Source organism: Spea bombifrons, chromosome 4 (genome assembly GCF_027358695.1).
Source record: "Spea bombifrons isolate aSpeBom1 chromosome 4, aSpeBom1.2.pri, whole genome shotgun sequence".
Classification (NCBI taxonomy): domain Eukaryota; kingdom Metazoa; phylum Chordata; class Amphibia; order Anura; family Pelobatidae; genus Spea; species Spea bombifrons.
Genome location: NC_071090.1, coordinates 17797533 through 17941711, shown reverse-complemented (window position 1 = coordinate 17941711; position 144179 = coordinate 17797533). Strand labels below are relative to the sequence as shown.

General features: G+C 38.8%; 3 protein-coding genes across 3 annotated transcripts; 2 read left to right on the top strand and 1 right to left on the bottom strand.

Annotated features, from left to right (window-relative positions):
* The first annotated feature begins 36687 nt into the window (after positions 1-36687).
* On the top strand, positions 36688-56664 carry LOC128491103 (START domain-containing protein 10-like). Its single transcript, XM_053463292.1, has 6 exons — positions 36688-37276; positions 47966-48113; positions 50052-50155; positions 51007-51124; positions 53142-53194; positions 56043-56664. Exons 1-6 carry the CDS (start codon positions 37130-37132, stop codon positions 56271-56273), a joined length of 801 nt encoding a protein of 266 aa, XP_053319267.1. The 5' UTR covers positions 36688-37129; the 3' UTR covers positions 56274-56664.
* A 10322-nt stretch (positions 56665-66986) lies between these two features.
* ARAP3 (ArfGAP with RhoGAP domain, ankyrin repeat and PH domain 3) lies at positions 66987-129921 on the top strand. Its single transcript, XM_053462554.1, has 34 exons — positions 66987-67246; positions 83296-84352; positions 92640-92701; positions 93652-93722; positions 94980-95059; positions 95331-95597; positions 96352-96421; positions 97176-97296; positions 97814-98001; positions 98484-98590; positions 99420-99619; positions 100691-100776; positions 101288-101470; positions 103046-103196; positions 104258-104392; positions 105355-105508; positions 105610-105712; positions 106996-107194; positions 109482-109545; positions 110465-110628; positions 111272-111484; positions 115361-115466; positions 115698-115845; positions 117204-117272; positions 117803-117877; positions 118271-118385; positions 119503-119631; positions 119725-119858; positions 120985-121067; positions 122278-122313; positions 125405-125468; positions 125944-126081; positions 128352-128390; positions 128873-129921. Exons 2-34 carry the CDS (start codon positions 83370-83372, stop codon positions 129515-129517), a joined length of 5382 nt encoding a protein of 1793 aa, XP_053318529.1. The 5' UTR covers positions 66987-67246; positions 83296-83369; the 3' UTR covers positions 129518-129921.
* A 10946-nt stretch (positions 129922-140867) lies between these two features.
* Positions 140868-142939, bottom strand: LOC128492375 (proteinase-activated receptor 4-like). Its single transcript, XM_053464904.1, has 2 exons — positions 142858-142939; positions 140868-142172 (listed from the first exon to the last, which is right to left on the bottom strand). The coding sequence occupies exons 1-2, from the start codon at positions 142931-142933 to the stop codon at positions 141160-141162; spliced, it is 1089 nt and encodes a 362-aa protein (XP_053320879.1). The 5' UTR covers positions 142934-142939; the 3' UTR covers positions 140868-141159.
* Positions 142940-144179: the final 1240 nt, after the last annotated feature.

The window sequence follows — 144179 nt, the reverse complement described above, 5'->3', positions numbered from 1 at the left end:
CTTTGTACACCGCTTCGGAATCTAGTGATGCTTTATAAAACAATAAAATAATAACAGTATATTGCCTTAGACTTGGGCGCTGGCGAAGTCTTCATGTTCGTCTTTGTGTTCGTTTTCAGGAAAAATAATCTTCGTATTCTACGAATATTCACCTGTTCCCATGTTTGTTTAAGGGTGAATATTTGTATACGTTCTTCGTATTTGTTTTTCTCTTCCTAAGTCTTCCATAGTATAGCAGGGGTTAACGGGAATCCGTAGGATCACGCCAGGATTTAAAGGTCCATAAGAGCGACTCTATTGGTTGGTGGTAGAGGGCTTATCTGGCATCAACCAATGAAGAGCATCTGCCATTCATTGGTTGATGCTAGAGAAGCCCCCTGCTGGTGACCAATAGAGTCGCTCTTATGGACCTTTTAAATCCTGGTGCCAAGGCTATTAATCTCCCCAGGCCATGTTGCTGCGAGGTGTACCTTGCCCTGCCCTGTGCCAGGGGGACTAAAATCGATGTTCCTCCCAGGCCAAGTTGCTCAGAGTGATTGTCTGAGTCTGAGCCAATGAAGGGCAGCTGTCCTTCTGTCAGGATAGTTACTGGTGAGGAGTCTGGGATGCAGGATAGAGAGTGGTCAGAATGGAGGCCGAGGTCAGGGTTACGAAAGTCGAGTCAGCGAGAAGAGGAACCAACATGCAGGATGCCAGCAAACGGCAAGGTCAAAGTCCAAAGCCAAGGTCAGGATACCAGAGAAGCAGCAGGAAGGTCAGACAATCTGGAGTCAGCAACAGAAGGGACAACAGCAGGGAACACTAGGTAGGACAGCACAGCAGCTCTAAAGGAATCAGAACAACTGAGCAATGAGCAAAGGCTCAAAGCTGGCTTTTAAATCCGCCGCCCATTAACCCATGCCCCCTTTTAAGCCAAGCCCCCTTTCATGGCGTCATACTGAGGCGCGCGCCGTCGCATCCACTGGGGATGCAATAAAGGTGCGTGTATAGATTTGGGCAGAGTGGTGATACAGCAGAGGTGGTTTGAGCAGCTGGCAGTGAACATGGCCAGGTAGCTGCTAGAAATGGGTACTCCAGTGAAGAGGAGCATTGAGGTTTGTGACACCTTCATTGGTTGACGCCAGAGGAGCCCCCGGCCAGGGACCAACAGAGTTGCTCTTGTGGACCTTTAAATCCTCGAGCGATACTACGGATTCCTGTTAACACCTGCTATCCTGCAGAAGGGACCAGGGAGATTAGCTAGGAGATATTTAGGATTTTTTTCTTAAATAATAGGCTAGCATAGTGTGTATATATATATAAGACGACGAACATGAAGAAATGAGGATTCTTCATTTTTTCATCTTCGTGTACGTTTATTTACGTTCAGGTTCTCTTAAATACAAATGCAAAAGTCTACTAAAAATGTTTTTTAGATCACGGTACATGTAAAAGATGTCATTAACAAACCTTCCAAGCTGGTTACGTGAACCTCGCCTCTTCTCTTAGCGATTGTTTCTTGACCCCTTCTGTTGGCCATGTGCCCTAAAGCCTAAATAAGGAGGATAGGAAACAAATTGTTGAAACCAATTAAGGTTTTGCCATTACTAAAACTGAATAGCATGCATTAGTTGTTCCTAATGACTTCTGGAGAGATGCAAAGCTCTAGCAATCCAGTCCTGGCTGAATTCATTGGCATAAGCAGAACTTTTTTTTTTTGCGCAGTAAACCTGGTACACCAAATTGCAGAAGAGAAGATACAATGACGTTAAAAAACAAACATTAAAAAACATTATACATAGTGCATCCAGCTAATTAAACTAACATAGTCGAAAATTTACAATATTTTTTCTTTCCTATGCACCACACACAAAATAAGAGGCAGTTGCGTGGGATGAATTGACTCAGGTAATTTGTTAAATAAAGGTACCTTTGTCAAAGACAGTATTTGTGGGTACATATACAAACCTATAAAAGTACCTGATATAGTAGCTGTACAATACAAGCTCAGCTCAACTATTAGTGACTCATTGACAGCGTCATGTCAAGATTGCATCTCGAGATATATCAGTGTCCCTTGTCTAGTTACTAGGGGACACTTGAAAGTAAACATCCATAAATCTCAACCTTTATACAGACTTTTGTGTATCATAAGTAATCCCCAGCAAACTAATCATCAAATATAGATTATAACCTCATAAATAAAGCATGCTGTACATACTAGTATAGAATAACCAACACAGTGCATAACAAAATATAGAAATTTCTTCTGTCAGCCATAGTCTCTAAATGTAAACAACACATTGTTCTAAGGCCCTTAGTTGTTTGATCCAGTGTCCAAAATGTGGTTTATGAGCTACTGGTTTCACTCTGGCCCTCAAGCAACCTCCATAATCCATGTCTGAAGAAGGGAGGTGATATATTTATTCCAGCACAACTAACTCTTAGAACAAAAAATTACATATCAAGATATTTATAAATATTATAAAACAATACAAACAATAGTTCAAATGGGTGATCCTCAACATAAGACAAAACCCAAGTGAAGTTTCAGGTTTTCAAGCAGATGCAGACTAAATGGCTCTTATGTGCTATCAAGAGTTATGCTTCTGACAAGATCTGATTTCTCCCCAGTTAAGTTTATACTAAACTGTAAAATAATTGCAGCATTTCAACTGTACAAGGCTGCCTGACCTATGCAAATTCTGAGATGTCAACGCTAAATAAAAGATATTAAAACTATAGACCGCTTTTTGCCACTTGACACACGATGATAAGCTGGCCTACCCAATGTGTCTTGGGGCAGCAGTAAAAAATAATATATTTATCAAATTCATATATTTTTCTTTTTTATTCTAGGCAGTTAATTAGCCCAATCATTACAGCAACAATCTCTGAATTATAAATCATTATATTAAGTATTTTACCTAATAGTTGTAGGATATATAAGATAATCAGTCCATGTCTGCATGTCCTTTGCACAACACTTGCACAGCCTTTGGTTACATTGTATTTAAAATCTGTAAGACATGCACATATTAACTATGCTTTGTTGTGCAAATATGCCTACCTTATCACATGTACTTATAATACACACATTCTTAAAAGGAAACATTATTATGTCTAATAAGTTAATTTTCATCTATCCTCTGAACCTGGAAAACTACCGTTGTGCAAAATGGATTGTTGATTGATCGCTTTGTTTCCGCTTGGTCATCAGTGGTCTGGTGTAGAAACGACAAACAAAATCTTACGAAGACCAAAAGAATTAGCAGACCATATCTCTTTTTAAGAGAGAAACTGGTTCATTCAAGAACTTGATCAGGCTTGTTGAAATAAACCATTGAGCAAACAGAACATTTGGGATGCATTCTCTTATCCAACAGTGCCATCTGCTGACAGCTACAATAAAATGTACACTATAAATCACAGGCTCAGATCTCATCCATTTTACCCGATAGTAGATCTGCCAGTTTCCCAAATCCTACGTTTTATGATTTGTATACTAAATAATCCCATGTAGAGATGTTTACAGATTAAAATAAGCAATATATGTATTACAAACTAATCTTATGTGTATGCAATACCCACAGCCATCATAAGAAATAAATAGTTATATAGCTTTACAGCTGTATATTAGGCTTTAGGACTCTAACGAATTGCAAACTTACGAAAACGAGCCCAGACCCTGGATGAATCGGGGGGAAAACTATGTGGGCCGTTTCACTCGCAATCTCTCGTTCACTCTATCACGCTCTCTAAATGTTGTGGTACCTTCTCTGCTGACCACTTCTACTTTTGCTTCTGCATCTTATTGTTCTTCATCTCTCTTTTATCATCTATTTTCATCCGCATCCATAATCTCACACAAATTTCCCGCAAAAAGGTGGTGCTTCCAATCGGGTGAGAGGATGTCACCAAAAGTACTGTGATTTTGGCCTAGGGGCCCTGCATTTTGGCTGAAGTTTGGGCCACAAACTTTATATTGCATGATCCAGCAAAAAACCGTGAATGGTTTGGGCATTTGCCTGTACCAGGAATTAAGTTTGTAACATACTGTTTACATCAAATGAACTTAGTGGCTGGAAAAACACTTTTAAAACTGCCACAGCAGAATACAAAGTCTATTCAACCAAACATTTATTCTCAGGTTGCTTATTGATAACATCCAAATTCAATTTTCCCTTTCAGTTCCATTAGGACATACCAGTACATCCTTAAAACCTGTGGCAAGAAGCCCGTAGGACGTGGTCGTATATGTCGGCTTTGTTGCAGCAATAGGGACATCTCCCTGTCGCTACAAAGGAGATCAGGGTATCTATCAACACTACCATCACTGGCTTCCTGACGACTAATCTTGTATAATGAAGCTTGCGGGGAACGCTGGTACACCGTTATTCAGTGATGTCTGATCACGCAATTGGGCATTCTCTTCTGCGGACACCGACTGGAAATTCACTCAGAACAATCTGATTTGCTAGTTTCTTTGTTTTTTTTCTCTGGTGCACCCCTCCCCAAAATTTCAGGTATCCAAATCATAACAAGGGGTGGGGAGGTCCAAGTGTGCTGTTTTTGAGGACACTTGTGGACACTATCCTGCTGCCCCCTGCTTTTGCAGGCAGTCATGGGCCGGTTGGCGAGGATCCTTAGATCTTTACTGACCATCCCAGGGAGCTGTAAAATGGCTTTTCCACCCTAACACCTACTGTCCCTGCCTCTAGCCACATCCCCTGATACAGGTGCACACTTACAGTTACATTATGTTACATTATGTTAAGTCAAGTCAGGGCTGCTTGGTCTTGGAAGATAGTTGCCAGTGCTAGTGCTAGTGCCAGTGTTCTCCTTGCAAAGCGTAGGAGCTGTTCAAAGTATGTCAGGTTTGTAGATGAGATTAAAGTGAAGGTCGATATAACTAAAATCCACCCACACACAATGAAAAGATTACCGTATATACTTGTATGAAGTAAAATTACACTTTCTGTTGTATGGTATCATATCTTAACCACACTATTGTTTTTATTATTGAAATCATCATCACCCATTAATATTTAGCATTACTTCTCTGGTTTGCACTGAGGGTATTTATGCTAATTCACTTTTAATAAAATGGCAATAATCATGTCTTCCACTTTATATATTATTTTGTTATATTCCCCAAAGGGACTAGTCACTTTGATATCTTGAGAGGAAAAAATAAGGCTCATCGTAGAGAGACTCTAACAGAGAAATGTTTAAGGGCTTTTGAAACTGCTAAAATATTAACATATGTTTATTTTTGTGCAAAGTAACCAATTTGCCTTCTACATAATATTCTATATTATCCCCACTTCTAAATCTCTTACCTATTTAGTATATATTGTTTTTTTTTTCTTCTTAATACATTTATTTGAATTGAAATTTATATGAAAAAATTATTTATTATTATTAGAATTGAATGACTGTAACTTCCCAGGATGACTAATCCAGGGCTCCTTTGGTTGTCAGGAGAAGCATATCCAAGTTAAGGAGTGGGCTAAATGCAAACCAGATGGTGTAAGCCTACAGTACATCAAAAAACAGGACAAAAAGAGCGGTAGGAGGAGGTGAAAGACACCATTTTTCTCCTATATGAAAAATAAATTCCCCGGTACCACTAGTAGCGGCATTGTCCATAAAGAAACCCAGAGAGATCTCAATGCCATTTATAGCTAGAGGTCTCAATGTCACATAAAGTCTCAATCACAGTCTCCCTCACCACAACTACAACCACACGCCCTTAAAACAAAACCATCCCTATGGTCATTTCAGAAGATGGAAAGTATACATCTAACTCATTTGTCAAAACTTGCATGACAGGCATCATAATGATTCATATACATCTAGTTAGAGCGCATTCTGATCTTTGAATTTTGCCTTTAGAAAGTATTTAATATGCACGTGATAAATTTTTACATTTATCGCCCATAGGAGGTGTAAAGCACACACTTGTTTTATGTATGCACATATTTATCAATAACTGATCACACAATATGCTAGACTATATGCATTAAATCTGAAGTATATGAAGAAAAAGCTTTGATTATTGTTAAAATTCGTTTATAGTACATTCCATTATTTCAGTGCTAAAAAAAAAATCACATACAGAAATTAAATATATTCTAAAGTTTTCACAAAGAAATTTGAAATAAATTAATATTACAATTGATCATTAACATTTTGGTCAGGCTGTGTTGTACTAAATGAAGTTTGTTTCATCAAGCATCATGTGGGAAAATGTGCCATTTGCCACATACTGCATTTGTTGTTAATGGAGAAGTTGTTTCATTATTTCTAATAACAAAGAATTTATGTATTTTTCATTACGGTAAGAATATGGTACCTCATTATTTAAAACGGCATGGAAAAAACTTTAAAATGAAAACATTACCTGATTACGAATGTTGTAACAATAAATAGATGACATTAAAACTTACCATTGAATGTGTTGTGGATTTAACTGAAAGACAGTTAATACCAGATATTAAGGTACTGAGCATAAGAAAACTGCCAATGTGTTGAGGTTAAACTTGTGACAATTCTGATGCAAAGTTTTAACCCCTTAGGCTAGGTTTCCACTTGGTTTTTTTTTTGCTAAAAACGCCCATAAAAACGCCAATTCAGCCACATGGCGTTTTTTTAGTGAAAAAACGCTGCAGCCAGATGTTAGCTGTTCTTCAATAGGAAATCGCACAATGCCATGTCCACTTGGTGTTTTTTTGTTTGGCGTTTTTTCAGTCCTCTTTGGCGTTTTTTTGCTTTTTTGGGCTCTGTGGCAGTTTTTCAAAATCGCAGCATGTTGACACTCTGGCGTTTTTTGCAAGGAAATCTTGGCGTTTTTCGCCAATAGAAGTCAATGGGAGAGAAAAAACGCCATGAAAAAGCCATGTGGGTTTTTTGCCTTGGCGTTTTTTATGGCGTTTTTTTCCACAGTTACAATGCAGAGGATGGACCCAGTATCTGTGTGTCTTACAAGAAATAGGCTGGAAACAAACAGTTTCACACAAAACAAAGTTCATATTGAATTTTACACCATTGGGACCAAACATGCCATTACAAACAAACATACCCGACGCATTAACTGGATCCTGCGTGCCAAAAGCAACAGCAAACAATTTGCACCATCATTTGGGGCCAATCTTCCTAGGGGAGCAGACATTCGGAATAAAGCATGCCTTACAAACCACAGAAAAGAGACAAAAGGGTCCGCCGGGGCGTTTAAGTAGAACTCTACCAAGAAAATTACATCAGGAGGGGGCAGATACTTGCCATTTATCCTAATCCCTTTTAGCTGGGTGACAATACTAACTTGTAAAGGCTGGAAAAACTGCCTAAGGCCAAAAAAAGCAATTTCCACAGAAAGGCTAAAACGCCAGAAAAAACTCCAGAAAAAACGCCAAAACGCAGGTAAATGCAGTGGCAGTTTTCTTGGCGTTTTTCCTGGCGTTTTTCATCAAGAAAAAAACGCAGGACAAAAACCCAAGTGAAAACCTAGCCTTAAGGACAATGGGCGGCCCCTAAACCCATTGAAAACAATGCATTTTGAGCCTGTACATGTACGGGCTTTGTCATTAAGGGGTTAAAAGTGGTCTTATCACCATGAGATGGAATGGAATCTCATGAAATGCTTCAGTAAGCAATATGTAATTGTTTGCAAAGTTGATGTCTATCTTTAAAACTTTGTAATAGAACTTTGCACACAAAATAAGAGCTTGTGTTCCCTAATGTATACACTAAGCTTTAGTTAACAGTTAAAAGAGCAGCCATTCTGGAAGCGGGGTCTTTAATGTCTCCTGCATAGAGGTAGAAAAGTCCATTGAATGGAGTCTAGATGTGCAGTGGGGAACATGGAACGTTTAAAAGTTTCCCCTGCACACTTCCAATTAAATTCCATCATTTTTTGGCAATTTTCATTATTTTTGCTCATGCTTCTCCCATTGTATGGCTATATCCTACTTACGACACAATGCATTTATTTGTTAGGGCTTGGAGGAAAATTAGACCGGACTAGAACGTACAGTAAATCCAGGTTTGCATTAATATTGTCCCTTTCCATAGAATTCTGAAGGCTACTACGCTACTAGAGCATCACGAGTTCCAAAACTTGGTACTTTGCCATCTGTATATTTTCTCTGCTAATCAGCAAATAAATGTATCAAATTAAATTAAAACACGATATGATATGTTTTCAGTTTTTATTAGTTTTTTCAACATCATTTTCTCCCCAGTTACAATATTTTTATACTTTTTTTTGTGTCCCTCGCCACATTTAATTAATTGTATCACTGCATATACTTTGTAATGCATAAACGTCAGTGTTTGTAGAATTTTCATTAATTACTCAATTGTTACTTTATGAAACCCGTGTTTGCTTGATTGCCTTCGTTCATGGCAGATTCAGAAATGTACAACATATTTTAAAAAAAAGCCAAGATGTTTCAGTAAATTACCCGAGGTAAACAATCGCCTCCAACATTTTAAATAATCAAACCCAATGTTTTATCTCAAAAGAGAGCCAAAAAAGCAGAGGCTTTATTCAATAATAATGGAATGACCTCTATTTCACTGCTTTATATGCGTTAAATTTTAGTTGATTGAATTCTGTAACTCAGTGTATATCAACAAACACACTTAACGGTAACCTAAAGGCTTCAAAATGGGAAAGCAAATTATTGTGTGATTTCAGCACATTGTTGAAAAACAGTTTCTGTATTATATTAAAAATGGGAGAAAACATATGGTTTGCAATTGTGCTTCTAAACGGTCATTGTCATTATGATAACAATGTCATTGTAAAATGGAACATGTATTTATAATCAGGAATTTCATTCCAGCTTCGGAATAGATTGTCAGGAAGGTGTCTTTAAATTTAAATGAGTATAACATGTGGGCTGACTTCTAAAACTTTGAGTACATTGTGAATATATGTTTTTAGATAACCAAAAAATAGTGCTTGTACAAAATGATACATGCATTTATTAACTTTGGGAGCGCATCCTTTTACTACAGGATTTGCTCATACTAGTTTAAGTTGAATTGTCGGTTGAGTGGCATTACTAAGTAAACTTTACTGTTTCAGTTAGACATAGAAACATAGAATTTGATGGCAGATAAGAACCACTCTGCGCATCTAGTCTGCCCATTTTCCCTCAGACTCAATCTTAATCAGTCGTTGATCTTGCCTTAGAGTCAGAATAGCTTTGTGCTATTCATGTTTAAACTTCCTAAAAAGTAGATTTGACCATCAACATGACAGCAATTCAAGTCCACCAAAGTCAGGAAGAAATAGTGCCAAACTTATCGATCACATTGAACCTCCAACTTAGTTCTATGACAAACTTTCTTGACAATTCTCACAAGTCTAAATCAGTCACCAACTCATTTAACAAACTCACAACCATCTTTACAGAAACTATCTGGAAGTCACCATGTTGGATTTCACTGAATTAAACAATAAATATTTTATGGACAGATAAGTTACTTCTCTATCTAGGTTAGTTGAGTTCTTCTTTTTTTAGTTTTGAATGAAGTCTGTTACCACTGTAATTTACTGTACTTCCACCGAACCTTCAGCATTCACCTTCCCTCCCAACATTCATGAAACATCTCAAAACCCACTTCTTCAGAGAAGCTGCACCATCTTAGCTGCTAGAACTTCCTTGCCTTACCACCACACTACCTGTCACCCTTTCTCTGTGCCTTATGTTTGTCACCCTATTCCCTCAAGATTGCGAGCAGGGCTCTCTCCACCTACTGTATCTTGTCTTGTCATACCCCTTTAATTTATGTATTGTATTAAGCGCTGCATAAATTGTTGCCGCTATATAAATAAAAGATAATAATAATAATAAATATGAACTCCAACCTAAATTGTACTCTAAAGGATGTTCTCTAGATGTTGTCAGGGGTATCATTTTTGTCATCTATTTTACTTATCAGCTGAAGTGTTGTTTTTTATCTTACTGCAAAAGTTTGTCTGCACAAATAAATTGTTAATTTTTCATCAACTGAATATCACTCTTTTTTTGTATTTCCTACATATTTCCTGTGCTTTATACCTAGTTTAATCAGATTACATTTATATATGCAACAGATCTTTTCAATACCATTTTCTTAGAAAAATAGTTTCTCATTTCTCGACGGTATTTCTGATTCTCTGAATCTGATAGTAGCCGATTATTATCTAGCCCCCAGTCTATACCACTGGAATTGTTTGAGGGGTCTATAATTGCATCATGATCTGTCCAAGTCAGATATGTTGGTGGAGCCCAGTTCGAGCACCAGAAATATTGGAGTGCTGTTCTACTATTTCTACATTGGTAGATATGTCATAAGGACTTTTCCTGTTTGTCTAGTAAAAGCCATATTACCCAAAAAAGTCTATTCTGAAGTAGGAGAGTTGAACTCGAGAAAAATGTGTAAAATATGTAAATATATAATCATCCCAAAGAATCATATAGACTATGTTCTATTAAAAGGTTTTGGGGTTCATTGGTTTACTTAACTACGTCCCTAGAGTATCTTTCTCTGTTAATTAACATTTTATCCATTTCCACATTTAGTGCCATATTGAAGTCTCTAGAAATCATTATCACTCTTTGCTTTAAATCTCCTATTTTATTTGTAATGTTCTCCAGAAACTTCAACAGATTCTTATTTGGTGCATAGAAATTAACACGAGTAAATCATTTCTCCATTAATCTACATATTAGTATGATGTATCTTGCTTCTGGGTCTTTTTCTTGGTGTATAAATTCATAAGTCAGTTTATCAGAAATAAAAATGACTACCTCTCTATACTTATGTTTTTGTAATGAGGAATTAATCATAGTTTAGTAGCCTCTGATATGTATCTTGCCAATATTTTTTTAACCAAATAAGTTTCCTTGAAATAAGTTTCCTTTTTGTTTTTTATACTTTTCCAAGAAGAAATGTATCGAAGTAAGTCCCTGAACATTAAGGGTTATTTTTTTACCATGTTTGATGTGGACTGGCAACACATGTATAAACACAGAATAAAAAACAAACATATGTCTAATGCATAAAGGCTTGTAAACCCTTTCCCAGCTCTGATGATCATGCCCTTCCACAAAACATCTAAAACACAAGTGTATGAATCATTTTACAAGAAACCACAGTAGGGAGGAAAACTTCTCATTTTATATAATTTATATAATACAGAGAAAAGATGAATTTCTTGAAAATATTACCTATGGAATAAATTTGTTGAGTGCACTATATTAAAAGGATTTTCTTAACAAAATTAAAACGTCTTATAAATTCTTAAACTAAGCATCAAATGGACAACAAGAATTGAAGATAGGGTCGATCAATCGACCTGTAGGGTTCAGGTGTATGTATTATAAGATTGCAAAAATTGTTATAATGTTATATTTCCTCAAAGGAACGCTCAAATATCCCCCATACATAGTCAACTACTTATACTATCTGCTTGAATAATTAACCAATAAATATTTTCATTAAAAAATAATAATTTAGTCTTTAGCCATACTTTAGCAGTCTCTGGATATTTAAAAATTAATCTTGAGCCCTCATCTTCTATAATCAGACTGACTGGAAACACCCATTTCTCTCTCATTTCTGTGTTCTCCTGATTTGTCTGGTCTAGAAAAGTAATTATATTAGCACATTTTTTTGTTCTAAAAACATTTTATTAGTTCTTTACTTTTAGTACGATTTTTCTTCCAACTGTTTTTCTCTCTACTTCCCAGTAAAATAATATCTTATTTCTTTTATTTTATTGGTGTAACCTACCTGGATCGCCCCCAGGCTTGCCACTGTGCCCCATGATTTGCCTTTTAACCCTCTATATGCCACTGTGCCCCATGATATGCCTTTTGACCCCCTATGTGCCACTCTGCTTCCAGAAATGTCTTATACACCTATATGCCACTCTGGCATTTAGGGGGGTTAAAATGCATATTATGGGGCAGAGTGGCATATAGGGAGGTATAGGGCATTTCAGGAGGCAGAATGGCGTATAGAGCGTTAAAAAGGCATTTCTGGAGGCAGAGTGGCATTAAGGGGGTTAAAGGCATTCCATAGAGCACTCTGCCTACAGAAATGCCTTATGCCCCCCAAACTTACGAGTGCTTCTGACTCCCTGGTGTGTACCCTGGGCAGTGGGTAGACACGTCTACGCGATTCGCATAGAGAACTTCTGCTGCAGCCGGAAGGAGGTGCGGTTAGCAGCGGGGGTTGTCTGCATCCATCGCACAGACCTTTCCAAGTTGTCAGTGAGAAGAGTTCCCCGCACCGGTAAATTAACACCTAACATACAATTTGTGTGAAAAAAAAGTTACTGCCACAAATTTTGGCAAAAGGCTGTGGTAGAATTCATGTATGGAAAGGGTTAAAATACCGGCATTTGAAATACCGTGGAGTGTCTAGTTTTCACAAATACATGGTTTGATGGGGTAAATTGCATAGGCCGGCTTCAAAGAGCAAATAGGGCAGAATGACTAGATTTGGAACAAATGGTTTTGAAACAGCAAAATGCTACTTGTACTTATTGCCCTATAACTTGCAAAAAAAACTAGAACTAAACTCAGGACAAATAGTAGAATCTACTTAGCAGTTTTGTTCACTAGCTTTTGTAGTTAAGTAAAAGATTTTTCAAATAAAAGTGAGAAAAAGGGGGGGTCCAATTTTTTTACCAGATTTTATTTTTTCTTTATAGGAAATTAGATGATATGATAAAAATGGCATCTAAAGAAAGACCTTCTTATGCTAAAAAAAAAAACAATAGATAACTTGTGGGGGTACACTAAATGGGAGAGACACTGAACACGAGCACCGTAAAAGTGTTAAAACAGCCTTGGTCACGAAGGGTACAAAAAGAAAAAAGGAGCCCAGTCTTTAAGGGGTTAAAGCAAACTTGATCAAGCCAATAGGTGTTTAGTTCTTCGTTTTGATTGAATAAATGTTCAGTGGTGGTATGATATCATATTCCACACCTTATATTTCTGAGGATTCCCTCTTCCTCAGTTGCACTCTTAGTTATACAGCTACACCACATGACGCAGCCTGTTTGATTTAGATCCCGTAGATTCATTTACATAGTTACTGCTACCAAGATACAGCTTCTCTGTAGTATCCTTATTCCAACTGTTTCACTTTTTCCCCTACAGAGTAAACACCCGCAAAGATGTAATCTCCCCGTCAGTCTCCACTGACAGCTTGGTTGGCCCACTCTGCACAGACCCTCCCACAGGGACAGGTAAAATGAGATGGTATAAAGCAGTAGGTTCTTTAATTCAGCGGTTCCGGTAGGTGGTCTCTTGGTTTTACGGCGTATGCAAGATTTGCAGCCCGCTATGAGGAATTCAATAGCGTTGCAACGGCAGCCACTTAAGCACTGCTTATGGTCCCCACAACTCTTAACCATTCATTTCAATCTCTGTGGACGGCTTCAGTCAGTAATATTCAGGCAGAACCTAAGGGCATGTTTCTGATGTCATGTCATCAATCCATCCCATCAACCCCCCCCCTTTGAGCTTTTCCAATATTTCAAGCTATCATGTTTTTAAAGTGCAAATGATGGCTTTATGCAATAATAAACATTAGCTCGGTTTAGTTTTTAAATGTAACTATATGATAGGTCATGATCAAAAATATAGCACTAGGCGGCCATTTCATGCATAACAATGAGTTATCATCGGCATGATAAAATGAAAGTCAGACTGTGGGTATTCATTATATGTGGTACAAGGGCAAATATGTACTCATGCAATGTGCATTTTTATTAGAACAATGCACTCTTGTGAAATACATTTTAAATAGTATTCTAGTTTAGACAATTTATAGTATATCTGCAATGTAATAGCTTTGCTTCCAAAAATCCTCTAATCTCAACAGTAAATGTCAATCTTTTTTATATTAGTGAATGAAATGTTATAGGGAAAGTAGGGATTATGTTTAAAACATTGTGACATTGTTGAAATGCATTAGGGACTATTTTAAAACTTCTATGTTAGTGAAAAAGCCCACCATACGCTCCAATTGGAGCACAGACAGTTTGATTTACTTAGATTTCTCTATCTTAACAATTCCCAATGTACATACTTTGCGAGAGCGGTATGGGATATACCATCTCCTTTCGAATATACGAAGGGAAGGGCAGTCACCTTGATCCCCCTGGCTGCTCAGAATCTGTGTGCACTAGTGGTCAAATGGTGTGTGATCTTCTTCAGCTCTACTTGAACAAGGGCTACCACCCCAGGGTGGATAATTTTTATAGAAGCCCAGATTTATTTCATACCCTAGCATGTGGCACTGTGAGGAAAAAACCCAAGTTTCCCCAAGCAGCTGGCTCCTCCTAAGCAGAATTGAGGCACTACTAGTGCTCTGCACAATAATGAAATCTTGGCCCTCAGGTATACTGACACAAATGACGACTACATTATCTCTGCCATTCATAACGAATGAATGGTACCTGTCAGTGTGAGGGAAGAAGGTGATGCACTGGTTCTAAAACCTCAGTGCATCATAAAACACAATAGGAATATGGGGCGTGTAGATCTTATCGCCCAGTGTCTACAGCCAAACTTAGTGTTGAGGAAGACATGGTACAAAAAAGTGGCCATCTACTTTACCCAGGTTGACATGTACAATACGCACATGCTATACAAAAAATGTTGGACTGGGGAGATCTAAACCTTTCTAGACTTCCGAATGAAAACCCTGAGGCATATCCTCTTTGAGGATGCCACCCCAAATGTAGTGTGGTAAAAAGAGAAAAATATCCTTACCGGCAGGTATCTTCCTTGAACAACAACAACCCCCCCACACACACACACACACTGTTGCCAAACAGAAGCCTCAAAGAAGATGCAGAGTCTGCTACAAACAGGGTATTAGGAAGGACTCAAGGCACCACTGCCCTTGTCGTATTTCTCTGCCAGGACGGCATCAATGATTACTTTATGGTCTACCATACCAACGTAGATTAGATTTTATATATCGCCATCAAACCATATATTTTCCTTTCCATGCACTAATTCTACTAACACTGTGTCAAACTGTGGTAGTAATTTACACATCAGGGCCCGGTGGCTTCTAGTTACATCCCTGGTTGGTGGCATCAATACACAGGGGGGGAGCTGGGACATTACATAAATCAATACTAAAGGGAGGGATAGGCTGGGGGCAAAAATCCACATTAGTACACATATGGTCAACGACAAAGCAGTGTGAAAAATATTTTGTTTTGTAGCTTAGCCCGTCCAGTGTGGTAGAGCCTGTCCTGGTGTGTGTGTTTGGGTGTCGGTGTGGCAGAGCCTGTCCTGGTGTGTGTGTGTTTGGGTGTTGGTGTGGCACAGCCTGTCCTGGTGTGTGTGTGTCAGAACTAGAGGCAGAGCGCAGGATTGTGATCAAGGCTTTAATAAGCAAAAAACACAAACCACAAAATCAAGAGACTGGCCAGGTGAATGTGTGTCGCTTACCTGAAAAACACATGGCACCAGGATGCATCCATGAAGGCCCCACCTCACAACTTACAGAACGTAAAGGATCTGCTGCTAACGCCTTGGTGCCAGATACCAAAGCACACCTTCAGAAAAGGGGGACCTACACGATATTATGCAGGTGGTCTGATCAGTATATAGTTTACATGGGTACACTTTTCACAGGAAAGAGGAATAATGGCTGAACTAACATATGGCAAAAATATCAAAATTGTGCTGAGACTTAAGGTACCAAATACCCCTGAGACTGAAGAGTTTAAGTATAAAATTGAGCACCTAAAATCATATCATGAAACAACTATCTACCTTCTTAATTTTCTTTTTTTTTTTTTTTTTTTTCTTTTTTATTAAACTTTTTTTATTGTTACAAAATGCACATACAAAACAATTAAAACGACATCGGAAAAAAGATTTAGAAACAATTCGAACCATAAAGCGTTATTTGGTACAAATGTTACAAAAAAAAAATAAAAAGACTTACAAATACAAGACAAAACATAATATGGATCCTATATTTTCATATCGGACTATTTGGAGTATAGTGCTAGATTAATAAAGTACTTGTAATTACAGCTGTTAATATAGTACATATAGTCATTAAGGTGTTATCATAAAAAGTCTAAATATACACTCTAATGTCGAAGTTTATTATTAATCTAATTTGCCCTCTTTGAGTAATTTAATCCATTTATCCCAATATTTTTGGTATAAATAAGTTCTTCTTTCTTGAGCTGTAATCAATTTCTCCATGTGGCATTGATATATAAGCTGGGTTTTAATTTTTAACCAAAAAATTGGTTCCGAAGTTCTCCAATTTCTGGCTATTGTTATTTTAATTGCTGTCAACAGATGTAATAAAAATTTCCTTTCATGAGTAGGTATTATTGGCAGATTTAAGTGCAGCAGCGCTCTATCTGGAGTTAGCTTCCAGTGAGGACCAAAAAGCTCTACAAGTTTTGAGGAGACTTTCATCCATACTCTCCTTATTATATAGCAATTCCACCAAATATGGAGAAAATTTCCTTCAGTACAACCACATCTCCAGCAATTCGGTATGTTATTAGGGGCAATTTTTACTAATATTGTTGGGACGAGATACCAACGGTTCATAAGTTTGTATTGCATCTCGTTCAAATTTAAACAATGGATATCTTTGTACGTTAAGTTCAGCGCTTTATTCCATTCCTCAATAGTAATTTTGCTTCCCATGTCCTTCTCCCATTTTTTTAGTGCTGGAGGACTATAATCTTTTTTTAGTAGGGTGATCAAATTTAATGCTTTTGCAAGTAGTTTGTTCTGAGCTTTCCCTATAATTAAATAAAATAAAAGATCTTGTATCTTGGAGGAGTGTTTCCAACTCACTGAGTCTAATAGAAAACTTTTAACTCTTAAATAATTAAAAGATTCAGTAATTGGTAGATTAAACTCAGATTGAAGTTGTAAGAAAGATTTAATAGAGGCTCCCTCCAACAAATTTTTTATCATAAGTATGCCTTTGTGTCTCCAAGAATTTAGGTTTATATTTCCTATAATGTTTTCTATAAGACAGAGTGGAAGAGTGTTTATAATTTTGTCCTTTAGCCCTATTCGCTTTTTGACTTGGTTCCAAAAGATAAGGAGATGTCTTAATATTGTGCTATTAGACTTTTCCATTATTCTAAGAACTTTTTTAGTCGGTGACCAAAAGAAGGTAAGTAGGTCTTTATGTGGATACCTCCCCCCCTATACCAAGATTCCAAGGGTGCTTCCTGTCTCTGTGTTAAGCAGGCGTGGACTAGTAGAGCTGCATGTGCATAATCTTGAATAAGCGCTAAGACCACCTTGCGATTTATTTTTAGAGATTAAATGGAGGCTCAATCTTGGTTTTTTAGGACCCCATATAAATCTGTTAAAGGAGCGTTGAATTAGCTCCAGCCAGCTAGGGGGAATCCTCAATGGGATCATCCTAAACAAATATAGAAACTTGGGTAAAATATAGGCTTTGATAACATTTATCCTCCCCCACCATGATAAAAATAAACCCCGCCATTTTTTAAGTAGGAGGTTTATTTCTTTTATCAAGGGCAAAAAGTTAATTTCCATCCAATTACTTAGGGTGTTTGATATTTTAACTCCTAGAAAACAGAGAGATTCATTTGTCCAACTCAAGCCCATTTTCTCTATTTCATGCTTTTGTTCTACTTCTAGAAACATTGGGAGTATGGTAGATTTATTTATGTTTAGTTTATAGTTGGAGACAAAACTATATTTATATATTAAATCCAAGACATGGTTCAGTGAATTTAAAGGATCTTTAATTGTAATTAACACGTCGTCCGCGTATAATTTTATTTTCTGAAGGTCACCCTCTCCACAACCGACTATATCCGGGCAGGCTCTACCTTCTTAATTTTCATTTATCTACAAACACCATATTGAATATGAAAAAGCCAGTTCTTGTTTCCTCTCAAATACATTAAAACAATGTTCACTAAGAGCATATAACATCTTTGCATTTGATGTTTGCTAATTAAACATTATTTGTATACACTCAGCAGCAACCCGGGAAAAACACCCATGCTAAACACAGCAAAGACCCATTTTTAAATTAAATCCTTGGATTTTAATACTTTGTGTACAGAATGAAGAATCCAATAATGTAATATGCATACATCTACCAATCTCAACTCATAATAAAAAATATATTTGTCACTTAAATAACTGCAGCCCATGGGAGAATACATTACATTTTTACCTTTTTTTCTGAATCTAAGCAATCTGAAATAGAGGAATGAGAAATTACAACACAGTGCCAATCGCAAACGTTTTTACAATTTCTAGTTTTTACGGAGTTCACTCTGCAGAGCCGTCTTGCGTTAAAATAAATGAATATTGTTCCATACTAATCTTTCTCTGTGTGTTCCACTCTTCGGAGCTCGTGCATTTAAGCACTGCAGTTGAATGATATATAACATTTACCAAAGACAGATGTCGGCTAGATTTGAAGCTGCCCACTTTGAATTTGAAAGGTAGTATTGATGGCTCACTTCAGATTGTAAGGAACAATATGAACACAAATTAGATCTTAGATTTGTGCTGGTGCCGGCTACAAAAAAAGACATTAGTGATACTGGTCTTTATACCATTCATCAAAGAGCCAATTTCCAATCTAAACTGTCACCTTACCTAGCTCACTGTGCATTTAGAAGGGCCAACTTTGGTGAGCTGCCTGCAAGATTTTCTGGGTTAACCCTCTACATTTCTTTTTTTTTTTTTTTAAATCATATTTATTATTTTTTTCACAGTCCATACATACAAATAATCATAAAAAAGGAAAAAGGCAAAAAACAACATAGATATGCATAGAAATTCATACCAGCATAGCCAGAGATTAGTTATTCATCTTCACGTATCATTAGGCCTCTATATGGTCATCTCATAATAAGCATCAGACAACATAAACATAAAAAAAAGCAAAAAGAAAGAAGAGAAAAAAAAAAAAAAAAAAAAGTGGAGTCAGGAGTAGGATTATTTACTAGATTACGAATTCATATCATACATTTCATTAATTTTTTTAATCCAGCCTTCACAAATTTCTGATTTTCTTTTATACGATAAACTGATCCAACAAAGACCTCTTTCCATTTGTAGTTGGAACAATATTTGTTTTATTAGTGATATCTTAGATATTGGTTTAGATTCTTTCCAGGCTCTAGCAATTAATATCTTAGTTGCCGCTAATACATGTATTATTATTATTTTTCTTTCCTTAGGTATATTCTTTGGGAGAATATGGAGAAGAGCTATCTTCATATTTTTCTCAATAAGGATATTATCCAGCTTTCTTAATAACTCATATGCATATTCCCATAACAATCTAATTTCTTTGCATCCCCACCAGATATGCTTGTAATCTCCTTTATCTGCATAACATCTCCAACACACGTCCGGTGTGTTAACATACATATATTTCAGCTTCGTTGGAGTCAAATACCAACGATGTATTACTTTAAAGTAGTTTTCTCTAATTGTTATAGAATGTAGGGTATTATATGTCATGTTAATTGCTGTATACCAATCCTCTTCTGTGATCTGTAACCTTATATCTTTAGTCCATTTCACTAAAAATTTTTCTGGTGTAATCTCGTCTAATTCTTTAATTAGTGCAAATAAATTAGTCATAACATTCTTTATACCTTTCTTATTAAATATTCTTTCAAGTTTTCCGTAAATCCCTTTATCTGTCTTGTATCGTGCATATGTTAGATAAGATTGAATTCTTAAATATGTGAAAAATTCCGAATTAGGCAATTTGTATTCTAGGACTAACTGGTTAAATGTTTTTATTTTATCGTCGTTTATAATATCTTTGATCTCTAATATCCCAAAGTTTTTCCAATTCTTTAAATTTATATCTGGAACATTCATTTCTATTAAATAAAGATCTGCATTATCTAAGATCTTGTTATGTAAATTAATTTTTTTTTTAAACTTTCTCCATTCACCTGTATTGTCTTTAATTATGAAGCTTTTGATCTCACTGACTTTACGGTTTACATTAAGATCAGATTGCCACATGTATGCAGATAGATATTCAATATCTGACAAATATTTCTCTAATTTATACCAAGGTTGACTTAAATTTGAATGAAGTTGCAAATTGTACATATGTAGTAAAAGGCTGGCTTCGTATACAGTCTCTACCCTAGGGTAGTTTAGGCCACCCTTGTCCATTTTTTTTGTCAAATATTTAATTCCCAGCCTCATCCGTTTCCCTTTGTTAATGAATTTATTTATACTAAATTGTAGCATATTCAACCAAGGTTTCGGTATTTTCAAAGGCATGTGACGAAACAAATATGTCCATTTAGGAAGTATATATGCATTGACAACATTTATTCTGCCTAACCATGATAATTGTATATTCTTCCATTTATTCAATATATAATTAGATGTAGATAAGAGAGTTATAAAATTTCTTTCTACCATATCTTCTAATTTTGAAGTAATTTTTATTCCTAAGTAACTAAGCTCTGATTTCCATCTGAAGTTATATTCCTGCTGCATTATTTTTTTAGTTTGAGTTGGGATATTTAATGGTATAATTTCAGATTTTCCTATATTCAATTTATAGTTCGAAACATTTGAATATTGTTTTATTATTGACATAAGAGTCTCTATTGATTTTTCAGGGTTCTCTACAGTTATAAGAACATCGTCGGCATACATGCTCACTTTTAGTTCTTCATCCAAAAATCGGAGACCTTTAATATTCTCATTATTTCTTATATCAATAGCTAGAACCTCCATAGATATTATATATAGTAAAGGGGATAGAGGACATCCTTGCCGCGTACCATTTTTCAATTTAAACCAATTGGCCTTAATATTTTGCCCGATTGTTCTTGCTGACGGGTTAGAATATAGTGCCTGAATTGCTAACAAAAATTGGCCATTGATCCCAAAAGCCTTAATTGATTGGAACATAAATTCCCAACTTACTCGATCAAAGGCTTTTTCTGCATCGAGTGTCATTAGGCATAATGATTTTTTTTCTAGCTGTGCACAATCCAGAACATCAATAGCTCGTCTAATATTATCGTATGTATATCTTTGAGGGACAAATCCAATTTGATCGGGATGTATTATGGTTGTTATTACTAATTTCAATCTTTCGGCTAAAATCATTGCATAAATCTTCATGTCTACGTTAATAAGCGAAATAGGTCTATAGTTTCTAACATCCTCTGCATTTTTATTGGCTTTAAGTATTGGGAGAATGTTTGCTCTCAGTAATTCTTCCGGGACTTCCCCTAGCTTACTAATTTCGTTAAACAAAGCTGTTAATATTTTATATATGTTCTCATTTAAACATTTATAAAACTCCCCACTAAAGCCATCTGGGCCTGGGCTTTTATGATTTTTAAGATTTTTTATAGCTGTCTTCACTTCTATTTCCTCAATAGGACTATTTAATGTAATTAATTGATTTTTACTGATTTTTGGGATAGGTAATCCAGCTAAATATTTTTTTACTTCTTCTGTATTTATACTAGGGTTTAAATTATATAACGCTTTATAATATTGATTAAATATTTTGCCAATACCTTCTGGTGACATATAACACTTATTATCTTCAATTATCTTATAAATACGGTCTTTTGCTTGTTTATTTTTTAATCTATTTGTTAAAATCTTATCAACTCTATTATTTTTATAATACCAACCCTGCTTTAGTCTCTCTAAATTTTTGTTAGTTTTCTCTATTTCTAGTTCATTTATTTTTTTCTTTATTTGTAATATTCTGCTTGATCTAAATTTGGTTGGCGATCTTTTATTTAACATATCCAATTCATATAAATTTAAATATAAAGTAGGTAAGTCTTTGCCCCTCAATTTATTTTCTGTACTTCCAATCTTAATCAGATGTCCCCGAATTACGCACTTATATGCGCACCATAGCATTGTTCGTGATATTTGTTCATCATCATTCTCTTGAAAATAGAGATTAGTAATATTTTTTATTTGTTCTGCGTATTTCTGCGATTTCAGAAGGTTTGAATTTAATCTCCATTCTCTAGCTATGGAATATGTTTTATTTGAATATATTTCCCAGATAATAGCATTGTGGTCTGACCACACTATGTCTTTAATTAACACTTTCTTAGTCTTATCCACCAAAATTTTATTTCCCAGAATGAGATCTATCCGCGCATATGACGCATGTGGGGCAGAGAAATGTGTAAATTCCTTATTCGGGGGGTTAAAGATTCTCCATATATCAAATAATTTATTTTTTTTGACAAAATTTGTTAATAATTTAGCGGTTTTAACCACTTTTGTATCAACTGCTTTTCCTCTAGGTAACTTCTTATCCAACATTACATCTAAAATACAGTTAAAGTCTCCTGCCATTATGATTGTCCCTTTAGCAAAGTTTTCTATTTTAGCAAATACATTTTCCACAAATTTCACAGGATTGATGTTTGGAGCATATAAATTAACTAGGGTGAAAAATTCATTTTGTATTCTACAAATAATAATTACATATCTAGCCTCTGAATCACTTTCTTGTATTATGATTTCTACCGCTATATTCGAATTAATTAGTACAGCAACTCCCCTTTTTTTTCTATTTGTTAAGGAGGCAGTTATAACTTTCTCTATGTGTCTTCCTTTTATATGATTATCGTCATTATTAAGCCAATGAGTTTCTTGAAGGAAACAAATATCGATTTTCTCCTTTTTTATAAGCCGGATTATACTGGATTTCTTATATGGGCTGTTTGCCCCTTGTACATTTAAAGATAAGAATCGTACCATTCTATTTTAAACCTTATTGACTCAAATTCCTGACTCCACAGGACCAAGCAACACATGTAATACAAGTACATTTCTTATGACATTACTTACTATGCTATGCACTGAGCAGAGCCAGTGTAAGCTTGGATGAGACATTTACCAGTAGTGATCCTTCATGATATATAATAAAGATGCTTGGTTGGAAAAGCAGACTCCCACTTAGTGAAGAAACGCGTATGCATAATAAGCCCCATACAAAGTGTATCTGGGACCCACAAAGTACCCTTTACTGTGCATAATACCGTATTTGCTCGATTATAAGAAATGCTCTGAAAAATACCCCTCGTCTTATAATCGAGGTCGTCTTCTAATCAGACCTCATTCTGCTTCGGCCGTGCTGCTTACCGGGCTTTGATCGCGAGCAGCGTCTCTTCTATTAGCAGCAGGAAACAGGAAGCTAGCACAGTCCTCACATAACTCTACCTCCCCCCTCCTTCCTCTGGGGGCGGGGCCAGAGAAGTTGCTCGCACAGCCGGGCCCCTGCAGAAGTCTGCGAGTGGGAGATCTGCAGTTCAGGTAAGGGGGTGGGGGGTTTGAGCGTGTGTGTGTGTATGTGTGATTAATGGAATGAATGAGTATTTAAATGTTTGTGAATGAGTGTGTGTGTGTGTGATAGCATGGATGTGTAAGGGGGGTGGGGGTGGTAGCATGGCATAGGGAGGGTGTAATCACACTTCTAACATCCCCAGGTTCCAGCATGTACTGGCTGCCTTGGCTTGATAGGAGTGTGATTGCTGTTAGCAGTATATATATATATATCTCCAGAAATGCATTTTAACCCCCTATATGCCACTCAGCCCCATGATATGCCTTTTAACCCCCTATATGCCAGAGTGGCATATAGGGGTATAAGGCATATCATGGGGCAGAGGGGCATATAGGGGGTTAAAAGGCATTTCATGGGGCACAGTGGCATATAGTAGGGTAAGTATTTTGATTTTGGGGGGTCGTCTTATAATCAGGGTCGTCTTATAATCGAGCAAATACGGTACGTCTAATTATCTTATTTTATGTAGTCTGAATTATGTAAGAGACGTCTCTGATCACATAATTATTGTTTGTGTGATAGTGTAGAGTAATAAGATAATTTGCTTTAGTGTAATTATGGGGGGGCACAAGTTGCTTATAATACATTAAGTCATTAACAGGTGTGAAATATTTTATATGTATAATACAACTATTCAGTGCAAAAAAGTACCATAGATTCAACATATTCAACATCATAACTTTACTATTTTCTGTTTACTAACTTATGTGGGGAAGAAATATTACAAAGATATTTTAGCAATATGATTAACCCTACTCTGCATGAGACACAAGGCAATTACAATCTCTTGGTATGTGAAAACTAATATTGTGCTTATTTCCAAATAAATTATATTTACAAAGCTCAATATGTCTAAAGATTTATTTTTAAAAAAATGAAACGAGAACCATCTATGTTTTAATATTATGACTTACAAGCCATTTTCTCTATTTTTAAACATACCCTATTATTTAAATGAGACCATCGAAACCTTTATTACTAGTATTGTTTTAAAACATTCCTTTTTAAAATATTGTGTCATTTTCTGTTTCAAAACAATTATAATTATAATACATATATGTGAGTTGAGCTAATATGTGCTATTTTGCATGTGCATGCATCATTCATAAGTATGCTGTTTCTATAGAAGAAGGCACGGGGCAAGTACATAATACAGAGGTCTTATTTTCAAACTTTAAGTTACTGCGCATATAAGGCTTTTTAGCAAATGTAAGTTCTTAGGAGTTATTAGGGGCCACTGACATAATACTTCTCACCTGTCAAGTGTAGATTTAGACATTTTACCATTTGCCTGAAAAATGTACTAACCTAAATTTGTCTTATGACTAAGTACCCAGATTTGGTACCAGTCATTAATTCGCGTAGACAACTTACGCTGCAGCCGGAAGGAGGTGTGGCTAGCAGCGGGGGTTGTCTGCGTCCATCGCGCAGACATCTACACGCTGCCCCGGCTGCATGACAGGGGAGTCAGAAGCACTGGTAAGTGGGAGGCGGGGGAGTGTTAAATTGGGGGCATAAGGCATTTCTGGAGTGTTCTATGAAACCCCTTAATGCCACTCTGCCTCCAGAAATGCCTTTTTAACTCTCTATACGCCACTCTGCCTCCTGAAATGCCTTAAACCTCCCTATATGCCACTCTGCCCCATAATATGCCTTTTAACCCCCTTAATGCCAGAGTGACATATAGGGGTATAAGGCATTTCTGGAGGCAGAGTGGCACATAGGGGGTCAAAAGGCATATCATGGGGCACAGTGGCAAATAGGGTTAAAAGGCATATCATGGGGCACAGTGGCATTTAGAGGGTTAAAAGGCATATCATGGGGCACAGTGGCATTTAGGGGGTATAAGGCATTTCTGGGGCAGATGTGCATAACTGGGGGGGGGGCAGGTTGGAAAATAGAATGAAATAAAACCAAAATATTTTTCTCAATCATAGCTTTTATTAAAAAAATAGTTTACATGAATAAACATTTACTGGTAAAACTTTTTTCCTATAGAGTCATCTTATATTCAGGCTTTTTCTTTTTTTTCCTAAATAAATATTCAGATTTGGGGGGTCGTCTTATAATCAGGGCCATCTTATAATCGAGCAAATACGGTAATATTCAAATATTCAATAACTTTGTGAAAATCAAAAATTCTTCATTATAGGTGTTCTGAGTTTTCTTTTTTGTTAAGCATGGTTCACATCAACCTTTAGCACAAGGCAAAAGGGGCAGCTGCCCCGGGCCCTGTCATTCCTGGGGGGCCCATAGCAGATACCCACAGCAACTGTGGTCACAGGACAGGGCCCGCCACTCTAGGAGCCTGGACAACCCTTGAGATCTCTTCCACACAGGCCTGCTGCTTACCTCTGCGTTGCTCACAGTGTGGGAGGGGGTCACAGAGGATGCAGGACCTCACTCAAATCAGTGTTATTCACTTCACCTGTCAGTTGTCATAATGTTATGGCTGATGTGTGTGTGTGTGTATATATATATATATATATATATATATATATACTGTATAAACATAATATATTTAGTCTTATTTATGTTCTCTCAAGCTCTCATTCACCTTCTCTCCCTCAAACTCTCACTCATATCAAGCTCCCTTACACACTCTCTCACATGCTCTCACTGTATCTCAATGTATCATTTTCTGCAGATACCTTCCATGTCCCTGTCTCCTTTCCTGCAGCTCCACATTTTCTCATGCCTCTTATACTTTCATCTTCTTTCTTTTATTCTCCTCTCAACAGTATCAGGTCTGCTGACCAAGGACTCACAGCGCATTTCCTCAAAAGGGCAGATGAGGATGTGCATAGAGGCCTTGCTCCATTGAGGAAACACTATGGAAGGCCTGTTCTGCAGAAAGAAGAAACAAAATTCATGTGCATTTCAGCTACAGTTTCACTGAGCCACAGAGGCTCATTAAAGCTTGTTGGAGGGCCATCACCACTGAAGAGATCAGGTAGTGGAGGCAAGAAATGAGTAATCCATTACACATGCTAGGCCAGTGCTTAATATAGGGACAATGGTATACAATGTACTTGTAGACAATACAAGACATCATGGCAGTTCAACTGCTCTACCTTAAATCAATGTAAATACTCTACCTAATTACTATATTTCCAGAACAGCCTTACTAAAATAACTAGGTATTTGTCCCCTAATGTTAAAAACAGAATGTTGCAGAATCTTGTAATACCTTTTTTATTGGACTAACAGTATTTAAAATAATAGACGAGCTTTCGGGAGTCCTCCCTTTATCAAGTCAAAAGCATTTCTGACCAAGCAAGTGAGAAACACAGTTTAAAACTGACCAGTACATGTTCTGATACAGGGTTAAAACAGGGGTTAAAACAACAAGGTAGAGAATTTGCAGACAAAAAACTAAGAGGGTCGTAAATAGTAAATAGTGGCATATACTGCACAGATAAGGCAAGGGGGGAGCAGGGGTAAGCATGTAGGAGAGAGAGAAGAAAAAAAAGGCACAGGTTATAGGAAGTTTTGATAATGTGCTAAGAAGCTCAAATCCACATTAAGTCCTCTGTTTTTGCAATCATAAAAATGTATCATTTTGGCTTCAAATGTCTTTCTTTCTTGGGTGTTTTTGAAATGACCTCTCAGTGTTTTGATTTTAAGGTCATATATGGAGTGACCTGTTTGGGTGAAGTGGTGCCCAACTGGGGTGCAAAAGTTTTCTTCATCATGATGGTTGATGGAGTATCTGTGCAGATTCATCCTTTTATTAAGTTGCTGGCAGGTTTCACCGATGTAGCACCCTATTGTACATTTGGTGCATTGAATCATGTATACAACATTCTGTGAAGTGCATGAGTATGATCCTTTAATATTGTATGTCTTGTTGTTGTGGGTGGCTGTGTTGCTGGTACAGATGTGTTGGCAAAGTTTGCATCTAGCTTTGTTGCATGGTTTGCTTCCATTATCTGTGTGTGTTGTTACAGTATGTAGTTTGCTACTCACCAGCTTTTGTTTGAGATTAGCTGGTTGTCTAAAGGCCAAGATGGGGGGTTCAGGGAAAATTTCTTTTAACACCTCACTCTCTCTAGCATTGGCTGCAGATCCTTGATGATTTTTCGGATTTCTTCTAGGGCAGGATTGTATGTGGCTACTAGAGGTATGCGTGAGGATGTTTGTTTGTCTCTGTATTGCAACAGGTGTTGGCGTGGTGTTTGTAGCGCAGAGTTAATTTTCTTATTGATGATCCTGGGTTTGTATCCCTTTTGTTTGAATGTCTCAGACAGTGTTTTTAGATGCATGTCTCTGTCATCAGTGTTGGAGCAGATGCGGTGGTACCTGGTGGCTTGGCTATGAATGATGCCTTGCTTTGTGTGGGATGGATGGAAGCTGGATTTGTGCAGGTAGTTGGATCGGTCTGTGGGTTTTCTGTGTGGGATGTATGTAGTGTGTCCTTGTTTATTGTGACAGTTGTATCCAAGAAGTTTACACTTTCTGTGGAGAAGTCCATTTTGAGTTTGATGGATGGGTGAAATGTATTGAATGCTTTATGGAACTTTCTGAGGTTTTCTTTTCCGTCCGTCCAGACAATGAAAATATCATCAATGTAGCGATAATATTTGTAGGGTTTGTGAAGTTGTTTCCAAGAATCGTTGTTCCAGGTCAGCCATGAATAGAGGCATATTGTGGTGCCATTCTCGTCCCCATGGCAGTGCCCATGGTTTGCAGATATATATTGTTGTTAAAACTGAAGTAGTTGTGTGTGAGGATGAATTCTATGAGTTTGGTAATGGTTTGAGGACTGTATTTCTGGTTATGAGTATGTTCTGAGAGGAACAGAGAGCAGGCTTCAATTCCATTTTCGTGTGGGATGTTGGTATATAGAGATTCCACATCCATGGTTACAAGTATGGAATTGGCAGGCAAGTTTGTAATTTGACTGAGTATGTTCAGGAAGTCCGTGGTGTCTTGTATGAAGCTCTTAGTGTTTTTAACAAAGGGTTTTAAAATATTTTCCACTAAGCCTGAAATTGGTTCGGTTAGTGTGTCCATACCTATAATGTCTGTAAAGAATATATTTGCTGAACCAGCAGATGGCGCTCATTTCCCAAATACTATGGATTAAGAATGAATCCATAAACTGCATTTTTTTTACATGACTGACATAGTCCCAGGTGCTGAAAAAAACAAGTCAGAGTAAAGAGTGTGATACTGTCCTAACCTCAACTTGTGAGGAAAGGGATATAAGAGTGATTCAGAGGATTTAAAGGTAGGTAGACAATGCAATTGAGCAGCAGAAAAAGCTAGCAGAATGTATGGTTTTATAGGAAGAAGTGTTAGCAGTAGACTTGGGCACCAGGGGGCTCTTCGTGTTCGTCTTCGTGCTCGTCTTCGGGGGAAAAAAATCTTCGTATTCCGCGAATATTCGCCCGTTCCTGTCTTCTCTTCGGGCGAATATTCGTTTTTTCTTCGTTTTTTCCGGTTAAGGGGTTAATACGGGGTTAACGCAGCTCTGGCGCCAGTACTTTAAATGTGTGTATCAGCAACTCCATTGGTCGCCAGCAGGGGGCCTCCTGCTGTCGACCAATGATCACAGTACCATATATAGCTAATATATTCTCGGGCAGAATATTCTGCTACTCAATGTAAAACCAACAGAGGGCAGCATTCTGTCCGATGATATATTAGCCATATGTGGCAGTGTGTTAATTTTCATTTATTAATTATTTAAATAAAATATATTTCCATGATCCGCTGGTCTCCCCACTGCAACAGTTAAATGTCCGCACTCGCGGACATTAATTTTGTCGAACTTACAAACTCTTTTTTTCTATTTATTTTGGTTTTTTTTGTATTAAACTGTTAGACGAAAGGATCATGGGAATAAATGCAAATGAGCACACGGCCCCATATGGCTTATATATCTTTGGACAGAATGCTGCCCTCTGTTGGTTTTACATTAAGTAGCATATGTTTGAAATCCAAAGTTATTCTGCTACTCGACGTAAAACCAACAGAGGGCAGCATTCTGTCCAAAGATATATTAGCCATAGTCTAACAGTTTAATACAAAAAAACCCCAAATAAATAGAAAAAAAGAGTTTGGAAGTTCGACAAAATTAATGTCCGCGAGTGCGGTCATTTAACTGTTGCAGCGGGGAGACCAGCGGATCATGGAAATATATTTTATTTAAATAATTAATAAATGAAAATGAACACATTGCCACATATGGCTAATATATCTTCGGACAGAATGCTGCCCTCTGTTGGTTTTACGTTGAGTAGCAGAATAACTTTGGATTTCAAACATATGCTACTTAATGTAAAACCAACAGAGGGCAGCATTCTGTCCGAAGTTATAGTAAGCTATTTATACTAAGTTAAATGTCCGTACCGGCGACTTTGTTGGTCGCTGGCACTGACATTTAACTGACACAGTGGGGAGACCACTGGTGTCCCTGCTGTGTCAGTTAAATGTCCGTACCAGTGACTTTGTTGGTCACTGGCACGGACTTTTAAGTTAACTGGTGCAGCAGGGTCCCAGGTTGCTTTTTTTTTTCTGCCTAGCAACTAGTGGTAAGGGGCCGTGCGAGTGAGCCTATTGGTCGCTTGCACAGCCCTTTACCCTACAGATTTCTGCTCCCGTTATCCAACGCAGCATTGCAGGGGTTAACGGGAGCGGAAATCAGGAATTAAAAAGGCTGTGCAAGTGAGCCTATTGGTCACCTGCAGGGTCTTCCTCTGGCATCAACCAATTGTTTGATGCCAGAGGAAGACCCGGCAGGTGACCAATAGGCTCACTCACACTGCCCTGTAACCCCTGACGACGAACCTTCTGATTTCCACTTCAGTCAACTCCCGCGATGCTGTGAAGATAAGGTAAGTTAGATGGGGGAGGGACCGGGTAGATTAGTAGACGAAGGCGAAGATTCTTCGTGTGTGAGTCTTCGTCTTCGCCTACGTTTTACCTGCACTGTCTTCTCTTCTTCATGTCTTCGGAACGAACACGAAAACGCACTCTTCGTGTTCGTTTTCATGTTCGCCCGAAGACGAATGCACAAGTCTAGTTAGCAGCAGGAAGAAGGAAGTGCTCATACCGTTGTACAGTTCACTTGTGAGAACTCAATTGGAGCATTGCGTATTGCTAGAAATCTTATCTCCAGAAGGCTATAGATACTTTGGAGAAAATCCAGAGAATGAACTAAATGGTTCATGGATTACAGAATAATACTTACCTGGAAGAAAGACATGACAGGGGGGATATGATAGAAACATTTAAATACTTATTGGTACTAGACATGATAAAGGAAGATAGTATTTCTTCTTTAAATAAACTATCACAACAAGAGGACATAGTTTTAGGCTAAAGAGGCACAGGTTTAGAAATATTACTTTACTGAAGTAGTAAATGTTAATAAAGTAAAGGCATTTAAGCAAGCGTGGGATAGGCATAAAGTTAAGCTAGATATAAGATAAGGACAGAGACCAAGGAAAGTTTTCAGAGTTGGGCAGACTAGATGGGCAAAATGGTTCTTATCTGCCGTCACTTTCTATGTTTCAATATTACCAAGTCGTCCCATCCTCCATGGGTTCAGGGATCGAATGAGTCCCTTCAACAAATTTTAGACTCCTCTAGTCTAGACGGGAGCCGAGGTTCCGCCTGTACGGCCTTTCCTCAGCCTGCCCAGGCCCCACACTGGAACAGCCACACTGCCTGAAATTATTTTTTTTTTTTTAAAAGGTGAAGTCTAGGACTTACACTGTTGCAACTCATATCTGCCTATTGGCTTAATTCTCACCTTCAATAGTTCTAAGGCTGCCACCAGCACTAGCAGACACTAGAAAACCCTGACAACTAATTGGTATGGGGAACCTGTGCTCTTGCCTTATCCTGATCCGATCCACTCTTCTAATGGGCTTGTCAATTAAATCTTTGGTGACACTGACACAAATTCATTCCTAGAAATCCTATCTTTTACCTCAACTGACACGCCTGCTCCCAAACCAACCCCACCCATAAGCAAAGAGTCAACCGGGGTATTAACAACGTATGCTACTGAAGGCACTGCAGCAGGAGCTGCAGTAACGACACCATGGGGTGTGCTGATGCTACTGATAATCCCTGGCATGGCTTCTTCATTTTAGCTTTATTTTTGTTGAATAACTCATGATACAATGTAATGTGTTGTTGTTCATCTGAGGTTGTATTTATCCAGTTTTTAGACCTGCTAAGGAACAAATGATTGTTGTTATGCCCTGATATGTAAAACCATAGAAGTCAAAGAGGGTGTTCTTTCTTTTTCACACAACTCTATATATCTTAGATGGCTAATGAAAAAATAAGGAATTCAAGGTAAAAATTATTATTATTCCATTTAATTTATGGAGCACCAGGGGATTGTATAGTGATAGTAAGATGAGGAACATCAAAATTAACAATATACACATTAACAAAATCCTGAACACAAATAATTATAAAATTAATTATATACTCACTACTTCATAAACAACAAAGGTACTTCAAATTAGTATGTGGTAGATGTTAATGAAAAAGAGATGGATTCAAAACACCAGGTCCTGATACTAATATACCGATGTAATTATACATGATCAAAATGCAGTAAAGGAAAACCACAAGAAGCAAAGTGAGAGCAAAATGGCCTGTTTCGTATGAATCACTGATAACAAGGAGGGACACTAACGATATAAGCAAAAACGAATAGCAAAACGGCTGAAATTTCATTCATTCGTTTGCCTGACAGTTGTCAGTAATCACAAGATGTTACTTTTCTGGAGTGGGGGGGGCAGAAACAAGGCACAGGGAGAGTGCAGGGGTACAGACAGGGCTGGGGGACAGAGAGAGAGACACTTTTTTGTTAACAAATGAAAAACAAATCGTTTGAATTTATTCTGAACCAAAAGGGCAGGAAACCTAATTCATTCTCTGAAAATGAATGAGACAAAAATGAAATGAAAAAATAGTCTGAAATTAATTTGGGCCTCATGCACAAACATAGTCTACTGTACTTTTAGCAGATTAATTTAATACATATAATGTTAGTAGCTAAATTATTTAAGATATTCAGTGTCACCAGAGAACAGAATACTAATTAAGCTAATAGATAGTAAAAATAGCTTAATAATAAAGCCTTCTCCTCGTAATTAGAGATAATTGAATAACAGGCTTGAGATTAAGTAAAGAACATTCCTCAAACGATATTTTGCCTTTAAGTAGCAGAAGCAAACATTTGTGCTTAAGGTCTGATAGCTAAGCAACTTCAATGGGAAATTCAGTTTCAGTATTTTATTTAGGGTTGGTTATTACTCCAAGAAAAAAGGACTGTGTGTACTGCACATCTAAAACTAAACAGGGTTGGGGAACTTTCCATACTCAGACTGTGGAAGCCATTGGCGCCTAAAGCTAGGCAAGTTTGGCCCAGCTCGTGATGAATTGACCAATCCCTCTGTCTGGCTCTATCCTGTATTGGTTCCTATAGAGTATTTATTGCCAAAAGCCTGTTGAAGTTTACCCCTTATGGAGAACTTAACGGTGGCCACAGAAGATTGTAAAAGAAAAAGGATCACACATCACACAAAAAACAAGATAAGGACTTCCTGGAGGTGGGCCCTTGAGATGGCTGCTTTTTAGACACGCTTCTCAACCTCAAACCTAATCCATCTACATCCACATATTTGGAAGCGAACTTGCCGGCAATAACACCACTTGTTAAAAGCTTGCTGCTATGTATCTGGCTCGGCTGGTATTTGAAGTTAAAACAACACAACATAGAATGACACACGCTGGAGCGCTCCATATTTTCAGGAACTGACTTCCTAGGTGTGCTTTCAGTCCGGCCATATCAAGTGTTTGTGTCTCTAAGATCATCATTTAGTTAGCAGGGGACGGGGCTCCAGTCAGGTGGGGTGGGGTGCAGGTGAGGTTTTACATTTTCTTTTTGTTCACTGCATATTTTCCTTGTATGCCATACCGTATTTTTATCGTTTACCTTATATTTCCTGTTAAGTTTTGTATGTATTGATACTTGCTGCTGCGTGCTCCGCCGTTCAAGTGGTGTGTGTGTGGTGACCTGCTGTGTGGAGTCCTATTAGACAGTGTGGGGTCCTGGTGCATATTCTCTGCATTTTATTTCCTCTCATCTTTTCTTCTTCCACTGTTTACCTTTTTTAAGATGTCTTTTTCTTCATACTTGGTGGGGGGTTCCCGCTGATACCCATCTATGCATTGAAAAGTATATGGATCCCACAGTCAAAGCTTCCACCAGGCAGGGCAAGGCCAGGGACAAATCTATGGCGGCTCTCAAGTCTTCAAGTTCTGTAGCAGACATAATTCCTGCCCAAGGGACTGATTGACAGCTGAAGATCTGATCAATATCATCTCCCCTCTGTTAAATTCTAAATTGGAAAAGCTGTCTGCGTCTATTGATACTGTCTTACCGCGTTGGAATCGAGAGCATCTAATATTGAGGACGGTAATGCATTTGCAGTATCGTCAATTGGTTCTCATGACGCATTAATCACGGTCCTGCAGGACTGCATAGGGGATCTAGAAAACCGAAGCATGCGTAATAATCTGCGTTTGGTCGGCTTAGCTGAGGAGGTTATAGCTTCAGTGTTGAACAACCTGGTCACCGACTGGCTTCCTAAGTCCTTGCGTGGCTTGCGTATCCCCCGGGGAGAACTGGTGGTTGAAAGGGTCCACTGGGTAGGGCAAGAACCGGTTACTGCCTCTTCCCATCCGCGGTCATTTTTCAAATTCTAAACTACAATGATAATACAAAAGAAAATAATGTGCTTGATTCTCGTGTTTGTAAATATTTATAAAATAACTGAAAGTGGTAAAGTGATACAATACTTCCCTACTGACCGCAGCAACCCAAAAGACACTCTTCCTCAGGGTGTAAATGTACAGATGAACAGATAATTGGGGTGCAGGTACATGTAGTGTAAAGTGTATAAATGCTAATTTAGATAGGTGATGTTTGCAGTTGCACTCACAAACAAATGTGATGTTTCCAGCCCATCAAAAGTATGTTGAAAAGAATATCTTTAATAAATCTTCATGTTGAATCTATAAAAACAAAACTGAAAATAGTGCAGTATCTTCAATACAGGTTTGGAGTTGATAAGAATGCACTCACAGTTTATCCATGCACCAAGTGCATATAAAAACATAAGAAAAGATGAAGTCCACCAAAACTCTATCAGAGAAAAGTCCTGTGTATCCCTTCTGACGCGTTTCGCCCGGTAGGCTTCCTCAAGAGAAGTAGGTTTAATCAATGTATGCTCACATCCCGTATCGCAACCCTTTTATAGTCCTCGTGTGCTGGTGTCATCAAGTTTTTCGGCGCTTCTGATGTCATCAGATTTCGGATATTCTCGGATATTTTCAGCTTTCTTTGTTCTTTTATTCCGTGTTAATAAAGTTGCGGTTGTGAGCTCTACAACAAGCAAACAAAATTTGCTCGGCTAAAATAGTTAATTATAACGCAATGTAACCAAATAATACAAATGATTCTCTGTCCTCCATTTGTTTCTTGTCGTGGAATGTGGAGGGATTAAATATGCCAGTTAAATGAAAAAAAGTCCTAATTTACCTTAAACGTTTGCACTCAGAGGTTATACATTGGTGTGATCCTGATAAAAACATGCTGAAGGCTCTGTGGCTTAGTGAATTACCCTAGTTTTACTAGTAAATATGAATTCACATATAAACTATTTTATATATTTAATAGTTAATTGGGAAAAATGCATTTCTTGTTTTTATTTCCTTTTATTTGCCAACCTCCGTTGTAGAAGCCCTAGCGGAAGTAACGGGGTACAGTTAAGGTTGTCTGCGCGCATCGCACAGATGTTCATAGGCTGCCAGACAGAAGGATCCAGCTCCTTTGCAGCGCAGCTATCTGGAACTTCGTTGAAGCCCCAGCAGAAGTGCCGGGCAGCAGCGGAGGATGTCTACACGCCGTGCAGACATTCACTGGCTGCCAGACAGCAGGATCCAGGTCCCCTGTAGTCAGACCTCTATTTAACCCCTTCAGGACCGACGTTTGTGTACTGCGTCTTCAGTTGAACACCGCAATTTTTTAAAAATATTTTAATTCCGTGCTCATAATTCGCTTCAAAGCGATCAGGTGCACAGAATTAAGAGGGAGTGGCTGCTACGGATCGCTGGGGACATCACTGATGACGTACCTGGTACGTCCCGGTCTGGTGGTGACCTTTGACCAGGAAGTACCAGGTACGTCCCGGTCTTGAAGGGGTTAAGGTCTGATAATAAGACGACCTTGAATATAAGATGAGAGGTATTTTTCAGAGCATTTGCTCTGAAAAAACTCATCTTATATTCGAATAAATATGGGGTAAATTGCATTGGTCGGCTTTAAAGATGTCCCAAATAGCACATGGGGGCTACTTGTAATTATTGCCCTATAGTGCGCACAAAAAACATTGAATATTTCTAAACTCAGGACAAATAGTACAATCTTTTTAGGTTTTTTTTTTCATTAGCTTTTATAGATGAGTAAAAGTCAGAAAAAGTCCTTCAATTAAATTTTTCACCATATTTCATGCTTTATGAATTATATAATACAATCAAAATAATGACATCTAGAGACAGGTCTTCTTGTGTGGGTTCAGTAAACGAGAAAGAAGAAAATTACAGCTAAACACGAGCACCGCAGAAATGTTAAAGCCGTCGTCGCAAAGGGTACAAAAAATAAGATCAGCCATCCTCACGAAGGGGTTAAAAACTGACTTCTAGAAACCAAAAACAAATATCGTGAGGATTGCATAGTAGATTAAGTGCTCAGCGTGAACAGCAAAGTATATTTTAGGTTAAATAGTCTATTAACTGTTTCAATGCTGGAAAGATTACTTATTATGGAGCACTGTTCTGCAGCAAGGCGATACTGCAATGTATGAAGCGATGTCAGCTATATGGATGTACGCGTTACCAAGGCAACGTAAATGCTTTTTTTCAGTACAGCTGGCACATGCCTTTAAAGCAGTGGGTATAAACTGTGCTGTTTGCGTAAATGTGTATGTGTTTAAATCATAATCTGCCTTCTGCAGTGTTATTGCGGTATCCAGGCTAGCTCTAGAATACACTGCAGTACACACTGTAATAAGCCATGATGTCCATGCGTATCTGTAACATGCATAGTTACATGCCTGTTTAATGGACTTGCTGATGAGCTTGGCCAGCAATCAGCTATATCCGTGACTGCTGCAAAGTCAGACCAATGCAGATCATGAGACAGAGGGAGCAATGGAAAGAGGAGTGTGCTGGGAGAAGAAAGAGGAGGGAGTGGAAGAAATGGGCAGGGTGAGATATCTAAGACACCTGTGTGATGTTACCTACTGAATAATATAGGGTTAGGGAGCTTAGGTAGTGGAAACCTGAGCCAAGCCAACAGTGTTTATTGGAAAATTCCAGTACTAGCTTTCTGTGCAGTTCTTAGAGCATAGATCCAGAGTAAAGCCGACAGAGAAAGATCTTGGCATACCTTCAGGAGCACCACTCAAGGTGAAGAGCAGAGAAGTAGAACCAGGTGTGTTCTAAAAAAATAAAAATTAAGCCCTGAATATGGACAATCAGAAATGGAAATAGAAGAATATAAGATCTTTATGTGCTAAGCCTAAAGTGAGCCAAGTTCTTTTATCTTACTGCAGTCATTTCTTAGGTACAGCTGAATAAAGAAGAAGCAAGAGACATAGAGGTGGAAGAGGTGACCTGCCTGTTCCTGCTGGACTACAAGGTGCTCAGTCTTGTGTTGTAGAAGATGGTGCATATACCAGACGATGCAGATTTTAACTCTTTTCGGGAGCAGTGTGAGCATTTGGAGGGCTGGCAATGCCAGTATAGCAAGGGGGGAGTGACTGTATGGAGTCAGGAGCAGGACAGCAGCAAGGCTGTGAAGAAACTCAAGGTAAGAACCCAGAGCTATTCATCAGAAAGCCTGTAGCTGTGTTGTAACCTCACCAGGGCAGTGCAGGATGCAGTAACTTCCCTGTACTCGCTATGGTAATAAATACGGCATTACATCTGCAGTGATAACTCTGGCTTTGCTGTCAAATGCACTAAAATGGGGTCAAGAAGGATTCCCCTCCCCCCATAGTTTCAGAATGCTATCATTGATGTCCTAAAATATATCCATAAACTGGAAGCTCTCATAATATATATAGGGTGTTATATAGATGTATGAAATCCAAAAGACAATGGACTTCATTGTAAAAATGTCAGAAAAACTTGGTGCACTATAGAAAAAAAAAATTTTTAGTGCAAAACTGTAAGGCTAGGTTTCCACTTGGGTTTTTGTCCTGCGTTTTTTTCTTGATGAAAAACGCCAGGAAAAACGCCAAGAAAACTGCCACTGCATTTACCTGCGTTTTGGCGTTTTTTCTGGAGTTTTTTCTGGCGTTTTAGCCTTTCTGTGGAAATTGCTTTTTTTGACCTTAGGCAGTTTTTCCAGCCTTTACAAGTTAGAAGTTTCACCCAGCTAAAAGGGATTAGGATAAATGGCAAGTATCTGCCCTCTCCTGATGTCATTTACTTGGTAGACCCTTTTGTCTCTTTTCTGTGGTTTGTAAGGCATGCTTTATTTCGAATGTCTGCTCCTCTGGGAAGATTGGCCCCAAATGATGGTGCAAATTGTTTGCTGTTGCTTTTGGCACACAGGATCCGGTCGCGTATGTTTGTTTGTAATGGCATGTTTGTTCCAAATGGTGTAAAATTCAATATGAACCAGTCCAGGACTTTGTTTTGTGTGAAACTGTTTGTTTTCAGCCTATTTCTCGTAGGACACACAGATACTGGGTCCATCCTCTGCATTGTAACTGTGGAAAAAACGCCATAAAAAACGCCAAGGCAATAAACCCACATGGCTTTTTCATGGCGTTTTTTCTCTCCCATAGACTTCTATTGGAGAAAAAAAGACAAGATTTCTTGCAAAAAACGCCAGAGTGTCAACATGCTGCAGTTTTGAAAAACTGCCACAGAGCCCAAAAAAGCAGAAAAACGCCAAAGAGGACTGAAAAAACGCCAGACAGAAAAACGCCAAGTGGAAATGGCATTTTGCGATTTCCTATTGAATTACAGCTAACATCTGGCTGCAGCCGTTTTTCACAAAAAAAACGCCAGGTGGCGCTATTGGCGTTTTTATAGGCGTTTTTAGCATAAAAAAACCAAATGGAAACCTAGCTTTAATGTAGTATAATCACTGCAGCAACCAGAGTAATGCGTGCTCCACCTTTAACACTGCATCAAAATTGCTCTTCATACATTATTTTCTTAGAGCTCAATATGTATTGATGCACTGGAGGAAGGTGTATAAGTGTTACTTACAAGCATTACTTTAAGCTATTAAGCTTGGTGTAAGCTAATGTTCTGATGTGATTTGTTCTAGAAAAAAAAAGCAGCTTAGTCTAATGAACCATTCCATGAATGTACAACAAGGCTCCCAACTGTCCCGCTTTGCTTGGGACAGTCCCAATTTTGCCACTCTGCTCTGCTGATGAGCCTAAATTTCTACCTCTTAGGTTCCAACCCTGGTGCTCCGATTCGCCAGGGGTAGAAGTTGAGAGATATAGTACTAGGTCAATCAAGTTTGTGAGAGTGACAGTTGTCTGGGCTGACTTCTTAAGCTACTTCAGTAGGATCATTATTTAAAGATGAACTGATCCATTGTAACTTCCATTATTTTTCCATACAAAAACTTTTATTATTATTTTAACTGAAATGAATTTAGGATGCAAATGACTCCATCTTTTAATACAAAAAGCATATTAGCAGACTTGAGGATACTTTCATTTTTTCCCACATATTTAACATTTCTGTTCTCCATAACCTCCATCATAAAACATATTTCAATATTTAGCAAAATTGAAAATATATATAAATTGTTTTAAGAGGGGATTTGGTGCATTATTTAAAAATAACTCTAGTCCATGTAGTGTATATGTATTGCGCTGAAACTATTTCAAGAAAAATACATGGGCACTTTATAATTTTGTTTTTAGAGGAAATTTCCAGGAACCACCCAACACTTGAGGTATCCAAATCAGGACACATGTGTTGGGGAGGGATGGGGCCAGTCCCAGAAATGTTCGGGAGGCATGGCCACCCATGTGCCTTACCCAAATAGCCATGTTTGCAATGCCTGTGTCAAAAGGAGGCAAAGTTGGAGCTGCAATGGATCTTCCCAACTGATCCATGCTCCTCATTGCCAGGAAAACTGTGACAATGGAGTGTGGACACTGAAGTGTTTTGGATCTGGTCTGGGGTGTGTTGGATTGGGGGCCTCTTCTTTTTTACCTTCAACATTGAGTATAGTAGCCAGAGCCTGAATGTACCCAGGTATGTACATCATGTTTCCGCAGTGGAGCCGGTATAATCACTATGTACCTCACCAAATTACTGCTAGTAATTTATTTTTTAAAATGGCAATACTACTTTATTGCTTCTTTTTCTGAAAGTTCATATTAAACCTACGAGTCCAAAATGTTTCTTGGTAATTGCAAATACTCTTCTGAATCATAAAAATATAAATATATTTTTTGGAAGAATTCAAACAAACTCTAATCACTAAACTTTTTTAAATTTTTGTTTTTGTGTTTTTTTATCACTTTTTTTATCTGCCAAAACTATACTTGACGCATGTTAATGTTTTTTAAAAAAAAAAAAAAAAAAAACATTTTGCGTTCACTACAATTTATAGACTATTTGTAACATTTGACTCTACTTTCACAGATGATTGATCAATGCTCCTTTGCAGTCCTCCTTTTGAGTCTTCTTCTTTAATACAATGGGTTTGGAGCCTCTTTAGAAGGACTCTGGCTTCGGAGGTCTTCTGAGGACCGCTTGAGCTCTAGCATGGGTTAGGCCAATGGCAGCACCCATGGCGAATACAACACCACATCAGCTGCTGCATCAGTGAGTTAAATTGGGGTGCTACTGCAAAGAAAATCTGTAGATATAAATGATTCCTAGTTTCAGTACAGGCAGCTGGGGAAGATTTAAATTAGACGTAAGTCCAATCTTTTTTTACTCCAATAATTACACAGTATATGGCTCAATTTGAATGTACTAAATGCATTGGAGTCCATGTAAAATAGATTCTAATATTAAAAAATATTTTGGAGACTTGACTGTTGTGTGGTAAGAAGGGTTCTGGTCACTGATTAGTCTACCAAACTGATTAACTTGGAACATGTGTAGAAAATTCCGTGCTACATCATTTCTTAAATAGCTTTTAGAAGCTTGTACATAAAACAGCTGGATTAAGGGAAATACCATCGTTCCAGTTAGACAATTCTTACTTTGCAGGATAAATAATTAATTACGTGCCCCTATGGACTGCTGCCATTCATCTTGCTTAATAATGCCTCCTATCCTGATAACACATATCAGAAAACCTCGGGAAGGAAAAGAGGATTAACATTCTCTAACAGCTGTCTTCGTAACCCAAGGCATTTTTTTTGTTGTGTAATACATTGTATGCAAAATACACAACAAATAGGACATTTGATTATAAAAAATTAAATAATGTTTTGATGGGGGTTTTTTTGTAACACGTAATTTTGTTTTCATCCGGAATATGAAGGATTATTTAAAGACATATATTAAAAGCTATTCTGGTGAAAAGTGGTCTTTATACCTTTGACAACAAATGAGCTGTTTCTGCTGTCTGGAATAGTTGAGATGTTGCTATGACTTTACGACCGTTTTGCAAACTGTGCAATCTGGTTGATTTGGGGATTTGTCAATCAGCTTTAATTGCATACCATGCAAAACAGTGTAACTGTTGTTACAGATGCCACCATAGAAGAAAGTATCTTAACAAAGGGGGGGAAACTAGGCCCGGATGGTATTAAATGTGCCATTTTTTGCATACATTGGGTTCTGGTCCCAAAAATTTTTCTTTCAAATAGAGACAAATCATGGCAGTGGGAGTAATTATGCATGTGGCAGCGGGGACCAATGCATGGGCAGCCATGGCCACGGCCACACGTATAAAATTGCAGGCCTCAAAGAGCAGCCCCAGTGAAGGTCGCCTACCAGGAAATCCAGTCTGACCCTGGACTTGAAACTCACATTCTTTTAATTTTGCAAATACTTTTACATGGGTTTACTTGGTGTACTGAATCAGCCACAAACTTAAGAAGAGTGACAGATCCACGTTAATGCTTTATCCATTCTTTCCTGCAACCCTGGACCACCTGCCAAAGATCTAGAATGTCCTGCCATACAGCATTAGAAGCTAATAAACCAGTCAGCTTGACAATGTATGTATTGCAGTAGCAATGTCTTTTAAATAAACACAATTTTAATAAATAACAAATATAGCTGTCCACTTCTCCCTGCTCAAAAGACTAGACTTATAATAGCTTTTTATTTTGCAGCACATCTTTAAAAAAAGGGCACTTTTTCTATGAAATATAACTAAATATAATGAGCTGTTTTGTAACATCATCTTTAAAGTGTTTTCTTATCCGGTTTTAGAAGACATACTTCATGTCTTAATAATGAATAGAGCAAGCACAACAGTCATTCATTCTTAGATCTCACTATCCCCTAATACTCTACAACAGTGATGAATTAACCCCTTCAGGACAACGGACGGTCCCTAAACCCATTAAAAACAATGCGTTTTGAGCCCGTACATGTACGGGCTTTGTCATTAAGGGGTTAAAGTGGCATAATGCACTTTTACTCTTAGTTCAAAAAACTAGCCCATTTATAAACACGGTCACCAAAGAATATATTTTATCTACTTTAATCTGGAATGTCCTGGATTCTGTAGAAAGAAAGAGATGGATATTTTAATACATAAGAGCCATGATTATAGCAAATTGGAAAAAGAACATAAGCATACATCAAAATATTTGACCTACAAGAAATCCATTATTTGCTTTCATGTTGCTTTATAGAACTTCACTCTAAACAGAGTTAATTTTTTTTTTTGTAGGGAGATCCATTTTTTTGTTTTGTCCAGTAATAGTAAATATAGAAATGAGCATCTCATAGACATGGTGCTTGTACTCTTTGTATTGGGTCAGTAGTATGACACATTACAGGTAACGTTTTTTTGTTTTTTCTTTATAGGAGCTCAAAATAGCATCCTCTGAAGGTTTCAGTCTGCACAGGACAGGCCCTTAGGCAATTATTCACATTTGTGCTATGCGAATATGGAAGAATTTGAAAGTTTAGGAGTCACATACACCCTACATACACTTCATTTTTCACATAACAGGATTTAACCCGATTTCACAATGTCTGCCTATGCTGGTCCCTTGGACCATTGCAAAAACCAGAAGAATCATGCTTTGGGCCACTGGGAAAATTATGCAAGAATAAAAGTCAACATTTATTTATTTATTTGTTACCCAAGACTATATTGCTGAGTCTAATTTCGCAAGCCAATGAAATGCATGCTATGCAGAATTCACTCTCTTTCAATTAATCACAGGTTTAGTCATATTTTTATATGAGCAGAAATTCACCCTGTCAGCAAAAATAAAGAACTATTCGTGTATGAAATGAAAATTGGGTATATATAGGTTAACCAAAGTAGACCATCTGGTGGCAGAAGAAACAGAAAAAAATATGAAGGTTTTGGAAAGAAGACCATTGTAATATTTGCTAATGTAGGGTAGTGTGATTATTTTAAACATCCATCCCAAAAACAAAAATGTAATGGAAAAACTAATTGTGGTCTCCTTCACCAGCATGATAAAAAGAAGGCACTCTGTCATTAAGTGATCAATAGAAGCTAAGACAGTTGGCTTAATGATTGTGTAAACCATTCCTTTAATATAAGCAAGGCTTACTTACTTACTGTCTTTTTAAAGGATTTAAAATTTAACCCACTAAAGATTAACTGATACGAAGATACACTCAATGTGGATTATCCAGCCCTATCTGACATAAAAAACATAAAAAGTTCATAGTTGAGACACAACGGGTGCAGATTTAAATACTTCTCAAACTCCTTGTTCTAGACACCCTAGTGACCTTATGTAGAACTACAACTGAAACACAAAATAGAGATGATTTAATTATAGTCCCAAAATCTTAAAATTACAGTAGCCCTATTTCAATTAGAATTACTGGGATATTGGTTGCACCTAGGAAATGCACATCCCCAATTAAATAATATACTGTAAATGATCATGGTCACATTTTAATGCAATTACTTCTGTTTGCACAGCTTTGGCTATAAAACATCAAGATATGTTCAGCGCTGTATAGGCAGTAAGATGGTTAATTATTCAGATAATGCAGTAGGTCTAAGGAGTAGTACTGGTATCCATGTAAAGACGCAGTGTCTATTTCCTCTTGGCTGTGACTAATTGTGTTAGACACTGCCTGTGCCTTCAAAGCACCCGTGTCAGGTTCTAATGCATTATGAATGAATATAATGAGATTACAAGATTCGGTTGCCTCCATACTGGAACAACAAAGGTGTATCCCAGATGTAGACGGGTTGTCAACCTGGTGGATGCGTTTCAACAAGGCTCACACTTTTATATGAGCAAGAGTCTGTCAAGGCTCAGTTTATTACTTTTACAATCAGTATTTTGTGGTTAAAAAAACCGTACTCTTATATAAACATCTGCTTGTAAGTATGGGGCTCTATATTTATATTTTCACTGTCCTAGCAAAATCTCTAGCATATGACTATACATGATCACCTGAAGTAGATGATCTGTTGAGTCAGGTTAGCATGCACGTAATTACCTACAGTGCTCCTACGTGGTCATCAAATATGTGCTTATCTATATAACATGCTACGACATTGCGTGTGTGGGGATGCACACGGTTACATTCACCATGCCGCTTTCTGTGCCAGCATAAAAAAAGGCTGTGAGCTTTCAAATTTCAAATATACATTTGGTATTAAAATGGCCACTGAATTTTAATGTCTATAACATGACATTCTCCCATGTATAATTTAAGATGTGCTCTAAATACAGAGAGTGGTTTTCCAACTCATCCCAGACCCTGGAGAATGAAATCGGGACCACATTTCCCGCTGTACTGACAAGCTCCACTAAGTTATTGGGTATAGACCTGCACCAGTAAAATAATAGAGAAAAGGAAAGAGAAAGAAAGAGAGAAATAGACGAGTAACAAAACAAGCTGCAACCGTTGCCAGGGGTCTCGCTAAGGGGAAACAATCGGGGCTTCATAGCCCCGAATGGAGACTCTGGGGCTAAAGCATTTTCTTGGGGGTATATACTGGTTGGAGAGATCATATATCTTCCTCTAACCTTCCCCAAATTAATGCAGAGAGCTGGGTAATGATGCCATATCCCAGTGCTTAGCACCTGTGGCATACATGGGGCTGTCTCCCCTGGGTTCCACTCACCACATGGCCTATGGAGGCGGGAACAGAGCTTGGTCACGTGACCCCATGGGTAAAGAAAAGGTGTTTGTGCACTATATGAGTAGCCAAGGAAATCTACAGTTGAGCTGTGGGGGGGGGGGTGTTTGTGAGCATGCATGCATGTATGTTTGTGTATGAACATGGATGCGTGGGTTTGTATATTCAAGTGTGTAAGTCAGTACACACAGTCAGGGCACACAGTGTGTGAAATAATGTGTGCTAACTTGTATGCAGGTTGCTGGAAGAGAGGAGAGATGGGAGGAAAAGATGCCAAATATAATAATGAATAAGAGTAGAGGTAGGGATCTTTTGAGGAACTAGCAACGCCCCTGATTATCACCAGAAGAGCACAAGACAAAAACGAATTGATTATAGCATTGGCAATCCATGTGATGTAAAAGAAACATGATTCATCAGACCATGCCACCTTCTTCCATTGCTCCTGGTCCCATTATGCTCACAATCACCATTGCCTTTTTCAGCAGTTTGAGCTACAGTACCTCGTCTGTTGGATTTGACCACATGGGTCAGCTTTCTCCCCCCATGTGCATCAATGAGCCTTGAACGCCAGTTTCCCGGGCCGTTGCCAGGTTAACTGCTATTTCTTCCTTGGACCACTTTTGATGGGTAGCGACCACTGCAGACCGGTGTGACAGAGACCCATACTCGGACTGAGTAGCTCCGTAGAGCTCTTCCTTGCCGGTGAAAGTTTGACTGCTCAAGTACTAGCCGAGACTTAGTGTAGGGTACAAAACAGAAAAGTTTATTAAAATCGGCACAGATATTTATACACAAGACATGATAGGATTAGGGGTATAATATCATTAACCACCAGACAGCCCTGCACCACCATACAGTTCTAGGGCAATGCCCACCCGCCAAAGTAATTTTGAGGTGATCCGGAGGCAGCGTTCTCTGCCAATGTTAAAGCCAGGCTCATCTGACACGCCAGGAGATAGTGGGTTGCCAGCAGGGCTGCATACTTACGGATACAGCCTCTCCAGCCACAGATTTGACATTTTGCATGAGTGTAAGTACATAATGTGCAGCAGCACGTATCTAGCTGGCGGCCATGCTATGTTGTTTGGGGCTTAAAGTACCAGGACCACTTAGTCATCTCAACTACTTCCCTAGTTATAACTGTGGGTCAGAGGTGTCTGTAAAAATGTTGCCTTAAGGTATTAACGCTTTGACAACCCTGGAAATAATGCATGTATACTTTGATTTAGTTGCTAGCACAATACCTACATAATTTTCCAACTGTCCGTCTTCAAACTCCCGTTTGCCAATTTTCTTTCCTGATGTCCCTCTTTTTCTTAGCTCCCAGAATGTTTCATGGGCATTCATTTATCACACAGTTTCCTGAAATGTTAAGATAGCATTTTTTTTGCTTGGTACCTGCATTTGGGTAAAACAGCATGACACAAAAACTGTGTGCTGTGTGCTGTCTGGTGTAGAACTGAAAATAAGCTAGGCACTTTGTATCAATCACTGTTACCAATCTTGGATAGATTCCCAGATGTTGCCTTCTAATCCTATAAAGCTAGGACTGTCCTTGTTTGTCTTCAGAAACCTGAGGTTTTTCCACACATGGGGCCAACTGTGGTCTTGGGGTGACTAATATAAGTTCAAAGAGCTTTTCAGACATCTGATATTCAAGCTGTTTTTCGTAGCTGTTCGCCCACTGAGATTAAACTGCTGCATTAATAAAAGCGAGAAATAATCAAAACAAAGAAGGTCCAGGCAATATAAAGGGCAAGTTTCTAATTACTCTGCATCAGAGCTCTGAGCTCATCAAATATTCAAGTGACCCTAATGAAGGGCTGTTGACATGATATTCATTGGGAAGCTGTCACTTCCTGCACAGAGGGACCCAGACAAAGTGGAGGAGGGTTTCATGAATAATACATCATATTTCTGATGACTTGATACCATGGATCAGTTTAGGTTACTAGGTGAAAGTTTCTAGTTACTGCTAAGCAAACAAACCAGGACGAGCAGTGCTAGCCGAAAAGCTTATAAAGAGGTGATTGGCATAAAACATATGGCCTCCATATGACCCAGTGGCTTATTCCTTTACAAATGAGGAAGGGAACCTCATTGCTAATGTAATATGAAAAAGAGATAATTGTAAGTGTCCCAAAATAGATTACCATTTAACTTAATGCAATTACTATTATGATTATTGGCATGCATTGCTACGTCTGTCAATGTAAGTTTGTTTTTTTTTGGTTTTTTTTTTTGCCTACTGTAAGATATTAACTCCCATATAAAACAGGGCTACATAGTGTTTAATAAAAGGTCTAGATTGAGGAACACAATACCCTTTAGTTTAATAAAATATCCTTGCCTAAGTATATTATGGTATGTGTAAAGAAACACCGCGTAGACAACTTCCGCTGTAGCTGGGAGGAGGTGCAGTTAGCAGCGGGGGTTGTCTGCGTCCATCACACAGACCTTCCCCGGCTGTCAGGGATCACGGGGAACTCTGATATCTGACAGCCGGGGAAGGTCTGCGCGATGGACGCAGACAACCCCCGCTGCTAACCGCACCTCTTCCCGGCTGCAGCAGAAGTTTTGTACGCGAATCACGTAGAGCTCTACACGCTGCCCGTAGTAAGCACCGGGGACTCAGAGGTACCGGTAAGTAGGGGGGGCAGGAGGATCCAGGTCCCCTGCATCGCTGCGGGGGATCTGGATCTTAGTCTCGTAGTCAGACCTAGTTGATTATAAGACAACCCCGATTATAAGACGAGGGGTATTTTTCAGAGCGTTTGCTCTAGAAAAAAACCTCCTTTTATAATCAAGCAAATACGGTATGTTTTAAATCTGTTTCTTTGTATTAGAAAGCTTTAGTTAAATTTTTTCTTTCTATTTGCCAAACCTTTAAACAAATGAGACAGGTAATATAAAGTGATTTTTACAGCTTGTAAAAAGGTCAAATCGTTGAATAATACAAATTCATTTTGAAGCATTTAGATTTGTTTTTGTGCATCTAATGAACTTAAAAGATTTGATCTGTACTCCAGGACAAGTCACACTCCTACCAAATACGTTTGCCTGGGAAAATAAGCTAGGTACACAAAAAAAAAAAAAAGGTTAAAAGGCACTGAACTGGGGTAATGATTGTGTGTGTAATGTATGTGTCTTTGAAATATAGTAATCTAAATTATTGTGGATTTTCTGAATTATGTACCTTGACCTAGTCAATCTCTATTGTTTTTTTTCCAGATGTGTATTGTGTGCAAAGATGTTTCTGCTGAAGTGCTTTATGATGTTCTCCATGACACAAGCTATCGTAGGAAATGGGATTCCAACATGATAGAGACCTATGACATTGGCAGACTGACAGTTAATGCGGATGTCGGGTATTATTCTTGTAAGTATTTATAGGTTTTGCAGGGTATGTGATCTTAAAAATCCCTAGATTTTCTAAGCATGAAGTCCCAAATATATGTGAATTCTAAGGATTCATTAGGATAAACTTTATTAAACATTAACAGTATATTAAATGCATTGTTGGTGCTTTTATTATTTTTTTTGTAACTGTGCACATATTTCCCTAATAAATATAACACTTAATATTTTTAGTATAGTCTATTACATGGGTAAACTGAAAAGACTGAGAGGTAAATCAGATTAGCGAGGCGGAAACATACTGAAGTTGCTTTTTAATAGGTTTTTGTGCCCCTATGATGATTATGTCATCATTGGCTCTTGAACAGATCTTTCTTCTACCTATAACAACTCACTCATATAAATATACAATAAGGTTTAGAATAATAGGTTATTGCATCATAACCCAACATACAAAATCTTTCCGTACATAGGTTAGCAGCAAAGAAAATTGTTTTGCCGCTGTCTTTTCACATATTGTCTCAGTTTTTGGACAAAGTTATGAATATTGAGTGTTTAATAGGATCGTTCCATTGATTTTCATGATTTAGCATTGTCCTTTATGACTCAGAGTTTTTATAAGAAGTACTACAATATTATATATTTTATAATAATATTATAGCATACTCTCTAGCTTTTTGGTTAGAAAATACCAACATTTAAAAAATGTGTTTCTGTTGTATTCTTTAAAAGTTTTAGTTTGAAATAGCTTTAAAAGGCTAGTTTCCTCCAAGCAATCTATGTAACTATTATATGAAAATTACCTCATTATTGTACAGTATATGATATATACTTTTTCATGTATACCTTATAGCTCATAAACTATAGAGACATTGCACCCCACTTTCACAGTAGTCAATTTCAGTTTATTATAATAAAACATTCTATGAAACAATCGTTTACTATGTATCACAGTTCTCCATATGTTTATGACTTCGTAAAAATCCAAATCTTTATTACAAAAAATATAAAATGAATAATGTGTAGTTTTTGTTGTTGCTTTTAGTATGTTAAAATGTTGTTTCTGTTGTGACTTGTTTTTTTTTTCTATGTATTAACAGAGGTAGGATTCCAACACTTTGTCAAATAATAGAATACGAAATTGGATTGTATTTTTAACTACTGGCTGTCTGGTAGTTTTAGAAAGGCTTGATGAATATTCTGTTAATACCAAGAATACTCAATCCTTAAATGTAGTTCCAGAGTACTGCACATTGGTCTTCTAAACAAAAGTATATAGTTTTCGATATTTTTTTTTTACTAGGGGCATTTTAACACTTTTGGTTTAACCATTTAAGCACCAATCTGTCCTAAACATTGCATTTTGTTTGCGTCACAGAACTGGGCGCAAAGGGGTTAAATAATGTTAACGAACACTGAAAATAAATAAAAGGTGCTAAAAAGAGGTCATTTGAGGCTGAACTATTTTTGTGTTGTGTTGATAATTAAACTGAAGGTTGTATTCATGTAAATCAGTGGTGCACAACTCCGGTCCTCAAGGGCAGCAAAGAGGCCACAACCTCTGGATATCCCAGCTTGAGCACAGGAATCTCAACTTTAAAAAAACAAAACATTAAACTACCGTTTTCAGGCAAGCAGCATACAATCCCTGGCCTGTTTGCAGCACATAAGGGCTACAGTTCTGGACCCCAAATATAGTCCCTCTCCATTTTATATACATGTTATTTTTTATACAGGCTGATTGGTTCCCCCAGTTTGCAAATAAGTAATCTGTCAATAGTTTACTCATGTTCTCATCATATTCCATCATCCACGTAATGAGTATTTTACACATTCCAGTTTGTATATATGTCCAGCCAAAAAAAAAACCTTTCCCCATTTTCTTTTCTTTTGGTCTTTAAAAGGTCTTCTTCAAAGGTATAGCTGTTTGTTTTTTTACTTATTTTTTCTTTTATTACAGGGAAGTGTCCAAGTCCATTAAAAAACAGAGATTTTGTTACTTTGCGTTCTTGGTTGCCGCTTGGAAACGATTACATGATAATAAATTATTCTGTAAAACACCCGGTAAGACTTATATATTTCTGTGTGTGGAGGGGGATACATTTTGTTCCTTATTGATAACTAGCATGTTAAGTGGACCTGTCACAATCACAAACAAAGATCTCACCCGAGGCATCCATCTTGACCACCTTTGCGAGATAACTCCTTTGACCAGGGCTACTACATATATGTAATTGTGTGAAAACCAAAGTACACCCTCTATTCTATGGTTTTATATATTAGGACACAATAACAATCATCTGTTCCTTAGCAGGTCTAAAATTAGGTAAATACAACCTCGGATGAACGACGACACATGACGTATTACATATTTTACCATTTAAATTATTTAGATACACATATCCTCATCTAAGGCACTCACTCATGGCCATTTGGCTGTCGAGTTTTAACATTACACAGCATGCTGAGCTGATACCTGCCTCATAAGTGAAAACACCACCTTTGTCTCTCGGAGACCTCCTCCTGCATGTTAACCTTCCAGCTTTCAGTTCTTTTGCCTTCTTACCACTTGTCCTGCCTTACTTCTGTATGGGGTCTAGTCATTAAAGTCCAAAATTAGCCCTAAGGAATTCTCTAATGGTTTGGACTCGCTGGGTTAAGTCTTTTTTCACGGTTGATACTTTCTGAAGTCATTCACAACTACAGAAACTGATGGAAAATGTATTTTATAGTTCCTAGCAACAATTGGTCTCCTGAGAGGATTAGCAATTCACCCAACCTTAGCACCTGAAAGCTCCCATACAGCGTGTTATCCCCAAGTTTAGCTTAAGATGAATTTGTCTAACTATGCAAAGTCTTGATCGCATTGTTGTTTGAGAAAAACCTTAACCAAAATACCAAAATTTGACTTGCAGAAGCACCCTCCCCGAAAAGACTTTGTGAGAGCAGTTTCCTTGCAGACTGGGTATCTCATTAAAGCTAATGGACCCAAAAGCTGCGTGCTATATTACCTAACACAAGTGGATCCAAAAGGTAAGAAAGCCAAGTATCTCCAGCTAGGTGTAGAAATGCCACAGTTCCCGGGCTGCCATGTGTTGGCAGCCCCTTTTAACAACAATACAAAAGCACAAAATCAGAGTTTGTGGGTATAATAACAGAAAAAATATCCAATCTGTTTAGTTTGGGATAGGATAGACTTGACAAAGGGTAGATTCTGGTATGTATTAGACTTATTTTGTTTAGACAACACTCACGAATGAGGAAGAGGACTATTTCACAAAGTCACCAAGACTAGATTCCCTAGTTTTCCATGGAAAATCTTGCTGAAAAATGTACTTGTCAATGTTATAACCCAGTATAACTATAACTTAGTACACATCACAATGATAGGTTCATGTGTAGACATAATGATGCCATCATGTATAAACATCTACAAAAGGTTCCTCTTGAGAAAAGATCACACAGAATCTCATTTTAGGAAAAGGGTTCCAGTTTCAAACCATGCATCAGCCTTTTTTGCTGACAAACTGAGCTTAATCATTCCATTTTATGTTCTTGGAGTGTTAATGATTAGGCTGTTAAGAAACATATGTCTTATCCTGGTACTATCAACCAATTTTGGTCTGTCACTCTTTCTTCGATCAGCATAGTTCACCTGTTTGCTCCTTGACGTAAGGCTTGCATGCTGTGGGGTACACATGAATCTCCAGTTGGTATGAAAGAAAAAACACTGATCTCCTACATATATAATCCTTTCCATGCTGTCCTAAAAGAAAAACAGTTGTCATTGCTAAAAATTAGGAATAATAAGCACAGGCAAGGTCAAAGATGGGCCTCAAATATCTCTAGATACATGCTTTTTAATGATAACTTGCTAAGAATACAAAATGTTGCTGGAGAGCAGTTTTTAGGAGGGGCAGATGAATGAATTGTCAGGATAATGGTCAGAATAGAAGGGCAGATCCTTTATTTATTTATTATTCAAATATGTATTTTGATACTGCAGTAGCATTGTGTCCTTGTAAGCATCTCTAAGCTATCTCATGTTGCTGTCATTGAAATAAGATTGGATTCCTTTTGGGGTTGAATCTTACCAACATTTGAAATGGCATTCTGCCAATGCCTTCTAATTTATGTTTAATTATATTTGTATGTTTACATATTTTACTGGATTCAAGCATTAAGGAATTTGTTCTCACTTATTACACCAAAAAACGTATTTAATTATTTTCAATCTTCATCCTCATCTGTTTAATGTTTAATTTGTTACCAAACACTATATATTACTTACATTGTTTTTCATAGTATGTTGAAATATTGTCATTGGAAAACGCTGCTGTGCTTACTATGGAAACATATTTCTCTAATATACTGGACATGTAGCATGTAGTTTACACAATAAATGAGGTCTTGTATTGTGATATTAATACAGTATATAAACATCTTGAGAAAATGCAGTATTGGATATTTCTAGCGCAGGTGGCCATTTTTCAGACATACAGATATTAGCAGTTTAATGCATCCGTTTCAGAGTAATTTTATAGTTAAAATGATACCATTTATTGGCTAACTGAAAGTTTAATTGCAAGCTTTCTGTTTTAAGTCCCTTCCTAAGGCACTAATGAAGCTAACAACTTGGTCTTGAAAGCTTGCAATTAAACTTTGTTAGCCAATAAATGGTATCATTTTAACTATACATTTCTCCTGTTTTTCAAAGTCTAACACGGTACAAACCTTTTTATCATTTCAATAGAGTCATTTTATCTCATCAGCTCCGCTGAGCTTGAAATAAGTGTAGTTGACCATAAGATGGCACTGTTCAATTTAGTCACTAAGCAATATTTATATATTTGCCCAAATAATCTGAGTCCAGTATGACTCTTTTTTGTGTGTAATGCATTTATATTTTCAATTTTTCTACATTCAATTATCCCTATATGTAATCTGCTCTGTGTGACTAGAAATGCCAGACCATTTATATTGTCACTTAACATACATACATATAGATACAATAAATAACATTTAATTTGCATCCTTTTTTTCCCCTTAGGTTCATTACCAAAGTGGGTTGTAAATAAAGTTTCACAGTTTGTGGCCCCAAAGGTATGTTAGATGTTACTTAAGAACAAATCAACATGATCCGATAATTACATCAACAAAGTGCACATTTTATATTTGTTTTGTATACTTCAAACTTCAAGCTGTATTGATGTCAACAGAAAATGCGTATCTGTTTTATATTTTTAAAATATAAATAAATCAATAAAACTAGTGTGGATATTGATATAATGAGGAGAAAAATCTGACACTTATTCTAGTAAGTAACCACTGCATCTTGTTCAGAACCGATGGTATTTCTAAACTTCAACAGCATTATTATTTGAGACATCTTTCCTTTTGATCATATAATACCTTTGTATTAACATGTTGAAGCTAAACAAATGTCCCATTCCATTGTGTATTAGGCCTGGTGCAAGGATCTTTGGCACCCTAGGCACAATTTGCCATCCCTTTGACCCCACCCCTTCGTGCCCTGCCCTTGGGGGCCAAGTCATGTGAGCACATCATACACATGGTTTGACCCCCTCCCAGTGAAAACTGTTCCCTTTGTGCTTTTCTTCATTGTGCTAGACTTCTCTACCCCCTACATGATGTTGAGTTATAGACACCATATGGAATCACATCATCACAGGCAAACTCAACACTAAAGGTATAGAACAAATGAATCATGTGTGGAAACTGCAGCATACATCACAGGTTCCTCAACCCAGAGGCCAGTCCTGGCACCCAGATTGTACTCATAGAATTTGCCTGTAGGATGACTGCATCTGCCTTGTTTTCCAGGACACATGTAATGCTGTCATATTGCTGACCAGCCCAGATAAAAGTGCTGCCCTGCAGTATGGAGGATGTATAATTGACTGATTGGTTGCATGAGTCTATACATCCCACATACTGCAGCGCAGTACTTTGCCTGTGCTCATTAGCAATATGAAAAAATCACACGTGTCCCCTTTATTAATAGTATATCCCCTGTAGGCCCAGAACAGTAATGGATAGGCTGTCACAATAAACACATACACTACTCTTATAAATGCCTGCCGGCAAATATACACACCTGCCCTTACACACATACACACGCACACTTGTCCTTACACATAGACATCCTGGCTTACGCTTGCCCTAACATACAAATGCTTTCAAAACGCACTCTCTCTTCTCTCTTCTTCTAGTAATTTCTCCCCTGCCTCATCCACTTTCTGCCCATTTCTCTAGTTTCTCCATATCGCTCCTCTTACTTATTATTATACTGTATTGGCCCGAATATAGGCCGCACTTTCCCCCCCCACTTTAAATCTTTAAAGTGGGGGTGCGGCCTATATTCGGGGTCTAGCGCCCGACGCCCGGGACATGCAGTTCCGGGCAGGCAGCAGAGTTAGGATACAGATCCCCCGCAGCGGTGCAGGGGACCCGCATCCTACTCTCTGATACGCTCAGAGAGCCTCCCCTGCCGGCACTTTCCACGGGGGGAGTGCCGGCACGGGAGATTGTCTAAGCGCATCGTGCAGACGTTTACCGGCTGCGACGATGAGCGTGAACGACCTCCGCTGCTGGCACGTCTGCTCGGTGTGCTTTAACAATCTCCCTTGCCGGGAATTCCCACGGGGGGGAGTCCCGGCAAGGGAGATTGTTAATGCACATCGTGCAGACGGGCCGGCAGCAGAGGTAGTTTATGCGCATCGTCGCAGCCGGTGAACGTCTACACGGAAGTTGTCTACGTGTATTGCGTAGGTGTCCCCTGCCGGCCCCGCAAGACACACGGGAGTCTTCTTTGGTAAGTCGGGGGGGGGCCACATCTTGGGGGCAGAGTGGCAGTGTATCTCGAGGGGGCAGAGTGGCAGCGTATCTTGGGGGGAGGGCAGAGTGGCAGCGTATCTCGGGGGGGCAGAGTGGCAGTATATATATCGGGTGGAGGGCAGAGTGGCAGTATATATATATCGGGTGGAGGGCAGAGTGGCAGCATATCTCGGGGGGGCAGAGTGGCAGTATATATATCGGGTGGAGGGCAGAGTAGCAGCATATCTCGGGGGGAAGAGTGGCAGTATATATATCAGGTGGAGAGCAGAGTGGCAGCATATCTCAGGGGGGCAGAGTGGCAGTATATATATCGGGTGGAGGGCAGAGTGGCAGCATATCTCGGGGGGGCAGAGTGGCAGTATATATATCGGGTGGAGGGCAGAGTTTTTTTTTAACTAAGAAACATTTTTCCTTAGAAAAGCACCTAACTTTTAGGGTGCGGCCTATATTCGGGTGCGGCCTATATCCGAGCCAATACGGTATATAACATTCCATTGCTCTCTTGAGTGTGTGACTGTTTTGTAATGAGCGCCAGGAGGCACTCAGCAGTGACTTCTGGACAGGGCCAGCCCAAGACATTGTACTGCCTGGGTACAAGCATTAAATGCTGCCCCCACAAAAACCCATTTTTAAACAAATTTGAACCGGTACGAGTAGACAGGAACAAGGTGTCGCCCTGGACAATTGCAACTGCTGCAACACTCGCACACATCACTCACTGTGATGCCTCAGCAGGCTCTTACTGCAGAGATAAAGAGTCTGGATGTTGGGACTTACCTCTTTTTCTCTACTGGATCCACCAATGACTTTGGGGCAGCAAGAGTGTTGCCAGGGTCCCATGGAGCCACCTTGAACCCTAACGGGCAGGTTAGCCCACCAGCAAGACGGTGCCCCCCCCCTCCCAGGCTCAGTGTGATCTAGGCCGGCCCCTACCTTGCCTGAAGGTAGCACCAGCCCTGAAATGTATTTAATTAAGAAAAGAACAAGAACTAGGAGAATTGCAGTTGCAAAACAAACCTAAGGAGTTAGATGCTAAATATAATTCATCATGAAAAGGGCTAATATTAGTTCTGGTAATTTGCTTTGTTTTTAGGCCATGAAAAAGATCTATAAGGCTGGACTGAAATACCCTGAATGGAAAAGAAGACATGAACCACATTTCAAGCCTTGGATTTATCCAGAGCAAAACACCCTACCTAGTGTTAACCTGGAAGACTTGTTAATTCAGCGAGCTGACGAGTTAGAAAATATTGATGAGAGTGGAGTATCTGAAGAGCGAATGCATATTAGTGATGATGAAGATGGTCTTTCAAAGGAATCTTAGATAACATGTGGCCGATGATAGTCTTTTCAAATGATGGTTCTTCCACTGCGCTTCTTTCATTCTTCTCCTACTAAATTTGGTTGAAGTCTTCATATTACATGAATGTTGTGTGATTGTAACACTAGTGTTTCCACTTGTTCTTTTGCATTACTACTCATTTTAGTTCAAATATCGATGTCTCTTTTAGGCTTAGGCAGGTTTCTCTGGCTGAAGTGCTGCTTCCATGGGGTTTCAGGTTAGTATCCTCAATCAACCAAGAGTGCAAGGTGTTTGGTAATGCCCACTTGCATAGGCCTTTAGCCTACCTATGTTTACCCTGTCGTGTCCTGACATGGTTATTATGTTCTTTATTTTGTTCAAAATGCAATAAAAAAAAGATAACTTTTTAGTATCTCATTATTGATAGCAGCACAATGATGGGTATAATGCTATGTTTGACATTTTGCTTGTAGTTGTGATTTAAAAATAAAATTTTCATTATATTCTTTATTCAACCCACCATCCCACGCTTCTATTGCTTACAGTACCCAATTCATGTTACTCCTCGCCCTCCTTTGTATACTATTTACTTTTGAACAGGCTAGATCAGGGGTGTCCAAGTTTTTTCTGCAGTGGGCCACTTCATCAGAATTGTATACGTGCGAGGGCCGCACTCATTTTTCACTGTGAGAAAATATGTCCTTTAATAAGATATGCAGATTAAAATAATGTAAATGACACAAAACCTTTACTTTCCTCTCACTGATTTCTGGGCCTAGAAAGTTTTGTGACTACAAATTCAGGATTCTGCAGAAGTAAAAATTAAATAGTTCTATTTATCCTAGGGATACACCAAAATTCTGGACCAAAACCGAAAATTAAGGGTTCACTTAGCCGAAGCCAAAAATGACCCCCCACCTTTAAAAATAATAAAAAATCCCACACTTTTAATAAAAGTAAGTTACACAACAAAATTGTGCAAAAAAATTAATAACAATGTTAATATATATATTATGATTGTTAACAGCAATCTCAGGCATACCCAGATTCCAGCATGTACTGGTTGGCTGGGCATGATAGGAGTGTGATTGTTGTCAAAAATCATATATAAATTAATATTGTTATTGTATTTTTTTTTCAATTTTGGTGTGTTACTTTTAATAAAAGTGTGGTTAACACACCAAAATTGGACAAAAAATTCCTTTTATACCCAGGCAACCCGTAAATGCTGGAACGTAAGCATGATGGGACTGTGATTGCTGTTAGCAATCACACTCCTATCATGCCAAGTCAGCCCGTACATGCTGGTACAGGGTGACTGTAAGTGATGTGCATACCCCATACTGCTGGCAGCATCAATACACAAGGGGGGCAGCTAGCCAGGTTTCAGCATGTACTGGCTGACTTGGCATGATAGGAGTGTGATTGCTAACAGCTCACGCGATCTCACGCAGGCCGCATCCCGAGGGGCCGCATGTTGGACGCCCCTGGGCTAGATGCTCCGAATGGTTATCTGCTGTAAAATTCTATGTTTTCCTAAAACATTTCAGCCCTTTTGATGTCCCTTCTCCTCTCATTTATGTACTTAGTGTGGAGAGTTTGTTTTCTTTTTCCAGCCTTTGGCAGTGTTACAATTGTTTTTTCTTTGTATTTTTTTTTGTTTTGTTTAAACCACCCCCCCCCCCCAGTTGGTATGACCTGGTTTCTACATTTGTTTGTTACAAAGTTTGCTTCTGCATATTTGGTCTATACATTTTTAAGGCTGAGTTTCATCCATATAAACAGATACTGTTTATACAGATACATACTCATCCATAGGCATGATTAACCCCTTTAGTCCCAGGTTTTTGATACTTCAAGTCCCAGAGCAATTGTGCCATTTCTGCGGTATGTCGGTTCAGCGATTATTACCCTTTCCTGCGAATAGTGTACCCATGTAAACTATATATTGTTTTTTTAAAGAGAGAGAGCTTTCTTTTAATACCATAGTTAGATAATTAGCAGACAATTTAGGATGCAAAATTTTGTGAAAACTAGCATTTTTTAAAATATTTTCCCCTCTGAATCCTCCCAAAATTAGGGAAAATTATGGAAAATCCCCTCCAAATTTTTTCAGAAATACTTCATTCATATAGAATTTCCATACTTTCCCAGCACTTATAGGAAACATACTATAATGTGTACATTATTCTTTACAAAGCCATAGAATTTTTACATTAGCTATGATGGGTATATATTTCTGTAAAGCAGACAACCCAGACTATGGTTTTTTCCACCAACACTTCTGTGTTGCTTAGATTTTTTTGCACAGAGTATGTGTTACAGCAGCCTAAATTGTTTAGCTGCATCTCTGGATTACGGAAATACCCCACATGCTTAGTTTTTTTTTTCTTTCCAGAGGGCCCTTACATATAGTACCCTATAGGGTAGTATTTTTTGCACTTATGGCTTAACGAGCATGGGGGTAGGAGGGTTATACCTTTTAGATGTTGTGTTAGGGAAATGTGATGTAAGGGTTTTTTCTTTTTTATTATCTTTTTTTATAATTTTTATGTAACTGTTTTGTGGCGTTGTTACAGGAGATCGGGCAGCAAAAAGCGGCAGGGATGTGTCAGTGCCGCTGCAGGAAGGTCAGGATGTACCGTTACGTCCATAGGAGTTTCTGGAGGTGCGTTTTATGGACGTACCGGTACGTCCATAGGGGACTGAAGAGGTTAACATATGGTTTGACCCGATTTCAAACTCTGTGTCAAAACCTGCTTTCTCTGGTCTCCTGGTCAGTTTCTTCTTCCTCTGGGCAAAGGAGCAGTGTGTATGTGTCCATTACCACTCCTACTCATATTCTGCCTACTCGCTGTCCACTTTCTCCTTATATATATATGAATATAATTTGTTTTTTTCCCCTTATTCTTCAATAGTTATGCTATTCATGGATACCTACTTTATGACAAAACATGCATCCCATCACATGAGCGTAAAAACCCCTCCACTCCATTTTTTTCCACTGTTAGTTCCCCATAAATGCCAAACCAAATAATAAAACTAGCAAACTAAATACTTTTCTGAAAAGTCCACTCCCCATCCCTTAGCATATACATGTTGATTGTACATGTGGTTAAAAATGTCCTTAAAGTTGCATCTGGTTCAATTGCCGGAGTATATGGCAGCGTATTAATTTTACTTTTTTGTCTCTCGCTCTGGCTAAACAAAACTTTTCTGTTTTGTCTTACCTGCCCTATGTGACAGGAGACATTTTTTATTACAGATGTGCACTAGTCCCACTACTAAATTGGAAGTTGCTCCATAGATGTACAAGAAAGCTTCTCATGCATGAATGAAGTTGCTGCAAACTGATGAATTATTTTTCATTTTGATGTAATGTATTTTTGTTTTTCAGTATTGTTTATTGTCTAATAATTATTTTTTTATTTTGTTAGTATTTCATATAAAAATATTACTCATCAAATGTAATCACAACATCCAAAATGTTGATGTGGCTTCTACGAAGTATTCTTAAAGACAGCTATTTCCATTTACACACATCATTATGCCACCCATACAATTTCAGCCATTGTGCCAATCGTGCACTTCTAGATGCCCTAATATATGCTGTTGAAGTAGTATAAACAGGACATCCCTCTTGAAGATGAACCCTGCAGAAAAGCAATTATCTTATTTACACTATCCTGGTGGTAGGCATACAAAATTGCAAGAGAAACTCAGTTGCTGTATATTCCAATGATATCTAGACAACATGAAATCCCTGAGTCCAGATTTCACAAATCTAGTCTATATATTAGAAATCAATAGTGCAGCTTCCTGTTTCTGATTGAGTTTTGACGTCCATCTTCCTGAAACACTGTGTTACACAGGAAATGGGAAGTGCTGTTCTGTGTGAGATAACAGAACAGCTGCAAAACACTAGCAAGGATGCTGGGGAACAAAAGAATATACAATGTATTTTATTTTCCTTTATTCAGATCCAGATGCGTGGTCAGATCTATGTATGCGCTCTCTCTGATTCGGGTGGGCTTGCCCAGCACCCAGGTTGCATTCATAGAACATGCCACACCACCCAGGTTGTACTCGGAGGGCTTGCCCAGCACCCAGATTGCACCCATGGGAACTGTCACATTTCTAAATCTTCATTATCTCTCCCCTACGTTTCTCTTTATTTATTTCATTACGATTACTACGTCTTTTTCACTTACCTTGATGATGTCCTGTGCTGTGGGCGCGATGCCTCTGACTTGCTGCTCCATAGAAGTGTGTGCAGTTTCACTGCTGAAATCATATCATGATGTCAGAGGCATAACTAGAAACCACAGGGCCTGGTGCAAAAAATTCCCGGGCCCCCCAACTTCAACAGCTAGTCTGTGGCATTGTTGCCCCTACACAACTGGTCTGGACCTTCTTTGCCCCCTTCCAACATACAACATATGTAAACACACAAATTACACACACTTACTCATACTCACGAACACATACTCCATCTCACCCCACTTACACATCCATGCACACACACAAAAGTACACATCCATGCTCACACACAATTACACATCCATAATTACATAGATACAAACACATATACATACATCCCACCTTCCTCCTGCCCCCGCTTACCTCTCACCACTCCTGCAGCTTGGTATCCGGCTGCTCCCACAGTGTGATTTGGTTACGCTCCTGTCTCTATGTGCAGGTTCAAAATAGTTTAGAAAGAACCTTCCGACCTGGATCGATGCAGTCCAGGTTGAAGGGGCCCTTTCTAAACAATTTTGAACCATTACAAGGAGACAGGAAGAAGGGGTCACATGGGTCACACCTGGCCTCCTAGAGCTGTGACCCCTGTAGTTACATCAGTGCATGATGTCATATTCTAGCGTTGAGCATCAAGTTGAGAGAGGGGCGCAGAGCAGTTGCTGAAAACCTTTCATGAACGAGCCTCTCATTCGTGAGTTTCCAGCAACCAGTCAGTGCCCCTCTTTCCTCTGCTCCCTGCCGCCACCCTCCTCCATGTGCTCCTGACTGTGTATCCTCCACTTATAAGAGTGCTCAATGTTTCCCTCTATTCCAACAACCTCACCAGACTGTGTTATGGAGGTGGGAATGTGGAGGGTGGATTTGTCCCTGGGGACAAATGAAGGTTTTTGAGCTACTATGTAAAATAAAGCCCTAGAGAAGGTGGGACATTAGACAGCATCTACTCCCAGAAGGGACCCTTTCTATGCTTTTAGCAAAAATAAGTGGAAAACGGCCCCATGTAAAGCAGCTAAACAGTTTTTGGTGAGGCTGTCAGGTACATTAAACTCTGTCATGCACTCTTAATGCCTGGGCCTATTTTTAATCTCAGTGCAGCTCTGCCTCTGCCCAGGTCATAATAACCATAAAAACTGTAGTAAACAGATGGTGATACAAGAACTCCAGAACACCAGAAAAAGTAAATCAAAGATTTGTATAATGAAGTACTATCATTTTGACATTTAGAGCCTTGTGGTTATGAGGACTGTTTGCTTGGTAGAATAACTTGAATACTCAATTTATATTGTTTGTTAATCACCTAAAAAATAATTTTGAATAGCTACTTCATAATCACTCACTGTATAGCATATCTACCATCAGTTCTGAATTACCAGGACAACTCTTTTGTCCTGTCAAATCTCTTATTTATTGGGACTCTCGGCTGCATATCATGCACCATGCCTGAACTATAGGTACAGTTATATTGAAAATGAGACAGAGACAGTGCATCAAACAAACATTTATTGAGTAGAGTCCCATGTGACATCCAAATGAGATCTTCATGACATTCTCTTGAAGTTGGACACTGCAATGTTGGTAAGTATGGTAGACCAAAATAAGTCAACCACACCAGGAAGGTCATACAGGGGTGCATTTCCTCCCAATTATTATATTTTTGCATTGTCAAAAAGACCTCCCTCGCTGGCTCTTTTTTTATCCTTTGGACTGGCAGGGTAATTTGCAAAATGTAGACATAGTGTATTAGTCAATTGCTTTCAATGCTTCCTCTTTTTATCTTTCAGAGGAACTTAAGCACTTATCAGCATTTTGCAAATCCAAAACAAAATTATGTTGCCAGATATCTCTGTCTTGGTGCATGTTTTCAAGCTTCCGAGTGACCTTTTTTTTTTTTTTAGCTGAAATTCTCTTATTCTGAATAATACCCCTTGAGAGAGATGGACCATCTTTGGGCCAAATATCTATTTTTCAAATGCTGTCTGGGAGGCCCAACAATCGTACCCTTTAAATTGACTTTCATTTGTTGACTTTATTGTTAGCTAAAGTTGAATAGCACATTAAGCCTTATTATCTGTGTTAATTTGTCCAAAAAGATTACAAGTTAAAAAGGGGCAGATAATGAAGGCAAATGCTTAGGGGATTCTGTTGAAGCCATTCATGCATTGCAATAGGTAAAAACTTAATTTAAAGGTGACAGTCAGCTGTCATACGCATTAAGGTGCATATTATGGCCAGAGTGTCCTTTTAACATACAATTGCAATTTTTTTTTTGTAAATGAAGGTTGATCTTTTGTTAAAATTACCACTCATTCAGTTTAAGGGGTGATTATCTAAACCGATTCTCAGACAATCAGGAAAGGGAGCTATACAGTATTACATCTACAAAACAGCATCACCACCACCTTGGTACCCTGGGCACCTGCCTATTTAGATGGTGGGGCTGGCTAGAATGTTTTATAGCACATATCTTAAAAGCTGACATAAAATGTATTAAACTATTAAAACTGTTATGCTGTACTAGTCATGTTTTGTAAGTATAACTTTTTTTTTTAGATTCATTGTTTTCATTTCCACAATTTCTGCCGAAAGGCTATTAAAACTGGCAAATGTCATGTAGCAACCTTCTACATAACAGATATTGCACAGTCACTTCCTTGAATTCTAGTGTTGCAAATCTTAAAAAAAAATTAAAACACCACAGCTTTATGACAGCTAAGTAATTAATATCTGACATAATATTGAAAATGTTTTTAAAAACTAAATGTCTCATTAATCACAAAAGTATAAAAAGTGTAGTTATATTAACCTTTTTTCATCATGGTTTTATAATAAAACCATCATATTTGCCTGTCATAAAAAAATATGTGGTTTTTCATTCCCTGTCTTCTCTCCCTTACCCTTTCTTCTTACCCTTTTCTTCTCTTTTTCTCTTGTCCTCTTTCTTCTCCCCATCTCTCTTCCTCCCCTTCTGATTTCTCACCGTTTTTCTGAGGGTCACCCCTCCTTACACCAACCAGACCCCACTGTGCACAGCATTGCTAGCCTCCCACACACAGGCTCAATTAACAGAGACGCAGGAGAAAAATAGGGAGATGAGGCGATATAATGAAAGAGAAAGGAAAAGTAGGGAGAAGAAGAACACACAAAGAGATGAGAAAGGGAAATTAGAGTAGTTAGAAACGGAATAAGCGGGAAAAGATGAAAGTAAAGAAGGATAGAGAAAAATACAGAATAGAATAATGTGAGAGGAGAGTGAAAAAAAGAGAGAATGAAGACAAAGGAGAAGAGAGAAAAGAAAGAGGAATGCAAACTAAGAGGAAAAATAGAACATCATTCCCTCTTCACATTGTCTCTCTGACTCTGCACTGCAGGCTTCTAGGCCCTCTTACACGCCACACTGTACAGCGCACACCCAGCAAATACTTGCCCTGACTATTGACATACAAAAACTTTAAAGGACTGTTTTTGCCCAGTGTTCAATTTAAAACTGAGTAACACAGTATCATATAATTCTGCAGTAGTAACGCTGCAGTTTGCAAGATATGCAAGCTACTCTGAAGATAGGCTCAGGCTCTCCGCAAGGTAGGTGTGTCTGTGTGAGTGTTAGAGTAAGTGTGTGTTAGTTTATGTGTGAGTTAGTGTGGGCCCACTTGGGTTTATATGCCTTCCAGGCCAGAAGGTGCCAGCCCTCCCCTGGTAAACATCATTACACAGGTTAGGTACATTGATGTGTAAAAATGTAGAATTTAGGAAAGTGGCAAGTTACAGTGGAATGTTGTAAAGTTACTTTAATCCTGACCTGAAAAAAAATGGCCTATTGTAAGATAGTTTAGCTTTTCATGTTAGATCAGCTGTCTGCAACAAACAGTGTGCTTCTTAAAAAAAAAGTTTTTTTAAAAAGATAAATTAGTTAATGAATGCATTTCCGATAATTAATGCCTTGAATAGGAAACGTTCTTGAATGAAAGAAAAATTGAACAAAGTAAAGTTAAAGGGAAACTATCTTTTTTAAAATACATGAGGTTGTAAGGGACATAATCGAACTTAATAAAAAACAATAACACCATACATAACTCTTTGAATAAATAAATACACAAGACACATAATTTGGATGAAACAGGCCGTGATCTTTTATTTAGTTTACCAATCAAACAATAAACCTTTGATTGTAACCATTCATAACTTTGTAATGAATCTGCACAGATACTCCATCAAACATCATGATGAAGAAAACTTTTGCACCCCAGTTGGGCACCACTTCACCCAAACGGGTCACTCCATATATGACCTTAAAATCAAAACACTGAGAGGTCATTTCAAAAACACCCAAGAAAGAAAGACATTTGAAGCCAAAATGATACATTTTTATGATTGCAAAAACAGAGGACTTAATGTGGATTTGAGCTTTTTAGCACATAATCAAAACTTCATATAACCTGTGCCTCCCCCCAGCCTTATCTGTGCAGTATATGCCACTATTTACTATTTACAACCCTTTTAAGTTTTTTGTCTGCAAATTCTCTACCTTGTTGTTTTAACCCCTGCTTTAATCCTATATCAGAACATGTACTGGTTAGTTTTAAACTTACTTGGTCAGAAATGCTTTTGATTTGATAAAGGGAGGACTCCTGAAAGCTCGTCTATTATTTTAAATACTGTTAGTCCAAAAAGGTATTACAAGATTCTGCAACATTCTGTTTTTTTGCATTCTTATAACTTTGTAACAAATATAACCTAACCATATTCAAGCCCTTGGCCATGCCCAGAGCACACCTGACTTAATTAAAGAACCTTCCCAACCGCCCTAAATGCCAGAACCTTAAAGTTCACCTCATTGACTATAGGGCAACCTTACCCCAATAAAAGTCACATGCAATATATTATATAGATAAATTATATTGGTGGGTGGGAGGTCGCATCTTGATTAACTCTTCCATGGCGTCTTCAGCTCACCAGCCTTGCTGCTGCTCATCAGGCTCGAGGTCAGTGCAAACAGCTCAGTGTTTCGTTTCGCCAGGTCAGTAAACGGTCCCGTCCAAAACACAGCTATTTATAATTAAACTTCCTGCCAACAGCGCGACGCAAGGCACATGCGCGGCAGCAAGAAAAACTTGGTAAAGCGCTAGCGCGAGCGCAAACCAAAACATACCTGCATTACATAACCATCAATTTTTTTTTATACTACATCTGACCTTTCTATAACCTTATCTATATTCCCTATGTTCCCTATTTGGCCTCTACTTGCCCCCACAACATCATGCCACCCTGCCCTAAAGGTGCAGGCTTTATCATTTGGTGTATATTGCTCACAGTGTACAGGGTATGTTTAGCGTATAGAGGTACAAAATATAAAATTGGGGAAACTAACAGACCCACGTTAAAGGGACAGGCACTTCAATGAAGAATTACTCTACAAAACCAAAAAATGACATTAAGCACAAACCCGATCTATACATTGCAGCACTATTCCTGCAACTGCCCTCAACCTCTGTGGTCTTGATATTTCTTGACTGCTTGAATCGTAGGGGTAGCAGCGCTGGAAAGTATATCACATGCAGGGAAAAGTGTTTGGGTGAACACATCTACACACAAAATAGCTGGGGGAGGGAGGAGAGGCAAAGGCATATCACGAGAAGGAATTTGACATCTTGGAGAGAGTACAGACGAGGGCCACTAAAATGGTAATGGTATAAGGATTTAAGAGACACAGAACGGAGGTTTGTTGCAAAGGAGGAGAAATGTTAGAACAAGAAGCCACAGCCTAAAATAAGAGGGATGGAGGCTTATATGTAATGTAATTTACTGAGATGGTGGTAGATATATGGACTTCCAGCATCGGTGGTAGCAGCTAATAGAGTTAGGGAATTTAAGCAAGCATTGGATAGGCATAAAGCTATAGCGGGGTAAAAGATAACCATTGCGCAAGCCTATAATCATAACATTTTGTATCATCAGGTTAAAATTAAACTTCACCTGAGCTTTAATTGCAGGTAAAAATACTTCTATACATGCATAGCTATACAATGGCGCCCAGAGCATCTTACATACCACCCCTATTAAGGCTGTCAATGCAGAACTGTAATTAGTGGAAAGAAAATAATCCCCTAATTGTTTTCAATTAGATCTATTGATCTATCTATCTATCTATGTAATTTCTCTAATAAAGTATATTAAATGTGGCATTCTAAATAATGATGTCATATTCTGCATTTCTAATTAAAATAATCATCCTGCCCAAAAACAAAAACCGCTGGATATGACAAATACACAGGGTGCACATAGTGTTAGATGTGGACACAGCCATGGGTTGTGGCAGCATCACCCCGGAGAGGAGGTTGTGCTATAGGCAGGAGGAGGGGAAGGGACAGCAGGGGATGGTATCAGCGGATTCTTGTCGGAGGTTACTTATCTCCTTTCACTTTTCCCTTTAAGAGAGGGAGAATGCTCGCAGCGCCCCGGCTTCTATGCAGACGCAGCCGGACAATGTGCCTGCTACCGGGGAGAGAGTGCAGACTCTGTCCGTGGGCGAACAAGCAAAGCACCGACATCGTTAAGGGACCAGCAGGCTATTAGGGTGGGGGGAAAAAAGCCCCCCCCCAATCTATTGGGATTTACAATCAAACCAAGGGCGTCATAGAGGTGTTCGTATAGATCATACGAATACCATCTTCGGATACTTTACTAGCCTGTGATGAGGAGGAGACTCATGTGTCCTGGAGCAAGACACTCGGCTTGAGGTCAGTGGCAGAAATCTCGGAGGGGGTTGCATCTGCAGAAGACAGTGGGGCTTTGTGATATCAAATGTGTGGGGGATGCTCTTTGTAGAATACAGGAAAAGAGGAAAGAGAATTCTTATCGTCTCATTTTCTATATAAATATTTTTAAATAATTTCATATATATATATATATATATATTTATTTATTTATATCTATATATATATATATATATATATATATATATATAATCTCACACATAAATATATTAATGGGCTAAACTGAGAGTGATTCACCCAGAATATTATTTTTTCTAGTTTTAGTAAAATATGTACCCACGATGTGATAAGGTCCGTTATGTTTTTTTTAAAACTTGTAACTAGTCGCTGCTTATTATTTATTCATAAAATGATACTATAATACACTTTGTTTTCCATGTTATACAAACAAGTTAGTAGTTTATAAATATTTTCGAAAGAAAAAAAGAAACTATAGGTTGGAGCTCAATAAACTATTCATTTTAGGTCATGTTATGTGTCATTGAAATGGATTTATTAAACAAAATGTGGAAATGTTGTATTTGTTTTGTAAGAAAAGGGTATGTTTAAAAAAATTGAGTGTAATATTTTGGCTTCTGGTGGGTTTGTGGTTATTTTTTTTTTTAAAAAAAAAGTATGTTTCTTCATTGATTTACAAAGGAACCAAGTAACGAGAAGTGGTAATGATAACACAATTAAATTTGTTGGGCCAACATTGGCTAAAGTCACCAAGACATCCTTAATTAAACTTTTTGCCCATTCTGAGCCGATATGCATTAGCGGGTATGTATATTAATCCCCTTAGGTTGTTTTTTTTGGCCCCCGTGTATGTATCAAGCTGTCTGAATAGTTAAAACATGAGAACAAATAGTTGCATTTTCTTTTTTACTGTTAATATGTTGGTGGAGATTTTATGTGATATGAAAAAGTCTATTTTGCCAGTTTTATTCATCATCTTGTTAACTAAAAGTAGAATTTTCAAGGCAAAGCAGCATGGCAGGCATTAATCGCTTTATGCACAGTCGTAGACAGTGATTGTGTTACTCGCAATAGAGGTTATGTACAAAAAAGTTGTTCTGGTGCAGAGTTTGGAGATTATCAGCAATAAGTGTTGTCATTCCATTGGTTGCTATGGTGATAACACCATTTTTACTTTGGATCGAGAAAGTCTTCTTAAACTTAACCCACGTTGTGTTTTCCTGTAGCCAGCTCGGTTATACTGCTGCACAACCACAACGTAAATGGGTACCAATCCTTGGACAAAAGGGGCGCTGTAATTCTGCAAATATGTACCCCAAGGATAGGTAAAAACTACAAAGGAAGACACGAAAAGACACGACTTCCCAAAATAAACATTCTATTCCTTCAACAGGAAATAGTTCTTTTTTCAGTTGAGTAAAATGCTAGTATTAACTCTGAGGAACTACATGAAAGAATAGTCATCGAGTTTTACCATCCTCCTGTCCTGCACTCGGCAGGAAGTAGCTGATAAAGGCCCTCACTTGTTAAGAGTAGAACTTTAGATTTGTACTTGTGAGCAAATGGCTACTTTTAGAGCGGCGGTCATACTAATGTTTGCTTCACTGACCCTGTCAACCAATGTTGTCTAGAAGCACATTTAAGCAAGTCCTTTCTTATCTCTTGTTTCTTAATAGCAAATTGTTATGTGATGCACTAATGTTTACCCCTCACCATGTGCTGCAGAATATGATGGCACTATAGAAATCAATCAATAATACTGTCGGCCTGGCAGAGGCACCAGGTTTCTGCTTGTACGTAGTGTTCTCCCACAAACGCTTGCACAGAAGTACGTGTTCTTCTCCACCATGCTGGGTACGGCAATGAATCCTGTGACACCCTATCCGTTATATCAGTTCAATAACCTGTTAAACAGGCTTGGGCTTAAGGCCGGACCAGTGATCATAAGGCGGCCCTGGCCTTAAAGTCCAGCGGCCGCCTAATGACATATGTGCGGCTGACGGCTGTATATGCGCAGCCACCCACTACACTTTTAATGCTCACGTAGTACCCAGCAGTTGGCTGTATACATCCACAACTGAAGAATCATATGGTCAGAGTGTGTGGAGCTGTAGACTGGTGGTCCACTGGGCACCCTTGATGACAATTGACGGTCCGGACACGTCACGTGAAAACAAGCAGTTAACGACAATTGACGTGCCAGGACCGTCATGACTTGAAACGCTGTTGTTGTCGAGGCATTTAGCAACACCGAGATCGGCATCAGGGGCCATGTCAGGCCCCTCCCCGGGGCGTCAACATCCGCCATACACTGTATAGCGGCGGACGCCCGTTTTAAAAGAGTTTAGGAGGCGATCAACAATGGGGATAGGGCAAGAAATATCCTAGTTTGTCAAAATTTGCCATACACTAACATACATTTATACGCTATAACTACCATACAGTAACAGACACATGCTAACATCTTATGCATACAAACACCTTTCAGTAACACTATGCATACAAACACCTTACAGTAACACTAACAGTCTATGCTCATGTACACACATGATAACACTATACAATTTAACATTTTATGCTGACATACACACTCATGCTAATGCCATACTGTAACATAAACACCACCATACACGCCAGTACCACATGTACGCACACACACACTGGCTAACACTCTACATATATAAAATTACACACTATGGACACACACATACTGGATCTGGCACTACAATACAGCAGACATACTGACTCTAGCACTATACATATCCATACATACACCATGATACTGCAGCATACACACACACTCACAGACTGACTCCAGCACTATACATATGCACACTGACTGACACTACAATATACATACACTGACTATAGCACTATACAAATACAGACATACACACTGACACACACATGCTCACATACGATAACCCCCCTCACCTTGAAGAGACCAGCCACACCGTCTATCTTTTGGCCTCATGAATCCTGTGTGGGTGGAGGTTTCCAGCAGGGTCACATAATGTCTCCGCAGTAAAGCATAGGGTGCTGGGTTCATGATGGCAGCCCTGCAAAAGCCTGGCGACCTGGTTCCCTGGGTTTGTCGAACCCTGTCATAGCTAATAATGATTTTGTTAAAGGTAGTGTAGATGATTATATACCATATTTGTTCGATTCTAAGACAAGGTTTTTGCTCTGAAAAATACCCATCCTCTTATATTCGAGGTCGTATTCTAATCAGATCTAAAATAGAGATCTGACTAGAAGACTGAGATTCCCTGCAGTGCTGCAGGGGACCTGGATCCTCTTCTCTGGCAGCCGGTGGCGGTCTGACCGATGCGCGCAGACAACCTCCGCTGCTGCCGGCACTTCTGCCAGTTCTATGACGGAGCGCTGGCGTCGCATGACCTTCCGATGCTCATTCATGGAAGCCTCGGCGGAAGTGCTGGCAGCAGCTGCGGAGAGTGCCTGCGCACATCGCGGGGACCTTCACCGGCTGCCCCCACTACACACCAAGACTCGGAAGCACTGGGAGAAGTCTAGGGAGGGTAAAGAGTGGTGTATGGGGGGTTAAAAAGAATATCAGGGAGGCAGAGTGGCATATAGGGGGTTAAAATTAGTATCAGGGAGGCAGAGTGGCATATAGGGGGTTAAAAGGAATATCAGGGAGGCAGAGTGACATATAGGAGTATAAGGCAAATCTGGGAGGCAGAGTGGCATAAAGGGGGTGTAAGGCATTTCTGGGTGGATAGTGGCATATAAGGGGTATAAGACATAACTGGGGTGAGGTTGGCAAATAAAAGGAAATAAAAACAAAAAATGCATTTTTCTCGATCATAGGTTTTATTAAATTTGAAAAAAAAAATTACACGTGAATTAACATTTTCCAGTAAAAACTTTTTTCTTATAGGGCAGTCTTATATTCAGACTTTTTCCTAAATTAATATTCAAATTTTGGGGGGTCATCTTATAATCAGGGTCATCTCATAATCAAGCAAATACGGTGTATGTATATATAATCTCCTTATTCACATTTTTGTTTAACAAGGCCTACCTCTGGCACCTGAATATTGTGATGCTTTGCACTAATCTACATGGATGAGTACCCTTCCTTCTGCTTAAAGGGAAAAATGTAGTGTCCCTGACACCCCTACCACAGAAGAATGCATATAAAAATTAGAGCACTTCCTTGACCTAGAAGTTGCAGTCCTGCTGCAACTGCGTACCTCCACCTCCCTGGTCCACCTATTCTTACCCCTGATTGGCTGCCTGAAGCAGTCAATCGATGCCAGGAAAGTTCTCCTATTTATATCAGTGGTTGCACTTTCCATGCAAGTTCACTGAGGTCAGGACTGATCTCTGCATCCAGGGCTGGAGCTGACTGGAAGTGAGTGTCTGTTGGAACACATCTTGCATTTAGCTGGTGGTGGTGAAAGGGATACATTCTGCAGAATCCTACATGGATTTGGAAAATGGACCACTCGAAAATTTAAAGGGACTATGGAACTATCATAAGCATTAAAGTGCGTATGATGACTCGAGTTTCTCTTTAAGCATTGTTTAAGTAAGCATTGTTTGTTTACTTCACCTGGGACTGCTGCCAGTCTTCTGGCAGGCTTTGTACGCTTGCTTGTTTACCAGCATTTAGATGACAAATTTGCACACTCAAAAGGCTAAGTAAGCGTTAAAGAGCCTTGGAGATGGCTTTTAGTCAGAGTGGTAGACAAACGGCCATGACTGTTCCTAATAAATATTAGTGTTTTTTATTAGTAGCAACATACGTACATTGGTTGTTGAAGCAGATGATTTAATGGTGTTTTGCTATATACCGTATTGGCTGGAATATAGGCCGCAGTTTTTTCCCCCACTTTAAGTCCTACTGTTGTAACTAGTAAAGCCAGTGTACTTTCGGAGAAGTGAACAGTAAGACTTTAATGTAACTTATGTAGGAAGGGTAGCAATGGAACACATTATGCAATACATACCACAAAAAAACAGACATCTGCATTGCTAGTTTCAGATATTGAATTGTTATTAATTGTATTTTTTATTAATTGATTTATAGAGTGCCGTCATATTCCGCAGTGCTGTACAATAGTTCATATCATCAGTAAATGGACAGTATAATGCCCCATACAGCCCCACCAATGTACTTAAGTACATGGAATAGTTGAAAAGTCTGAAATATTCACAAAATAAAAAATGTAATGAAACTATAGCAATATGTGAAGTTATATACAAGAAAACAAATGGCACTATGGGTAAAGGGACAAAGGACAAAACCGTGGCCAATAGAGCTTCTAAGGCAACGGGCGTACGGCCCTTCAGACTAACTAACTGATTCAAACCTGGACAGTGGTGACATGAGAAACTGGTCTGGAAAGTGTCCATTGTCCTGCAGAGGTGATCTGCAGCTTGTCACATAGACACCAGTGGGTCATGGGAATAAGGGAGCGGTCACTGGGTGAAACAACAAAGGGAAAACACACTCAAACTCAACCTTATACACAGAGATAATTCATTGCATTTGCTGTATACCAAAGACCTCTGAAATCTGGAGATGCATTTAAGGTCACCCATGGTTAAAACAATAGGAGTATTTAGATACTTGGGAGTTGAGCTGCAGCTCAGTCAAAATCATCTTCTGTGGAGTCCATTGAAATCCAGAGAGGGGAGGAGAATAGGGTGAAAGGTGTATACCATAAAGTATCTGAGGGCTTGGGGGAATGCTTCTGGTAATCAAATAAGAACTTTGCAGATCTTGTGACCTCTTAACATCCCCAAATTCCACTTTTGACAATAAAAGAAACCTATGTAATGGTGTTTTTAGATTAAAATATCCAGTTTATATGTATTCAACCCAACTTGTATGTAAACAAATAGTAGCAGCCATCAGAACTTAATGTTTGCATCATTTACTTGTTCTTTACTCCCCTGTGTATTGCTACCAGCAAGACAATGCAGAGCTGATAAAGTTAAACAACCAGGATGTACTGATGCAGGCACTGATAGGTTGTTGGCACAGAAGCTGAAAAGGTTTATGTGTTGTGTTTATGTGGATAAATCCGCAGAGAAAATCAACAAACAGCTGGATCTACTTTAGGTTCATATGCTTGATATTCTGGAGAGCAGAATTTATACATTGTTGATGTAGAATTATACATTTAAAGGGTTAATGCTTGACCGAGATCTAGTTGCGGGGGGTTTCGATTTTCTTTGAAAGAAAATAATGAAATTATTCAGAAATACATACATACATCAGGCAGAATTTCCCTGAAGTAAAGCCGCTAAGGACAATGAAGTTTGAACTGGTGATATTCAGTGAGTATATGGGGAATTTGTAGAAGGGCCAGGAGTTTCCTGTAATCCTAGCATTAAATCTATTTATTGCTTTTGCTCATGAAAGTGCAATGGAGCATCAAGCTCCTTCCTGATCCAAGTGCCAATCTGCACAATGAGTGATTCCACACTTAAAGGGTCAGTTTACTGTCCCTGACAGCGGCACTAAAGAGGAATGCACATTAAAGTATGACAAACAGGCAATTGTATTTGGGGGCTTCCGCAGAATCCTCCCATGCATTTTCTAAATGGGTAAGAAGGAAATGTAGGTGTACTCAACCGAATAAAATAGTGATTAAAATACATTCAAATACTATAGCCAGAAAATGGCAGAGCCATAGGATAAATTGAGGTTTATCAGTTATTGGTGTAGTGTTTCTACATATGTGTGTCACCGTCCTTTCTAAAAAGCCACAAAGATCCTTTACAGCTGCTCAAAAATGTGCAGTAGATTGCACAATAGGCCATAGCCTTTACAATGATTGCTATGCTACTACATGGGAAGTCACATGGACAGATTATGTTCCTCTTGTTGTATACAGTAATGTAGGTTATCATTGACAAAAAAATAGTTTTATTTGGTTCTAATGAACTCCTTTAATCTGTAGACCTGGGGCTGCCATTTTTGTGATACAACTTTCCCTGCTCAAACACCACACAGGCAGTATATCAAATAGTCATGGTGTTTGTCTATTATATTGGGTCAAGATAATAGAGCTAAAACAAATACAAATTGCTAATATGCATCTGCCTGAGAACATTACAGACATCCCAACCTGCGAAAAAGTAATTTCAAGGAGGTGGCTTCACTGGCCACTCCGCCACCCCCTTACCCACCAAATATGTATGAACAGGCACCTGAGTGGTCCGATTCCTGTGTCCTGGTCTTCCTCTCTGGTAGACGGGCTCTGGTCTCTCTTGTGTTAACTCACCTGTAAAGTCCATCTACCGAGAAAACCCAGCACAAATCAGACCAGAGACCAATCAGGACGCGCCACAGACGAGAGCCAGTGCACAGGAACAGGAGGACCTGAGCGCAGCTTTTGTTTATTTTTTGAGAGTGAGAGAGTTCGATGGTCGTAGCCGAACTCTCTTGCACGCGCTCTCTCATGATGTTTTGCAGAATCTCCCCATGTGTAGTTGAACTTCTCCCCTCCTTCAGGTAACGCAGGAGATGTGTTCAACCAAAAACATCTACTGACATGTAAAATGCTTACCACCAGTCAGGTGGAGCCCTGGTGCTGTGGGAGTCTAACAAGACCCCTGAGTTTGAGGAAATCACTCCCAGTGATTTAAGTGGGAGCACTTTACTGCTTCAAGCAGACATCCAGAAGGGTGGGTATAGCTACAGTTTCTACTTAAGGTGATTAATTTCTTCTTTTGTCAGGTTTTAAGAATTCATATGAAAGTACTTACAAAATACTTTCAAAATTGTTAGCCAATGTATATATCAGGGGTTACACTTACCTGAATATTGGTGGTGCCCAAGGTCAGATTAAGGATTTTGAGGCACGGAGCCCCTCTTTCCATGTGCCCAACAAGTAAAACATAATGAATGTAAAAAAGTAAACAATAGTTTATTGAATACTCTTCTATATGCTCATTTAATATTTTTTTTATGCCATGCATTATATCTGTGTGGTGCATGTGACCTCTTAAAATATGGGTCCCAGTTCATGGTTAGTATTTTTTTCCGTATTCTCTTGATAGGCTACCAACAAGCTTTTTTACCTTGTTTTTCTCATATTTCTTTTCTCTTTATTGTTGAGTGGCTGAATAATAATGATAACACATATCACAACATCGCACATCCTGTATTGACCTTCCTGAATGTGAGCAGCTAAATTACACCAACCATTAAGTACCTAGTGGAGCGCTGTGTAGAGAAATATTTATAAAAGACTTAAAAAGCCTTTTGAAATAAAAAAAAAATAAACAGATTGACTTATATTCTAAGTTGGAAAACTGAGAATATAAAAATAATCAGTGAGACTGTTATTAAGTTACTTTGCTCTAGTTATAGAAAGCAAGTATTTTCTTGTTTCCTGGGTTCAGGTCATAAAACAAAAATGTACAAGGAGCTGAGAGAATAATAGGATCCTTATTTTTTGTCGTAGGAGTGAGCTCAGAGCAGAGTGGGAGAAAAGAAAGAAAAGCCTGTATTCTATTTTAAATTAACTGGGGTATGTGTTAAAGGATAGTTCAGTATCCCATGCAGCCTCCCAGACAAAGAATGTACGGTATATATTTTTTTTACTTTTCTGAGAAAGTGGTACATACGTGGAACAGCCTCCCAGCAAAACTGGTAGAGTTTAATTGCAGTAAGGGAATCTTAACATGCATGAATCTAAAAGGACTCCTTATTCAAGGACAAATTAATGTTAGTCTTTGCAGCAGGAAAAACGAAGTAGATCAGATGGGCTGGATTGCTCTTATCTGCCATTAAATTCTGGGTTTCTTTAATGTGCATTCTTTAACCTGTTATAAATAAACTACCTACTGAATTATTTGAAATCATACATAAATCCACAATACCTCTCTTCTATTAAAGGAGAACTTAGATGTTTCCTTTAACTAGGAATACATGATGAAAATGTATATTTAATAAACATATCACCTTGTTGAAAGTTAACCTTAATAACTGAGAGCTTTTAAGAAACTTAAAATCATCAAGATGTAACTGAAAAGTCTGGTTAAAACATTTCCCCCAAAATATTTTTCGTATTAAACCTATCCTAAATGTATCAACTATGTGTAGTTGCACATACCTGTGGGTTGCCCACCGAGCCCATGTACAGTCTAGGGATAAAATACTTGTATGGATGCAAAATAGAAGCCACAATTAAAGCACTCTTTTTACAACCTCTTGTGCATTATGTAGACTACAACTTCAAAGACCCTTATCATGATTTAAGACACTGTATTGCTGTCCCCGGTAGCTGCCTCACTGTCCTGCTTTTGCAGTGGTGGGAACCTTGGACCTGGGGAGATCCACTGGTCTTATATAGAGCATTGACAAATTCACATATAAGCAAAATGGGAGACCTGGAACCCTCTACTCCTGTCCTCCAGCTATAGACAATCTACACAAAGGAGAAGAAAGAAAGGAAACATGGGAATAATTTGCCGATTTGAGAACAGAACCTCATAATGTGTCCCTGCCCCCAGGAAGCAGTTATAATCATCTGTATATGTCTATTGCCATTTCCAGGTGGGTCCGTAAGATGGCGTAAGGCTGGCTTTGTCCAGAATATTACAATGCTTGTGGTTTGAGTACTGAGGATTGTTATTGTTTCTTGAGGGGGAGAGGGAATGAGAGCTTGGGAGATCTGGAGAAAGGAAGGAAGTCTGATTTTGAACAATAGCTGGAAACAGACAAGAAAATGGAAACTGGCAGCCAACAGGCTGGATATTACGACGCAGCTGTTAGCCTGGGAGGGCACAATTGATTAGCATCAACACACAACTTTTTACCACCACTACGTTTTTTCTTTACTATGATCATAGTCATTGCTTTAAGCAATGGAACTTTCTTACAGAAACATTCACTAGACAATTAGGGTGATTAATCGGTTTGTCTTCTTCTGCGGTTCAATTACAACTCTCATAATCCTCAAACAGCGTTCGGTAGGCACAAGTTAGCTTAAGGGTTAAATTAAGTTAAACAAGCGCTGGAGCGCAGCTTAAAATGTTTGCCTTTTAACCCATTGGATAAGCCCACACATTATTATAAATGGTTCTGTTTTAATTTAAAAACACAAAATAATTCTGACAATTGTATTGTTCCATGTGGTTTTAACTTGTGACAGCATTGGTATTGTGCTGTACAATTATTTGAAATAAGGCATTAGATTATTTAGTGGAATCTTAAAACTGCATTTTTTTTACTTTTTCTGTTTTATTATGTAAGTTAAGTATTGAAATCCACTCAGTCGATGATGTGTGTAGTCATTCTCTAAGAAACACTAGGTAGATCTGCATGGCCCATCCCTGTTGCTGTTTTTGGCACTCCAGCGTACGTAGTAGCGGGGTTCTGTGCAAAAGCCACAGATGGAGAACCACTAGGTTCACGGCCAAACCCACGGTGGGGGTAAGCACTGGCAGTGCACGTGGCAGCTTAGATTTCATAGGATCACCTGCGCATACATGCTTTGCTTCTTTGATTCACACTTACACATTCATGCTAACACACACTCCCCTCACACACACTTGCACATAAACAATCATACTAAAACTCATAACGTGAATATACACATTTAAGCAAAACACATGTTCACCATCCTTACCATGGGTATCATCGGGCATTTGCACTGTATATGCCATCAGCTAAAACATGAAAATTCTATATTTTTTGTCTAGATTTATAGATAATAGTGGATAAATCTACATAAAAACAGTGGACATTCTCTTATTAGTTTGTTGCAATATGCCTGTCAAATGAATATATGTCACTGGCATGAAAAAAAATGCTTTCTTTGCTTGCATATTAACACTATGATTTATTCGGCACATGGAAAAGAATGAGCTGCTTTCATGATTTTCATTAGAACAGTGGCGGATGACTTTGTGTTAAGGAAGAGATAAAGTTTGGTCAGTGCTTACTGATTGCTTGTGAGTTACCGTCACGTCCTGTTTCCATTTCCTTTTGTACGAGAGCTTAGAAGCCTTGTGCAAAAAGAGAAATATATCCAAACGGTTGTGGCTCTTAAAAAATCAGAAGGAACTTATGTATTTGGGAACTGGAGCTGAGCTCTGATTTTGTTCTTGTAATGACCACATTTAAGAACAGACGACCTGTTTACCAAGGGTTGCCGTCTTGATTGAAGGACTGTGTAATGCCTGATAATCACTATAGACGTTTCAAAGTAGAAATTGCACCCATAAGTCTAAATACATGTAACACAAGGGTAGCACAAAAAATATATATTTTTTTTCTTAGCATCTATAAATACAAATGTTTACACGCAGAAATGTTTATATATGCAGAAGCATTATTTTTAAAGGAACGGCACCTTCCTGATGGATATTAACCCCTTAATGACAATGCACGTACATGTACGGGCTCAAAATGCATTGTTTTCAACGGGTTTTGGGACCACCCATTGTCCTTAAGGGGTTAAAGCATTTTAAGGAGAAAAAAAAAACCATTTCCCCCAATAAGTAGTTCCCTGGGTTAACGCACAGGTAAACTGTGCTAAAAATGTTACTCAACGTCCCTAATGTTTTTACATAGACTGCTTTTGATACTGTCTTCTGGTTGTAATGAACATGTATGCAACGTTTGTGTAAAACAAGTTGTATAGTCAACAGTGACTATGGATGATGCTTATTGATGACAACTCAAGCTTGCATAAATAATTAGCCACAAATTACATCATACAGGCTAACGCAAGCCCCCGTAAAATGTGTCTGTATTTAAACCAGCACTCTTCGCCTAAAGTGCCTTTGGAGTCCCCACGTGCTATTACTGGCTATCCTCTTTAATGTCTGAAGTCTGGCTAGGAAATGCGACACACAACTGCTGCGGGTACTGTATCTACTGGCGATTAATCATATTTGGAAAAACAGTGACTATTGAAAAACCATGGAAAAACCTACTTACCATGTATTGCTAGCTTCCCAACTGACAATATAAATATGCCACCTACAGAAAAAAAAATATGGGAGTTCTGCTTTAAACATATTGCATAGAAGTGAGTAAAAAGTAAAGTTTAGATTTGTCAGCTGACACCCTCCCTAAGTGTCATTCTTATATCACTCGATGACCCTCTCTCCTTCCATCTGCTGCATTTCTGTTTCCTTCCTTGCATGTCAGAGTTTTGAACCAATGCTTGAATGCTGGTGACCCAGTTGAGGAGTTTTTCATACCATCAAATCAGAGGTTTCAGTACTACTTTGAGAATTATGTGATTAATGGTAACAAAGTACAATATATGCTTAGGTATTTTTAAAATCCTTATAATGTGGAAAGGAAAAAAACCCATCAAGATCTTCAACCCTAAAAACATAACTCTCTACCTAATGTATCAGTTTGTCTTAGTCTGTCAATTCTCGTCTTGTCATAACCCTTGAATATATGTATTGTATTAAGTGCTGCGTAAATTGTTGGTGCTATACAAGATAATAATAATAATAATAAGACAAATAGGCGTATTCGCTAAACGGCGAGTCCTTGGAAGGTAACAGAAAGTGTGCTTGCAGAAGCAAATTCTCTGATGTCAACTTGTTTTTGCTGTCACTAAAATCAACACGTGGCTCATGTACGGTGGACTGCAGGGTTATTCTCAAATGAATGCAGGAGTTGCAAATGCATCCAGATGTGAATCCCGAGGAATACATTTGTAAAGTAAACAACACATAAAACAAAAGTAACATGAGTCCCTCTGAACCCTCTTGGATGTAGAGGTCATTTTGTTTGCTGGCGGATCCAGAAATCTTGGAGCCCAGCAGTAACTGGGGTGTATAAGCTCACAGAATGAATCAAGCACTCAGCTGTGTATCCAAATGACAGTTATTGGCATGGTTGTCAGGGCCTAGAGTGACCACACTGACCATGTTTTATGACATATTGCTGACACTACAGATAAAGCGCTGTCTTGCAGTGTGTGAGATGTATAAATAACCAATTCTCTTCCAAGAGTTTATACATCACACATACTGCAGGGCAGGACTTTACTTGTGCTGGTCAGCAAGCGTGAAATATTTATGTGCCATGGTCCATGAGGTCTTGTTAGATTATGGCGCTGGCGTCAGGCACGGGGAGACATGAGTTTGTTTGTCTTTTAAACCCACAAATAAAATGTCAAGTCCATGCCATAGGAAATGGGGAGGCAGACTGGCAGAGAAGTAACTTTGTAGTCATGCATATATTTTTAGTTTTGCAGCACTAAAGTCATAACAATATTAAATATATTATATAATATTAAATGTAATTAGTCCTCACCACACTTCTAACAACGCCCCCAGGTACATACAGTGGCATATTTTGGAAAAGGCGCATAACAGAGAGCCTGATCGCCCTGTTGGGTGATCATTCACCACAACTCAATGGGAGATCACTGATCTTCCCAACTTGCCCATCAATACTACAGGGCCTTCGAGGAGTTGGCAAGATCATGAAACTCATGAGCAATGACAGCAACGTGGGGGAGGGGAGCAGGCGGCTCTGCCTGTCCTTAGGTCTAGGGACATACCAAACATAAATACAGCACATAACATAACATTTTAACCCTTTTTTAGACACAAAGCCCCTTTTCTGCATATGTTGCTCTTTTGTATGAGCTTAGAATGTTTTGGGAACCATATCTGATGTCCGTCTTCTCTGTGAGTTAAGTGTAGTGTTTTCTGTGTGTGGTATTTTAACCACATTAGTTCCCCACAAACAGTGCAGAGTGTCTTTTCTTAAAGCAACAGTATACCACATTAAGAAAGTTTGCCGGGTATGAGTGAATCAGCGTTATACTTGGCCCACAGTCACATAAATAGTCGTGGTAAAGCCCTACTCTTAGCCATGCCTCTAACCACACATAAAAACAAAGAATTTGACAGCCGATAAGAGCCAATTCGGCCAGTTCTTCCTGATGTGAAGTCTTAAATTTTAACCAGTCCTTTGTCTAATCTTAGGTTTATAATAGCCACATGCTTTTGAATTTTAAAATGTCCTCACTTTCTTAGCCTCTACATAACATATGTTTCTATGTTACCACTTCTGCTGGGAGTTCGTTCCATTTATCTTCCGTCCTCTCATTAAAGTAAAACCTCCTTGCTTTACATCTAAGCTTCTGACTTTCTAGTTTAGATTATGCTCTCGCATTTCTTCTCCTTTGAAATAAACTTCCATTAAGTTAAATCCCATTATGTAGTTAAATGTTTCTTTCATACCTAACCTCATCTCTCTTCTCCCATCCAAGCTATACATTATTGAGAACACTTAAACAAACATGTCCCTTTTTGGCCTGTTGAAATAGTAGGTATGAGGGCATGATAATGTGTCCAATTACATTTATTCTATAGCGTGATTAAAAGAAAGAAGGGAGCAGAGGAGTTGTCAGATAAGAGATTACCGAGTCTGCAGACTCCAGATTTCTCACTCCATCTGTATTTCCTCTAGGTTCTTCTCCAGTTGTGTCCTGACCTCTCTCATGCTCCCCCAGTAAGGATGGAAGACACACAGCTTTTCATGTCTCCTCCCTGTCTGGTGTCCTCCTTTGTGCTTTGCACCATACTAGTCTAGACCGATGAGGCTTTCATTTTGTATTTGTTTATAGATTTAGGAGACGTGCTTATCTTTACAACAAATTGGATTTTCTGCAGGCATTAAAGGCATGCCTATAATTACTGGGTTTCAAAAATATTTTCTTGTGTAAGCCAGATTTATGATAGCCTTGATAGTCTGATTGTATCCAAGCGCTCAATGTTTCACGAAGGGCACTTTCACTTTATGAGTGGTGACCTACTGATATCTAAAGGGACCACGCCACTAAGGAAGAATGCATATCACAAAACTTTGTTAATACTTGAAGCAGCCAATCAGTGGCAGCAAAGTTCTCTCAATGAAATCAAAGGGGTTATTTTCCAACAAACTCTCACCAGACCCTTGTCCACAGCATTTGCTGCCCTAGTGCTGGAGCTGACTTGCAGAAAGTTCCGTATTGTCCCGGTTATAAGCCATACTTGTCCACTTAACGTAAATCTTTAAATTAGGGGTGCAGCCTATAATTGGTGTTTAGGTATTTTTTATGGCTCCCTACCTTATCTGCAAAACACTTATGTGCCCCTATCTCTTTTCATGGGGCTCCACTTCTCTTGTATCTTCTTGTTCTGTCTTGTTTCTTAAGTCTTCTGCTTTTCCCCGCGTGTTCAGTCTTGACTGCCAGAACAATTCCAGGGACACCCGCACCCCGAATGGCGGAACGTTTTAGATGTCCCTGTGACTCTTCTCTTCTGCGTAAGTGTCCTAAGAAGCCCCAAGTTTCTGGACCTCTCTTTCTCTGCAAATCTATCTGCACATGGGCAAGGCTAGCCCCCGATAGCATTAAATGGGTTGGGGAGAGAAGGAGAATGGGATAGAGAGTGTGTGTGGCTAAGCACCACTTTCCTGCCCCAGAGAAAGAGGAGAGTGACCCAGAGAATCAGCTCTTCACCTGGGGATTCCAGGTCAAATCTGGAGAGTTCTCAGGTATGGTCATATCATGGTGTTTGCATGAAGCACATCAGATATGGTCTCCAGGGGAGGGGGGTATTAGCTGGGGATAGACCTTGGTCTATCCCTACCTAAACACATTGCTAATGGCCACAAGTTTGTAAAATAAAATATTTTGTAATTGAGCCTGAAATGCAGTGTTGTATACGGTTATATGGAGGCTGTCGTCATTATCATGATATTCACAATACCTTGGAACCTTCTAAATAAGCCGACCCTGAGACTCTTCAAATATTAACCCTCTAATAGCCCATTGTGCAGATTCTATGTAGTGACCAAATGCGCTAACCAAATGGTCCTAATACCAGTCCTCATGGAAACCTTGGTATTAGGCTGCACTTGTCAAAAACACAGCATGTAGAATTCATAGATGTCTAGTTATACTTAACTCTTCTCATATATGATTCTGGGCCTCTGTGTCTCTAAGTCCAATGGAAATTTTTTTTATTTTTCTCATTAACGTACAAAATGTAAACCTAGTTTTTGGTCAAAGATGTTGAAAACGTTATTCTCTTTTTTCTAGGTTAATGATGGACAGCACCATGAACATGACTCATGGGTATTTTCTCTTGTAAGTGTTTATTGACTTGAGTGGTAATGTCTTCCAATGGCGATGAAGAGATGGACATTGCAGACTGGCTTGCTGCTATCCACCTGGAGAGATACCAGGAGAGCTTTAAGAAGCATGGCTATTACAGTGTTAAAGATATCCTCTCTCTTGATAACGAGATCCTTCAGGAAATCGGTGTTGGTGCCACAGGTCATCGAAAGCGAATCATTAGTCGGCTGCGACATATTTCAGGAGAGGTGTGGCCACCCTCTGGCTTAAGCTGCATGGACAGGGAGGACTCTCAAGAGGGTATAAGTAGAAACGAGAAAGATAATGCCGTTAGCAATAAGACTTCATTACTAATGACCAATGAAGTGGCTGAAAACAAGCCCAGCTTACAGAACCTCAGTGAAAGCAAGACCACTTCTGAACCTACAGTCAAGCCTGTGCCAAAACCCAGAACAGTATTTAACAAAACAGCGAATACAAAATATCTTGTTGCACCATCTTCAGAGACTTGTTTAGAAAATGTTGCCAGTACTTCAGGAAACATTTTTGTACAAGAAGGTTTTGTTTCAATAGGAAGCAGCTTGGATTCAGGGGATTGTACCAGACAGAAGCCAGAAGGGGTGGGGTTGGAGGTTGGGACCTCTTTGTGTTCATCCGCTAGGGCAGGGAAACCTTTTCATCCCTTTCCATCTCTCCCTATGCGTCAGAACAAAAAGACTTCTCTGCCTGGCTTGACAAGTTACAGAAACGTGCTGCAGATGGAAGCGGATACCGTGCACTGTTCTCCAATATCGGGTTTGCCTTCCTTTGCTGGAACTGAGGAGGAAGTTACCTCCTTTTCAACCAATGCTACCCCTATACAGGAAACGCTGACAATGATATCCAATGAAATCTATTCTGGGTTGAGTCCTGGGAATGGACCTCTCAGTGATGCTGCAGACACTGAAACACACAGATCCAATATGAACCTTAAAAAAGACACAATAACACAAGAAGTGACTTCTCCACCAAACAGACTAAAGTAAGTGTATTTTAAAAACTCATTTTGAATTGTTACAGTTGGACATTCTGTAATGGAAAGGGGAGACAATACCTTGTTGACTAGCTGCCGTTGAACTGCAACTTCTATGACACACACAGTCTGCATTTATCAAACCTAATGCTGGCTGAGTACCCACTCATGTTTTATCAGACGTAACAATAAAAACAAAACAAAGGGATACCTTGTTTTTTATTGAACAATGAAACAAATTCCTATTTTAGTTGATTGAGACAATTCAAAAAGTCTTTGATTTTCTATTTGATACAGTTTCTTTAGAATACAATTAATACCTAAGCAGTGTTACTTTTTACCTACAATGCTTTTTAGCTTTGTGATTAAATATATATAGCGTTAAGCCTTTTTTACTTTTAATCATACAGCAGCTTTATTCACATGATGAGATTGAGTAAAAACACAGATATCAGAGTCAATAATGGCTCTTTTTAAGATGGTTTATGTAATCTTCAAACCTTATCTGATTATGTTATCTATCATGCATGGCAGGTATTTTCAATAACATATAATAGTTAATATGGAAATGTATCCCCAGTTACAGAGGACATTTTGTAACTGTAGCTGCACTTCATAATAAAATATTTTAAAAATAGTCAATTATGAATCAATCCTTAGGTTTTTTTTATATACATTTACATTTCAAGCTTGTCCTTGAGTCTGCAGCAAATGCCTTTGCATCATGTTCATCATAGGCTATAATTTTTGTTTTAGTTAGGTTTAGGGTAGTTTAGGTAAAACATAGACATTTTTATTAATTGACCCCCCTTATTACTTTTTCTGCCTCTGTTCTGATGAGAAAGCTTTAAGAAATTGAAAATAAAATCCTAACTTTGTTATATAAGACCTCCTGTCCCGTGAATGCTTTTGCCACATGACAGGTTTTGAGGCAGCAGGTAGGAAGTGGTTAATTTAATAGTTATGTGGAGTTCCTTAGTCTGGGAACAGGGGATTCTTATAGATAAGTGTACTGAGAGAACCAATGATGGAAGTCTTAGATAGTTTCCTGGAGCCATTGAAAGAGGAAAGGGCGGAGGTTAATTTTCAGCTGCATTTAAACAATTGTAGGAAGTCTTGGTCTTGCTGAAATTATATTAATGGCTTTACATAACTTGTTAAAGGCAAAAGCTAACACTAACTAATACCTACTTCTGGGAGTAAAATTTACATTGATTGTCGATTAAGGGCTTGCATGGATAATAGGTAACGCTGCCTCAAGAGCAGTGTGAATGCATAATATTGCTTCACAGTGACTAGCAATTATACCTGATTAGTGGCTGCTTCGTTTAGATTACCGCAGAGGAGGAATTCTGCATCTTTAAAACCAGCTCAAATGAGGAACACTTCTTCACCAACACCAGGGTGGATCAGAGATGGCGTTTCCCCAAGGCCACCACCTATTGGAAATTCTGCTTCGCCAAGAACCCCCCGGATGAGGAGTAGTGGTGCAGTGAGACCAATGCCAGTAGGTACCAGTGCTCAACTTACCCTAAACCAGGGTAAGAACTCTCAGCCAACCACTGGGAATATTTCACCCATAACATACACTGCAGCTTCTTTGAGGCCAACACCATTAGGGGATTCAGGATCACCAAGAATGCCACGTGTGGTACACACTGCTTTTCCACGACCCTCACCCATTGGACATTCCGCTTCTCCAAGACTACCCCGTTTGAAAAATCCATCCTTACTTATAGTGGATAGAACAAAACATGATGACCTTCCTGGAACTACATCGATGAATGTTACCTCATCTAAATTTGACAACAAGAAACAGTCCACATCAAAACAGGGAGCAACAGGAAACACGTCACTGCAGAGGCAATTACCAGTCATGAGAAACACGTTTCAGCGGCCCACACAAAGTGAAAGAAAAAATTCAGCACAGTTCCAGGAGACTTTAAGTGAACGTTCACCTCGGCCAAGTCCGGTTGGGAATGCTGGTACAGGTAATATTTGTGTACAGAAATCATCTTCGATCAGGTATACAACACCACCAAAACTTCCAGTGCTACGAAGCATTCCCTCAGCACATTCATCTTTGAAAGCAGTTTCTCCTCCAAAGTTAGATGAAGAGGAAAAATACACATTAATCACTACAGCGGTAACCGAGAATCATGTTTCTAAAAGACCAGCTCCAATGGGAATTTCACCATCTTCAACCCTAAAAAAGTCCCTTATAGGGGTATCTGTACCAAAAACCCCTTCACCAAGGACGACAATAGCAAAAAACTTACTCACCCCCAAACTGAATTTAGGAAAGCTTGGTATTTTAAATCAAGGATCTCCTGAAAAAACTGCGATCTCAAACAAAAAGCAATTTGGAATTGAGCCAAAGACAAAATGTGTGCTTAATGCTGCCGCGCAAAAATCAAAAGGAACAAAAAATGATTTATCACCCAGGTCAGTAGAAGTGGAACAATGTTCTACAGACAGAACAAAAGCAGGGGGAAGTAAGCTCTCACCCAAGCAAAAAAATGAAAAATATGATTTATCAATACGAAAATCTGCAGGAAGCGTGACTTTCCAAAGGCCAAAACAAACGGGAAATGTGGGTTTACAGTTATCAAAATGTAGGGATGTTGTGGCACGAAATTCACAATCAAGCGTTGTGAATCCAGTGGGAAATGCTCAGCTAAAAAGTCCCACAAGCAATACTTGCTCACCACTATCAAAAGTAATAAAGACCATTCCTTCAGCAAAACCAAAACAAAAGGATGCTGGTCTTTTGTCCAAAACTAAGCCACTACAGAACAATGTTTCAGCAAGACCTCAGCCGTTGGGAAATACAGCTTCAGGATCATCTAAGCCACACAGAGAGATCTCCACAGACAACAGAAAACCAGCAGAAAGATCTGTCACAGCACCTCAGAAAACAGCGCGTCAACTTTTACCAAAGCTTCCCTTCATGCAGAAGAAGACATCCCCTAAAACAGCACTGACAAGAAACTCTCTTTCCAGAGCAGGAGACAATGATTATCTCATCTGTGGTCCAGGTAAAAAAAATGTTTGTTTGGAAAGCATAACGCTCGAAGAAGACACTTATCCTCCAGATGTGCTGGACATCTCTTCTCACGTATCAATAATAGAGGATGATCTTGACTTGCACAAAGATTATGACCAATCGTGGGAAATGACATTAACAGAAAAATCGCTAGAATCTGCGCTAAGTCGAGCTAGTTCCTCTGCATTTAAACCAATACAGAATGAACACTTAGTACTTGTAAGGCCTAGGCTAAGAGGACCTAATTTAAATGACTCTGTTGTTGAGCAGCAGCTCTGGACTTCCAAAGCCAAGGAAGGGTAGCAATCCTTTGGGACATTTTGAGCATATATTGAAATGAAATGTAATATAACTGATTATTTGTAAACAAATATGGTATTAGCACTTCTGCCTCTACAAAAAGTCTTCATCCTTTAATTCTGTAGTTTTGGAAAAAACACTAATGTTGCCCAAATAAGTTGAATGAGAAATAGTCAATTTAAATAAATAGAAACATTTGGCATTCTTTCAAAGCACTTGTAAAGGGGGACATGTTTTAAAGCGGTAGTAAAGGTAGAAGATAAATGCAAGTATAATAATCTATAATAACTTTTTAAATGTGTTTTCTTATTCCAGTACTTTTTATTTCTCAAACTGAAGTATTGAATGTATGGAAACTCTCTTGACTATCAGAGTGGATCTGTCATAGGATTCTAAAAACAAAAAAGAATATTACGATATACGCCACAAAGATCAGGGACACTTTTTAGTGGGAAAACGTAGAGTTGGATGTGAAGTCACATAAGCTTTTGTGGCCCTCATCAGAGGTGAAACTCTGGTCCACTAAAAGGTATCACTAATTTCGGAAAAAGGCCACCAGAAGAAAAAGTTTCCCTGCCTAACATACCTCCATGTGTCATACATGGTTTTTTAATGATTGTCACTTTAATTTGTAAATTAAATAATAATTTAAAAATAATTTAAAAATAAATAATTTTTATGATATGGAAATCTATGGTTTTGAGAAAAGAGAGAGGATACAAAAATACATCTTAAATACTTCAAGGAAGTAAATAAATAATGGGGTAGATAAACTATATACAGGATAGTATTTTTTTTAAGAGAGGGTAGTAGATAAGCTGAATACCCTTGTGGAGGTTAATACTGTGAGGAAATCTTAATGCTTATAGGATAAACATAAGACTATACTGAACATTAGGAAAGAAAATAATGTGCATACTTGATGGATCAAATATCTACCATCTCATGTCAAAGGGGACACAATTATCCTATGCATTAAAGCTTATATTATTATATTATAGGCTGATATTTAAATTAATGTATTTTTTTACTTTTAAATTCAGCAGAATTCGCTCTATGTGTTTGCTTTTATTCTCAGCCCCTCGCCCCAGCTATTTGCATTGCAGGAGATGCACACGAGATGCATACTCACTACCAGCCTTCTCCACTGCTGTCTTCTTGAATTCCAGGGGTCTAACGAGACCCCCCCTGTAGAAAGCGCTCCCATTAATTTCAATTAGAATGCTTTCCTGTCATTGAAACAGCAGAATGGGGTGGCGGTAAGTCATTTATTTCTAACCGGTAAAGACTGCATATTAAAGGATTAACAAAGTACTTTAATTTGCCTTCTTTTTTAGTGGGACTGTATAGGAAATGAAATGGCTCTTTTAACCCCTTAATGACAAAGCCCGTACATGTACGGGCTCAAAATGCATTGTTTTTAATGGGTTTAGGCCCATTGTCCTTAAGGGGTTAAAAACTTTTATCTGCTAGACTGTAGAAGTCTATGCATCCTACTGCACTGTTGAGTGACACAATCCTGCAGCATGTTCAGTTTTAAATGGTTAGTCTGGCAAAGCTTAAAAATCTGTTTTGTGTAACTTAGATTTATTTTTTTACCTTTACTACGCCTTTACTTGACGTCGCTCTATATTTTTATGTATACAAGATTAAATTAAAAGTATGTAATATATGGTGTATTTTTGTTGTGCATTAATAAAATGTTTGGGAGGGTCTGATAATTTTTTTTATTGAACCTTTTTCCTTTCTTTTAGCCTCAAGTCATTTGTACATGAGAATGTGTGAGAGTCCGTGGCTTATAGGTTATTATAGGGATTAGTATGTATATTTAGAAATACCATACAACAATTCAGGTCTCAAAGCCCTGAGTATGAGTACTGGTAGCTTGGTCGGTGAATGTGTCATTTATCCTAGTAGCTTCCCTGGATGAAATCATATTCATATCCAGGGTGTACTGTGACAAAAGGGTCATATTCACTCTACCATTAACATACCTCCCAAGCTTCACGTTTTCCCAAGACAGTCCAGGTTTTCAGGCACTTTTCTCTCTGAGCCACATAGTTGCCCAAATGACTCTCTCTTGTGTTGCAGCACACATCTCCATTGCAGCTCCCACATGTCAACCTCACAACACAACACTTATGCAGCTGAGAGGCACAGGGTGGCTCTTTAAGTGTTGCAGGCAGGGGCCACTCCTCCACTACCCACACCACCCAAACAAAGGTGTCCCAATTTGGTCACCTGAAATGTTGGGGGGAATGCTATATTCTACTCGTTATATTGAAATTCAGTGCATTATTCTTGGAGTGAACCCCAGCATAGTAAACACATTTAGAGAAACCATACAACTATAAACAGAAGAATACATAAATAAAAATACTATGTCACTCATTGTTTTTTTTTCTAGCAAAATATTGGTAACATTTCTTGCTGTTTTAATTGTATACTCTATATTCTTTCTTTTGCTTGTTTTTTTTCTTTATGTGTCATCTTTTATGTTAGAATAAGGCACCATATGAAAAGTTCAGTGTAAAATTGGTTTTCTCATTCTAATAAAGCAACAGTAAAATTCTCAGTCTCAAATAAGCTCACGAGCTAGAGAGACACAATTTATTTTACATATACATTTCTGATGGTTGTGGCTAAGAATATTTCCTGTGAGATAGCTCACTTTTACCTAAGAATTATCTTTTATTGGTATTCAAGAAAGCTGATGCATGGTTATTTATTAGAGTTAGGTCACTGGCATCTATCTCAGTCAGTGGAAATTATCAAAATAGAAAAAGGCTCCAGGCACTCAAGGGTTCCATCAGGCAGATTTATTGAAGGAGAAGGACAACAACGTTTCGACCTCACGATGAGGTCTTTATCAACTTGATAAAGATGGAAGATGGAACCCTTGAGTGCCTGGAGCTTTTTTCTATTTTGATTTACTGGGGAGCTGGCCCTTCCTGGCACAGCTAAGCACCTGAGTTCCTGTGGGGAGTGTGTGCAGATTCCTGATTCTGGTGACAGTGGAAATTATCAGACCTCCTAGCATTTCAAATGCCTAAAGGTGAACACTAGTATACTCAGGGCCGGCCGAAGACTTAACGCCGCCTGGGGCGAAGTTTAAAACGCCACCACCCCCCCCCGCCGACGCCGGGGGGGCGGCGGCATTTTAAACTTCGCCGACGCCATTATCTACCCCCGCCCCCCCCCCGGTACTTACCTTTAAACAGTCCTGCGGCGAGTCTCCCTGCTCTGCCACGGTGCCGGCTTGTAATGCTGAGCGCCGGAAATTGACGTCACTTCCGGCGCTCTGCATTACAAGCCGGCACCGGGACCGAACAGGGAGACTGGCCGCAGAGGAGAGAGAGAGAGGGGCGCCGAGCGGGTAAGCGAAAACCACTCGGTGCCCCTCTCTCTCTCTCTCTCTCTCTCTCTCCTCCGCTTCAAAAAAAAACAACAAAATAAAAGCGCTTGGGGCGGCAAAGTGCCGCCCCTTCTAAAGTGCCGCCTGGGGCAATTTCCCCAGTCTGCCCCATTATAGGGCCGGCCCTGAGTATACTCTTAGGGATACTCTTAGGGCTATTTGACTTGACATGAAATCCATTTAGAAGAAGCCTAATGAATTTGAATAAATAAACAGGAACTCAAGGGACAACACAGAGACCCCATAATTATGTGAATAGGTTTTGTATAATTCTATCAGTGTAAAGCAGGAAGGACTACTGCTCAGTAGTCCATTCTCGGCAACCACCTTTAACCTTGGTTGACATTTTTTTATTTTAACATTATTGTCAAAGTAATAATGGTCATGAGTATCAGAAATCATGGGCGTGATTTATTCGAATATACTTATAGTTAATATTTTGTATCACATGCCGAATGCTGTCTCCTACATTTTAACTGGTTTGTTACACCATATTAAAAAAAACATCTTTATTTTGTTTCGGTTAAGGGACTAACGAACCCATATGCATAATTAATGCATATACAATATTTCTATATTTTGATACATGGTTGTGAAAATGTACAATAAACACTAAATAAATTACCAAAAGAGTAATTTAGTCTTAAATAACATGTATTTCATGTATGCTTCTATTTTAAAATATAAATTAAATGCTAAATAAATAAATTTTATTATTTTATCCTTTTTCTGCCTTCTGCATTTATTTATTATTTTTATCTTTGTCTGTCCTGTAGTATATAAGCAAAAAAAGTATATTTATAAAGTGCAAATAATTCAGGTTATGATTTTGATTCATTTATTATTGCTTAATTATTTATATTTTTATGTCATGGTGGGTGTGGAAAAGCAACTTTAAATCCTGTTTCATTTTTGTTAGGTAGTGTTCTGGATGGGTCATATGACTGTACTTACTGTTGTTAACATTGTAATTTGCAAATAGTTTCCAGGATCCCCATTTATAATCAAATTAATATATTTTTTAAAATATGCATATTGGTTGTTGAAGCATATTTGTATTATTGTATATCTGCATGATTGAGGGTAAAGCAAAATACTCCCTCTTAACCGCCAAAGCTCAACACCTTGTATGTATATTGATTTTGATCTAAATGGCTTTTTGATCTCATGTAAAAGTTGACTAATTTACATGATGAAACTCAACTCAATAAACTCAAGGTATTCCGATTAACCAAAAAACACAGAGATGAGAGTAAAAACTGGAATTTTATTTATTATCGTTCTCAACCTCGTATTTCAATTATATAGCGACAGATCATTATAAAACTTTTAGGAGTAAGGCTGGCTGAAGAACCATAGGACATGCTAGTAAACCAGTAATTCATAATACTCTTTGGATAGCCAGAGGTGACACAAACTCACAAAGATGCAGTTTAGCAACTTTTAGTTAATTTCCTGCTAGTACTATGCTTAGTGTTTCTGTCTCATATATATCTTTGCCGTCGGTTGATTAAAATATAATGTTTTTCTGACAGCTGTTCAAACTCTTCGGACCTAGAGTTGCCTGTTGTCCCAGAAAGACCCCTCTCTAGTTTAGGTAAGACATTAACATTCTTCTTTACCTCTTCTTACTTATTAATTACCTTTATGGAAATACAGACATATTTACACTAATACAGATAGTAACCAAAACATCTGAGGTACTATAATAGGTAAGAGTCCAGGGGGTGGTACTGTAGCCCTTAAAGGGTACACAATGGGGTATTTTTACCAAAATGATAAGTTGTCTGTTGACTTAAGGCAAATTAAATACAAGTTGCTTCCAAGTTCATGCAGCTGCATAATCTTTACATGTTTAATTTGCTTTTGTCCCCAACTACAACTTGCAAAGTTGCACATTTAAAAAAAATGGCAAAAAAGAAAGTTCCCAGGACCCCATATTAACCAAGAGGGACCTACGAGTGCCATCCTATCTTCCGTCACCCCTTAGTGGAGACATAGAACTTAGCTTAGAGTCCCCCACCCCACATCCTGTTCCTAATCATACTCCCCTACTATGCAAAGAAAATGGGCATTAACCCTTCAGTGATGCATGTATCCTAATTCACACCTCCCCCACCATTGCATCCCCGTTGCGAATAATCAAAGGATGATGCAGTGGTACACGTGTATAATGTATTCACCTCCTGCACAACTTCGTTCCAACTTGCATTTTACTGTTTTGCATGTACTCTATTGTTTTATTGCCCGCAGATTGGTACATACATTCTTTAGTTACTGGAGTTAGAAAATGTAATTTCTGTCATATTTGACTTCTCCCTGACTTTAATAGACAGTTAAGTGTGATAGGGTGGTAATTTAATGAAAAACAGAAGTTTTTATTTGTTGAATTAAGAAAAAAACATCTTGATACGGATATTGGGAATTTTACACAGTGCATGAAAATCAAATAAATATGCTGTGCTAGGACCTAATAAGAGACTAAATTAATGGTTTAAGGAAGTTATATAAATACATGAATTGTTTCTCTGTTTTCTGTTGGTGCAGTACCTCCAGAGCCTGTCAGCCCGTACTGTGAAGCTGTCTTCAGCCGGCAACCTCAAACCCAGGAGCCAAAGGTAAAAAGAAGTATTTTCAATGTTTGCCGACGATCTCACCATTTAATAACTCAAATCCAGCACAAGCTTTGTGTTTTCAGGGGTTCAAGACAAAATAAGAGGGGGGTCTGCAACATGTTGATATAACATCCAGAGATTACGCCAACAATTAAAATGGTGCCACACACCCTTCTGCTCAGGACCATCAAGGTCTAAAGAAACAAAACTCCTACATATAAAACAAATACCCCCTTTATCCGATCCAGTTTTCCAGCACCTCCCCAATATTTCCGAAATGCCATATTAAATCACCTCCATATACTGAACAATATCCTTACCATATTATTACTGCGCCCCCTAAACCCACCTTCCACTAGGGCCCCCTAGATCATGACAGCAGCATACCTGTAGCCCGTCTTCAGAAAGGAGTAGTGGGTCGCCACTCCATAAATCTTGATGAACGTTGCTATTTTCTGGCTGTTCTGAAAAGCCTTGAGATGGCCGCATCATAGCAAAACGAATAATATCTTTATTTAACCCCTTAATGACAAAGCCTGTACATGTACGGGCTCAAAATGCATTGTTTGCAATGAGTTTAGGGACCGCCCATTGTCCTTAAGGGGTTAAAAATCAAACCTTTCCAGTGCCCTACTTTTAAACCTATATTGATATGGAGCACAATTACGTAGCCTTCCATAATGAAACACACATAGGGCTTATTTCTAGTGTTTTTATTGAATGATCTATTTTGTTACTCAGAGTTATATTTTTCCAGCTCTGACATCCAAATTCATAGCCTGGGCATTCCAGGAAACATTTTCTCCATTTTCCACGATCCCTCTCTGAAGACCACACCGGAATATTACTGTCAGCCGAACAGGAATTTATAAGCTGCTTCCTGGACCCTTCATGCATTGTTTTAGCTAGAGATTGTCTGCAGTTCCTCTGTAATGCTATTATTACACATATCTTAGGGTGTGGCAGTACCGTAAAACATGCAACTAAGCTCCCAAACAACATAGGAAAGCAATTTTATATGAATAAGTGAAAAGGAAAATACATTATTCATTTTTTTTTTTTGCAATAATGAATATTGTAATAATAAACATTAAGTTTAAGTGGGAGTTCCCCTGAAACAAAGTATGATGGGGGCATTATTTTAAATTAAACTATTTATGAATCTGCATTGTTTGATTCAATTTAAAATACAGTTTGAAACAGTTTTTGTAATTTAAACCAGTCATTGGAATGAGGGTAAGAATTTTTTTCTGTTACTAGCAGGATGCCAAGAACACCAAAGTACGGACTTGTGCTACTATGCCAATGTTTGCTCCTGGGGAGGAAAAGAACAATCCCTGGTAAGAAACCTACGTTTGATGATATCATAGCTTTAAAAACATCACTTTATACAGGAAAGTTATTTGAAATATACCCGTTTGGTATAATTTGGTAAAATAATCTGTTTTGCTAGTGGTGATGGTTTCAAACTATTTACTTTTGATTATTCGGCATTATCTCTGGTTTTCCTTATTGATGTTTTGTCATTATTAACTAATTATTAACTAATTTGGCAGTAACATATGAATTTAAGTGCATTCGTTTATCCATAGCTTTCCCTTCTAATAACAGGTCCACCAGTGATCAAGGCAAGGATAAAAAGAATGATGGCGAGGAGGAAAGGTCACATCGCATCTCTCAGATTGTACACAATGAACTGGAAGGTTACTCCACTGTGGATGCCCCACCAGCCAACAATAGGTTTAGCCTCCCCTCGCACTTGTATAAAGATGAGCTATCAGAAGACTTGACCATATCACCATATGCCAGCTTCACTTCGCTGTCAGACAGATCCCGGCCTGTGCTCTGTGGGTGGCTTGACAAACTGTCTCCTCAAGGGTGAGTTAGGTTTTGTTGATAGTCACCATTGGATATGTGTGTTTTTTCCTGGAGAATAACAGTATTACTTGGATGTTCGTAACTAAATTGAACATTTAAAAAAAATAAAGTGTCTCAAATCCCATGGATCATTGTACCAACAGACATATTTAAGTTGGTGGTATTTTGTTCATGACTACAAAATTTTTATTTTAAATCTTTTCCTGTGTTTTACATTTAGATGGTGCTCCTTTAAACTGCGGGAGCACATATATGCTAGGAGCTAGACAAGGTTCTATGGTCCAAAACACGTGCCTGGCTTGGCCTGGCTCATTGGGAAGAATTAGAGACAAGCCAACTAAAATTATCCCTCCCATCAGTATATTGGTTGCTGAACATGAGTTTTCTGCTTTTGTAATTCCAAAATGTCTATCACATTGTGATAGAGTACAATATACTGACCTTAATATAGGATGCAAATTTCCACAAATTTATCATAAAACCAATAATAAAAAAACAGTACGTATTTTTAATTAGATCTGTACTAAATATAACTGTAAGTCAGGTTTCTATTTCAAGGTTTAAATACAGGCATTTTGGAATGTAAGATTCTATTATACATTCCAAATAGAAAAAAAAATTGCCGTGGAAAACAAAATGCATATGAAGATAAAGAAATAAGAATTAATTGTCATTAATCTGTCTTGATATGTTTTATTGCAATGATTACATGACTATAAATAGATATTTATGTCTCATTTTATCTTTAATTTAGAAACTACGTCTTTCAGAGAAGATTTGTTAAGTTTGATGGCCAAACTCTAATGTATTTCAGTAATGATAAGGTAATATATAGATTTTAGAAAGGTAAGATACCAATTTGGAAATCTATTTCCAAAACCGTTCTAAAACATGTCTATAAAATATCTCTCTCCTTTTCTTTTTACCTGCTGTACCTAAAGAGGTGGACAAAACGGAGAGGTAATATGTAAAATACTCTGGGAGATCTATTTAATGGAAAGGATGTATTACGTCTTTGTTTAGGATAAACTAATTGTTAAACAGCTTAAGTGTTCTGTAAAAATGCAGCTTTGATTACTATTTTTTGCTGGTTTTCTGAAATACAATTAGTGAAATGTATTTTAAATATTGAAACTTATTCATCCGTACATTGAATATTTTTTTATTTCAGTGGTACAAAAATTAAGTTAATAGTGTTAAATGCAACAGCAATGACATGTCAAACACAGATCTTAATGATCAGTTGTCATGTAGTGGTCACCATAGTTCTGCTTCCATGTCCAATATTGAAATTATTGGATGTTTATATAAACACTACAAAAGCCGCTTTATTTTTTTTTAAGAGCTGGGAAGATACACATTAACTATGATGAACATATTTAATTATTAGCCAGGTGTCAAAATCTAGGAGCCACGGCTTTCTTTTTCCTGGGCTTTGACATACTGACCAAAATGTTGTGAACTGATAAGATCGCTGATAAGATCGCTTTCCAGGAGTCTTTTTTCTTTTTTTTTTTTTTTTTACATAACCCCCAGTGTATAATCACTGACAATTTATTGTTTATATAATGCTTCTAGGAGCTGTATCCTAAAGGAGTGATTCCCCTCAACTCCATTGAAATGGCTCGGTCAGCCAAAGAGAACAAATTTGAAGTTGTCACAAAACATCGGATTTTCGTTTTCAGAGCTGAAAGTGAAGGTGATATTTTACTAACGTTATACATGCTATATTAAAAAAAAAAACATTTCTATGTAATTAATTACAAAAATTGATTTAATGCTCTGTTTGCATTTCTAGCACAACCTTAGTGTTTCTTTCAAAAACAGGGAACGCTCTAAGTGACCCCAAACTTTTGAATTGGCGTGTATGTGTATACGAAGTCACTTATTGATGGCTAAAATCAACACATGTTTTTTCTTAATTATATTTAGGCAGTGATAAGCAATTATAACCGATGTGTGTATTGGTATTAGTAAATATGACCTACGGACCCAGATTTGGTTGAAAAGTCAGTTAGGCACCACTAGTAGTGTGGTACTTTAATGAGGGAGAGGGGAGGAAGAGGTCGATCATGGCCAAAAATGTGTTGATTGTAGATCTATAAAATATTTAAAAGAAACCAACCAAGAACCTAGTTTGCCTTAATACTTGTACTTATTTTGATGGGTCATTGTTTCAGATACATATGTAATCCTGTTTATTTCCCCTGTTACAGCTCAAAGGGCTGAATGGTGCTCTGTTATCCAGAACAGGGTAAAGGAACATTGCATGCTTTTCCCAAGGACACGACCAGGCTGCAGTATCTTGTGTAAGAGATCCGGCTACCTGGAGCTCAAAGGTTATAAGTCAAGAATTTTTGCTGTCCTCACAAATGATGAACTCTGGATTCACAAAAATGAACAGGTGAGTACAGGAGGGATTTAATATAAATACACTGATCAGCCATCACATTATGACCACTGACAGGTGAAGTGAAGAACACTGATAATCTTGTTATCATGTCACCCGTCAGTGGATGGGATATATTAGGCAGCAAGCATATATTTTGTCCTCAAAGGTGATTCGTTAGAAGCAGGAAAAATGGGCAAGCGTAAGGATCTGAGCGACTTTGACAAGGGCCTACTTGTGATGGCTAGATGACTGGGTTAGAGCAGCTCTTGTGGGATGTTCCTGGTCTGCAGTGGTCAGTACCTATCAAAAGTGGTCCATGGAAGGAAAAGCGGTCAACCAGCGACAGGGTCATGAGCGGCCAAGGCTCATTGATGCACGTGGGGGGCGAAGGCTGGCCATGATGCATCCATGCAGGCCCCATGCAAATTTGCCACTGGTCCCCCTGTCCATTTTTATGGTGTTGCATTGTTGCTGATTTTGTTTGTTCTTTGCAGTTATATAAAATGGGAATTGGGATGTTTGTTATTGAAATGCATGGATCTACTATACGATGTGCACGGAACAAGACCTTTGAGCTGATCACACCACAGAAAACTTTCAGGTAAAAAGGATATATTTAACAGACGATTAACAGCAATACGATACAGTGGTACCCTTGTTCATGCAAACAACAAAGTAGTTTTATTATAACTGTTCAAAAGGGACATCTATAGATACTAGACAGAAAGCTGCCTAGGAGGCACAATGCCAAACTTATTAATGTCAAATAAATTGTATTTTCATGCAGCACAAAAACCACAGTTCACTTAAAGTAAAGAAGACTCTTGAGTGATAAAAACTACAACTTTTTAATAGCCATGAACTTCTTTAAATGTTATCGGTATCACAAGTCAAAAATACAATTACAGTTTTTGTACAGTGAGGACAGGATAGTTACAGTATAGAGGTGGTAGTGTGTGCGGAGAACTGGGTGGATTGGGGAAGCCTAACTTGTTTCACATTAAAGAGCCCATTATTATATTAATGATTATGTTACTTAACTTACCATATGAGAAGGTAATTTCTTCTGTAGCCCGGTAGGTCAAATGTATTATGTACTTCTACTGTCTTAATGATGGGGACCATCAACAGATCTAACTGGCCATTACCAAAAAAAAAACTCCATAGAGAAACTATAAAGACACACTTTTTTCTTTAGTTGACCCCATGGTCACACCTCTGATAAAGTGCTGGAAATTTGCTCCACCTCTTCTGTTGACTTGCATGCAGCATTTTGGTAATGAGGAGACACCAAACATTGCAACTAACGTTGCACACATTTGTTTATATAACATTTTAGGACAAAGCCTTACTGATGCACTCTTGGGTTGTATCCTTGTATAATCTTCTCTGCTGACAGAGCAGAAAATATTGAGATGTCTTTTTTTTAGTTTCACTGCAGAATCAGAGAGGGAGAAGAAGGAATGGATGGAAGCCTTACTGGAATGTATATCTGAATCACTGTCGGACTATGAAGTAGCAGAGAAGATTTGGTCCAACAAGGCCAATAAGATGTGTGCTGACTGTAAAGCATGCAATCCTGACTGGGCCTCCATTAACCTGTGTGTTGTAATTTGCAAACAGTGTGCGGGTTAGTGTTTATTTACACCCTTACACACTCACACATAACACAATTTGAGATAAAGTCAACATCAAGCTCTATTTCAGGCTCTCAAAAGACAGGAACTGCAAAAACAACCTTTCACAACAAACTTAACACTAAGAATGATGCAACCTGAAAGTGGACATGTCACTTTTCTTTAATCCTGCATTTTACAGCTGTGTAAATAATAGTTTTGTCACGTTGAAACAAAGATCTTCGCTTCCCTGAGCTATTTTTTAAATTACATATTTACAAATAGATTATACTAGTTAACAAACATTACATTAATTCATGATTTTAGTTTGCTTTGGATATCACCAGAGCATAGTGTTCTAGTGAACAACAACTATGTAACAGATTAGTTAATAATAATGAGAGGTATTTGTAAGATTGCCCTTAGCATTGTTAAGCATTGTTACACATTTTAGTTTACATATATGCAGCACACTCCGATACAAGAAATGAAAAAAAAGTTGTTACGCTAATTCATCCATTAAAAATACTAAACTTTATTAATCTTCACACATCAATGGAAATGGGACAAAGAATGAACGAAATGGTGAAAAGAATGGGACGCTGATTCTTTGTCCCATTTTCATCGATTTGTGAAGATTAATAAAGTTTTGTATTTTTAATGCATGCATTGGCGTAACAACGTTCTTTTTCATTTCCTGTATCGGAGTGCGCTGCATATCTGTTCAGAAATCTTGTCTTTTCTTGATTTGTTCCTGGGGGGAACCGCTGCAGCAGCACCTGATTGGGGTCCCACAAGGTTATTGTCTCTATACGAGTAAGAGACGTGTTTTTCTTTTGGAAGCTCCTTCATACTGCTATCCTGCATCTAAGATGAGACCAAGGACTGATTACGATTTGAGTCTTTACAGCAGAGTTGGCAGACTAGATGGGCGGAATGGTTGTTTAGTACTTTGTCTCCATGTCAAACTAATAGTGAGCTCAGAAGCTGCTTCCTATGGTGTAGAATCCATCTTCACAAATATTTGCTTGCTAATATACCTAATATTTTTACCGCCACACAAAGTATCTGTATTTCTTTTGCAGGTCAGCACCGGAGTTTTGGGACCAATGTGTCTAAAGTACAGAGCTTGAAACTAGACACCAGCATCTGGAGCAATGAAATTGTGCAGGTTTGATGATACAGTCAGACGTTAATAAATCACTGTTAGATTTTAATCTAATTTTAACTACAAGTCCACTATTACCAGACAGTATTAGGTGACCTTATAATGATGAAATCGTAATGAAAAAATACAGATTAGACAATACACACAACAGATCTATTTCACGCTCTCCTGGTCTGCATGTTAGATATGTGGCTTTAAATTCAAAAACAGTGATTAAAAAAATAGATTTTTTATAAAGAACAACTGCACAATCATTCCATACTATAGACTAAGCACTTATCTGTAAAGGAGCTTCAGAAGGCAAAGACGACCTGGACGCTCTGACTACTTTGCACCTGATCCACTCTATTTCTGTCCATAAAGCCTTTCACTTTTTAAAACTTTATCACTCCAATATTTGGAGGTGTTGGGAGGTGTTTTGCCATAGGGGCACCTGTTTATATACGGAATGCAGTCTATTAGAAAAATAGATGTAATACTTCTAATATTGAATATTGTTATTTAATATGTTTAGCTCTTCATCATCTTGGGTAATGACAGAGCAAATCGGTTCTGGGCAGCAAGGCTTCTGCCATCAGAAGCGCTGAATCCTGATGATAGAATGGAGCGGAGAAGGGATTTCATCACACAGAAGTATCGAGAAGGCAGGTACAGAGGCCCTCATCCACTATATAACACCCAAGAGGAGATACTGAAGGTAAGTCATATTTAAAAATAATCTTGACTAAAGGAGCTGAAGCAATGTTTTACAGATACATTTTGTATAAGATGAGTGAAATGCATTGTTTCCCTTTTCTGACCACAATTCTTCTGAGCCAGAAGCTTGCATCCCTTGTCATTAAAAAGAAACGTAACCCCTCTTTGTATAAATGTGCTCTGCTTTCAAGAAAAGCCGAGATTATCATCAAATCCTTCCTTTGTGATAGTGAAGTCTCTCTCTTCTAAAAAAGGACCCAGACCTATGCATATAAAGAAGCATAGAAAATATTTTACAGTTCTCAGTGGGTATAAAAATCAGTTTTTTTTTCTTAAATAAATAATTAGGTAAAATGGGACAACAATAGTGTAGCATTTGAAATAATATCACAGTTTTTATGCAAAATCTTTAAGTGGTTTCTGGTTTAGCCAGTGTACGTTACCCATCAGATCTTAGAAGCAGAATTTGATGGCAGATAGAAATGGTTTGGCCCATCTAGACCGTCTGTTTTGTCCCTGATATAAAGACACAAACATTAATCAGTCCATGATCTCATCTTAGATTCTGGATAGCTTTATGCGTATTCCATGCATGCTTAAATGACCTCACTGTTTTAGCCTCTGTTTAATTTACCTGTTATCTACTAACCTCTATGTAAATTAAACCTTACCAACCTTACATCTAAGCCTTGTTCTAAGATTTCCTTTGAAATAAACTTCTGTTCTGTACGTTGTTAAATCCCTTTATGTATTTACGAAAGTCACACCGAATATCTCAATGCAGACTGAGGTCTTGTTGTTTTCATTCATTGAATTTGTTATGGATAAGAGAGCTAAACCTTTGTCAAGTTCATTCAGCTAGAAAGTCGGCCTCGCTTTATATATAACAAATTGTTGAAATAGTGAGGTGACAAAATATCCCACTGATTTAAGAAAGCACCATGAAGGACAATCCAGCTATTCTAGTGGCGGAAACTTTCTCGTGTTGGCTCTTTACGAGGCATAGTGATTGGTAGAGTTAGTGAGTTAAGACCTCATGTAGACTCTCCAGACAATTTCCATTTTACTGAATAAGTTGAATTAGGGCCACTACGGTGTCAGCCAGTGCCATGTCTCTCTTGATTGAGGAGAGGGATATCTGGTAGCTTAGGTCCAACAATACCAGTTTGGTTCTGCTTGGACATGAATTTATGTAAATTATCTTAGCTGTTTAACCCTAGTGACCATATGTTTATACCCAACTGGGCAACAGTGGCTCATTGGATTTAGACAGGGTTTAAAACAGCCCAGTACTGTCAGTTACCCAATAAAAGGCAAATAATGTCTAATCACTTCTCAGTTCTCCCTCAGTTCTGGTGCCAGAATGTTGTATTTGCTAAAATCTGACATGTAAATGATGTCCTGTAATTTCCAATACTCAAAAGTCTTAGTAAGCCATAGATGAATCACAAGCATGTTTTTTTTCACTTTCACACTGTGATCGAGTTTCATATGTGTGATCAATGCCCTTATTTGGCTGCCTATAATCCAGAATATATTTTATTTTAAACATATGACTTTGTTTGGTATTTTGCAGGTGCTTAGTGCAGCTGTTACAGGCCCAAACTTGCTTAAGTCTGTGATGCAGTTTTTCTGTGAGGCTGAATCTGTGGCTGATCCGCTCGACAGCTCTCCTCTATCTATGCAAGCTGGGGAGAACTGGAAGACAAGCACCACCAGGATCAGCAGTAAGGACCGACATAATCATGAACCTTCAAAGTCTCCTAACTCTGATTACTGAATGATGCGCCCTAGAAGTCTATACATACATTCGTTGTCAAATAATCTTATTACCTGTATCCATAAAAGGTTAATTAGTTAATATTGTTTAAAAAAGACAATCAAACGTTTCCAAGGTATCACGTATTCTATTAATCTAGATAACTGCAAAAACCCTTCGCTATATACATGCCAGTTAGACAAGGGGAAAACTTCTTCATGACTCCAATTTGAACAATCCCTCGATCAACAACTCTTAAAACTATGAATAGAATAGACTCGACATGTGCAAATGGGCCTAAAATGATTCGGTTCATCCTAAAGCTTGAGGGCATTTTTAACTCAGGAACAAATTTGTTTTCCCCCAGTGCCCACATTCTAAATGTTTCCCTACCTTCACTGTCAACCACTTCTGCATCTTCTATCTTCAATAAGCCATCTTTTATCTTTGTCCGCGTATCCACACACATGACCTGGCAGGAACTACCGCCAAAATGGCAGCACTTCCAGTGGCGTCCTTTACCCGATCCTCTAATCGATGTCGACGGAAGCACCGCCCTTTTTGGTTGACGTTTACAGGCGGTTTTTGTCAGCGGAGATGTGGACGAAGATAGAAGATTGAAGAGAAGGGAAAACATGAAGATGCAGAAGTGGTCCACATAAGCAAGGGTGATCGGCAATTAAGGGATCAGTTAGAGAGGATTATAGAGCGTGAACGAGTGAGAGTGTAAGAGAGAGAGTATGAGTGAATGTGTGCCCTCGTATTTCAGGCAAAAATTTTGAGCATTTGCTTTGTTTTCCTGCAATTCGTTCTAATCGAGGAATTCACCAGAATTCTGTAAATTTGCAATTTGTATGAATCTGAATGCACAAGTCTAGAACATAAACTCTAAATAGGTTTCTAACATTTCAAATACAAAGTCTGTAACAATTTATCTGCATCTATGATATTCTAGCATTTGAATTGTTTATGCACGTAAATTGTCTGTATGTTATAGATAAAAATATTAACTGTTTTGTGGCTATGCAGTAGAAGGACAAGCATCAGAGGACTCAAACCAAGCCAGAGTTTATGATGAGATCATGCAACCTGTGGTGCATTCTGGGTATCTTAACAAAACATCCGCGTTGAGCAGAACAGTTGCTGCTAAGAAGACAAAAGATGGTAAGAAAATTGTGTCATACACATATGTACATGCTGTGTGAAATTCAGCTATTATGCAATGTTTAGACATCCTCATCAATTTGGTGTAAAATGCTCACATTATTTAAATGAATGCATATAGGAATAAAATACAATATGCTGGTACCATTTCAGCCAATCTGGCATAATTCTTTATTTCTTTGTTTTTTTTGTCGCATAAAAATATATAATTCTAAAACCCAAATAATATTGTTCCTGAAACAACTGTACTGCTCTAAAGTTCTATTTAAATCTTACCTTAGTTATTCTACTTTACATGATGACTTCACTAAACAACCTTAGTTATTCTACTTTACATGATGACTTCACTAAACAATTTTGTATTGTGCATATCACTTTCTATTTTAATATAGTGAGATAGATACATAATTAATGTTGTTGAGTGTGTCAATAAGGACCTGTGTAACTGACCCCTCTGCCCCCATTTCACTTACCTCTAGTAGAAACGTTAGGACAATGGTGGGAAAGGTCAAGATAAATTGTCTTTGGTTCAAATCAACCAGGATAGAATCCAGCCGCTGATTGCTGAGTGATCAGTAGACATGTTTGCCATTCATCCATTCAAATACAGACAAATGGAAAAAAAACTAAATACCTGAATATTTGAAATGGTTAAAGAAAAGACTTTTCTTTTAGTGACTACGATTAGAGGCAGGACTAGGAGACACATCTTTACCAATGTGGGGCATTTAGAAGAAACATCTATTTACACAATATTTTTTTAGAAATACACTTTATGCTGCTTATATCAACACTCATGTGACTTTTAAAACAGTAGGACACTATGATACACTCATTCCCACAAACCTTCCAAACACTTAGAGAACTAGGACATCAGAGAAGGAAAAGAGGAAAAAACTCCAAGTATCAGTGGTAAATGCTAATAACAACAACTATAAATGTGTGTTTTACATTTTATTTAGAATTCTACAAAAACTGGTGTGTTTTGGAAAGATCACTCATCTTCTACGAGAATGACAAATGCTCTGAACTAATTGGGAAGATTGCACCATCAGAAGTTGTTTGCATGGGAGTGAACAAACTTGAAGCACTGAGCAGTCCATCCCCTGTGGAAAGGTACTTCTCAACAACAGTATATACTCAGCAGTCAAATGTATAATGATGGTGTACTAATGGAACTAGTTCTTGATCTCATATCCCGATGTGCTTTGGTTTAGGTATCGGTACACATTTGAGATCATCCTGTCTTCAGAAAAAATGCATCTGTTTGGAGCTGACACCTCTGAAACTATCCAGAGCTGGATAAGTGTGATTGGAAAGGTATTACAAAAATCTTTAGTTAAAATGCCGTACAAACCAGATAATTTTAAACTGTTCCAAATAAGCATATCATAGCTGAGAGATCCCATTAAACCATATTGGTGTCCCCTCTCACAAATATACACTGATCAGCCATAACATTATGACCACCTGCCTAATATTGTGTAGGTCCCCCTTTTGCCACCAAAACAGCCCAGACCTGTCCAGGCATGGACTCCACTAGGTCTCGGAAGGTGTGCTGTGGTATCTGGCAGCAAGACGTTAGCAGCAGATCCTTTAAGTCCTGCGGGTGGGGCCACCATGGATGTATCCTGGTGCCATGTGTTCTCCAGGTAAGCAATGTACACGCACTCAGCCATCCACGTGATGTAAAAGAAAACGTGAATCATCACACCAGGCCACCTTATTCTATTGCTCTGTGGTCCAGTTCTTATGCTCACGTGCCCGTTGTAGGTGCTTTCGGCAGTGGACCCAGCCCCATACGCAACAAACTGTGATCCACTGTATGTTGTAACTTTTTCAGTAATTTGAGCTACAGCAACTCGTCTGTTGGATCTGACCACACAGGCTAGCCTTCTCCGCTCACATACATCAATGAGCCTTGGTCGCCCATGTCGCTGTCATCAGTTCACCGCTTTTCCTTCCTTGGACCACTTTTGATAGGTACTGACCACTGCAGACTGGGAATACCCCACAAGAGCTGCAGTTTTGTAGATGCTCTGACCCAGTCGTCTAGCCATCACAATTTGACCCTTCTCAATGTCGCTCAGATCCACGGGTGCCATGTTAACAAGATCATCAGTGTTTTTCACATCACCTGTCAGTGGTCATAATGTTATGGCTGATCTGTGTATGCATTTGCTCCTTTTCCCATACACTATCGCTTTCTTCACCCAAACTGTGTTGCTGTAATGCCTCAATGTAGAGGGTCTCAGCAACACCGAGATCGGCATCATGTCTGGCCCCTCCTTCAGGCGTCAACATCGGCCATACACTGCAAGGTGGCGGGCGCCTGTTTTAGAAGGGCTTAGAAGCTGATCAGTGATAACATTGTAACATGACAATTAGGTATTCCCTAAAAAAGTGAATGAAGCAATGATAATTAGTTTGAATTGTGTTTCTAGTGCTGCATTTAGTTACAACAAAGATACATTTAGAACAGTGGATCAAGCAATGCATTTTACTTACCTAATGTGTATAATTTTACTTGAGGTTCTATAAACACAAATAAAATGATCCTTGGTTCTTGTTTTGAAATGACTATTGTCTCCTTCTTTCTTAAGTGGTTCACACCACTGAGTTGCCATTGTCTGCTAGGACATGAATTTCAGCGTGTTGGAAAGATGCGTTACAAGGCAATGCTGAACCCTGAGGAATGGATGGAAGGGTTTTTCCTGTTACGCAAATGTCACCTTTTTATTTGTCCTGAGGATCATGGTGCAGCTGAAGACAGTGTTAATTTACGTCAACTCCAAGAGCTCAGTAAGTCTTGTTTATTTACACTAAAAAGCATCAAATCAGGATCCAGAAGATGCTTCTTTCTAGAACAAGTGACAAGTAAATAGACAGTGTATGGTAATTCACAATCCATTCTGTTCTTGTTGGATATGATCCATATTATGAGAGAACAGGACAGATCTCCAGGTTTATACACAGACATCTAGGCTTGACAGCTGGACCAGAATAAGCATTGTTTGCGCTGCCTTGTTATAGCCTTGCATGTCCAGAATCCACAAAACAACATAATAGAATCCACAGGGCCCTGGTGCGAAAATGGACCAGGACCCCCCAACTTCAACTGCTGGTCTGTGCCATCTTACACTCTGGCGCACAAATTACACACATTTACTCATACTCATTAACACACGTACACATTCATGCTCACACACAATTACACATGCATGCTCACACACCGGTGCGGTACAGGTCGGAAGGGCCCTTTCTAAACAAATTTGAACCGGTACAAGGAGACAGGAACAAAGGGGTCGCACCGGGCCCCCTAGAGACATGAGCCCCCATTGCAGCGTCGACTGATGTGACCCCTGTAGTTATGCCACTGACAATGCGGTTATATAAATACTGATGCATATTTTTTAAATGATCTTATCACTGTAGAAACCAGTGAAAGAATTCCCAAAGACCATTTTACAGTTCAGTACGCTTTATAATTCTATATTGAAAGAAGCAGGAAAGAGAGAAGTAATAGGTAAAATCTTATGCCATGGCATATTCTCAGGGTTGTCCTTATTATATTGTTTTTAGGCTTCTTTTAGATTTTAAGTTTAAGAAGTTTAAGAGTTTAAGACGTTTAGTTGTGCAGTTTTTGCCACCAGCTACCCCTGCACTTATCTTCACTGAGATAGAACATCACTAACTTTAAGGCTAGACGTTCCTAAAGCAATTACATAACACAAAACCTATTTTTACTGTAAGCTACTGTAATACTGTCAGGAATTCACTGAACATAAAAGTTTTAGTGCAAGGCTAAAAATGTACAGTAGGTGTCTTACCTGTGTTAAAATACCTTGAAAAATGTTAAACAACCAAGATAAATATTAATGCTTAAATACAAACAAGCCAGTGATATTTTTTAGTGGACGTAGATAAACAACAACAATATAGGGTAAGATAGACCCTCAGGAGCTCCGAGAATACTTCTTCAGATGGACCACAGAAAATGAAGAAGTGACCTTTGAGGGCTTGAAAGTTTGTTCACATGTTACATCGTACCTTATTAAATTATGCAGGGAAAATGGTCTTATCCCCATTGCAACCAGCTGAATACTCCAGTTAGTAAGACCCTTACATTGGTTGGTACGGCCTTTCAATTTTTGTTATACATAGTATACTTAATCCCCTATTCATGTTGATCACTCTCTACTCTGGACTTTCTTCTCTGGGAACAAAATTATCCTTTTTTTTATTGTAGACTGATTATAAGCAAACAGTGGCGTAACTATAGGGCCTGTGCCTAAAGGGGCGCAGGCCGACCACTGCGACCCATTGTTCCTGTCTCCTTGTACCAGTTATTTAATTTTTTTGAAAGGACCCTTCCGGGTCAGTACAGGTCCCTTTTAAACTATTTTGAACCAGCACAGGTTACATCACGTGACCCCACGGCTGCTTGCACAGTGTGTGAGCAGCCAGAGAGAAAACTGCAGGACTGGTATGAGGTAAGAGGGGGGTATATGTATGTTTGTTTGTATATCTATGCCTGTATGTGAGCATGGATGTCGATGTATAACTGTGTGTAAGCATGGATGTGTAATTGTGTGTTTGTGTCAGCATGGATGTGCAAATGCGCATGTGAGCAAGGATATGTAATTTGTGTGTGTGTGTGTAAACATGGATGTGTAATTATGTGTGCGTATATGTGTGTGAGCATGCATGTGTAAATTTGTAGGTGGGGTGAGACGGAGTGTGTGTTAAAATGAATGTGTAAGAGTGTGTTAGTGATTATGATTTATGTTAGTGTGTTTACATATGTGTGTCAGTGTGTATGTTGGAAGGGGGTAAGGGGCAAAAAGGCACAGACAAGCTATTTGAGGGTATTGATGGTGCAGACAAGCTGTTTGAGGGCAAAGATGGCACAGATAAGCTATTTGGGGTCACTGACAAGCTGGGGGCAAACATGGCACAAACAAGCTGTTTGGGAGTTAGCGTTGATAAGCTGCTTGGGGCAAAGGCACTCAGAAGTTGGTGGTAGTTCCTCTTAACCACCATGTATGTATTTTTTAATAATTGTACATATCTTTTTTTTATATACCAGCTGTATCTCCTGTAACAGAGAATGCCGAAAAGAAAGAAATACTTATTCTTGTGGAGAAAGGGCGGTACGTAATCCTAGTCAAATACATTTATATTGTTATCTATAGAGCTTTGGCATAGAAAATGTTAACTTAATACATGAATTAGTCATAAAGACCCCTTCATATAATGGTATTCTGTATAAACGAAAATTTAAGCTTTTAGGCATTTTCTTTAGGTTTTTGTCTGAGCATTTTTTTCCTTTTTTGTGCACCTGCACAAATTAAAGATATACTTTATTTGTTTAACATACACATATGGTTAGTTTTAACTCATATGAAGATGGCATTCCTAGTCTGTAATCCAAAATAAGGCACATTTGTTTACTTTTTATGGTGCTATTTTAGTGCTCATTGTGTCCACATATTTTTAGAACCAGGTATGAGCTACTTTTTTTATTATTCTCATTATTTATTATGTGTTGGGAAAGTTAAAGGGACAGTTTAAGAACAATGCATTAACTTTTTCAAAAGAAAATTTACTCCAAAACTAATGACTCCCAAGATGAATTTTAGGCTAGTTCTTACATGCCATTTATGGCAGTTTTGTAGTCCACTAGTTCACTTGAGAAACACTGCCAGACATTTCTTGCAGCTGTTTGCTATTATAGTGCCACCTACTATCAGAACAAACTTATAGTGTGTTTACTGAAAAAGTGCAAGGTGTACATCAGACATAGGAAACTGCTGCCCCCTCCTGGTTATTATTCAGAATTCTTTTTTTTTCCAAGTTGCATGGATTGGAAACCTCACATTTACACTATAGCTTTGCTATAGTTATAGAATTATACAAACAATATAATAATATTATCAGACCAATATTTAAAAAATATTTTATATGGTAAGAAACATCGGGCCATGGAGTTGTCTGTGTGTTGCCATACACACTATATCATTTTTTTATATATATATATAAGACTCTGTACCTATTCTATTATCCCTATAGTACCTTATATCTACAAGGAATTACACGTGCTGACTTCCTGGCATGGAGTACTGATATCCAAACTGCAGCTTGTGGCACCGGAAATGTTTTACGAGACCAGCAGTTAAGCCGAAATGATATTCCCATCATTGTAGACAGCTGCATCGCTTTTCTTACTCAATATGGTGAGCGTTTTTTAAAAAATAAATCTATTTCTTTTGTGTTTGGGGTACAAGTTAAATACAAAATGGAAATCAGTAATACCAATTTTCATAGAACTTGAAATACTTACATTTATACGTTAAACAGTATTGTCATGGATTCACTGTTTCCAAATTTCCAAAATCGTTGTATGTGTAGCATGTGGCATCACGGGTGGGCTGGCTTTATCCAAGGGCTGTTTAGATTTTAACAGGGAGGGTCTTGGGGGACCCCCTCGAAATCTTGTGCAAGCCAACTGGAGTACTCCTTGTACTACAAGGATTGTGGAAAGATGGAGGAGTGTGCTCCAGCCTAGAGCTTTTTGTGTTCGTCCCGGAGAAACGAAGAAGCGAAGATAGTGGCGGTAACACGTACACGAAGACACACAACATGAAGAATCTTCGTCTTCGTCTAATGTCCCTGGTCCCTTCCCCATCTAGCCTACCTTATCTTCGCAGCATTGTGGGGGTTGACAGAAGCAGAAATCTGAAGGTTCGCCGTCAGGGGTTAAGGGGCCGTGAGAATGTGTGGTATGCGCCGATAAATACGGCATATTTTCAGGTTAACTGCATTTACTATAGTTGTGCGTTATTATAGGATTAATTATGTCTTATTTTGCTTTGGCAGGGCTCTGTCATGAGGGAATTTACCGCAAAAATGGAGCCAAGTCTAGAATTAAATTGCTTATGGATGAATTCCGCAAGGATGCCCGGAACGTCAAACTTCGCATTAGTGACAATTTCATTGAGGACGTCACAGATGTGTTAAAGCGTTTCTTTAGAGAGTTAGATGATCCAATTTTTACTACAGAGCTACATCCCAAATGGAAGGAAGCAGCAGGTATGATATAGTACATTAATACATACAGAACTATGAAAAGGGCTTATTCTGTAAGAGTTCAGGGCCATCTTTAATGCGGGGCCAATTGGGCCCCAGGTCCAGTGATTCCTGGGAACAACAGAGTGGCCGCCCCTTTATCCCACAACAACTAAGGTTGCCACAACACCGGCAATCAGCCCTTTGAATCTTGTGCCAGCATAAGTAAAATACAAAGCAATACAAAGCCAGTATTTTTGTGTGTGTGTGTGTGTGCGATGGGGGGCAGGTAGCAGACTTACTTAAAAGGTGCGGAGCTTCCTCTTCAGCAGGCAGCACCAATAGAAAGACAGGGCAGAGACTATCTAGCCTTCTACCACCTTTCTCATTCTCTCCTGAGTGTCTCTGTTTTGACACACCCCTTCCTTTTGTTCCTGCTTCCTCTGGTCTGGCCCATCCCATTTTGCATCTGCTGGAGATCCTAGCTATGCTCAAGGTAAGGAAGTAAGTGGGTGTGATGGTTGGGTGTGATGGTTGGGTGTGATAAACACACATTTGTTTTGTGTTTATTTTATTTCTTTGTTTATTTTATTTATATCGCAGTGGGTGGTGTTCTAACAAAGTGTTAAAAGTTTCAGTTTCAGGTACTCACATGCACTTACTTGGTGAATATGCAAGGTCAGCGTTAGCATACAAAGACATGCAACCTTAGTTAAGTCTGGTCAGTTTACTTAACCCTTAACTGGATTGACAGCTTGGATAGACCCGAGTGAGTTTTTCTACAATAACTGCATTTCTTATTTATATTTGTGCAATGGATTTATATGTAGTGGATGCACTCTTCTGGTGTTGGTGTATGTTGGATACACTGAAAAGAGGGCCAGACATTACACTTTGGACTAATAAGCATAGCCTTTGCGCCACGTGTCCTTTTCGGCCACTATATTATTTGGCTGTCCTTCTTTTACTAGTCATTGTGGGTCCATCGTAATGCATATTAACCCCTTCATGAAAAAGCATGTACATATATGGGCTCATGATTCAATGTATTTGTGACAAAGCCCATACATGTACGAGTTCAAAAACATGCAAGGCGGCTTTGCAGCATCCACAGGAGCCTCACAAGTAAGGCTAGCGATGGATCATGGGAGGAAAGTCCTCCCCCCAAAAAAAGATGGGCGGGTAAAACAGAGCTTAGGAAGTGATCAGCATTCGCTTCCTAAGCCTAATTGGTGTTGCTGACGTGCCTCAATATAGAAGCATTCAGCAAAAAAAACCCTAGCCTGATCGCCTTGTGATTGCTCCGAAGAGCAACCACAAGAGCCATCAGTGAGTGACATGGCAGCACCAAATGACACACCAGTGAGTTCACAGAGGGTCTATCCAGGTACTGCATTCAACCATGCAAGTTAATAGAGCCCAGCTCACTAATCACAATGTGATTAGTAAAATTTAAAAAAGTCCAAATATATATGAGTAAGTCCTAAAATTAGCGCTATATCTGTCACATGGAAAGAGTTAAAATATTGGCATTTTAAATGCCCATTGGGTGCCTAGTTTTATAAAATGTATGATTTGATTTGGTAAATCAAATTGGTCAGCTTCAAAGATGTCCCAAAAATAGGAAATGGGCACAGACTGACCATATGTCCAAATTCCAAAAAATGCACACCTCCCAAATATGGCCTATTATCCCCCCAAACAACCCAACAAACCCATGCATGTGGGGTATCACTGTGCTCAGCTGATGTTGCTGAACACCTGTTTTGGTTGTTTGACAGTGGTATATACCAGGAGCGGTAAATTAATACGTGAAGTAAAACATGTGTGGAAAAAAACCAAAACATTAATTACTACCATAAAGGCTGGTAATAGAATAAGTGCATGGAAAGAGTTAAACTACTAGCATTTAAAATACCCAGGGATGTGTAGTTTTCAAAAATATATAGTTTGATGGGGTAAATTGAAGTGGCCGGCTTCAACGATCTCCCAAATAGGAGATGGAGACATGGAAAAAATAGTTTTGAAATAGCAGTATTACCCTATTATGTGCAAAAAAAACAAGCAAAACATAAAAACATTAGATATTTGTAAACAATATTAGAATCATAAACGACATATAGTCATAGACGACAAAGGATAGAATTCTTTACAGTGAGGACAATAAAGGTATGGAATTCACTGCCAAGGGAGGTGGTGTTATCAAATACATTAAATGCCTTTAAAAGGGGTCTGGATATTTTTAGAATTTCTTGATCCAAGAGAAAACTGATTCCCTTTTGGAGTCAAGAAGGAATTTTTCTTCCTGATGGCAGAATTTTAAGTAGCTTAATTAGGGTTTTTCACGTTCTTTTGGATCAAGAGTAGGAAGGTTAGGTAGAAGAGTTGAACTTGATCGACTTAGGTCTTTTTTCAAAAATTCACAAAAAAAAGTATCTTTTTTTTTAAATAGTAAATTAGATGATGCAAAATAATGCTAAAGAGCAACATCGGAAAAATGTTAAAAAAAACCTTTGTCCCAAAGTGTACTACAAGTAAAAAAGGTTCACCTCTGTCACGGGGTCAGGTAGCGAAGGAGGATCCAACTATGCAGATATGTAGACGTAGAGCAGTCCAGTAAACAGTCTGTGATCAAAGGGCAACGGCAGGCAGCGAGGTCAAAACGTATCCGAGGTCAAGGCAGGCAGATCAGAAGCATAATCGGTATAAACAGGTCCGAGGTCAAGGCAGGCAAATCAGAAGCATAAACGGTATAAACAGGTCCAGGGTCGTAGGCAGGCAGCGCAGAGTCGTAGTCAAAAAACAGGCAAAGGTCGGTACACAAGGCAAAATATAAATAACAAGGAACAGCACACCCAAAAAGCAATACACTTTGAACGGGTAAAGAAAAGGGAAACAAATGGTGTTTAAATAGGAGAAGGTACTCACAAACAGGCCGCGGCGTGCGTGGCGTCCTTCATCGCGGCCGCGGCAGACCTCCGACCCGCGGTCCCGGCGGTACGAGGAGGTGGCGCGCCTGCACGTCCTCCGCGTACAGGCGCGATCCCAACCGAGGATGTGGAGGCAGGACTACCCTGCCAACCGCCGGGTCGTGGCAGAGGCGGAGCCTCGACACTGACGTGACCGAACGGCGTCGGCAGCAGTGTCGGGTCAGCCGCCGCGATCACCTAAGGTACGTGCCGCGGCGGCACGCGTGACGCTCTGCCGATGTCGGGTCGCGGCGGAGGCAGAGCCGCGACCCCGACTTGTCCGCTCGGCGCCAGTGACGGGCGAACCCCCAAGGTACGTGCCGCGACGGCGCGCGTGACGCTCTGCCGACGTCGGGTCACGGCGTAGGTGGAGCCGCGACCCCGACGTGTCCGCACGGCGTCGGCGGCAGTGACGGGCGAGCCGCCGCAAACCCCCAAGGTACGTGCCGCGGCGGCGCGCGTGACAACCTCACTTGCAAACTGGCTGCATAGGGTTGCGATGTCACCGCAGTCATATATGTATTATTGCTGAAAAGCTAAGCAAAGCTGCGAGTGTACTCTCACGAGAAGTACATTTTTCTGAAGAATACTGCTTCACCTTTAATGGAAGTACCAGGATTCTAATGGAATAAGAGCAATAGTATGTATATGCACTCTTTCAACACTACCTGCACTTTTTAATTGGAAACTCAGTGAATTAAAAACATATTTACCCTTTGAATTCCTATGGTATAATAGAAAGAACTTTACATAACATCGGTACTATTCCTGCAATCCTGGACAAGTGGGTGTCAACATCTAAATGTGGTAGGTCAATATCATATTAGGTTTATTTATTTCTATTGTGATATATCGGGTGTATTTTGATAGTAGGATGTGCAAAATGTTGTTATTCAGGTTTGTAGTGTATTTAATAATTCCTGCTTTGCAGGGCACCCTGAAAAATCTAAGAGGCTGGATAAATACATAGAACTAATTAATCAACTTCCGAAGGTCAACAGAGCAACGTTGACTGCACTGATTGGACACCTATATAGGTATGAAATGATCTCATTGGATAAAGGTACTTTGAAGTATTGCATATAATAAGAAAATGTATATGTAAACATAGCATGATCACCTATTGCACATGATCAAATGTATTGGATGTGATTCATACAATTCCAATTATCTTTCACCCTATAACTTTGGCAGCTCTGAATAGAAAATCTCTACACATTAGTAGATTACAGCTCTTCTTATATAAACATCTTCTGTTTGCCTCACAGAGTTCAGAAATGTGCAGATTTAAATCAAATGTGCACCAAGAACCTTGCACTGTTATTTGCTCCCAGCCTGTTTCAAACAGATGGGAAAGGAGAACACGAGGTGAAAGTGATGGAGGACATAATAGACAACTATGCCTATGTTTTCTCTGTAAGTGTTCTTTTGGTGTACCTTCTTTACTCTTTCATGATGAAGCACTTAACTTTTCAGACATATTTAAATGAAAACTCTAGTTTCTTACTTTATGGCATTAGCTTCACTGCATGTCACCACACTCAAACTGAGACATACCTTCATTTTTTAAGACATTATAATACAAAACTTGCAGTAGTGCATGTTAGCCCAACTCACACAAATTCATATGGTGGCAAAAAAACTAAGTGAACCCTGTCACAACAGACATCCTAAGAATATGCCTGAGCTTAAGCAATTCTGTCAGAAAATTCCTCCCAGAAGCTCTGCAAGTCTGATCTACAACTACCAGAACAGCTTGGTTTTTGAGGTTATTGCTGCCAAGGGAGGTTTGACCAGTTATTAAATCCAAGGGTTCACTTACTTTTTCTACCAACACTGTGAATGTTTAATGGGTGTGTTCAATAAACACCTGAAAGATTATCATTGATTGAGTGTTATTAGTGTAAGCACATTGTGTTTGTCTATACTGCACTTGTGACTTAGATATAGGTGAGATCGCATGTTATGAACAATTAATGCAGATAACCAGGTAACGCCAAAGAGTTCCTTTACTTTTTCTTGCCACTTGTATATATAATCATGGAGGGAACTTGCCAGGTCAGGCCACCCAGAGCACTACCTCTTCTGGGGAGTGGGCTTGTGAGGGGGCAGGGCTAGCTACACATAAGTAGGGTTAACTACAATGGGAGGGGTACCTTTCAGATAGTCCCAGATAGCATCAAATTATATGGGTGTAGGAGGTAAATTGGGCAGCATGTGGTGCTGAACACAACTCCCGTGTCCGGAGAAAGAGCAGTGTGACCGGAAGAAGCAGTGCTTCACCGGGAGACTCCAGGTAAAACCTGGAGAGTTTTCAGGTATGTATATGAGTTGAGCTCCAATAGAAATAAAGCCGAAAACACCACCCATATTTCCTTTGTAAACTTATATTGAAGTAGACTCCAATTCATTCTACTTCATGGACATCATAAATGCTCCAATAACTTGTTAGTTACTGGAGTTAGAAAATAAGTCTTAGAAAATAAATAATGAGCAAAACTCTCATTCTAGTCAATGGTACCCAAACTCCCAATGAAATAGTTGGGAGTAGTAGAAGCTAATCACATGCATGCTTATTTGAATATCTATAAATGTAAACCAGCGGTGCCTATAATCTGTCTTTTTAACTGTCATCTATTGCCAGATACTCTGTTTAGCATTTAATATCTAATGTCCCAGGTATCAATAGAGTTGTAAAAGTTTAGAAGGGGATAGTCCTTTTTTAACCAACATCATTTTTACTTTTCTATGTATTTTTTATTTTACCATTCCAGATTGATGAAGAACATGTGACACAAATGGAATTGGAAAATAGCTTAATCACTACATGGAAAGATGTCCAGGTAATAGCACACCAGAAGTGAGGGTCTGAGGACCCATATATCTTTAGATAGTTCTGCTTTGTTCAATGGTGTAAAAAAAAAGGGTTGCCCCTCATGGTCCAGTGTAGAAGCCAAGAGATCCACTGCCTAAGATGTCTCCTTTATTCCATCAACATTACCAAGGAGAAAAGGAGCACCATGTTATAATTTCAGAACCTGATGTCCCCTGTGGAGGAACTGACTGTTCCCAAATAACACCCTCGTCCCCATATATTTCCAGGGACAAGTGGGTCATTGGATAATGATGTCACAACATCTTCTCAGTGGTCCACATTGAACCACCAAGCACTGACTACCCCCAAACAGCACACTTTTACTGAAAGATTAGTGAGAAGTGGTCCACTATTAATAAGCTAATCACTTACTGTAACAGTGTCTCCTTGGCTTTGTATTATTACATGCAATAAACTATACATATTAAATATCAGTCATAGTCTGTTGTGCCGATGTAAGTGTATAGTCCTTAACAAGTTTTACCTTCCATTTGACAGCTGTCACAAGCCGGAGATCTAATTATTGAGGTTTACTTGGAAAAGAAATTGCCAGACTGTTGTGTCACTTTGAAGGTTAGTAATTCTAAAGCCATATAATTTACATTTTAACTTGTAAAGTCTCTCGCTCTAGATGTTTTCCAAACCAGAGACGTCAGTTAAAAGGGAATTCATCTACTGTTATTTTACAAAATTCATATGCTTTTATAGTTTGCTTTTCTACATTGAAAGTGAAGATGTAAGCTGACCATTAAAGGGAGAATTTTGTAAGCATTAATAAAAAAATAGTGATTTGTGTACCATTTTCTGTTATTTTGCAATGATTTTGCAGTTTTAGAGCAAAGTGTAGTACATGCAGAAGTTACATGCCATCAGCTTTCATAGTATTCTACAAGCTTAAGACTTTACCTCTCAGTCGTTCCTTATATGTGTTTTTTTTATTTTGTAAATGGCATTATTTGCACTCAGGTGTCTCCAGTAATGACAGCAGAGGAGCTCACTAATCAGGTCCTAGATATGCGGAATATTCCTGCAAGCTTGGACATCTGGCTGACCTTTGAAGTATTTGAAAATGGTGAACTTGGTAAATATCAGTGGGGTCAGCATTTGATTGTAAAAGACAACAACACATTTCATCTGTGGGATTTAGAATTCAAGTATGTTACATCTAGATTCTTATTGTGGTGAACAGGTTAGTGTACTAATAGGCTTATGACTAGATTGTAAGCTCGCAAGAGCAGGGCCCTCTTCTCCTTTCACCAGTTTGTTTATGAATGTGTTATTGTATGTGTTTATAAATTACTCTAATGAATGTAACAGCGCTGCGGAATTGGCCGGCGCTTTATAAATTTAATGTAATGTTAATCGTATTTGCTCGATTATAAGACGAGGTTTTTTCCAGAGCAAATGATCTGAAAAATACTTATAATCGGGGTCGTCTTATAATCAGACCTCAACTAGGTCTGACTATGAGACTAAGATCCAGATCCTGGATCCTCCTGTGTTATGCCCCCCAACTTACCGGTGCTTCTGAGTGTCCCCGGTGCTTAGTCCGGGCAGCGTGTAGAGCTCTACGCGATTCGCGTAGAGCGGAAGTTGTCTACGCGAATCGCGTAGAGCTCTACACTCTGCCCGGACTAAGCACCAGGGACTCAGAAGCACCGGTAAGTTTGGAGGAGGGAGGGGGAGGGAGTGTTAAATGGGGGGCATAAGGCATTTCTGGAGGCAGAGTGCTCTGTGAAATGCCTTTTAACCCCCTTAATGCCACTCTGCCTCCAGAAATGCGGAAAAGCCTGGGGGCAGATGTGCATAACTGGGGGGGCAGGTTGAAAAAAAGGAAATAAAAACAAAATATTTTTCTCAATCGTAGCTTTTATTAAAAAACAATTTTTCACATAGTTTACATGAATTACCATTTAATATTCAGATTTTGGGGGGTCGTCTTATAATCAGGGTCGTCTTATAATCAAGCAAATACGGTATGTTAGATTAAGAAAAAAATATATAAAGTTAATTATGTTCTTACCCTGGGAACACCCATCTTAACTTTCCTGTTCTCTGGATTGTTTCTATTAATTTAGCTTAGTTTTTTCCCCTTTATTAGGAAACCGTGGGAATCTGGGTGAGAAGTATTCAAAAATCTATTTAAGTGGATTTTGGGATAGCATTTTTACAAATTCTTTATTGTGTGTTTTCTGCAGAACGACCTTTGCATCCTAAGGAAAAGGTTCTAGAGCAGGCTTTGCAGTGGTGCAAGTTGGCAGAGCCTAGTTCAGCTTACCTGCTTGTAAAAAAGGTCCCCATTGTAGAAGGAAGTTGTCTTTTTACAGGTGAATATAACAATTCTGGAGTAAATAGAAGAATATACTTTTTGATATATAAACCGCATCTGTAACAGTTCCCTTCTTGCTGTACACCATTAGGAGCAAAAAGAGAAACCCCTAAGTGTGGGTTGGTGAAGTGCAGAGAGGAGTCCCCTAAACTACTGGGATGTAAATTCCAGGAAAGGTATTTTGTCATCAGAGATCGGAAGCTGCTGCTGCTTAAGGAAAAGAAGGTATCGGTTTTTACATCATTCAATTACACAATAAGGGTTGTAGGGGTAATCATTACAACAATTCTTAGTGCAGCCTAAGTGTGTACCATGGTAAAGCCTACCCACCCACTTACACCTGTCACCTCCTCTGCACTTGCCTTTCAAGGTCGTGGATGGGGGGCTGGATGAAGAATTTATAGCGCTTCACTGTGGATCATGAACATGAGCCTGTTAGAACGGTTTCACCTGCCCCCCATGTGCAGGGAGCACCACTTTTCTTGGGCAGCAAAACAAGGGGGGGGCGCAGGTATATTGGCTCCCCACCAAACCTTGGACTGACTGCCACTACACCCTCTAACCTATTTCTAAAGGTTGCAGCTGCATGCCCTGTGAATCCCATCATAATGTGGCAACCCTGCATTTATCACTAAAGTTCTCATATATGGGTAGTTGCTGTCCAAGTTTCTAAATGTTTCATTTACTAAATAGCTGAGTTGTGAAAACTTTAAAAATAAATATAATTAACTAAGGACAAACCAAATGAATATTGTATGCAAGAGCAGCTTTGGAGAGCCCTTCATTTCATGAATAAACTCCATATTGTGAAATTAAAACTGATTTAGAAATTCTATACTGTGTGTGGTTTGAAATTTACAAAGCATTTTGTTACTGAAAATATTCTTACATTGCCAAACCCATCTGAAATGTAAGCCATTAATGACCTTTCAAACCTAAGGCACATAGACTGAGCAGGTTTAAAGAAGTGTAAACAAGTTTGATTATCAGGAATATTTAGATTTTCAATAGATATATTATTTTTGGCTTCTAAAATGCTTTGCATCCACTTTCCTGAGAAACAGGTAAACCTTATGAGGCTTTAGTGCCAAGTAGGGGGACATACAATAAGTGCTCTCATATAATAAGTAAAGTAGTCTACAGACATTTGATTGGCGTATAATAGATATGGAAACATTAGGAAAGGAGGTACCTGCCCCATAGAATTTACTGTCTAAGTAAAAAATAGGGTGCTGTTATTAATATAAAGTCTGACATGAATACCAAAATACTTTTCATATGTCGTTAACTGCATTTAGCGGCTTGCGTAGAGATACTTATGTGATTTATTTCTTGCTTATCTGTATTACAGAGCGCAAAGCCAGAAAGAGAATGGCCTCTTGAAAATGCAAAAGTTTACATGGGAATCCGGAAAAAGATGAAGCCACCATCTCCGTAAGTTTTGAAAGGGACCACTGACAATTAATAGGTCATATAAACTTTTAAGAAATAACCGTCATCAGCAGCAAGATTGCAATTTTTAAACAACAGTTATTATTATTATTATGTATTGTTTTATGTAGCGCCATCAAATTCCGTAGCGCTGTACAATGGGTGGACAGGACACAACAAGTAGTAACAAATAACAAATTGTCTAACAGAGACAACAGGTGAGGGGGGCCCTGCTCAAACGAGCTTACAATCTAGAGGGCGTTAGGGTGTATTACGCAATCGGTAAAAGTGCCGTTGTTAGGGATAGACTAGCCACACTAGTAAAAGTATTGCAGAAGAGGGACTAGGAAAGGTGAGCTAAAGAAATATGGAGGGCGTTAATATGCTATGTTGTAAGAGTCTTTAAAGAAGTGGGTCTTGAGGGATTTTTTAAAGGAATAAAGGCAGGGAGAAAGACGGATAGACCGGGGGACACCATTACAGAGGATAGGGGCAGCCCTTAAGAAATCTTGTAAGCGTGCTTGAGAGCAAGAAATCAGAGGAGAGGATAGAAGGAAATCACTGGAAGAGCGGAGAGACCGGTGTGGAGTGTATTTAGAGATGAGTGAGGAGATGTAGGGAGGGGAACCGCTGTGAAGGGTCTTTTGAAAAAGGTTCCTTTCTGCTCCCCATGGATCTGTATCTAGCCTGCTGAGTGCATCCACATGAGGGCTAACAAACTCGTTGAGTTTATACACAGACAATAAACGGCTTCATATGATCACTAGCCTTAAATAAAAAACTGTTTTTTAGCCCTGTCTTTAGATGATTTGTATTTATTTGAAATACAGCGCTGAACTGAAGGGGAGACGTACAAGTACACATTTAGTCCGGTACCCCTAATTTGCATTCCTCATGAGCTATGCTGATTAAGGCTTGTCCTGTTGTTCTGTCATTGGGTCCTTGTAAGCATCCATGCAAACAGACGTTGACCCTATATATTTGGTGGGTAAATCTCATTTGGCTCATATGTAGCTCAGTGAGCCAGGCCTAGGGTCTGGTTTGGTCCCAGTTCAGCTCATGTCTCCCTAGGAGCTGCTTGCTCATAAAGGGCATATTGTTTTTTGTCTATATAACAGCAAAGCCATCATTTAGCAAAGGTTCATGCATTTTTCTCCTTGAATACCTTAGGTGGTTAATGATTAACAAAAGTTTTTCTAAATTCATTTTGTAGGTGGGGATTCACTATCTACCTAGACAAGCAGCAACTGTAAGTATTTTGGAGCTGCAGCTCAAATGGTGGAGACTGATTGCAATTATAATCCAGCATCTTTTGCAAAACAGCACTTAAATTGTCAGTATCTAGTAGTCGTAACTAGGGCTGCAACTAACGATTATTTTCATAATCGATTAGTTGGCCGATTATTTTGTCGATTAATCGATTAATCGGATAAAAAAAATGAATGTAAATTTTTAATTTATTTAAAATAATTTAATAAACAAATGATGTTAAATACAAACAGCAGAATAAAAAAAAACTTTGATAAAATGCATTTCTTGTCTTTATTTCCCAACCAGCCCCCCCAATTTATGCACATTTGAGCCCAGGCTTGCCACGCTGCCTCCCACATATGCCACGCTGCCTCCCACATATGCCACTCCACGCTGCCTCCCACATATGCCACTCCATGCTGCCTCCCACATATGCCACTCCACGCTGCCTCCCACATATGCCACTCCACGCTGCCTCCCACATATGCCACTCCACGCTGCCTCCCACATATGCCACTCCACGCTGCCTCCCACATATACCACTCCACGCTGCCTCCCACATATGCCACTCCATGCTGCCTCCCACATATACCACTCCACGCTGCCTCCCACATATGCCACTCCACGCTGCCTCCCACATATGCCACTCCATGCTGCCTCCCACATATGCCACTCCACGCTGCCTCCCACATATACCACTCCACGCTGCCTCCCACATATGCCACTCCACCCCCACATATGCCACTGTGCCCGATACGCCTTATACCCCCTGATACACCACTCCATCCTCCCCAGACATGCCACACTGCCTCCCAGACATGCCACGCTGCCCTCCCCACATATGCCACTCCACTGTACCCCCAGATATGCCACTGTGGCCCCAGATATGCCTTATACACCCTGATACACCACTCCGTCCTCCCCAGACATGCCACACTGCCCTCCCCACATATGCCTTATATAATGTATATGCCTTATACCCCCAGATATGTCACTCTGTGCCCGATATCTCATAGTCCCCTCATAGAGTCACAGACCCGTTCGCATCGCACTGACACCATACTTTTATAAATGAGTACTGGGTTAATCTTCACTGCCCCCAGGATTTAAATTCCCCTTAGTCTGCCCCCCTTTATCTCTAACTGCACCTTAAGTTAACTTTATTAAATTAATCAAATTAACCCTCAGTCCTCATCATTAAAATTAACCCTAAACACCCCATTAACCATAACTTCCCCTAAATTAACTCTAAATACCCCATCAAAACAACTACCCTAAATTAACCCTAAACACCTCATTAACCATAACTGCCCCTAAATTAACCCTAAACACCCCATTAACCACAGCATCCCCTAAATTAACCGTAAAGACCCTGTCAACCACAACAGCCCCTAAATTAACCCTAAACACACCATTAACCACAACTGCCTCAAATTAACCCCAAACACCCCATTAACCATAGCTGCCCCTAAATTAACCCTAAACATCCCATTAACCATAGCTGCCCTTAAACACCCCATTAACCATAGCTGCCCTTAAACACCCCATTAACCATAGCTGCCCCTAAACACCCCATTAACCATAGCTGCCCCTAAATTAACCCTAAACACCCCATTAACCATAACTGCCCCTAAATTAACCCCCACCTCCTCTAACTTTCAGTAGCCCAAATATTAATTTAATACTTACAGTTAGATGAGTGTCACAGCCATGTGGTTCTGGCCTTCTGGGAGAAGGAAGGGGCGGGGCCAGTTGTCACAGTGATTACAGGGAGGGACTGGTAAGTAGGAGCTGCTGCTGTGAGTCACTGAAACGGTTTATATAATGAGGGGTATTTTTCAGTGCGTTTGCTCTGAAAAAACCCTCATTTTATAATCGATAATAATCGATTCAACTAATCGATAATGAAATTCGTTGGCAACGAATTTCATTATCGATTATTATCGATTTTATCGATTAGTTGTTGCAGCCCTAGTCGTAACATGTATGACTGATTGACCATTTGTAATTTCCCTGAATACAATTTGTGTGAACTGGTTGCACGGAATTTTTGTTGTTGAGAATGCCACTAATACCACATGACCACTGCCTAGATGCATTTAGACATCATTGAAAGAGGCTCTATGAGAAATATTATTTGTTTTTTGAAACATATTTAGCATGAGTCCAGTGAACAGATGGTGCACATTTTAGGCATCTTTAGAGTTGACACATCTGTCAATTAAAATATGAAATTTAAGCTGGAAACGCCAGCTACGATCTTTTATACAAATCCTTGGACAGAACAAACACAAGCACCTGGAGAACCTGACAATACCAGACTTAATGCTTGACACATTTTGCATTTTGCTTACCACAAAAGCAGTCTGGGTTACAGACAAACCACATCTCTTCTAAACAGCAGTCACAGGTTAACATAATCACGTAATCATTGTCACATAATCAACAGCACCTTATCAGAGAGGTACCCAGCATATTCACACAATAATATGAGATGTTACCAAAATACATTAAGATATTAGTGACGCCTCTTTAACCTCATTAAAGTGCTAGTCAATATAACGTCATAAATAAAAACCTAAAGTTCTAGGGCTAGCAACAAAAATTCAATTGTCCCGGATGCATAATTGCTAAATCTGTGTAAACCCCAAGAAATGGGGTCCAATACTTACTCCAAGACTAACAATACCAATATATCATTTGCTCCTCACCTAACCCTGTCCACCAGTCACATAATTTTTACCCTGCTCAGCCACGTAAGAGGTAACGAGGGGGTACAGGTGAAAAAGAAGTAAATGGGTCTAACTGGCATAATTTGGAGATATATGTGTCAATGTGGCGCATACAGAGGCACGTACATGCCTTGTGTCACGTACAATGAATATAAGGGACTATTTGACACATCATCATTGACTGTCTGATCATTTCCCCAGTTTACTCGTGCTTGTACATATTGTTTCTTGCATGACATTGTGTAACAGTTTGCTCATTCATCAATGGGCTTTTTTGCATGGAATTTTCAATATGTAACTATAATAAATGTATAGTAACTATAATAAAAGGTACTTACGTTTCTTTTCCACTTTTAGGTGCTTATGTTGTAATGGGCAGCTAGAAATGTGGGACTGGATCACAAGCATTCTAAAGGCCCAGGTATTTATTTAGACACAGAAGACACATAACATTTACTTGTTTCTCTTTTGGAGATATTCCATCCAAATCAAAAATGTATTGTATTATTTTAATATATATCAAAGTTCCCCAAAGTAATTAGGCTCTTATATTACATCCATATTTTTACAAAAGCACAATGGTAGCTGCTTTGTTATTTTTCCCACCCCTTTAGTCTTCACCAGGGCTGGAGTTAAAATAAGTCTCAATCACCCAGCCTGTAACTGACTAATGAAACTTATAAAAATATGAAACCACTCATAGCTCTAATCCCCACAGCAGCAATATAACTTAATTATTAGCAATACAACTTTTTGTTAGCAATATAATATAAAACTGACTGATTTTAAAGCTGAAAGATAAATATTTATTTTTCCATGGGACTTCACTTTAAGAATAGCTGAAGGCTCAGTAAACTAACAATATTAATTTACTGTAAGATTATTAATATTTGCAGCATGACGATCTCCGTCCCGTGGTTTTAAGAAGGCACTCCTCTTCAGATGTCACCAAGCAAAAATTTGGTACCATGCCCCTTGTTCCAATCCGGGGTGATGACACAAATGCCACCATGGTTACAGCTAACCAGACACTGGTAAGTCTTTTTAGTTCTTTTTGACAAAGGAAATTTTTTAAATGTTATTCTTAATGGAAGTACAGGTGGGCAGCTGGCCAGTGACGCAACATGAGCAGAGCCAGTCAATGGAGTTAACGGCAGTTAGTCCATGCCTCTCATGAGTTTTGTCGGGATGGAACAAAATTAATTATGCTACATTGCCAAAGAGGATTATTAGAGTTCCTTGGTACTTTTAAGTGGTACTTTTAAGTGGTAGAGAGAAAAACTTAGAGCTCAGAGGAGCAAGGATTTATTTTAATTATATTGTATATTGGTTTTGCTGACGTCTCAAATCAAATAAACACTTCAATTTTAGTGGTTCTTAAAGATTTCCTTGTGCTTTAAAGGATGTTCAGTCACAGTGTATATACACCAATCAGCCATAACATTATGACCACCTGGCTAATATTGTGTAGGTCCCCCTTTTTCCACCAAAACAGCCCTGACCCATCGAAGCATGGACTCCACTAGACCATTAAAGGTGTGCTGGGGTATCTGGTATCAAGACGTTAGCAGCAGATCCTTTATGTCCTGTAAGTTGTGAGGTGGGGCCTCCATGGATGCATCCTGGTGCCATGTGTTCTCCAGGTAAGTTACGCATCCATGTGATGTAAAAGAAAACGTGATTCATCAGACCAGGCCACCTTCTTCCATTTCTCCGTGGTCCAGTTCTTACGCTCACCTGCCCATTGTAGGCGATTTGACTGGTGTGCGGCTATGCAGCCCCAACGCAACAAACTGGGATGCACTGTGTGTTCTGACACCTTTCTATCAGAACCAGCATGACCTTTTTTTAGCAATTTGAGCTTCAGTAGCTCGTCTGTTGGATTTGACCACATGGGCCAGCCTTCGCCATCCACGTGCATCAGTGAGCTTTAGCTGCCGGTGACCTTGACACTTTTCACCACTTTTCCTTCCTTGGACCACTTTTGATAGGTACTGAACACTGCAGACTGGGAACACTCCACAAGAGCTGCAGGTTTGGAGATGCTCTCACCCCGTTGTCTAGCTATCACAATTTGACACTTTTCAAAGTCGCTCAGATGCTTACGCTTGCCCATTTTTCCTGCTTCTAACACATCAACTTTGAGGACTAAATGTTCACTTGCTGCCTAATATACCCACTGATAGGTGGCATGATAACAATAACAGTGTTATTCACGTCACCTGTCAGCGATCATAATGTTATGGCTGATCGGTGTGTATATATATATATATATATATATATATATATTGTCCTGTGAAAAAATATTTGCCCCTTTCCTGATTTCTTCTATTTTTTGCATATTTGTCATACTTAAATGTTTTAGATCATCAAACTAATTTTAATATTAGACAAAGACAGACACCAGCATACATGGTGGGGCAGTCCGCCACGGGTGCCACTCATCAGGAGGTTGCCACCAGGCCGGCATTGGGTCTATACTGTGCGCCACTAGAGGTCTCAAAAAAGCAGCACATGATGCCATGATCTGAAGAAATGTAAGAACAGACAAGAAACAAAGTCATTGACATCGGGGTGTAAAGGGTTAAAAAGGCATTTCTCTGGGCTCTGGGACACCAGGGAACCACAGTGAAAGCTGCTTCAGGACCTGGGTGACTTGCCATAACTGATGGAACCATGAATTCTACTCTATAACAGAAAATCCTAAAGGAGAATGTCCAGCCATCAATTTGTGACCTAAAGCTCAAGTGCAGTAGGGTTGTGTAGCAGGACAACGATCCGTAGCACACAAGCAAGTCCACCTCTGAATGGCTCAAAAGAAACAAGATGAAGGTTTATATGAGGCCTAGGCAAAGTTCTGACTTGAATCCGATTGAGATTATCACAAATGCTTGATTTGAGTTGTTGCCGCCAAGGTGGCACAACCAGTTATTAGGTTTAGGGGGGCAATTACTTTTTCACATGGGTTATATAGTTTTTGATTAACTGTTAACTTTCAATAAATGAAATTATCATTTAAAGGTTGCATTTTGTGTTTACCCATGTTGTCTTATATTAAAATTAGTTGATGATCTGAAACATTTAAATGTGTCAAATATATACATACACATATATATATATATATATATATATATATATATATATATATTTATACTCAGGATGGGGCAAATACTTTTTTATAGCACTCTATACAACAGATTGTTACTGTCTGCATTTTAAGTGACCAATTGTTTTTTTGCATTATTAGTGCATTTCAAAAAAAGGTTTAAATGTTGTGTTGTGTTGCTTTATTTCTGTTTCTCAGCGTCGTCTACATACACGAAGGACACTGTCTATGTTCTTTGTAAGTACATAAGGGTGAACTTAGCATGTCCTCCCTTAATGACTTTTAAAATGCATGTACATCACATTGCCCTCAGATGTTGAATTCAATGGTAATGGGTAATATGTAGACATACACTGACTGAACATTTTAAAATTGGACTTATCACAAGAACCAAAAATCTAATCAGCAAGGACATTCCATAGGTAGCCATAATGATACGGCCACTTTTAACACTTTAAAACCTGAAAATCACATTTATACATTGCCTGTTGTACACGACTAACCGGTACATAAAATGAATTTTTAATACAGTATGCTACTAAAAAAGCTGTAACAAATTATTTAGATTTATTTCATTTTTACAGCAATGTTTAATTAAGTGCATGTTTTGCATGTATACTGTTAACTCATAATGAACACATTCATCTGCATGACTTAATACACTGAATCTGAGAGATGATGTTGAATGTAATCTAATCTATAATACTTTCCTTCTTTAGCCAATGAAAGTCCACCAAGATTCTTTGGAGGAACTTCAGGAAAGACACGATGATGAGGGCAATGAACCTGTGTACGAGGAAGTAGGAAATTACCAGAGCAAGCTTCAGTCAGACTGCAGCCATATAGTGGAACCTCAACATTTCCCTCCGCTTTTGGACAGATCCAGTAAACCTTCTCTTGATGGTGACCAAAAGAAGCACACTATGCAAAACACACCAGATCATGTCCACATGAACCCTTGTTCTCTAGGGAGGTCAGAGAAAGAGAAGTATAATAAAACTCATTCCCTTGATAGAAATATTTGTGTAGATAATGTTAAGACTCTGACTAATGACACCACAAAATTACTTGTATCTGAAAGGGGTACTGGTGGTACTTTTGGAAAAACTGCTTCTCTTGAAAGGCAGCTGGAACCTAATCGAACCCAGACAATTTCTTCAAGAAGCCAAGGGGCAAAAAGTGCACTGGACTTGAGCTCCTTGCCACTGTTTTTTGAACCATCTTCAGATCCATTGAAGAATCCAGCATGGAAGAAGAGCTTACCAGTTTCCTCTAATATGCAGGACAAACTGCTACAGGAACTCAGCACAATTATCTCAAAGAAAAATGAAGCAAGTCCAGAGTCAAGCCAGCAGGTCACGTGACTAGTAACATGGATGTCAACTGCATTTTAGGACCATTCCAAACTTAAATTATGGTCCAAAATTGTTAATTGTAAACATTGGGACCATCTGAATTCTAAATGCGCTCACAAACTTGAGACTTGTGGCTACAATGAAAGCGTTCTGCTTGTGATGTCAAGATCTTATATTTGTAAATGCAGTATGTACTTTACATTAGTAGTTATTTGTGAAGACTGTGTGTCCGTTGAAACCAACTATGCTTTAGTAAAATTTAAAACATTTTACTATAAAAGATAATCTCAAGTAGTCTTTAAGTTGAAATTATTTAATTGTATGAAGCTACTAAGTTATATTTTCTTTAAAGAGAAGATGGGTGTTAGTAATATACTGTAAAATAAAGTAGTAAAGTACAATCTGGAATTAAATGAATGCCTTTATTTTTTAATGTTTTTATTTCAATGGTATAGCATATTTCATTACACTTAAGGGTATAAATGATTACTTCCAATCTATAGACAATGATAAGTAAAAATATAAAGAAAAGAAACAAACATGTTACAATTAAAAAATTGCAGAGCAAAACAAAGCTTTTTGTTTCACTTTGCAGAGTAGATGAAGAGAGCCTTGAAGAGAAACAAAGAATTTGACAGTAAAACCATTCAACCAATCTGTTCTGCCCATTTTCCTGATATAAGAACTCAGACCTTAATCAGTCCTTGATCTTGTCTTAAATTCAAAATAGCTTTATGCCTATTCCATGCCTTTAACTCTTCTGGTGGGATGTTGTTCCATCATTTTACTACTCATCATCAGGTGTTGACACCAGGTGTCTTTGGTAACCAGCACACTTAAAGTCCAACATGACAACTAAGAACACAGGTGAAGTTATTAAAAAATCATGTTATTATACTGAATGTTAAAAGGTTCCTTTTTATTAATTGTATCTACAGAGGAGCAATTGGCTTTTAGATAACAACCAACATCCTACTTTATTAAGAATGCGTACGAGAAGCAATTGTTGTTAGGAAGGAAAATCAGTGTCACAACGATTCATATTAGGTGGTGCGGATCTGGTGAGTTTGTATTGAATATGTTCACATAAAGTAGGAATTAACCTGGTCTGACAGAAGCATCTTTGTGTGTTCTCTGATGAATTGTCTGGCCACCTTACCACCTAAAAAATCAAGACTGTGGTGAGCCTGCTTGGCTGGACCGTCCACGGAAATTGTGACATTTAGGAGGTATGCCTATAATATTTTACAATAGCAAAACTGAATATTTTATGGACTACAGACTAAAGCAGCTTTGTTTTGCAGGATTGTTGTAAGTTTTCTTTTTAAGTTTAAGTGAAAACTGCAACTACATAGGACTAAGCAGAATAGATCTGTGAACAAAGACCTCAGATGCCACCTTGGCATTATACATAGACACTGTAAGCGTAAGTTTGTGTGCGGGGCCTTCTTTACACAACGTATTGATTTGTCTTAGTCTGTCATTTCTAGTTTTGCTATACTCTTAAATATATATGTATTGTAAGAAGTGCTGCAAAAATTGCCGGAGCTACATAAATGAAATATATCAATAATATATAAGTACCTGTTTCCCCGAAAATAAGACATATCCATAAAATAAGCCGTAACAGGATTTCTAAGCATTTGCGCAATATAAGCCATACCCCGAAAATAAGACATAGTGATAGGCTTGGCTATGCAGCATACCGGCGCGGAGCGGTAAAGAAGACGGGCAGCCCTTCTCATCTGCCCCATCGTGACAGCTACTATCTTGGAGGTGACCGGAGAGGTGCGGGCAGCCCCATCAACAAGGTCGGCTCCGCCTATCAGGTCTATATTTGAATAAATGTAGATTGTTGTACCATACTTAATAAAAATAAGACATCCCCTGAAAATAAGCCATAGTGTGTCTTGAGGAATAATACATATAAGACAGTGTCTTATTTTCGGGGAAACACGATAGCATGTAAAAAAAAATGTTAAGAACATGAGCAAGATTCTTTAGATGGGCAGGGCATAAACATCAGTGGGAAAATTACTAATAATCACCATTTTTTGCACATGTCTTTTTTAGCCCTCTCCACTATATGGATGCATTTTTTAATATAGGGCTAGAGACAGGGCCGGCCCTATAATGGAGCCGACTGGGGCAATTGCCCCAGGCGGCACTTTTGAAGCGTTTTTTTTTAAGCGTTTTTTTTTTTAAGCGGAGGAGAGAGAGGGGCGCCGAGTGGTTTTTGCTTACCCGCTCGGTGCCCCTCTCTCTCTCTCCTCTGCGGCAAGTCTCCGTGCTCTGCCACGGTGCCGGCTTGTAATGCTGAGCGCCGGAAGTGACGTCAATTTACGGCGCTCAGCATTACAAGCCGGCACCGTGGCAGAGCAGGGAGACTCGCCGCAGGACTGTTAAAAGGTAAGTACCGGGGGGGGGGTTAGGGTAGATTATGGCGTCGGCGAAGTTTAAAATGCCGCCCCCCCGGCGTCGGCGCGGGGGGGCGGCATTTTAAACTTCGCCCCAGGCGGCATTAAGTCTTGGGCCGGCCCTGGCTAGAGAGGACTAAAATATGGATTTGTTTCAATTGACTCAAATGGAATTTCCCAAGCTCCCCAAAGTCAGACTAGCATCTCTAAAATGGTCAAAGCATATGTGGAGAAACTGCCACTACCTCCAAGTACTGACCCTCTAAGTCAGGGGCGTCCAACATGCGGCCCACGTGACATTTCCCGGGGGGGGGGCGGGTTCGTGGGCCGACACACAGAGATGCTATTGGGGCTGGCAATTACTTACCAACCTTAAAAAAACAGTACTGATATGTACTAATACAAGTATACCTTCAAGAGGTTAAAAGGAGTTGTAGTACCACTTTGCTTTGACCATTGGTCCATAGTTTACCAGATGGCCAATCTGGGAAGTCCAAAAGTAGAAGATGTGAGGTTCCCAGATGACCCCTCCTCCACACCACCTGGATTTTTTCTTTTACTCATATTTTTGGTGGCAAAGATGGTACAGACATGTCATTTGCCAATTAAGATAGGTTTCTGAACTCTCAAACAGTTGAGAAGTCTCTCCTAATTGGCTTAGACTTCCTTCACCCCAGTGAGGGCTTCTCCTCCAGTCTACTTTTTTTTAGGAGACTTTTTCACCCCCCAGGGCCCCAGGACAGCCAGGCTCCTTATAACTGTAATGTAACCTGATGACGAACCTGTATGGTATAGCAAAGCACCACCAATCTAAAGGAGTGGTGAACTAGTGGTTTCATAGTGCCAATTTTAGTATCCTGATTGGGAGTATTTAAAGTCTATATTGCTAATAACAAAGCACATACATTAGTGTCACTTGTAGAGAAGGTCTATAACTCATTTGTAATCTAGCCACAGCAAGTGTATTCACAGGTCTTTTTTCTACGTTGTATTAATTTACTGTACACCTGTTTTGCCTTCAGCAACCATATTCAAAAGTAAAAAGGATGGCAAATTGAAGTATTATTTCCAATCTATTCATTAATTTTATATATAAACAAGAAACTGTATTCATGTAGAATATGAATTACGAAAAAAATTCTGTTTGTAACATGAAAGGACATAAATGCAACATATTGCACATAAACTTTTTTAAATGTAGCAATATGCTATTTGTGTATACAGGAATACAGGAAATTATAAAACCACATCTTTTAGTCACCCCCATTTCCTATGTAGTGTGTTTAGTGTAAGAATAATGCTAAGTTATTACCGTATTTGCTCGGTTATAAGATGACCCTGATTATAAGACAACCCTCCCAAAATCTCAATATTAATTTAAGAAAAAAAGAAAAAGCCTGAATATAAGACGACCCTATAGGAAAAAACTGTCACTAGTAAGTGTTAATTCATGTAAACTATGTAAACTATTTTTTTTATAAAAGCTATGATTGAGAAGAATATTTTTTTGGTTTTTATTTCCTTTTATTTTCCAACCTGCCCCCCCCCCCAGTTTTGCACATCTGCCCCCAGGCTTGCCACTCTGCCTCCAGAAATGCCTTTTACCCTTATATGTCACTCTGGCATTTAGGGGATTAAAAGGCATATTATGGGGCAGAGTGGCATATAGGGAGGTATAAGGCATTTCAGGAGGCAGAGTGGCATAAAGGGGGTTAAAATGCATATCTGGAGGCAGAGTGGCATTAAAGGGGTTAAAAGGCATTTAAACCCCCCCCCCACAAACTTACTGGTGCTTCTGACTCCCTGGTGTGTAGTCAGGGCAGCAGGTAGACATCTACTTCTGCTGCAGCCGGAAGAAGGTGCGGTTAGCAGCGGGGGTTGTCTGCGTTCATCGCGCATACACGCTCCGGGTGTCCGAGAAAATTCCCAGCAGCACTGCGTGGAACTTCCTGACAGCCGGGGAAGGTCTGCGTGATGGATGCAGACAACCCTTGCTGCTAACCGCACTTCCGGCTGCAGCAGAAGTTGCCTACGCGAATCGCGTAGACGTCTACCCGCTGCCCCGACTACACACCAGGGAGTCAGAATTCAGGGATCCGGATCTCAGTCTCATAGTCAGACCTCTATCTGAGGTCTGATTATAAGACGACCCCGATTTTGCTCTGAAGAAAAACCTTGTCTTATAATCGAACAAATACAGTACTTACTAGGCCCATTGCCTGTGAAAGAGTTTCTTTCCCAGTAATCTGGGCTCAGTATCCGTTGTATTGATTCTGTGGTTTTGACCTTCGGCTTGTTCCTGTTTATCCTGCCTGCTCCTACCTTTGACCTCGGCTCGGCTCTGGCTACACTACCTGCTTTGGTATTTAGCCTACCTCTGTTACCTGTGTCTGGTTTGAATCCTGGCTTTGCATTGTGGATTCACCCTGCTGCCTATCTTCAGCTGGTTACAGTGGCTACAGATAAAATAGCAAGTCATTTTTTTCAGTGGTGCAGTATAAATTTATATGGGTGCAAAGTGGGTGAAATGGCAAGTCATTTGTTTTCATTATGGCTGCAGTGGAAATTATTGGGTGCAAATGGGCAATGGTTATATGAACGAATGATGAGGAGAGGAGGTATACATGGATTTTTCTGCAGTATTGGTTGAGTTTCCTTCATGAGGGCTATCAAACCTTCCCTGTGCCAAGCTCCCTGTCTGAGGGGTATATTCTACTTGTGCCAAGTGCCATACCCAAATGATAAATTGAACCTTGTATATATATATATAAGCATCCCAATCTCTCTGTTCTTTGTCCATCAGTAGTTGCTCTACAATCGTCTTTTTCATTTCAAGTGGTGTTCGGGGAAACTGAAATATTTAGGTGCACACTAGAGATTGTGAACACCTGTTCTCAGATAATTATTCCACTTTAGCAACAACCCTCCATCAAGAAAGATGTAGAACAGCTCTGTTGGTATGGGTGGATCAATGACCTCTACATAAACCTCCTTCCAATGCTTCTTTACCTTTTCCACACCATCCCAAAACCTAAAACCTTTTTCTGGAGTTAAAATTGAAAGACTGATATGGATTCAGCTGGTGCAGTTAGACTGTTCTCTTAAACCCGGTCCCGCTGAATTTCTGACCATTACCGCCTGCTTCCGCAACGTGTGTGTTCCACTCCCGCCTGCTCCCGCAAACATTCTGTCACAGCTTTCAGAGATAGTGAAGAATTTACATAAATACATAAAACATTGTGTTCCGTTGAACGAACCATAAGATAAACGAGGTTGTATATAAAAGTGACGCTAGGGCCGCTTCTGAAATTAAATGTGAAGAAGCAAGAAAAAACAAAACACAGCAGCCTTGAGGGACTGCACAGGATTACCGGGATCTGCTAGTAAATTGTGTGACCGCCCGCTCCCACAGAATACCACCAACACCCGCAGGTTTTTTGTGATGGGTCCCGTTTAGTGGGGCCGTCCTATATGCTATGGCTTGGTTTGGATGAATTACAGATAGCCTATTATATACTAATACAGAAAGTTACGTGATGGCCAACCACGTCTGGCTTATTTTTCCTCAACTTTGAGGACGAAATGTTCTTGGAGGGAAGGGGAAAATAACACATGGCCTAGATTTTGATCATCAAATAATCAGATGCATTTCAAGCCTCACTTTGGGATCAAAATGATTCTGTTCATTTTTCATTCCAGACATTTTTCAAGAAGCTTTGAATGTGTATTGGGTATAAGTGTATTACAGTGGTATCCAGGTCTGCGCGTCACAATACAGTATATCAACAGGAGAATATGAGTTTATGAATTTTGTAAAAAGTACCGTATTTGCTCGATTATAAGACAAGGTTTTTTCCAGAGCAAATGCTCTGAAAAATACCCCTTGTCTTATAATCAGGGTCGTCTTATAATCAGACCTCAAATAGGTCTGACTATGAGACTAAGATCCAGATCCCCTGCAGCGCTGCAGGGGACCTGGATCCTCCTGTCTTATGCCCCCCACTTACCGGTCCTTCTGAGTCCCTTTAGCTTTAGGTAATTGCTGAGGCGGGCAGAAATTGAAGGAGTATCTCTTTAATTTGTGGGCTGTGGATGCACAGTCCATCGCAAGTTGTACTGGTCGGCCATCTTAACTGAGGTTCGCACATGTGCAATTTGCCATTTGTTTTGACCAACCAGCCATCTTAGGTGTGAAGTGTGCATGTGCGGTGGATGGCAGAGAATGCTAGTCGGCCATCTTGGTTGTGGCTCAACAAGAAGCAGAGCCTCTCATCCAACAGTGGTGGTGTCTAGGAGGAAACGCTACCTCCTTAGCAGCAGCAGGTAAGTGGGTTACAGTATTCACTTGCCCCCTGTCCTCCACATATATTTCCACTGCACCCATAGTGAAAAAGATGACTTGCCGTTGCACCCACATAAACTTCCACTGCTCCCATAATAGAAAAAATGACTTGCCATTTCATCCAATTTGCACCCATATAAATTTCCACAGCTCCCCTAATGAAAAAAATGACTTGCCATCGCACCCACATATATTCCCACTGCACCCATAATGCAAAAATTGATTTCCTATGACAACCAGTTTGCACCCACATACATTTTCACTGCAGGCATAGTGAAAAAAATGACTTCCCGTTGCACCCAATTAGCACCCATATAAATTTTCACTGCACCCATAATGAAAAAAATGTCTTTTGATTGCACCCACAGAATTTTCTATTGCACCCATATTGCAAAATGATGAACTTGCCACTGCACCCACTTTGCACCTCCATAAATTGCACCTAATGTTGGACCTAAAGGATTTGTTTTAATGCAATATCATAAATATGATCAGGAATATTTTCTCTGTTAAACACTTTATGCAAACAGAAATCTGCAGCTCGTGTGGCTTTATGCTAATTTGTTCAAAGTTACATGTAAGTAGTTGAGCAGATGTTATTAGAGTTTAAGCACGAAAACATAAACACAAGTTCTCTGCCGGCGCCCGAGTCTGGTTATGACTGGAACATGTGATGACTGTACCATCAAATGCAAGAACAAGACCTGGGGCCCCTAGTGTTCTGCTGTTTGTGGTTTACTAGAATCACCCTTTTTCCTTCTGTGAGTGATGGGAGTTGTACTTATGACTGCACAAATGCCTGGAAAGGGTCTTACGGATACAACTTTATTTTTATTACTTTTTTGCCTGATGTGAGTGGTAGGAGTTGTAGTCCTGGTAGCACTAATAGACTGAGGGATATCATTCTGAGCTTGGTCTGTTATGTCGCTCACTGAGAGCCGAGGCATCTAAAAATGTGCTTTCCATATCAGAACACTGATCGGATGCAGATGATTTCAGATCATTCAACAAGGGTTCCCAGGTGTTTCAGATTTAACATCCCTAGGATTACTGAGGGGAGGAATTTACAAATCATTCTCCCTTTTAGGAGTAGAACCTCTATTGTAATAAGGTTACATTCTGTCAGATGTTTTCTTGTTTGTGAACAGACGGCAGATTTAGTGTTATTGTAGTGAGTTCTTGTGTTTCATTATGTTTTTATCTATAGCATTTCTTGCCTTGTTTTATTCTCATAAGACTTCAGAGGTTCCACCATGTGCACTCAATTCATGTGACTTCAAAATGCTATTGTGTATATTTGGTGTACGAAAGAGGAAGTCTAGACAGTTTTATGATAAAAAAAAAATTGCTAACAGCACAAAAAATCTGTTGAACTGTTTTAAACTTTTAACACATAAATTAGTGTTTTGCAAAAATAACAAAACTGTTCTATATTGTTTTCTTATTCATTAACTATATTTATTACACCCAGATTGGGGATTAGCTATTTCATTAAAGTAGATAATCAAGATTTTGAGAGATATTTAGTTTAACAGTTTGTGTCCCACAATCTGCGTAGAAATAGCTGTTAGACTTCCTATCTTGTTATTTCCCTTTACCTTATCCTATTCCTATAAAGACTGATTGAAGAAAGAGTAACAAACCTACAGCAAATAATAGCTTAACCTCTTCACATATTAGGGTTTGACAGTGACACATACCAGAAGCTGAAAATTAATACCTAAATTAAAATGCTTGTGGAAAAAAAACTCACAAACCTTGACAAAGGCTGATGCCAGAATTAGCACATGGAAAGAGTTTAAATACCAGCATTCAAAATACAATGCGGTGTCTAGTTTAAAAAAAAATGTATGGTTTCATGGCATAAACAGAATTGGGGCGACTTCAAAGATGCCCCAAAGAGGACATAGAGGAATGATGACCAGATGTCAAAATTCCAAATTGAAAAATGTACACCTCACAAATGTGGCCCTTCAGTCTTCAAACAACCTGACAAACCTATGCATGGTGTGACAAACCGTGTAACATGAGGGCCATAAATGTCACAGTTAGGGGTCTTAAGCACAGTCCTCTAGGGCAATCAGGCTCAGCAACACCAACTTGCAGCAAAACAGTGCTTTATTTTTAACTGTTCAAACAACACCCCAAAACAAAATCATAAAAAGAAACAGCTAGCTCCAAATTGGAGCCCTTTCTAACTAAACAGACTGACCAGCCTAATCACCCACTAACCTGACCCCCCAGCCAGACCCATCTAAGTCTGGAAAACCTCCTCCCAGACAGCATACAAAGGTTCCAGGTAGGTAATGCCACACTTGGCTCAGGGATGGTCTTCTTCAGGGACTCTCCTTGACCTGGGAGCACAGGGAAACTTCCTCTTCCTCCAGCAGTCTCTCTACTCATCAAGCTCCAGGGGGTTTTAATGCCCATCACCTGTGCCTGATGCAGGCCCCATAAGAATCCTGCAGACTTCTAGCCTCTTTCAAAAGCTGGCATAGATTTTCCACAGAATGGGGGAACTAAGCATTGGCCCACCCTGCTCTCCAATTGCTCCACCCCAGGGACCCATATTTAAGATCTGGATAGCACCTGTACCAAAATTCCAAACTAAGCATCTCCCTGGGGTTAACAGCGTCACAATGGGTGGTATCAATGTAAATGTTGCCTAAAACATATAGTTGTTTGACAGTGATGCACACCAGGAGCTGTACATTTATACCTGAAGTATAAAGGCAGAAATAAGCAAAAAAATTACTACCACAAAGTTTGAAAAGGGCTAGTGATAAAATTAGTGCATGGATAGAGTTCAATTACTAGCATTCCAAATAGCATTGGGTGTCTAGTTTTCCAAAACTATATGATTTGATGAGGGTACATTGAATTGGCCAGCTTCAAAGATGTCCCAAAAGGACATAGGGCAAGATTACAAGGCTTTAAAAAAAAAGGTTTTGAAATAGCAATACTCTACTTGTACTTATTGTCCTATAATTTGCAAAAAAATAAACATTAAACATTCTGTATTTCAAATAAAACTCTGAAAAGGTGGCTTTTTAAAATTTTCACCATATGTTATTATTTTATAGAGAACATTAGATGATATGATCAAAGTAATGGTATGTAAAGAAGGCTCTTTTGAGCTAGAAAAAAAAAACAAAATATAATTTATAGAGAGAAGAAAAGTACAGCTAAACATGAAAAATGTTAAAACAGCCTTGGTCATGAAGGGTACAAAAAGAAAAAAACAGCTTGATCCTTAAGTGGTTAGAATGAATGATCATGCATATTCTCAACTGCTGCTGCACGTCTTTGACCATCCTTACTCTGAGGGAAAGTTTTTTACATTTCTATAATATTCTGGAAATTCAGTCCTGCTCCACGGGGCTACATGTTTCTATAATTGCCAGTGTCTGCCTGGACAGGCCCAGTGCCCTACTACTGCTGCTGGACCTCTTTGACCCTCCAATCTGGGGAAATCTTCATTTCTAGAATATTGTGGTGGAAATTCAGGCCTGCTCCACGGGGCTACATGTTTCTATGATTGCCAGTGTCTGCCTGTCCAGGCACAGTGCTCTGCTACTGCTTCTGCTGCACCTCCTTGACAGTCTTTACCCTGCGAGAACCTTTTTAAAAATTTCTATAATAAAAGGTTAGTCCAGAAGGTCCCTCTTTGGGAACGCCCCCAGAATGTTGTTCCAAAGAAAAGAAAAAGGCCCTCAAATTTGATCTGAAAACGAACACGGCAAAAACAAAACAAAAATTTAGTCTAAAGCGATTCTGCTCGCCGTGCACAAGACTAGGGAATAGGCCTGTTCCGAAGGAGATCTCGGATCCTTTCAACTGACCCATTTACACTATAGAGGAATGTGCCGAGCTGGCGCAGCATTGAGGACGTCAACTGGTGGAAATAGAACAGTGCCCAGGAAAAATACCAAGGTAAACTTACTGGGCAAAGGCTCTAACTTTGGCTACCACAAAATTCATTTGAATATTCCTTTTACTACATCATTTTAGCAGCAGCATCTTAATAAATACAATTTGCTGCATTCAATGGCAGTAAAAAAATATTCCTATGCACTGCAAAGTGAGACAATACACAGTCGTACACTTTGATAAACATGGGCTAGTATATTCTTGTTGTTTTTCTGTCTTTACCATCTCAATCCAACAGAAATCTGCAGCATTGCTTTTCAGATTTGTCTCCAGCATTAAACCCAGCCCTATGTCTGCAAATATCTTTAAAAGAAACAGAACAATAAATTTAGCTGGATTTTGTGTATATTACAGTCAGTGTTATGTAATCAAATAGAGAAAAAGAAGTGAGGCTATGAACAGCAGTCCTTGGAAAAGCTGGGGTTTTATGTTGTAAAGGGAAATTACCACCATTGTGTAATGCTCATCTAAATAAATCAGAGATTATTTTCTTTTAAAATACATTTAAATAATGTTTGGATTGCTTCTGGATCAGGGTCTTTCTCATGCAATATTTTTCTCAGCCTATTTTTCAAAATTGAGGAAATATAACAGAGAATGAAACGCAAAGTATGTGCAACAGCCAGTATTTTTCTTCCGAAGGGGACTTTTTTTTTACATGTTTTATTCATTTGATATTTAAACAATAAAATTTGTTTTCATTCACTGATATTACAATACACAGTATATCGGTTTTTCCCCCACCTCAAGCTCCAAATGCTGGGTATGTATGAGGGCATCAGAGTGTTATGTAAAACCATGATAACAAAATAATCTAAATTATTCTTGGGCAGGCAACTGGCCCCGGCCTACTGTATTAAAATAAGTAGTTTTCCAAATATGAGGTAAAGACATTTTTGTGAAAAAAAGGCATTAAATGTTAATTTTTCAGTATTGGTGTAATAGATTACTTATGTTAACCCTCAGTTCCTACCACCCTCTTTATTGTCAGAAGAAACTGCAAGTTTTGTACTTTTTAAAGACGTGCTGTTTTCACCAAAGAGTGACTGTTTAACAACCTTACTGAAGTTTTGTGACGTGTAATAATAGAGAAATGGATCTATACAACTGTTGACTGAAGTCATTGCCAAAGCAACCAGGTACCACATGTAGAGACGGGTTTCACACTCCCAGTCCTTCTCTGTATAATGAAATAAATTCAGAATGTTGCTTGGTGTGAAGAAAACAATAAATGTGAGAAGTACCAAAAAGATCAAAAGTTTTACATTCCGGTGAGCTTCCTTCATCCTTGTCAGTACAACAAGAACTGGGAGATAACAGAACAAAATTACAAGCAAAGGGATGGCAAATCCTACAATAAAAAGACCAAGAAAATACTGCTTGTACCATTCGTATCCTACACAGGTTGCCAGTATTTCATGACACGTTGTAATGCTTGGTTGATGAATTTTTTTTGTTTGTGGAACTATGAGGAAGATTGATGTTCCTGAAGCTACTACAAGCCATATTCCAACAGAAATTGTTATGGACGCCTTCCATCCTCGCAAACTTTTTGAAGAGAAAGGATGTACTAAAGCAAGGTAGCGATCAATACTTATGGCCATTAGGAAGAAGACAGAACAGTACATATTTCCATAGAACACCGAGGTTACTATTTTGCATAGTGTCTCACCAAAAATCCAGTTGTTGCCACTAAAGTGGTAAATGATCTTAAATGGTAAGACCATCATAAACAACATGTCAGCAACAGCCAAGTTAAGCAGGAGAAGTGTTGATGGCATCTTTTTAATTTTGAATACAAACACCCATAAGGCAAGGCCATTTGCTGGAAGGCCGAAGCTAAGCACCATGGCATAAAATGCTGGAATGAGCAGCGTAGTGATCCAGGATTTTAAATGTTCCTGAATTTCAATTTCAAGAATGGAAGAGTTACAGTTATCCCTCCTTTGCGTGAATACTCTGCCTTTGGAATTTCCTGATAACAAGATAAATGAGACGTACATTTAGAATAAATTTAGCGGTACATACATTTAACAATAAAATCCTAGAAAAGGGCATACTTAATTTCAGAAGAAAGAAAAGCATAGCTGCCAACAGTCCTAAATTTGCTTATGCCCCAGTCATTGAATGTCTTGGCCAATGACCAGTAATTTAAATTTGGTCAATAGTTTTTACTCAACTAGTAGCTTGTTTGTGAATCTGGCCATAAACAACCGTAAAATGTAACCAACCTCTTTAATATGCATTTGGAACCTAATAACATAAACATTTTGATATTGGAGTTCACATGTATGTAAAGTACCTGCACTACTAAGTTTAAAAAGTAAAATGAAATGGCAATCACCATAGCAACAATAGAAAGTTTATGCTTGTTGCCTAACGTTTAGCACTAATATATAACTGCTGTTTACTACCCATTGTAACAACTATATTTAAATGGTTTAATTCTTCAAGACATTTATAATTAGAACTAGCTTTTTTCATAGAGCAAAAAAGCCACGTTTCTTGACACTTAAGATTACAATCATAATCAGAAATAATTCTCAACTTTGGAGCAGTTATTTTTTTAAATGTTAAAGTTACATGATACCTAAAATATACAGACAAAGATGAGGACATGCTTCCTTAGTTGTTTTTTTTTTAGAATATTACTGTCTTACCTTTTAAACAGGCAGCGGCAGAGACACTAGATGCACAAAGAATGGACACTGCAACTATAAGAATCTTCTGAGTCATTATTAAGTGCTCTGATTCCAAATATAGTATTCTTTCTTCCAAGTCCCTTTGTGAAACTTGTTCTCCCTTCTGTTATACGCCTGCTACTGGTTAGTAAAACTACAGGATGCGACAGAACTGTAGCACTCTACCACTGGACGTCAACTTCCCTTATTGAAACTGAAGCACAGATTTTCCCAATCATATGCTTTAAAGGAAGTGTGCTTTAACTAACTGGTTTATATTTTTAGAAAAAATACACATTAGGGGAATAGTAAAAAAAATCTACCAAACATACTGTATTTTAACATTTTTGTCTATTATGCAGTTAGCCAACATATATTACATACAAACAGAAAACCAATAGCCATTTTAATGCACCTTACTTATTGATATGCCACTCTGCCCCCCCCAGATATGCTGCCACTCTGCCCCCCAGAGTAGGCGAAACGCGTTTGTGTATTATTTTATATTAACCTTTTGTTGGTTTTTATTGTTTTTTATTACCAAAAGTTTAAAATAAATAAGTTTTTTTAAAAACTATTTCATCTTGCTCCTGGACCTTTTTTAATTTATAAGACAGAATACCTTGTCAGCCACCACTATATCCTTGGTGGGGATTTTACCACCTATGCGCTGAGGAGTGAGCAATTCTATCATTGCTCACCAAAAAGGAACTGTGGACACTCCAGACTGCTTCAAAGGCTGAGGCTAAAGAAATTCCAAGGCAAGGATTATACCACCTAAATGCACATCTTGGGGCTAACTGAAGAAACCCATATTACATAGTGCTGCCACCAAGAAGTCTTTAAGGCAAGGATTATATTGCCCATGCGCATACTTTGGAGCTAGCTGAAGAAGCCCCCACCAAATGTGAGTAGCCACTTGCGGCCTTCATTTTACAAAAAATAAGCTTTGAGACATATTGCACTATTGTGTTTCTCTTTCTTTCACATATTCACATCCGCGAGAGCGCAGCCACTAACCCTCCTGTGAACTACTCTACCTGTCCAAGCCAAGAAGAGGAAACCTTGGCAAGTGGTTCTGCTGCTACATCTACAATAACTTTGTTTTAAAAAGGACTTTTTTTTTTTATTTTTTTTATTATTTATTTTTTAAATTTTGCTTTTAGTGCTTTTATCCTACCCCTTTTAAGTTTACATTTATATATCTAATGCTTGTCACTTCCCCTTGTAAATGCTGATTGGCCAGAGTGAAAACAAAGTAAGGAAAAACTCCAGCAACACCCATCAATCACAGCTATAAA

What these genes read in the sequence shown, in the direction of transcription:
- LOC128491103 (XM_053463292.1), top strand. Translation starts at nt 37,130, where the DNA reads ATGGTGCATATACCAGACGATGCAGATTTTAACTCTTTTCGGGAGCAG. An exon ending in GGATGTCGGGTATTATTCTT is followed by an intron (nt 48,114 to 50,051) that starts GTAAGTATTTAT and finishes CTTTTATTACAG; the next exon opens with GGAAGTGTCCAAGTCCATTA. An exon ending in AACACAAGTGGATCCAAAAG is followed by an intron (nt 51,125 to 53,141) that starts GTAAGAAAGCCA and finishes TTTTCCCCTTAG; the next exon opens with GTTCATTACCAAAGTGGGTT.
- ARAP3 (XM_053462554.1), top strand. Translation starts at nt 83,370, where the DNA reads ATGTCTTCCAATGGCGATGAAGAGATGGACATTGCAGACTGGCTTGCT. An exon ending in TTTCAGAGCTGAAAGTGAAG is followed by an intron (nt 97,297 to 97,813) that starts GTGATATTTTAC and finishes CCCCTGTTACAG; the next exon opens with CTCAAAGGGCTGAATGGTGC. An exon ending in CAAATGGAAGGAAGCAGCAG is followed by an intron (nt 111,485 to 115,360) that starts GTATGATATAGT and finishes CCTGCTTTGCAG; the next exon opens with GGCACCCTGAAAAATCTAAG.
- LOC128492375 (XM_053464904.1), bottom strand. Translation starts at nt 142,933, where the DNA reads ATGACTCAGAAGATTCTTATAGTTGCAGTGTCCATTCTTTGTGCATCT. An exon ending in TGCCGCTGCCTGTTTAAAAG is followed by an intron (nt 142,173 to 142,857) that starts GTAAGACAGTAA and finishes TCTTGTTATCAG; the next exon opens with GAAATTCCAAAGGCAGAGTA.